Here is a 142897-nt window from a genome sequence, read left to right as displayed (position 1 = left end):
AGGTGCAAAAACGCAAAGACCCGCTGGGTTAGATTGTCTGGAATGTCTTGGTCACACCATAAACTGAATTTATGCAATTGGAGGATTTTTTTTTTTTTAATCGCTCTTTTCTTTTTCTTGTCTCCTTTCCGCTCATTTTGTAGTTTATTTGCAAACTTGGCGGGGGGCGGGGGAGGGCGAGAGCGCATAGATTTACCTTGCAGACCCGCAACTAACAAGGCTACCCACAGAGTACATTGTGAGATCAGGCACTTCAACTACAGAAACGCACAGATCCGCAGCGAGCCGCTTGGAAACGTCTTCGTCTTGTCCGAGAGTCGAGCGTGCGAACTTAGGTAGCCCGCGCGGTGGAAACGTACCAACCAGTGTAACAGCAAAAAGTTCGGTACTGCTGGAGCGTCCGCAAAGTCTGCTTTTCTTTCCTAATCCACATCCCTTCTCCGACTTTTTCAGAAGTGAGAGATGCTGCCCAGAAAAACCACTGGCAAAACCCAGGATTTCATTTCACACTGTAATATACAGGGAACACACAAGCGCTCGCTCCGCGCCATGGCGAAGAGGCTTCCTCCACGCCGAATGAGATCCGAAGCCATTTGGGAAACTGTCCGGTTGGAATGTATTTTAGTTGCTTCTGCACTGGCCCGGTTGGTTGTTAGATCGAGCAACCCGACTGCGGTCCTGAAAGAGAGAAAGCCGCTGGGAAGCGCCTCCTTCCTCACAAGCAATCTTCGTTTTTACCGAGAGAGGCTAGTGAAACCTGGAGGGAAACTGTGCCGAGAACAAAGAGAACAGCTCGGATCGGCTTCTCCGAGGAGCTCCGGCAGCGCTCGTCGCCCCCCAAGGACGCCCATCGGCACAATGCAGCAGCCTGACAAGGCAGAGCAGGCCAGGAATCCGACCACTGCAGACAGATCCGGAGAAGACAGAACAACCTCTTGGGATTAATCCTCGGCTTCAGGCTTTCAGGATGAAGCCCAAGAGGTGCCAGTGTAGCCCAGCGGATAGGAGGGGAGACTCGGGCGAGGGAAGACGGTCTCAAAGCCCCTTTCCCTCATGTGTATTTGTTTAATAATAGTATTTTATACGAAGGTTCCGGTTTTTAAAATATTATAAGAAAGACAGAAAGAAAGACTGCTCATCTAAGGTGACCCTTGCTTGCTTGCTTGCTTGCTTGCTTTCTCTCTCAAAATAATAGTATTTTATACGAAGGTTCTGGTTTCTAAATTATTTGAAAGAAAGCAAGCCAGCCACTCGTCTTATATTAAAGGTAGGTTCCAGTATTTACAAAAATCTTGCTTCTTCCACATACTATCATGCATTTTTATAAATATGCTACAATAATTTCAAAAAGTTATAGCTGTCTATTGATATCATCATCTCTCTTGCATGCGATCCCTTCAGTGGCAAATGGGCAGTTCCCCCTAAATCACTTGAAAATTTTCTGCTTCCCTGTTTGCTGTTGCTTTTGAGGGGGCGGGAAGATTCCCAACATTGCAAAGGAATAAAAACAAGAATATGGTTCTGTGTCTCAGACAGGCTCACAGTCACACAAGGTAGATGCCAGCAGCAGCTACTGAAGGGAAGCTGTGCTGGGTTTGAATGGAGACAGTTGATCTCCCCCTGCAAAACATAAGCATGAGAGAACCATTTAAAAATATATCTTTTGGGAAATCCTTTTGGGGGGGCGGGGGGGGGGGTTCCAAGGACACTCATCCTCAAAGCATAAGTCCCTCTCTGTGCCTTCTCTGCAGTCAGGGATCAGGGGTCCATTTAGTCCAGCATCCTGTTTCCAACAATGGGCAGGCAGCCTGCCAGATGCCAATGACCATTGCCTTAAATACATTTCCCTCGAGTGAAGTCTAGGAGTGAACTCCCTGTCTTCCATTTCCCATCTCAGTGCTTTCTCTTGCTTATTGGGGCCATGTTTTGCACAACCCTCTGCCGCTTTAAGGGGGGCAACAAAGAGGTCATTCTGCCCTGTTACTTTTTCTTTAGCTGTAAAGAGCTTCTCTTGCCAAGCTCTTCTTTTCTGCTCTCCCAAGTTTTCTACTTAAGAAACGTTTGTATAACTATACGTTCTTTTCTCTTTTTTTAAAGTCAGCAGGGCAGGGTGGGGAGTGAGAATTACGCAAGCAACCATGTGAACTGATTCCAGCCAGTCAAGATGAAGCAGCACTCCACCCCACTTTGCAAGCAAAACAACCATTTCCAGGAAAGCAGATGGGAGACTTGAAATAGTGCCCTGGCTCTGAACTGTTCAGTGTTAGCAGATTGTTCGCAAGGACGGAGTGGCATAGTCTAACAAAGTCCTGTAGAAAGAAAACCAAGAATCTGTGTGGGTTGCTGTCAGACCTACAAACGAAAATAAATTAAACATCACAGAAGGCCATTAAGTCACAAGAATGGTTCATAATGGAGCAGCCCAACAGTTACAAAACAAACAGCAGCATTTGTGATTTAATAATGTAGACTTCTGGCTCTGCCCCACACCCATGAAGCATTTAAATGTAGCCTCATAGCAGTCGAAAGACATTCCGTCAGCTCTGTATTCTGCAAAAGGCACCCACAGCATATTGTCTCTTGACATGCCTGGCTGGAGCTGATCAGAAAATGGCTCCTCCTCCTGTTATAGCTGCTGTGTGACTGTGTAATGGCGGGGCAGGATATGAATAAGCTGTATGACTACCACTTACCGGACAAGATGCTATTTACACACATCCAAGCAGAGGTGCACCTAGGTAATTTGGGAGCCTGGCCCTAAAGGAAAAGTCAGAAATACTTCGCAACGTTTTGTAACTGCTCTCCTTCTCATGCTATGTTTTGAATGACAGTACCCTCCCTGCCCTGGATCTAATAAGCAATATCAGCTTCACAACGTGCGCTGAAAAGTCTCTCTCATCTCTTGGTTTACTATAGAGATTATGATTCAGAGTGCCCTGTTGATGCCCCAAGTGAGAAGGGTTGCCACCATATTCAAGCTTCTCAAATCCGGGTGGCCTAGTCTGCGCACAATGCAAATTATGCTGTAACTCATTTGCATCATTTGGTTCACGCATGTGAGCCAGTGTGGTGTAGTGCTTAGAGTGCTGGACTAGGCCCGGGGAGACCCGAGTTCAAATCCCCATTCAGCCATGAGACTTGCTGGGTGACTGGGCCAGTCACTTCTCTTTCAGCCTAACCTGACCACCCCGTCCCAGAACCAGCTTTCAGCTGCAGCAGAGCAGTTGAAAAGGCAAAGTCACATGACAAGGGGGCGTGGCCTGGGCTGCCAAGAGCCCGAACGAGCTCTTGGCGCGTCATTTCAGGCAGGGTCGGCTGCCTAATAGGACGTCTTCCCCTTTGTCTCCCTCCAGAGAGGGAGAGGAAGGGAAAAACGTTCTATTGGACAGTCGGAGCTGCCTGAAATACTTGGCAGAGAGTTTGCCCGCTAGCTCTCAGCAGCCCGGGCATGGGAGGAGGGAGTTCACTCTGGGCTCCTATGGAGCCCAAGCCACACCCCGTGCACGCCACGGGCATATCGGAAGGGGCCGCCGCTCGGCTGGCTCCGCGCCTGCCCTCAATGCCTTGTGCTTATGTTAAAAATAGTAACTTTGGCTAATTTTCCTCATCATGCCAGCTAGTAATAACCATCAGACAATCAGCTGTCCCTTTAGCTTGTGTGCCTGCTGAGCTGTTTCATTACTCACTCTCCTATATGAACTAATATCTTTGTGAAACTAGGGATGTGCACGAATTGATTGTTTTGTTTCAATTTGTACCCAAATCAAATCACCCCCAATTTGTTTTGGGTCTGAATCTGCCCCCATAAAAATCACCCCAGATTTGATTTGTACCTGAATTTTCCAAATCTGAATTGATTCGAGGCAAGGGGTCCCGGGGGCAAAAGAGTGGGATGGGTGGTTGGGCCCAATGGAAATATGGGAAGCTACCACGCATATTTCCAAGAATTTGGGCAAAGGGGTGATTTTTAAAGATTTTTGAAGTTGGTGCATCTTTAAGCTTTTCCCCATAGAGAATAATGGGGATTTCAGCTGCCTTATAGCTTCATGTGGAGGGCACCAGAGTGGGTTGTGGTGGGTGAAAGTGCCCAATGGGCGCAAGGAATCTACTACCTAGATTTCAAAGAAATTGGCCAAAGGGCTGATTTTTAAAGCATTTCTGAAGTGTACACGTCTTTAAGCTTTTCCCCACTGGGAATAATGGGGATTTCAGCAGCCTTACTTATAACTCCCCAGGGTGTGTGGCAGCAGGGTGGCCCAGAGAGGGTTGTCATGGGTGGTAGCGCCCAGTGGGTGCAAGGAAGCTACCACCCAGATTCCAAAGGAATTGGGCAAAGGGATGATTTTTAAATGATTTTTGAAGTTGGCATGTCTTTGGGGCAGATTTGGGGCAGAAAGGGGGTTTCTGGAGGAGAAGAGTGGGTCAGGTGGTAGTGCCCCAATGGGTGCCTGCTACCATCCAGATTTCAAAGAAATCGGTGAAAGGGGTGATTTTTAAAGAATTTCTGAAGTTTGTGCGTCTTTAAGCTCTTTCCGATAGGGAATAATGGGGATTTCAGCAGCCCCATAACTCCACTTGGGGGGCACAAGGGTGGCCCAGAGTGAGTGGTAGTGTAGTGCACATAGATTGCCAACCACCCCCAAACCTACAAGCCCATGGGGCACTGGGGTTTGTTGTTTCTGAGGTCTTCTATGAGTAGATTCTCTGGTAGCAAATGATAGTGGGTTCAATGACAAACATAAATAATCATAACTTATTGGATTTATTATTCGTTAGTTTTCTCCACCATGGATTCCCCTGACTGTATTGTGTTGTCTGAGATCCAGTTCGATGCCATGCCGACTGTCCTTTCCCATTCTTGGGATCTGTATTTCTGATGTGTATGATGGACATGGTTTACCCCCCAAAATGTCTTCATGCTTAATTCAGAGGCAATGTGCCTTTGCATGCAAGTTGCAGGGGAGCACGGCAGCAGAGCGGGTATAACTTCATCTCCTGCTTGTCGTCTTCCCAGAGGTATCTGGTTAGCCACTGTGGGACACAAGTGGATGCAGCAGGAGATGGGCCATGACCTGATCCAGCAGAGCTATTCTTGTCTGTTCAACTAGCTGTGTATGTGTGTGAAAGAGATCAACTAACTAACCAATCACCAAGTCAGAAAGAGTGTCCAGCAGCAGTGAAGGCATAAGAACTTATGAACATAAGAACAGCCCTGCTGGATCAGGCCCAAAGCCCATCTAGTCCTGCATCCTGTTTCACACAGTGGCCCACCAGAAGATGCTAGGAAGCCAAGAGGCAGGAGGGCCCTCTCTCCTGCTGCTACTCCTCTGCAACTCTTATTCAGAGGCATTCCACCCGATCCCAGAACCAGCTTTCAACTGCAGCAGAGCAGGAATGTTCTTGCTGAGAACCAAGCTTTATTAAAAGCATTATTTTATTTCATTACATTACATTTAATTCATTAGTAATGTATTTCATTACATTACTTGCCATCCATTACAAAGGAAGTGATTGCAAATAGAAATGCAGAATGAGTGCATGCTGCTCAAATAACTCTGCCCAACAAATTTGCCCCTTCAAAGAATATGCAAGCAGAAATGAGTGTGTGTTGTACTCAAAGCTATGTGCCTTGTAAGCTGCCCTCTTCAAAGGAAATGCAGGGACAAAATGCAGAATGTGTGCATGCCATTCAAAGAACTGTCCCCAGTAAATTGGCTCTTTCCAAGGAAATGCAAGAACAAAATGCAGACTGCACAAAAAGAAATATGCCCAGTAAATTGGCCCCTTTAAAGTATATGCATTACAAATACAAAATGAATGTGTATTACTCAAAGATCTGTACCCAGTACAGATCCTCTTCAAAGGAAATGCAAGCACAAAATGCAGAACGTATGCATGCTACTCAAAAAGATATCTGCCCAATAATTTGACCCCTTCAAAATAAACACAAGCACAAAACACAATGCAGAATCCAGTCTTCAATTCAAGAACTTTCTAACACTTCAAAGAAATTTCCCTTAAGCAGATCACCCCTTTAACAAAAATAAATAAAAAATTTAAAACTGAAGTTCAAATTTCTTTCACTCTCCATCCACCCTCCAGATCCTCCTGCAAATGCCTCCTGGCTGGCACCATTCCTTTCTCCTGCCCTAGCCCCACCCCTCTCTCACCGAGTCCCTCTTCCTCTGCTAGCCATTGGCTGAGAGGTGTGCAGGATGAGGCTGACTGACAGCTCAGCCAAGGGAAATGCCTGGAGAGGAGTCTGTCCGTTAGCCTAAACCTGCAGCGCTCCATGGAGGTTGTAGTTCTCCCATCCCTCGCCTCCATTCCCTCTCACAGGAGCTGGGCAAAGCAGAGCAAGGTGAACTGTGTGCTTTTCTGTTTGGTTTTGTGTCCTCACTATAGCAATGAACAGTGGGCTGACAAAAATGCACCCTCTCTAGACAAATGCATGCTCTGTTTGTTTGTTTGCCTCCTTTCCCTTCGTCTTTGTCTAAAGGTCACCTCCAGCCTCAAAGGCAGGATGCCTCTGATTACCAGTTGCAGGGGAGTAACAGCAGCTTCCAGCGGCATCTGGTGGGCCACTGTGCGAAACAGGATGCTGGACTAGATGGGCCTTGGGCCTGATCCAGCAGGGCTGTTCTTATGTTCTTATGTTCCTCTTCCAAACCCGAGCAAAGAAATACTCCCCCTCCCCTTCCAAATCCCAAACCATTTAAGCAGCCTTCTCGCCACTCTAGCAATAAAGGATGGAGGGGGAACTAAATCTGCTGCATCCCCCTCCTGCAATATACCCAGGATACAAAGTTCAAGCCATCATCAAGCAAAGTATTCGGGGTTTAAAGTGATTTCCAACCCTGATCATGCATCTTGACTTGTGCTCATCAAAAGGACTCCTAAGTTTGCTTAAGGCTGGAATCCTAACTAGTACTACCTCCTTTCTGCAAAACAAAACAAAATGTATTTTTTAAAAAATTAAAACATAGGAGCGGGTGATAGTGGGACTTGCAGAATTCTGGATTTGCAGAGGGAGGGAGCAGGAATGTGGTGTGTGTGTGTATTGGGTCACTTGGGCCTTGTGTAATTGTGCAACAGAGGGCATTTCCTTTGAGGGCAAAGCATCTCTTCCCCTCATGGCAACTTCCCGATGTGCAAAGAAAACAAACCCCAATTATTTCACATCGTTGAGGAGGCTAAATTCGCAACTAAAGAACTCTGGAGTGAGTGATGGGGCTCAGGGTGGGGTTGAGTAGGGGGAGTGATGCTGTGGTCACTTTCCGCCCCCTCCCTCAGGTTAAAATTGTTGTTAGAGTCAGAGAGGAGGACCGCCTGTTGGGGGAGACTTTAAATAGGGAGCACCCCTTCCTAGCAAGTCACTCCACTCCGATGCAAGAAACCCACAGAGGAGACACGGAGCAGGGGTTGGCAAAAGAGTCTCCTCCTCCTCTTCCATAGGGACCCCCACTGCTGGCGGGCTTCGACACCACAGATCCTTGCATGCTTACCAAGGTCCAAGGTGTGTGTGTGGGGGGGGGTTACTCGGATCTGCCTATGGCCAGGTGGTGTCATCCCGACACTGCAAACTGACCCCTCAGTGCTGCAGGCTGCTTACAGTGTGTGTCTCAGCGGCTCGTCGAAAGGTTCCTAGCATCACGTGCAGACAGTGCAGCAGGCTCAGGGAAAATCACCTGCACTGCTGCTGCTGGGAGAAATCAAACCGGTGATGGGCCAATCAGCTGGGGAGCTCCACCACTGGCCAATGGGAGCACTTACCGCCCAGAGATCTCATGCAAGTGCGAGTGGGGGGGTGCTGTCAGGTGGTAGGGGTGTGCAATTCGGATTTTTGGTGTTTCGATTCGGATCTGAACCGAAACACCCCTGTTCTATTCTGTATCCGAATATGGCCCATCCGAATCACCCAATTCGATTTGGATCTGAATTAATCTGAATCTGAATCGATTCGGATTAAAAAACAGGTCCCAGGGGCAAAATAGTGGGGTGGGGTGGTAGGCCCAATGGGTGGAGGCTACCACCCAAATTTCAGGGGGATTGGGCAAAGGGCTGATTTTTGGTGAATTTTTGAAGTTTTAGTGTCTTTGGGGCAGATCGGGGGCATAACGTGGGATCTGGGCCAAAAGAGTGGGGTGGGGTGGTAGTGCCTAATGGGTGGAGGCTACCACCCCAATTGCAGAGTGATTGGGCAGAGGGCTGATTTTTGGTGAATTTCTGAAGTTTACACGTTTTTAAGGTTTTCCCCCATTAGGTATAATGGAGGGTGTATCGCTTCACTCGGGGGGAAAGGGGTGGCCTAGAGCAGTGTGGGGTTGGTGGTAGTGCCAGGTAGGGGCAAGGAAGCTACCTGAATTTTTTCAAAGGATTTGGGCAGAAGGCTGATTTTTGGTTAATTGTTGAAGTTTACGCATCTTTAAGGTTTTTCCTCATAAGTTATAATATAATGGAGCTTTCAGCAGCCCCATAAGTGCACTTGGGGGGTGCTGGGGTGGTCCAGAGCGAGTTGTAGTGTAGTGCACATAGGGTGCCAACCACCCCCATGGGTTTATAACCCATGGGGTACAGGGTTCTGTTGTTTCTGAAGTTTTCTGAGTGTGGATTCTATGATAGCAAATGAGATTTTCAATGAGACACCATGAATTCACTCTTATTTGCTAGAGTGGGCAACTCTCTTATTTGCTAGAGTGCGGCCTCCTCTGCTGCCTTCTCCACCTTGGTTCCCTTGGTAGATATCTGTCGAGTGGCCACGTGGGCCTCACTCTCCACCTTCGTGAGGCATTACTGCCTTTGGGTGGAGAGTCTTGCAGCAGGTAGTTCCTTCTTGAGGCCAGATCTCACAGCTCCCTCCCAGTGGGTCATAGGGGCTATGGTAGGTCCCAGCATCCTTTGCGGATACAACCCTCCTCTGAGGGAAAATGAATCATTGGCACTTACCTGAAAGGTCATTTTCCTCAGAGGTACGGGTTGTATCCGCACTCGCCCGCTTGTTCGTCCGGTCTGTATATTCTTCTGTCCTGATTCCAGCACCCTTCTGTCTCCCATATTACTGTGGGGTGGTTTCTCTCCAAGGGTGGATTGTCCTCCCTGCAGGGTTTTTTTCAGTTAAACTAGGTGCTGTAGAGGGAATAGACTTTCTTGCCGGATGTACTGCTGTTTTGCTATGGCGCATTATCTGTTTGCCTTTTCTGCTTGTTTCTTACCTATTTGGTTCTGGAGCATGTTTTAGAGCTGGCTATGAACTAGAGTCTGAGGGGGTTGCCCCTCCCTCCTGCCGTGAGCTGAAGCTTTGATTGGCCCTGTCTAGGAGAAGGAGGTTGAGACAACCCGGCATCCTTTGCAGATACAACCCATACCTCTGAGGAAAATGACCTTTCAGGTAAGTGCCAACGATTCATTTGTCACTCAAGCATGTCAAGAAGTGGTGTGGCTGCACAAGCTACTGTTGGATTTCAACATAGATGAACCAAAACCCACTGAGATATTCGAGGATAATCAAAGCTGCATCCAGATCTCACAAATGGAGAAAATTAAATGTAGAATAAAACACACTGTAACAAAATATCATTATGTGTGGGATGCACATGAAAAGGGACTTGTAAAATTGATGTATTTTCCAAGTGAACAAATGGTAGCAGATGTGCTAACTAAGCCATTGCCCAGGGATCGTTTCAAAACCTTGAGAAAGAAGTTGGGACTTATAGACAGCAACATGAGCTGATGAGAAGGAGTGTTGGAGCTAGGACTCTAGCAGCATCAGCTCTCAGCTGCAATGTCTCATAGTGACGGGTGGGGGGATTGGGGGTCATGGATAAAAGTGCTGGGCTCCTCCCCTCTTTGTTCTTCCAGTGCAAGTCTACATTTTGTCTCTCCAGCGATGGCTGTTTGTTTTGGTCTCTCTCTTCAGCCATGAGCTACAGCTGAAATTAAGCTGCAGGCCTTTTCACATTCATTTGTAACCTTTTCTTTAAATAAATCCTTGTAGTTCTTCAATACTAAAGAACTGTCTTAAGACCTCTTGCTTTGCTGCTTCCACCAAAATGGTTTTGCTTTGCTATTTGGAGACTGAACTGCCATTCTTCCCCCTACATCATCCCACTCATCCACTCCAGGACCCCAACTCACAGCATGAGATGAGAACTCAATACTGGTAGAACACAACACAGTTGTTTCAGTGCACAGCACTCAGTTTATTTATTTGACATATTTCTATACCACCCAAAACTTACATCTCTAGGTAGTTTACAATAAAACAATACAAACAAAACAAAATAAAAAGATTAAAAAAACATTACAATAATTTAAAATTTAGAACAATGTTAAAAATTATTAAAACAGTATCTAATTAAAAGCCTGGGTGAACAGATGTGTCTTAAATGCCCTTTTAAATGTTGTCAGAGATGGAGAGGCTCTTATTTCAACAGGGAGTGCATTCCAAAGCTTCGCAGCAGCCTGGGGCTGTGGGGGACCAGACTTCCACCCTGAAATCTGGTGGGGGAGGTGGGGGAATGAATGGCACCTCTGTCCACTGGCTTATCACCCTCCGACTGCAGGGCCCTTACTCCTTGTGTAAGCATCAGGCTGGCTGCAGATCCAATTTCTTCTTACGGAGCAATGCAAAGACATGGCAAAGCCAGTGCTCAGATATGCACAGTCTCCATTTTCTCCTTTCAGCTCCAATCTACAACAAAAGCACCAAGATAACAGTCAAATCAAGTCAGGTTGAACATTGTCTATTTCAAGAGAAAGGAAGGCATTCAAAGCCACATAGCTCAGAGCAAAAATGTACTGCACAAAAATGTACTCCAGGATCTTTCGTTAAATGGGTAAAGAGCTCTGCCTTCTGTTATTTAATTTCTAGAGCAGGGTTAAAGTAAAATAAAGTTGTGCTCTCAAGTCGGTGTTGACTCCTGGTAGGGATATGCACGGAACCGCGGAGCTGCGGTCCGGCACTGGGGTGGGGGGTTCCAAATAACGGCGGGGGGGGCCTTTACTCACCCTCCCAAGAACGGCGCCGTATTTATGTGAGTAAGCGAGCGGCATACCTCCCTGCCGCCCGCTTCATTCCCCCTCTGGGCGTTCCCTCCGTTCAAATTCTGAATCGGGCGGCAGGGTATCTCCCAGTCCCTGCCGCCCTATTTAATGCCCCCGCTCGGCTGGCGGCCGCCCCATTCAAGCCTTCAAGACCCCTGCCGGCCCGGCCCTTCCCGGCCCTTCCCTTCCCTTCCCTTCCCATCGCAAGGGGGACGAGCGGCAGAAATCCCTGCCTTCTCCCTTGCCGGCTGCGCTGCAAATGGCTTCTAAGAAGCCTTTTTCGCGCATGCGTGCAAAAGAAGCCTTTTTTGCGCATGTGCGAAAAAGGCTTCTTAGAAGCCATTTGCAGCGCAGCCGGCAAGGGGGAAGGCAGGGAGTTCTGCCGCTCGTCCCCCTTGCGATGGGAAGGGAAGGGAAGGGCCGGGAAGGGCCGGGCTGGCAGGGGTCTTGAAGGCTTGAATGGGGCAGCCACCAGCCGAGCGGGGGCATTAAAGAGGGCGGCAGGGACTGAACGGAGGGAACGCCGAGAGGGGGAATGAAGCGGGCGGCAGGGAGGTATGCCACCCGCTTATTCACATAAATACGGCGCCGTTCTTGGGAGGGTGAGTAAAGCCCCCCCCGTACTCCTGTGGACCCCCCCACCCGAACCAAAACCACCCCGTGTCCGGACCGGTCTGGAGGCCTTTAGAATGGCCTCCGAACCGGTCCGTGCACATGACTAACTCCTGGCGACCACAGAGCCATGTGGTTTTCTTTGGTAGAATACAGGAGGGGTTTACCATTGCTGATCTCCCGTGCAGTGTGAGATGATGCCTTTCAGCACCTTCCTATATTGCTGCTGCCTGATATAGGTGTTTCCCATATACCAGCGGGGATTTGAACCAGCAACCTCCTGCTCACTAGGCAAGTCATTTCACCGCTGCGCCATTATGCTGCATCAAACTAGCATCAGTCATGCCATTTACATTGCCAAGACCACAGACATGAATCTAATCCATTCCTTCACACACAGCACTATTCCATTGTTTATTCCAAGCGCTTCCCCCAGGCTTCAATCCAATTTTCCCTAATTCCATTTTCTTTCAATGCATTACTTGTAAACATTGGTTTAAATCCCTATGGCAGAGCTCCTTACAACTTCTTCTAGAGGGCTTCCTGAGCAAGCTAGAAGAGCAAGGTGAGTTCATGTGATTCGAAAATCTATCCACTGATATCAGCAATTGTGACAGAATGCCAGATCTATCTCAGACTAACGAATTGCCAGTCTACACCTACTTTGCATTTGTTATTACCATCCCAGAGCCCTGACACTGAGAAGAACAAGAACTCACATGTTGTTGAATTCTGTCCCATCTGCCCATTTCCAGGTTTGGTGAGGGTCCTTCCGGAGTCCAAACCAGTGACCAATATTGCCCATGTAGCGCAGCATGAACACCTTAGGTGAACACAAAGACAGGTTTAGAACAGTGCTTTCAAATGAGTTTATTTTCTGTCCCCCTGTACTCTAGCTATGCTTACTACAAATTGTTTAAGTAGCACTCAGAAGTCTTAAAATCAACATTAGAGACAGGGGTGGGATTAGAGACAGGGGTGGGTAAAGGACTGAGCTTCATGTATTGCAGGTGGCTGTGAGAAATGTCAGTGGGAAGTGAGGTGCAAGAAAGGAAAAACTTTGCTGAAGGAGAATGAGGAGGAGTAGGGGTAGGGGTAAGCTGGTGAGTATGCATCCACCAGGATATTGACTGTCTGATAGTCTGTGGCAAGTGAAAGTGGAGGGATTGAGAGTCCCTCTGTGGATCGAAGTTGTGGAGGAACCAGTGTTGGAGGGTGTGGGATCATAGATGCATGTGAAAAATGACATACATCATGGAGACCGTGTAGCCTAGTAGCTGTTGGATCATCCTGGCCATGTGATAGCCTCCTGAGGCCACTCTCATGGCTAGTGAGGTGAGGTCGTGGATTCTTCTGTGTATATTTTGGCATTGGTGGAATGGAACAGAAGGCATATCAGCTCTATGCATCTGGAAGGGATAAGGTGGGACTTTGTGTGGTTGATTTGAAGACCCAAGTGACTTAGCAGATCTATAGTAGTTGCAATGGCAATCATTGTGATGTGTGGGGTACATCCTACATTCAGCCATTCATTCAGCCTTTCATCTATAGGAAGATTTGGATGCCCTTTTGTTGGAGGAAGGCTACCACGGGAGCCATGAACTTGGTAAACACCCTGGGGGCAGAAGCTAGGTCAAAAGGTAGGAACTTGAACTGATAAGTTTCCATCCCAATCTTGAGATAGAGGTATTTTAGATGTTGGGGGCCATATGGTGAGTGGTGATATGCGTCTTTCAAGTCTAAAGAGGTGAACCATGTTCCTTTCTGGAGAAGAGCAAGGATGAACAGGATTGTGATCATACTGTTATGATCAGTTGGGCCGGTCCGCTTGATGAATCAGCTAGAACTGGTTCAAAGCAGTTTGCCTGCGAACTGGTCTGGTTCATGGCAGTCCGGTTCATGATCGAACCGGTTCTGCACATCCCTATCATGGGTGAACTTGAGGATGCAGCTTGGGAGTGTCCAGGACTCTCTTCTGTGGAGCATTGCCTAGTGGTGGGGATGGAAGACGCTTGTGACAACCATAGTGCTTGCTTTCACAACCACGAGCATAATTTAGAGGCTCTGTTTTTGCACACCTGTTTAGTAAATTTTAGACAGTGTGTGCACCTGTCCACGATATGTGCCTCACCAAGGCAAAACAGGCAGAGGTTATGTCCATCTGTTGAGGGTAGCTTGGCCCTGCATCTTGTACACTGAAGGTAACCTTACTGGCCATATGCCAAAGAATGCCAATTCCTCGTCCTTCCCGATCCCTTCGGGGGTTGGGGAGGGGTTGGGTGTGTGAAAAATAATGCAAAACATAGAAAGGAAGAGCATATGAAACTAAAAGAGAGTAAGACAGAAATTTAATAAGAAGGTATAACCAAAAAAACACCCTTTAAAAATATATCTAGAAGTTTGGAGCATTCCTAACTGAAGTTGATGTTTTGGCGGATGAAGAAAGACTGAAAGAGGGAAAGCCGATGCAGGTACATACCACTGGAGGGGGCGGGGTTCCTGCCAAAAAACCTCAAGAAAAATAGAAGTTTTGAAAATTCCCAATGTGGTCTCTGTGTGACCAATTATTAAGGGGGTCACCTGTAATTAGGAGTATTGCTTTGGATAGGCTAATACAAGTCCCAAAAAGAAAACAGATCCAGGACACCAGCTGAATTTAGTTCATCAGTTTATTGTTACACCCTAAGTATTAGCTAAACTATAGTTCATTCACTCACACATGCAAACTTACCAGCCCCACTTAAAGGTGATCAGTCTTTAATGGGGTGTTGGGAGAAGCTGGGGGCCCCACGATCTTTGGTGCTTCTCAGATAAAACATCTGTTGATGCCAGACTTAAAAGGGTTGCCTGTCTTTGAAGTTGTTTGCTGTTCCATGTTTACATCCTTCTGATCCCAGGATCGACCTTAGTCCTTGTTTTCCAAGCAACTCCTTTTCTCCTGTCTTTGGCATTTTATCCAGTTTTCTCTGGTCGTTTTGGGCATTTCTTCCCAACATTTTACCATGTTTTGGGGGACTGGTATGTCCTTTGCTTACTCATGCACTCTTTCAGACACACACAGAGATTTTCTTTTATCATTTGTTTAACCAGAAGTAAATCATTCTATTAGGTTTGCTAACAATCCTTGAAGTAGGAGCAATTCCCCTCATCAACATCAATACTTCACTCACCCCTGCTAACTGGGCAAAGAGGCACCTTTTACTGTGGTGATTCTCTTTATTTAGCAGGGGGAGAGTAACTGGCCCTATTCACCCCCAGCACAGTACTTCCAGTGACTGTTGCTGGTGTGTGTCTTATGTTTCTTTTTAGAATGTGAGCCCTTTGGGGACAGGGAGCCATCTTATTTGTTATTTCTCTTTGTAAACCGCCCTGAGCCATTTTTGGAAGGGCGGTATAGAAATCGAATTATTATTATTATTATTATTATTATTATTATTATACTACACGCAGGCTATAGAACTATGATATAAACAATCACTTTTAATCAAATAATTATACTAGCTATATTACATGTCATCTGCGCAGGCGCAAAGCCCATTCATGTACAGAACAGAGACCATGATGAAGAACCTATGCAAATCCTTGCAGCCCAGATTGCTCAAAGCAGGGTAAACCAGCTTTTGTACCCTGATTTTAATCAAGGTAAGAGGAGAGGAGAGCTTTCATGCCTTGCTTTTCTGACCATATGGATCGACTCACCTCTTCTATCCAACCATCAGGATCCAGCAGGTATGGAAATAATAGAGTGTTGTGGCTACAGGGGCTGCCATCCATGGATGTGCCACTCTGCAGAGCATACTCTGTGATCCTATGGATGTAGCCACCTCCGCAGGGTTGGGTCTGCCTTTTGTTCCTTTATGTCCAATCAGAGAGCAGCTGCTGATGTCATGAGGATTTCTAATCTGCTGGCAGTGTAAAGCATGCTGGGAAGGCATGGAGGCCTCAAAGGACTTTATGCTCCCAATTTTAACAATGGACATTGTGTCTGTCTTAATTATGTGCTTTTTGGGTTTGTTGACAGAACCAAAGTTCTGCTTGTGTGCTACTAATGCGGTAAGAATCTTCAGCCCATGCGAAACAGCTGTGTGATGTGAACAGGCCTAGTAAGTCAGAAGAGGACAAAAACGCTGTTGGATGCAAGGTGTATGGTATAGCATAATAGAAGCACAGAAATGAGGATGAAAGAGAATTCTTAAAGCAAGCCTCAAAGTGTGCATGGGGGCTGAGAAATACACCACATCCACCTATACTGAGCACAATGATGCATATTGAAATTTGATTAGTACAGATGGCAAATTCAATTATACTGTGACATTATTCGCTCCCTCTAGTTCTCCCAAATAAAGCAAGAGACAAAGTTCCCAAGCACTTATAGTATGTGTGAAAGTATGTGAAGTACAAAAAACCCCAATGGCAAATAGCTTAGAAGTCCAGAGACAAAAGGGGAGAAAAGAGTGGAGAATAGGGAGGGGTGACAACAAATGGTACAACTAGTTCCTCCTATACCTTGGCAGTTGTTTTCCCACAATCCCAGAGGACTCAAATGCTTTCTTTTTACCAAACATCCATTCTGCACTAGTCTGGATTGTCTAGGCCTGATGCATCCCTCAGTGCTCAGTCTTGCTTCAGAACTGCTTAGTGCTCTGTTCCTTTAAGACCTAGTGGCCCTTATACCTTGACTGCTTATTCTGGCATCTTCAGCAGCTATACCAGGGCGCTTTCCAGATTAGACCCTGCAATGGGGTCCCAATGTATCTCTGAAGTGTGCTTCCGCACTTCCTGTGTTGTGACACTGCAGTCCCTACGCGCTGCTGACAGTAGGGTGCCATTCACAGTTCCAATGCCTTGTTTTGGATTTAATCACTGCAATGTATTGCTAAAACGTAGGTCTGGCATAAAAAGGTCACTGTATTTTCCGGTTGTTAGTTTTTGCGAGATTGCTCCCCCTGCTGGGGGCTTTGCTATTTATGTTTTGAATGCGATTTGCCCGAACTGAAGCATTTTGCCACTGTTGAGCAGGTAATCTGGAAAGTGCCCAGGTAAATGCCACATTCAGCTGGTTTGAACATGGAACCATTTGCTCTACTTTGCAAAATCCAAATCTCAGGCCCCTTGCCTTTCCACAGTCTCAGCCAATTTTTGTTGAGCCCGTCTGCCCTCTACTGGTCATGGCTAAAACTGGCACTGTTATGGTTGCCTTAGTTAAAATTGTTGCTACCTGCTCTTTGTTGCAACAATGCAACATAGGACTAGCAAATGCTATATCCAGGACTAGTAAATGAGTATTTTTACAACCCCTGTCTCAAGCAGCAGCTCAGATTCAGAGCCTGAGGAGGAAGGGCTAGCTAGACCAGTACTGGACCCAGGCCCAGGCCCTGACATTGAGCTGGAGATGGGGCAAATCAGCCTGGAGCCCCAGGAACAAGAACACCCAGTTTGAAACCCTTAAGCCTGACTTCCTTGAAAAACCAGCCCCTTTCTTACCACCACCACCCCACACACACACTCCCTATGATGATGAGTGCATCAGCAGTGGCAGCAAACCAGGAGGCATTTGATGGGAAGGAGGAGCATAAGACTCTGGACTCTTTAAGACTCTTCTCTCTCCAGAAAGTCAGACCAGAGACTGAGTGAGAAGGAGTCTCTAGGCCTCAGGACATTTAATTTAGGGCTTCAACAGAACCCTGGATCCCATCAAAGCAAGGTGCTCACTCAGAGCTCTGTGGTCCTGCACCTCCATCCTGGCCTTTCCATTTGTGCCGACAGTTCTTGGAACCCCCATCCTCAGAGAAAGGACAGGACAAGTACAACCACATATACATCCAGACTAAGCTGAAGCCCAGGGCAGGAGGGGCCATCATCACCCTGGGCCCAATGCTGAATTAAGGCCCTGCACTGCAGCCTGCTGCACTGTGCATAGCAGAGAGTTGGTTCTCTCATATTTAGCAGGAGAGAAGACTAGTTCTTATGCAGCCTAGCATAGCATCCTTCCCAGGAGCTGTTGTGTGTACCTTGTGTTTCTTTTTAGACTGTGAGCCCTTTGGGGACAGCAAACCATCTTTTTCCTCTTTCTGTAAAAACAGCTTTGAGAACTTTTTGTTTGTTTGTTTAAAAAGCAGTATATTTATTTATTTTATATTAATAATAAATAAAAAGCAGTATATTTATTACTATTTATTTATTTCATTATCATCATTATCACCTCAGGGGCTGTTGTCATTTTCTTCTTTTGTGGAGAATGAGATGGGGAAAGTTCCTAAAACTGTGTATTCTCTTAATAGCGTAAAGCTGTCTTGCTGGATGGGAAGAAGTCATAATGCTTCTTTCCTGGGTGGTAAAAAGCCATAATTAAGCCAGCAGTGGTAGCAGCAGGAGGTCTCTCTTCCCTCATTCTCACTAGGTCTCCTTCCCATGCTTGGAGGAAAGGAGACACAGTGGAAGCGAAGAAGGAGATACCACTTGCTGCTGCTGCTGCTGCCGCCGCCACTGGCTACCAAGGCAGTGTGGAGAAGCCCAGCAGCCTCCCATGTGATGGCAACCTGTTCTCCAAAGAGCTGCATCGGCTTGGGAAGTGGGGGGTGGTGTGGTGTTAGCAACAGGGTTCTCTTGACGCCAGTCTGGGGTGGGATGAGGCGGGTGTGGGAAAGAGGCATTTCGTCTGTCATCCTCAGGTGTGAAGCCAACATGAACTACCCAGGTAGGAGGCAAGGGGACACAGGGTGACAGGAGCACATTCTGCCTCCCCCCAAGAGGCCCCCCAAAGGCATGCCTGAAGTGATTGCCTCAGTTCACCTTACGGGGAAGCCATTACTGGCCTGGAAGAAGAGACTGGAATAATATGGCAACAGGAGTCTTGCAGCAGTATAATTGCCTGTAACATTATTAGTTTAAAACATTACTTTAATAAGTATTTCACTCATTCTGATAGATAGATAGATAGATAGATAGATAGATAAACTTTATTACGATGGTAGATCAGACAGTACAACAAAAATCATTACATAAGACTAGAGCATATAATACAAACAATGTAGCAAAACCTAGCCATATTGAAAGTGATCTCTTTACAAAAGTTAGATCATTCATTCTGAAAAATAAAATTATTGAAATTTTTCCACTGGAAAAATCAGGAAAATTCCTCCCCCTGTTTCCCATCCATTTGCTGTGGGGCTCATCTGTACTACAGTATCAGATTCAGGGGGTCATTCAAAAATAGGCAGCTATCTGATATCACCAGAACTTGCGTATTGATTTTAAGGTGCTTCCAAGCTGGCAACCCTACCAAGTTGGCAACCCTACCAGTTCTCCAATTTTGGAGGATTGGTGCCTGCAACATGTTTTGGTGGGATTGTCACCCAGGGTTCAATAAATTGGTTAAAATAATGTTCTTTAGTTTATTTTTCATGGGGTTTTTTTAGGGGTGGGAGCTTGAGAACAGGGGTATAGCTATAATTGAGCTGATGAGTTCAAAGAACCTGGGCCCCCAGCTCCTGAGGGCCCCCAGATCCACCCCTCCCTATTTTCTTCATTATCTCCCTCATTCTGAGGGGCCGCCAGGGAGAGGGCCCCCCTCTCCCCTAGTTACGCCCCTGCTTGAGAAAAATGCAAAAGTTTAGAAATTCAGTGCTTTTTAGCTTGAATCTATAGTTCTTAAATCTAAAGAGAGAGGTCTGAAGGGAGTGGTTTCAGACTCTTGAGTGGTAAGAGTCATGCTTCTTCACCAATCAATGGGCTGTGGGGGAGGGACACAGATGTCTTTATTATCCTTGTGCATTAGATCTCCTGCCTGCCTGCCTGAAGCCAAGCTCCAACCAACCACCAACACCACTACATATCACCACCAACACTCTCTTCCTGCTTGGGCTGTGATGGCCAACTCTGAGTGCTCTCCAACACAGGTTGCTCTGCTCTGCACAATTCCAGCACTCCATGGCCAGCCAGCCTTTCCTAAAATGTCAAAGGTTGCACTGAAAAGTGGGGAGGTGCTCCATGCACTGCCCATTTTTGGCATCTTTTTCTTCAACAGTTTTCCAAATGATTTCAAATACATCCAACATCACCAGAGCCCATAGAATCCAAATCTGACATTGTCAAAGTTGGATTGGTTGGCTCCAAATCTGAATCTGAATTTTCTGAATGTGCACAGGCCTGTTATATACTTATAAATAAAAATAATGGCTGTGTGTCACCTGCCCCAATCTGCTTCTATGTATCTATCTATCTATTGTGCCATTTATTCTACAAGCATGTTTTCTCAAGTTTTTGAAAAAGACTTGTGGGCCTTTAATAACTATGCATAGAGGAGAATTTTAGCAGCTGCAATTCCTGCAGCAGTAGGACCCAATATACTGCAGCTGCCGAAATTCCCCCTTCTAGGTAATTGCTGGAGGCACAAGAGTTCTGCCTTCTATTCAAGAGTCTGTTGCATTTTGTCATCCTACTCCAATCCCAGCCTGCTTCACATGTACTGCCACTGGATGTGGTGATGGACACCAATTTAGATGGTTTTTAAAGTGGATTAGACAAATTCATGGAAGAAAGGGCTACCAACAACTACTAACCTTGATAGCTGTATATTTCCATCAGAATCATAGGAGGCATATCGCTAAACCCCAGGTGCTAGGGAACATCAGCAATAGGGGGCGGTTGCCCAGAATTCCCTACATGCAGATTTCCTAGATGCACCTGGCTGGTCACTGCACGAAGCAGGATGCTGGACTAGATGGATCTTTGGTCTGATCCAGCAGGACTTTTCCTATGTTCTTATGTCACGGTTAACCATAGAACATTCCTGTCTCTCATCACTTTCCTTAAATCCTGCATTTCAATATCTTCACCCAACCTTTGTGAAAAGCTGTCAACCCAAACAGTGGTCCAGCAGTCAAGAAGGAGAGTTTGTTCACATCGGGTTATGATAATGCAAGTAACATCAAGTTACATCATTGTGCTTCTTTCAGGGCAGTGGTGGCCCGGGAACACGCCACTGGGGGGCGGCAGCGGGACGCACCTTTAAGAGTAAATGAATTCGGTGCTTACCTCTGCTCCCGTCACACCTGAACGCTGTTCGGCGAAGCAGCGTGCCGCCCTGCAGCCCCTACGGCGGGGAATCGCCTCTGCCACTCACCTGGCTTCCACGGAGCCGAGCCCCCGCCAGTGGCCAGGTGAGTGGCGGAGGCGATTCCCCGCCGCGGGGGCTGCTGGGCGGCATGCTGCTTCGCGAAACAGTGTTCGGGTGCAGTGGGAGCAGAGGTAAGCACCGAATTTATTTACTCTTAAAGGTGCCTCCCACAGGCCGCCACTGTTTCAGGGGTACTATAGATCTTCCTTAGCACATTAGGAAATAATTCTCTCACATACTTAGAAGTGTCACATATGTTTGACACTCTTACCTTTTCTGGCTCGCTCTGTATTACAGCCAGGGAGGAGCCACGGGAAGTGCAAAAGCTCTGTGCAGAAGTCCAGTCTCTTTCTTCCTCGGAGAAAAAGTAGCATTTCCCTTTATAGTTGATCCACCGAGAGGGGCAGGCTGTAGAGGGCACTGGAGCAGGTGTGTCAGGGCATTGTGGTGCTGAAAAGGAAAGACAAGAAAACGTTTCTTCTGTCTTAGAGCATGACCATTTGTGAGGACCAAAGGCAAGCATCTACAGATTCATTTGCCAGCTCACCAGTGGCGAGTGCCCACAGCCCTCTGGTGAGCAGGACACCAAACACCACACAACTCTCCTCACCAGAGGTCTCATTTTCACTCCCAATTCCGAGAAAATAAACAGCAGTAGGAAAGGGCTCCCAAGGTTTCTTACCATCTCTATATCCCAGTGCAAATGAAAGAAAATCCACTTCTCTCCTAACCCCTCTGCCTGTGTGCTAGAAAAGGATCTGAGGGGAAAGAGGGGATTGGTGGTGACCACAGATAATGGCTGGCTAGCCTAGTGAGCTAAGCCTAAATGGGTGGATCTCTGAACAAGAGGTATCAAATGGACCCTCTTACCAATCCCATTACTAAATAATAATACTAACAACAACAACAATAATAATGGGATATTAATAATATCTAATAATATAATATTGTTATATTATATTATAATAGAGCTCTTCTCACAATCAGTGAGAAGAGCTCACGGGCTGTCTGTGGGGAAGGAGGGTTTTTTTTTGTTTTTTGTTTTACACATTTTATATCCTGCTCTTCCTCCAAGGAGCCCAGAGCGGTGTACTACATACTTGAGTTTCTCTTTCACAACAACCCTGTGAAGTAGGTTAGGCTGAGAGAGAGAAGTGACTGGCCCAGTCACCCAGGAAGTCTCATGGCTGAATGGGAATTTGAACTCGGGTCTCCTCGGTCCTAGTCCAAAACGCTAACCACTACACCACGCTGGCTCGTTAATCTTTCCTTTCCCGCAGACGATCTTCCACCAGTCCCTGCATGGGCAGATCGCCTGCCCAGATGTGCGGTGGCTCTCCTGCAGCTCATCCGGCAGCATTAGGGGTTGGGGCACCAGGACACACTGCCCTGCCTCCTGGAGCCCCAATAATGCACCACATGAGTGCGGGGTGCATTACTGGGATCCCCCTCGCTCCCCAAGTGTGCCTGCCGTGGCTGCAAGCAGCCGCGGCAGACACACGATCACAAAATGAGGTCAAGGGCATGCTTGCTCCCTTAACCTCATTTAAGCAGTAGGATACTTAGGTGGGTTTGCCACTGTGTAGCCACTGGGACCAGGCCCGATCCTGGTGGTTCACATGAGCGTGCAAAATCGGGCTGGGATCCCTTGGCCCAATTTTGCATGCTCGTGTGAATAGCCTCAGTATCTAAAGCAGTGATTCTCAAACTTGGGTCCTCAGGTGTTATTGGACTTCAACTTCCATAATCCCCAACCAAAGACCACTGAGGCTGGGGATTATGGGAGTTGAAGTCCAATAACACCTGAGGACCCAAGTTTGAGAATCCCTGATCTAAAGCATCCCCAAGATGTCTGCCTAATCTTTTCATGAAAAACTACAAGGAAAGGAGTTCCAGAACCTCCTAAGCAGCTTATTCTGTAGCTGAACTGGGCTGCCTCAAAAGGAACATTCACAGGGATGGAACCAGCATGTAAACAAGACCTCCAAATGTGGAACCAGCAAATATGACCCAATTGTTTCTAGACTATGAAAAATGTTACTAGGCTAGTTTAAGGCCTACAGAGATGAATGTTAGTGAACTCAACCATTTAACAGAAGAATAAAGGCAGATCTGCCTTTCTTCCCGAATTGGATGGGAGGAAACCACAGGAAAGTAGCTCTCACGCTGGCTTCAAAAGTCAAACAGGTGAAACCCAAGAGAGGTGAACGTGTGGCAACATCACTGGCTTCACTGACCTAGAACCACGCACTTACTTCGTCCATGCAGGCACACAGTGATGATGATGACAATGATTAGCATTAAGATGTCCATGACAAGGATTTTACAGCAATGGTTGAAGCGATTCCCTGAAAGGAAATAAGACATACAAATAATGCTGGAATGGATGCCCAGTGAAAGGCAAGGAGTGGATGTATCTCATTGGTTCCCCCCCCCCCCCAGCCCACAGTCTGACCACATGAACAAAAACACCAAATCAAAATCTTCATGATGGTGATGTCAGTTATTAATGCCAGGGCCAGGTTAAAATGTATTCATTTGTTTATTTGTCCTATTTATTTTATTATTTTATTTTTTTACATTTCTATCCCGCTTTTCCTGCAAGGAGCCAGAGTGGTGTACATGGTTATGTTTATCCTCACAACAACCTTGTGAGGTAGGTTAGGATGAGACATACATGACTGGCCCAGAGTCACCCAGTGAGTTTTATGGTTGAATGGGGATTTGAACTCGGGTCTTCCCAGCCCTAGTCCAACACTCTAACCACTATGCTATGCTGACCCCCAGGTGGTGTACACTGTTCAAAAACACAGCGACAGTAAAAACAGAATAAAAACAATTAAAATGGTTTTTAAAATGCTTTTAACTAAAAGCCTGAGAAAACAGGTGCATCTTAAGGGTCTTTTTAAAGGCAACCAGAGATGAAGAAGCTCTTACTTTGACAGGGAGCACATTCTAAAGCTCTGGGGCAGCCATAGACAAGGCCCAGTCCATCTGTCATGGAGGCCAGCTGAGAGGTGGAGGCAGGACACCCTCCCCATGGGAGGATGGGTTGGCTGCCACCAGTTCTCTCAAGATGCTGGGAGCTGGCAGCAGGTACGTTCAGCTTCTTTAAAAGTTATGTCCTGCTGCCCTCACTGCCCCCGCTCCCCAGAGAAGGCCTCACTGACCTTTGTTGGTCAATGGAGTTCTGTAACAGGGCAAGCACAGTTGCATGACAGGATGCCCATGGGGAATAATGTGTGTCTGTTTTTGTTGGAGATGAACTTCCAGTGCATCGACCTTTTGCACCAACTGTCCTAACGACCACTAGGGGCATTGGGAGTAGAGACAGTGAGTCAGGGTCTCCCTATCTGTCCCGCGCCTTGCTTGGGTGACACACCCTAGCTCAGGAAGGCAGCAGGTGTAAGCCTGCTCCCTCCCCTTCACCGCCAACCCCCCAAGGGGGCCTGGATCCTTCTAGGTTTTGCACACCCCGGACAGCGCAGGCCAAGGGTTTGCGAAGTCCTGAAGCCGGTTTCATGGCGAATCATCTTCTCTGGGCTGCACAAACCACAAGGGAGCAATTGACCAATCACCCATTCAACTATCCAAGGGTGGTCACCAGGGGCGGAGCCACCATTGGGCCAACGGGTTCAAAGAACCCGGGCCGCTGACCAATCAGGAGCCGTGAGAGCGGCCCCGACATGCCCCCCACATCTGACATCAGACGTGGGGGTGGTAGTTTAGCTTCCGAGCGGGGGCCGCGCGGCCCCTTTGGGAGCTAAACTAAGGCTGGTGCTGCATTCACAGCGCCAGCCAGGAGCAGCTCTTCCCTGCAAAGGCAGGGAAGAGTCGCTCCTGGCTGTGTGCTGAGAACGCAGCGCCAGCCTAACTAGCTCCTGAAGGGGCCGCGCGGTCCCTTCAGGAGCTCAGACTGGTGCTGCGTTCGCAACGCAGCCCAGAAGCGGCTCTTCACTGCAGAGAAGAGCTGCTCCTGGGATGCGTTGCAAACACAGCACCAGCCTTTGTCTAACTGCTGAAGGGACCAAGCAGCCCCTTCAGTAGTTAAGCTGCTTCTCCCGAACGGAGCCTCAAGGCTCCGTTAGGGAGCCAGACCACGTCCCCTGTGTCTGACGTCAGACGCAGGGGTGGGGCTATCTGGGCGCCCGCTGCAGCCGCACACGGGCTGCCGGTGGGCTAGCTACGCCCCTGGCCTCCGCCTCTGCTTGAGGCCGAGGACCGCACAACAGCTAGCCGCCAATGAAGAGGAGCTGCTGCCAAGAGCTCCTCTTCGCTCAGAATCCTCCGCTGGACTGAGAATGAAACTGGGGCAGGGAGCCACCGAAGCTGCCCCGAAGCCCTGCCCCTGCAGCCCGTGGCCAAATAGGATTCTTCTTGGGCCTCGTGCAGGGGCTGGGACAACTGGCCCTCCCCACAGCATGAGGCAAGGACAGGGGCATTCACACAGAAATGTGTATATGTGAATAGGGATGTGCACAAACCAAGATTCGTGCACTGGTGCGGCACCATGGGGAGGGGAGCAGGGAGTAGGATCTTTTAAAAGAGGAGAGCTTGCTGCTGCTGCTGCTGCTGCTGCTGGGGCAGCACTTGTCCCAGTACCCACGTACAGCACCAGCGAGCACATGGCATCCATGCATACGCAGGTGCCATGTGCATGCTGGCACCATGCACGGGTACTTGAAACAAGCACTACCGCTGCAGGAAGCTGCATGTGGCAATGGAGATCAGGTAAGGACCTGCTCTCCTTTTAAAAAAGACTCTGTTCCCCTCCTCATGGTGCCGAACCAGTGCATGAACCTGTTTGTGCACATTCCTATATATGACTAGACAGCTAACATCTGAATAGGGTTATAGAGTTAGCTGAAACTGGGAGTGCAGCCTGAGAGGAGGGTGCCCAAGCTGCTCTCTGGAGGATCTATCTGGTAGGATTTCCTGTTCACTTTACCCTGTATGTTTAAAGAGCACATATTACAAAGGGTGTCATACATGCTGCCACTTTCTGCAAAACAGTAGATCGCCCTTATACCAGGAGTGGCCAACCAAAGGCTCTCCAGGCTGCTGTTGGATTACACCTCCCATCTTCCCCAGCCTGAAAAATTGTGCCTGGGATGATGGGAGTTGTAGTCCAACAACAGCTGAAGAGAGCCTCAGGTTGGTCACTCCTGCCCTATACTCCTGCTTGTGCTCTAGCTTTGTGGCTGGTTCTGTCTCCAGGGCTTTTAAAAAAACAGATACTGAGGAGATTCTCATGATCAGCAAAAAGCGGGCTAAGGGAGCCTAGCCCACTTTTTGCAGATCGTCTGCTGCCACAGCAGCCGCATAGCTCCCGGCAGCAAACTCTCCTAATTCCCCCTCCCCTTAGCTGAGATTAACGGAGCGAGCACTCCGTTAACCCTGTCTTTTTTTATCATGTGTTGCCATGGCACAGCTCTGTGCCGTGGCAACACATGAGGAGACCCCCAGCGGGAGGCTAAAACAAGCCTCCCGACCCTGGGGGTCTCTCCAGGATGCCCCGTTCACACGGGGCATCCTGGAACTTCCAGGGGCCGCGCTGGCCCCGATCCCCACAGCCTCTGCCAGCTCCGTGACAGAGCCAGCTGTCGTGATCGACCACCCTGGACTTTCTGAGGATCATCTGCAAACCCTTTGAAGGTGGGTCTCACCAATTGTGAGAGTCACCTCACTATCTTATGATGTTAGGGGAGGCTTGTTTTTGAGCTTACTGTGGTGCATGGGAGGAGCTTCACTTCCTTGCCCTCCTCACCATGTTACTCGTTTTGCTCAGCTTCTTACCTGTTTCTTAGTTCTATGTCTCATTTCTTATGTTCAGAGGTGGGGAAACCATGCAAAGTGGATCAGCTCCTCTCTCAGAAAAGCCAAAGCAGGTGTGAAATATGTGTGGTTTTAGGAATGATGGGGAGAAGTCTGTAAGAAGGATGATCATCCATTCTTAGTAACAGTACTACTTAGAACAGACCTCAAGAAAATATGCTGAGTCATCAACTACTATTACCATACATCGTAATGCAATCAATATAATATCCATGTACAAAGGCAGAATACCTCCAAATAATTAGAGATGATATTTTTTTAATTAACTGGATTTTTTAATTGCTTCAATTCCAATTGTTCATGTGTTTAACTTTTGGTTACAGCTGCCACTTAAAAAAAACACACAATTTGGTTGATATAAATCAATCAGTATTGATTTATACTAACTCACTTACCTCTTCAAATTCAATTAATGACAGTCTGTCAAATATACAGATTAAAGCTTCATTCTTCTATATAAAGGAAATGTGAGAAAAATGTTTGACTACTAAGTCAAACATTTGACTTAGTTTGACTACTAAGTGAAACTACTAAATATTATAAATATAATACAAGAAATGGAAAACCTATGAGGATTCACAGGCGTGAGAGCTTGAACCTCCCTTCTCCCCTGAAGCAATCATTTGGGGCTTTCCAAAGTCAACCCCCTCACCCACTCTTAAATATATTAAAATAACAATAAATAAAAGGTGATGAATCTCCACTGTAAAAAGTGCCTCAGGCAAATGTTGCATTAAAAACACATCATGCACTCTTCGAGTATGTTATTTGATAGGCTATCCTGTCTTTTCTCTCTTTCCCTCAAGCCAAGATGTAATACCCCCAGCTGAGTCAGGATCACTATCTCCAACTCAGATCCTGAGGAGGCTTCCTCAAGGGAGGAGGAGGAGGATCACACTCTAATTGGACCCCCTCCTGCAATAAGGAAGGTCCCCAGGAACCATAGCTCCTGGATATCTGGAAATTGCCTCTTTTACTGAAGCTCCTCCAGAAAAACTTGAGAACACAGGGGATCCATTACCCCACAGCGGGCCCTCTAATCCATCCCTGGAATTCCCATGAGGAACAGAGGCAATGTCAAGATTGGGCTAAGCTCAAGCATTGGCAGCAAAGTTCCTGTCTGGCAGCCCAGGGCCTGCTCTGGAAGAAGGGAGGCCAATTCAGGCAGCTGTCACAGATCTGGGCCTGTCTCAGCTACCTGAAGAGGCAGGGCTCCAGTTCCCTATATAAGCACAGGATTTTCAACCTGACCTTGGCTGGTGCATCAGCTCTACTTCATGAGTTCCTCCTAGACCCAGCTCTAAGGTTCCTGCTCTAGCTCAAGTTCTGTTCCAGCCTCCTCAGCCACTGGCCCAAACCTCTTACCTGATCAACCTGACCTCATTCCAGATCTTACTTGCCTCTCTGGCTTGGACCCTCAGCCCTGACTCTGGCCTCGGGTCTCAGCTCAGCACCTCTATTTAACACCTAACCATCTTCACACTGCCACAACGAAGTACGGACAAATTGTCCTGTACAGACTCAAGGATTTGATCAGCCTTCTGAGTGACTCACTGCCTCCGGAAATTGCATTTTTGTTAAATAATAAGACTTCAGGAAACTGAGCTACATCCTCTGTCCAACCCAATTTCCCTACAGCTGCTACTCAATTCTCCCTGTCCATTGGCTTTCCTTACAGTTTCTCTTTCTATAGCTGTTGTTGCTCCCAAGCAGGACAAAGAACTGTGATCTGCTTCATTCCGCTTCCTTCTTCTCTCTTCCTTTTTGTCACTACTGTGGGCACTTCTCTTCTCTTTCCCAAACTGAAGTCTGGTGCTGGGTCTTATTCCTGCAGTGTTCTTTGCTCCCTAGCCCTCTCTGGCCACCATTTCCCCCCAAATGTCTGCTGTTTTGCTTCCATCCTTTCCTGAATTCCATGACTCTGCAAGCACCACCATCCCCATTATTTCCCATTTCATCTCTTTTTTCATGCCATCTACCTGAGTTTCTCTCTCTTTTTTCCTGGCCTTCTTCCCCCCACCCCCCACCATTGAAGTTCAGCTTGCAAAACAAAATGAAAAGTCACCCAAGGGCATCCCATGCAACTTGCTTCTAGCCTCAAAAGCTAGTTGCTCCCTTAATGAAATTGTAAATGTAAGAATGAACTGAACTCATCGAGACATGACTCTAAATAAATATGTATAAGGTTGGGCAAGCGGTTGATAATGAATTGTTTAATCCAGGCCTACAAATAAGTATATAAAAGTGTGTATCAAAGTATAATTCAAAGTAGTTTGGTTCAGATCCCTAATAGAATATAAAGCCGGCAGGTTGCTCAGAATTGAGAAGCCTCTCAGTAACAGAGGCCAAAGTCAAAGACGGAGGCCCCTCTCAAGAATGTGGGTCAAGAAGCCCACCAGAGATAACAGGTACCAGGACCTGTCAAACACAGGCCATTAGCTAAATTCCTCAGTCAGCAGAAAGAGGATCTTGCTGGTACGAGGAGATACAATAGGGATTAAAGTTGTCAGAAAGGCCAGGTAGTAGCTCATTTTCCCAAGCTCTAGGTGGCACCTCTGGAATATGTATGTTTAATAACAAATAACATGTATTAATTGCTTTGTTGATATACTTGTATGTTTGACACCTATAAAAGCTAGCCAACTGTATGGCTTGGGCATGCAGTATTAGCCAGATGTTCTCTGACTGTGCTCGTGTCTTTCATTACATGAAATAAAAGCCTTTTTTAAAAAAACACTGCGCCCTTGTTGTTTGACTTCATTCAATCAGGCAACAAGTATAACTGTGGGAATTTAGTCTAATCCTCTTTGGTTCCTGGCAAGACGCCCCATTCTCTATCCATGTGATAGAAGGATGAACGGAAGTGGATGAATCAAACAGGAAGGCTAGATTCCAGAGGGTTTTCCCGAAGCAGGGTAGCTTTGTCCATGAGGAGAAGTGAGGCAACAGCCTCTGGCAGTGAGTGCCCCACTGCCCCAAGCCATTAACATTTGCTAAAAATCGCCCACTTGCCCATTTCTTTTGTGGGCTGGCTGCTAGGTAGCACCCATCATGCCCTACCACACAACCCACTTTTCTGTCCCTAGGAGCTACTCATGGGGGAACAATGGGTTTCCCCATTGTTCCCTATAGCTGAATGTTTCTAGTTTGTTTCCTTGAAACGGCCAGTTAGAGCACTGTTTTGATGAGACATATTGGCAATTTTGCGTTTCATTTTTAGCTTGAACCAAAATGCAAAATCAATTTCATGCACATCCCTACTTTCTCTCCCTCCTCTCCTCATTCCCAACACATCAAATCCTGCTAGAACAGCACTGAATATTAGGAGCCCCAAGTGCATGGAAAGGCTTGGCTATTAGGAACAAATTTAGAACTTTTGCAGGGGGGAGCATCCCCCCCAACCAGAGTTGACCCAGTCCATTGTGTGCCTGGGGTTGCCTTGCCTATCTCTTTCTGATGTGGGGAAGAGAAGAAGGGGATCTCCACAAACAACTAAGCAGCTTCTTGGCTGCAGTTTCAGTAAGATCCATTGACCTCACTGAAGTGAAACTAACTTCTGAGTAAACACCGATTGGATGGGCCTGGCTGCTTGTTGCTTAGTGCTTTACTGCTTGTTTATTATCATAACTTAAAAGAGCTTGTTAAGCTTGTTTGCCTCACTTAGTCAGGGCTTACTTTGCTAGCAAGTTTTTATTCTCTATTATTTGTTCATCTTGATAGTATAGGGATTGCTGTTTGGTGAGGGAAGGATTGGCAGACCAGTAAAATGGCCTCTTGGCTGGGGACCTCCAACAGGCTTGTTTGCTTGAGGGGCAGTAGTATCTGTTCAAAAACAAGAGATCTTTCCCATTGCCTGTTCACTTTTGGCATTCTTCATCTGAATAAAATTCTTATTTTATTTACTATGATTGATTGATTGATTGAGTGTGCTTACATACCACCCTATACAAAAAGTCCCTGGGTGGTTCATATATAACATTTATATCCTACCTTTCTTCAACAGCACTCAATGCAGCATATACAGGGTTCCCAGGTGGTCTTGCACCCAGGTGCTGACTAGGCCTAAGCCTACAACAAAGTTGCTGCAGCATCAAGTGTCTGCAGTTCAGATCCTGTACACATCCTGGGATTTAAATCTCATGTATATAGCAGTGTATCTCCTCTGGGCCATGACCTCTGTGTCCTTTGTGCACTTCAAAATAACTTTCAGGGAACCAGGAACATGTTGTGGAGGTAGGAAATTGGATCCCCCCCTCAGGTGCCAAAAAGTCTTGGATCATTCTGCAACTGAATAGTGGCTGCAGAGCTCTCCTGCCTTCCATGGTTAAATGCTGCTGTGCCAATAGCTGAATTATCAGGGAATTCTGAACTGGTGCTAAAGTTACCCTAGGCTGACAGAAATTTTGCCACCAGGGGAGGAAGGGAGATGCTGCTGCTTGGCAAATTGCTTCCTCATCTCCCTTTTCCTTTGGATGGATTGTTTTAAATTCTGGTATATCATGTAAATTACTGAGAGTTGTGTATTTTGGGTGGTATACAGATATACGAGGGGGTATCCAAAAGTTTTAATTATCACCATGAAATAAAAAACATACAATAGTCACTTGCAGTGGTCAAAGTTAGTTCTTCTCCATGTAGTCTCCCTGCAGAGTCACACATTTTTGCCAGCGTTTCTTCACCTGTTTCAAGCCCTCTTTGTAGAAGTCCTCCGCTTTGCTCGAAAACCACTGTTCCACTTCGAAAATGACATCCTCTCTGTCGTCAAATCGCCGACCACGAAGTGATTTCTTCATCTCGAGAAAGAGGAAAAAGTCGCTTGGCACAAGATCAGGCGAATAAGGTGGATGCTGCAAAAGTTCATAGCCTAACCGGTGGGCGGCGACAACGGATGCTTGGGCCGTATGGACGGGTGCATTGTTGGCCAGGAGACGGACGCCTTTGCTGATCATGCCACGACGTTTTTGTTTCAATGCATCACGCAGTTTCTCCAGAAGGTTGCAGTAGTAATCGCTGTTGAGGGTCTTGCCCTTCGGAAGGTAATCGGTTAAGATTACCCCGCGGCTATCCCAAAAAATGGACAGCATCACCTTCCTGGCATATTTCTGGACCTTCGCCTTCTTGGGAGGGGGGGAGGATGGATGTTTCCACTCCTTGCTCATTTCTTTGGTCTCCGGATCGTAGAGGTATACCCAGCACTCGTCCATAGTGACGAGACGAGCAAAAAAATTGTCTTCATTCCACTCCAACAGAGTCAAATTCTGTTGGGAAAAGTCATGGCGAGTTTGCTTTTGAAGAGGTGTCAACAAGCGAAGTACCCAGCGTGCAGACACCTTATTCATGTGCAGTTCCTCATGAATAATCCTCCACGCAGTTCCGTAACTTAATCCAGTCTCCGCCATCACTCTTTCCATGGTCGATCTTCTGTCGTCGAGGATAACGGCCTCCACTTTCTTCACCATGGCAAGATCATCCTTGATTGAGGGTCTACCCGCTCGTGGCTCGTCTGTCAGGGACATGTGACCACTTTGAAAGTTCCTCTTCCACCTCACAACTGTGTCATATGATGGGCTTTCATCCCCATAGACAGCTTTCATTTCGTCGTGGATTTGGCGTGCGTTGTTGCCCTTCAAATGGAGGAACTTTATGACACTTCGGGCTTCAATTTTGTTCATCATGCAGGTTCATCATCCCAGAGCGGAGGACTTCTACAAAGAGGGCTTGAAACAGGTGAAGAAACGCTGGCAAAAATGTGTGACTCTGCAGGGAGACTACATGGAGAAGAACTAACTTTGACCACTGCAAGTGACTATTGTATGTTTTTTATTTCATGGTGATAATTAAAACTTTTGGATACCCCCTCGTACAAAATAAATAAAAACTACCTGGGCCGGGCACAGAGCATCTGCGCCGCCGGCAGCCCACTTCTCCCCCACCCCTGCCTGCGTCTCCCCCCCCTCACCTGCCCCTTGCCCAGTGTTTGCTGGTTGGCGGGCTGGCCGGCCAGAAATCTGGCCCGCCATCTCCTCCTGCCTGCCAATTCCCAGCGGCTGGGCCAGCCCAGCCCACCGCCACCTCCTGCTCCCAGTGGCCGGCACATCGCTGCCTCCTGCTCCTGCCCGGGCATTGCAGAGGCCTGTGGCCTCCAAAATGGCCACTGCACTGCCGGAAGAAGGCCAAAAACCGGCCGGAGGGGGGCATAACGAAGGCCGGCGGGGGGGAGGGAGGACCTCCACAGACCCCCTGCGCTGCCTCCAGGAACTCCCCCAAGGGGGGATAAGGTTAAAAAAAATATTATTATTACTAAAAATGGTCCACAAACCCCACTCTGGACCGGACTGAGCCGAGGGGGTTTGAGGGGGTGCTGGACCGAACTGGCCTGGTTGGGTTCGAGTCTGGTCCGGACTCGAACTAAACTGAGCCAGCCGGTTCCATGTACATCCCTAAATGGTGCTACTGAACTTTGGCTGATCAATGTGGTAATGTTGGAGTAGGTACATATTGGGCTAGCAGACTGAAGTTGCATGCATTTGGGGTGCTTGGTGGGGTGAATGTGTGGCAGGAGAGGGCAAGATAGAACAGCTATGGTTGAGTATGAGGTTTAACTATAGCAGACTTGAACATGGCCTAACTGGTGCCTGGGGCAGCATGGTGAGGCCTCACCGATCCTGATTTCTGCCAATCTCCCACCCCCATTTCTCCACTTACATGGCAAAGACCATGACATATGCCAATTCCACCCCATCTCCTACCCACTCTGATCACCCCCTCACTCAAGGAACAACATTTCCAGACTCCTCCCTGATCTCCCCCACGCCCACTAATGATGTGCAGAATACCAGTTCCTCTGAACTCCCCTGACCACCAGATTTCCTGGATCCTTGATTTCTCCACATGCAACACACAGAGCACCATGCAGTAATTGGCCCCACCCGCTAATCTCCCGCTAATCTCCCCCTGATCCCCCCAATTTCTTCCTACTCACAATGTGCAGAGTGTGCCATTGACCACTTCCACCCCATATCTCTCACTGCACCCCACCCCCAACTCCAACTCTGCATCTCATTAGCAGGCCAGCTCCATATGACAGCCTAAATAACTATTACTAGATTCCAGCCCATACCCACAAATCACTAAACATTTAACATTTAGTGTTGTCAGTTCTCTACAATATGTATTTAAAATTTGTACGCTGCCTTTCTCTGCAGACTCAAAGCGGCTAACAAAAATTAAAAGAATACAAGAAAATGAGACTGCACCACTTTTTTTTTTAATCACATGCAGCCACATTTATACAACCAATAACCACAAAGCAATATCAGAGCATCTTCAAGAAAAAATGAAAGGTTTAAAGACCCGGAGGACAAATGGTAGGCTAGTCCACCAAAATCCCCACGATACTCCTGAAGGACCACTGAGCACACTCTGATTGTCATATGGAGAGTAGACCAGTCTAAATTGCTGTACTTTTCATATTGCAAGCTGTTTATGTGCACAGTGACATATAAGTGACTCACTGAGGCTGTTCTCATGTGCACCCTAACCCAGGCTAGGGATGCACAGCCTGTGAGAACAATGGGTTCTCACATACTGTTCATTGGGTTCTCACACACAGCCAGGATCGGGCTTGATCCTGGCAGGGCAGCGCCGCCTACCCCAGATTTTCAACTCTTAGATGGGGTTAAAGACTCGAGTGAGCCCTTAACCTGGGCTCCAGGTTTGTATGTCCGCTGCTTCCAAGCCAGGCTTAGGTAGCAGAAATCATACTTAATAGCATCTGCATATGATTTTTGCATACAAGCCACTGGAATCCATTATCAGATCACAGATCACATTTGTGCCCATGGACTGTACCATAAAAATAATGGATCTAGCATGTTTTGCTGTCACACGTGACCATAGTACAAACACATATATCTGAGGCAAAGATTTTGTGGTTCCTCGTGGCTTTTATATAGACCCCACCCAATTAATTTTCAATTCACATTTCACATCCGTATCAACAGATTGCACCACAGAAATAACGGATCAAGCAGTTCGTTCCTGGTGCCACTGTGGAGCAAAAACGTGAATCCGAGGTCCAGATCTTCATTATAGTTAGAGGCCTGTCACAAATATCCACCAATTGTACCTATATGTTGCATTAGATAATGTACTTTAATGATTTCCATACTAAAATTAAGAAAATTAAGTCATTAAAAGATGTCTAATTATGCTTATGTTCAGCACACTCACATCTAACTTTTGTAAACTGCCTTGAGATGCATTATGAAAGGCAGTATAAAAATTGAATAAAAAAATAATAAATAATTAGAGCAGCAGCAGGGAGGTGGTGTTTAAAGGGGGAACAGGAAGTGAAGGGGTGGAGTGAATTGTTCAGATGTTTTAAAAAGATGTGCCCTGTCCCCATGAACCTGTCCCCTTATCGCATGACTGCTAAGTTTACTCAAAAGCCTTTGGTGGTCCAAATATACTATATCAACCGGATCACCTTTATCCACATGTCTGTTGACACTCTTAAAGAACTCCAAAAGGTTCGTGAGGCAAGACTTGCCCTTGCAGAAGCCATGCTGGTTCTCCCTCAGCAAGGCCTTTTCCCCACTATATTTTCCCCACTACATTATGCCCTTAAGTATGCTTTCCATCAATTTACCCAGCACAGAAGTTAAGCTAACTGGCCTGTAATTCATATGTTCTTATGAAACATCCATGATCCCATTAGAGCTCAGATATTTGTTTATGGAGTGTACAGAAACAATCCTGGATACAGCATTTTGTACTACAATATTTAGATATAGAAGAAAGTATGAATACTTTGAGGGGACACAATTCATGTTGGGAATAAATAGTTATTCCCAGTGCCATGGGAATGCTATTAAGATCTGGTTTTGTCCCTTCTTGCCTATCTCTCACTCTTCTATCTGTCTTCTTTGTCCTACAGAATTCAGTTATGATAATTAAAAACTGGGCCCAGGCCAGATCCTGTGGCTCCTATCTATCCATCCGTCCATCTTTTCATCTATCCATCCATCCATCCATCCATCTATCTAAATTTATCCTACCTTTCCATCCAATGCTAGCCCAAGATGCCTAACAAAATTCAGAATGATAATAAGATAAAAATATCAAATGCTTAAAGAAGGTATCAACAGATACAACCCATTTTTTTTTTTAAGCATCTGAGAACAGAATTGCAGTAAAAACTCTGAAGCTACCTGGTTAAAGGTTGATGAAACAGATAAAACTATTTCTGGTGACAGAAGGTCATCAAAGGAAGAAGTTAGTTGAAGTGGGAGTTCCAAAAACTAGAAATTCCCAAGCCACAGGAAAGAACCTCCTGTGGCCAAATGAAACATATACCATACATTCTTGGGATACAGACAAGAGCCTCTCTAGCATATCTTAATCCTTAGGTAGGAGCATACGAGAGAAGGTGATCCTTTGGGTAATCAATACTAAGGTGGTTAGGGGCCCAGTGCCCTCTTCTAGCACTAAGGGTAGTTCCAGAAAAGGGCCAAGCACCCCCTCATACAAGTAGTGCCCCCACCTGCCCTCCCCCATTGCTGGACTCCTTGAAGGAAAGGCACTTTTCTCATTCTCTGTCTCCCATAGGCTCACATCTAGGGCTGACAGAAGGGGAAGAGAACTTTGGAGCTGGAAGGGAGCTGATAACAGGCTTCCTTCAAAGCCTGCTGACATTCAGTTTCTCCCCATCATGAACTCCACAAATGGTGTGCCACTGCTGTCACAATACTTCCCTCAAGGGCTGGCTGTGAATGAATGTTGTTGTGTCTGCATCAATTTAAGACCTGTTTGAGGAGCAGTATGGAAGATAAAGGCCTAAGTAACAGTACCATACCGGCAGTAGAAAAGTATCATACTGGCAGTAGAAAAGAGACTCGACCTTGAAGTTGTTTTTAACCCATTTTACAGAATTACATAAAAAATAATTGATTCCACTTCTGTAGATCATCTGCTTATGTGTTTTGCCTCAATTTGCCTCAAGGGAATGTTTTCGAAAGAAATATATAACTTGTGTCCTGTTCTGTTTGCCTAATTTGTAAACCAAAAAAGTTTGTACTTTTTCTTTGAAAAGCTTGTTTGAAATTTTTTTTCCTTATTGAATTTGCTTGGTTAATACTTGTTATCTAAAAATAAATGATACATTACCAAAAATAACTTCATCAAAATCAATAGGGTTTATTTCAGAGAAAACATGTTCAGGATAAAAATGTTAATGTGAAATATTAACAAGCCATTTCCAAAATATTAACAGGCTATTTTTGTTTCAGAAATCTAACATGAGGGATACAGCTCCTCCCCCCTGCCCCAAAAAATGCACTTTGCCACTATTCCTCCATTTTTGGGATCCAGTCTAGCACACTGAATCCGAGTGCCAATTTAAGAGGATACAGTCATTTTAGTGATCATTCTACAAAGGGCTATTTTTGCAGGACAGGGTAGTTAAGAATTGGCATTTACAGCAGTTGCCATAAGCATAAAATGCCAATACTGCATTGCTAGGAACTCAAGGGAAGACATACTATAGAGAAGAGAAGAGAAGAGAAGAGAAGAGAAGAGAAGAGAAGAGAAGAGAAGAGAACGAACTCTTGGTGATAATCCAGTCTCCATAAATCAATCAAGTACTCAGATAAGGAATGCTATACCTTACATCAGATGAATGTTCCTCATGAGCAGTCCTTTTTCACTCATACTCTGTGGTTGGTCCTCTACATCAGTGTTGCTCAATGTTTTTGGAGTCATGGACTGGTACATTATTCATGCACCATTTCCTGGACCAGCAGTTAGTAAGGAGGTCACACCCTCACCACCCCCAGTCACCCCCCAAAAAACAATTTCGGGCAGCTCTCTGGAGCTCATTTCCAGGCAGCCCTCGCTACTGGATAATGTTCATTTTGAGGAAGTGAAATGGGCGTTATCCAGCAGTGAGGGCTGCCTGTAAATGAGCTCCGGAGAGCTCTTGGTGGCCCCCACCAGCTCAAAATTGTTTTTTGGGGGGGTGATTATTATTAGTGATGCCTCACGGACTGGTACCCAATGCCTCATGGACCAGCACTAGTCCGCGGACCAGTGGTCGAGAAACACTGCTCTACATTACTGAACAATTACCAAGTCTTCTTTTTTACACATTGCATCTTGGCCAGCCCCTCCGTGACTTCCTTTCCTCCTTCCAGGAACCCCTTGGTCTATGAGCCTTATAGTCCACACTACTGCTCACCCAACTCATGCACCAGCCCTGACTGCAAACCCACAGGATGTTTTGCACACCCGCTGTTGGTTATGGTAGAATCTTTTGCTGTCACAGCTCTTTTATCTGACATGCTCCTATTGCTTTTCTGGCTTAATAGAACTTTGTAAAGGTTTATGGAAATCCACCCCAAAGCGAATAAAGAGAAGTGCTTCTTATGGAGCAAAGAAACATGGCCAACATCAAAACTAACAAAGCAGTTGTATGGGGCACCTGTAGTGCCAGCAAAGCATACTGTCCCCTTCCATGTCCTCCACCCCCCACCATCTCATATACCTCACCCTTTATCTGGTCTTCCCTCTGTTTTCCAGCTTAGAATAGATGCTATTCATCTCCAACTCCAAAGTTCTGAATGGAAAGGAAGCACACACTCAGCACCGGCTGCTTTCCTGCTGCGAGCGCTGTCATGGTATCACACTTGATATTTAAGACACAGTGCTCTCAGCTGCTGTAGAACAGGAAAAGTGTCAGCTGTGAAAACCAGAAGTTTGTAGAGAGAAAAACCTGTGCTCTGTGCAATGTATGGACGGTAGGCAGGGTGTCATAAAGTCATAAATAAGTTCAAATTCCTTGAGTTCCTCAAACTGCAAGAGCAGAATTACACTAGCACTTCATGACTCAAGACACTGGCAGCAATCCAGCTTGGACTAAATCCAAATAAGTATATGCTGCTGTGATGAACATATGTGCTCTTAGATACAGGCAGTCACACCCATAATACCTCATTGCACAGCAGCAGAAACAGTCTCAGCAGCAGCCCATTGCAGGAGGGGCTGAGCAATGCAGGACCCCACCTGGCCTCCACTGGAATCGGGTGACCCTAGCCTTTCAGTTCAAGCGATAGAGTGTCTCTGCCTTTCAAAAGGCAAATAATAAACCAAGAAATGCAAACAAATAAAGGGGAACACCCAGAAGTGGGCAAAAGTAAAGTTGCTTCAGATGTCAGTGTTGTTGAACTGGATTAGTTATAAGTTTATTCGGTCATTGACCAGCAAACATTTACAATAAAGCAGTACATATTTACAAATAATATAACAAAACTTGGCCATAACAGAAATAATATCAGCGTCCTCATTAATTAAAAGATAATTTAAATAAAATTCATCAGACCGGCCAGACAAATTGTCTAACATAGGAGATAAAAGTCTTAAACGGGGTTCCCTATAAAAATCACAATAAAGAATAACGTGCGAGGTGGATTCTATAACCCCTTTGCCACATGGGCAAAGACGTAAAAATAGCGGAACTCCCTTGAACCTGCCATCCAATACTGCTGTAGGAAGAACATTTAAACGTGCTAAAGTGAGGGCTCGTCTAAATTTAGGGACAAGCACCACATCAAAATATTTAGCTGGTTTAAGATTAATAGCTTGACTCCCTAAGTATAAACCCTGCTTGAGCCATGCACCTTCTTGTTGAACTTCTATATCCAGGACACGTTGCTTAACTAACTTCCTGGCTTGCTCAATTCCTACAGTATGCAAATCCTCTATGGAGAGGCCAAAAGAGGAAAATTTGCTCAACACAGCTCGTTTCCAGCTTGAATTAAAACCATCATTCATAGCCAAAGAGGCTAAACCCGCCTGTCCAAAACTCAATTTTAACCAAAATCGAAAAATACAGCACCAGTATAAGGATTCCACCCTAATAAGACCAACTTCTCTTCTGATGACAGCATTCGGAGCACAACATGGAACCTGCAAAATGGATCTAATAAACTTAGTCTGGATAGCCTCCAGTAAGGCAAAATTACTTGCAGGTCCCAGTTGGGCTCCATATAAGAGCAAAGGCAGTACTTTGGCTGTATAAAGTCTCACTGTCGCAGGTATAAAAGCAGCACCATGTGTAAAATGATAAGATTTGATCTTATTTACAACCATTTGAGCAGATTGTCTGATGGAGTTAAAATGGGCATTTCTAGAGCCAACAGAGTGAAACGTAATTCCTAGATATTTAAAGGAATTAACCTGCTCAATCTTGTTTCCTTGTATAGACCAATTATAACGCCTAGCTCGCTTGGCAAACACTAAGACTTTAGTCTTACTATAATTTATTTCAATAGACTCTTGGTTACAAAATGATGAGAAGAGTCTTAGGGTGCGCTTAAGGCCTACAGGTGTCTGCGACATAATAGCCATGTCATCCGCATATAATAATATGGAGACGTGCCTATCGGCTAACTTTGGTGGATGAATAGAGAGGGTGGACAAACAAGAAACCACAGAATTAACATAGATGTTGAGCAGAATAGGAGCAAGTATACAGCCCTGACGTACTCCTCTAAAAGTTGGAATTTCCGATGTTAACTGTCCAGTTGGGCCATAACGAACTTTCAAACAAGTATGCTTATGCAGACTAACAATAAGTTTGAGTAATCTTTTATCTATTCCAAGGGCTTCCAGTTTAGACCACAGTCTCTCTCTAGAAACTGAATCAAATGCAGCTTTAAGATCAATGAATGCTACATAAAGTGCTGAACCTGGGAACCTAGAATACTTCTCTGACAGAAATTGAAGGGTAAAAGCATGTTTCGTGGTGGAACGACCCTCCCGAAAGCCTGCCTGCTCGATAGCTAAAATGTTATTTGTCTCAATCCAGTCTAGAAGTTTTATCAAAAGATGCCTTGCGTGAATTTTACTAATAACATTAAGTAAGCTAATGGGACGATAGTTGGCTGGGTCCTCACGCCTACCTTTTTTATAAAGAGGAATTATTATAGCAAGGCCCCAATCACTGGGTATGTTAGCAGTTGTATCTATATAAGTAAATAGCGAGGCTAAAACGGGGACCCACCAATCAAGATGGGCTCTGATAGCCTCAATAGAAATGTTATCACTACCAGGGGCTTTACCATTACTAAATTTCTGAATAAGTTTTTCAATCTCTGAACAGGAGACTGGGTTCCACCTAAGAGTATCTCCATTTAGTTGTTCAGCATTATAAACCATATTATCAGCCTTACTATAAAGCTGTAGGAAATGTTGTTCCCAAACCTGAGCTGGAATCACAGAAGCTGGAAGTGTAGGTGTTTTCGACAGGGCAGGTGAAACAAGCCTCCAGAACTTAGACTGATTGTTAGACTTAGCAGCCTCAATTAAATTAAGCTGGTTTTGTTAACGGCTTGTGCCTTCTTCTCTCTAAGCAACCTCTTATAGGCTGATTTCATCGAGAGCGCCCTTTGCCTATTTTCCAAAGAGGGTGCTGTTCTATAAGTTAAGAAAGTCTTGAGTGTGTTATGTTTGGCAATGCAACAATCCCGATCAAACCAGGAACGAGAAAAGGACTTGGCGTGATTTGAATTTTTACTTGGATATACTGAGGTGACAAAAACTGGGCACAACAGTGCTAAGACTGAAGAAAAATGATCTAACATTGAACACCTCTGGGAGCCAATAGATCCTGTTATAATTGCTTCCTGTAAACTACACGCCTCTGCTGACCCAAGCACATTAGCAACTCGTGTGGCAAGTTCCTCAGACCACCTCAATCTTCGGTAACTAATGTTCCTAAAATCTCCTACCACCGGTCCAGCTGCACCTCTTGAGCCAACACCCAACCAAAACTTCAAAAGCATAGGGTGATGATCGCTTTCAAGTCTGGGGATAATCTGAAAATTCAAAACCCTGGACAACATACTGGATGAAATGGCAACATAATCAATTAAAGATGGTTTGGCCCCCACCCAATGCGTATATTCCGCCGGAAAATCTGAAGGAACTGAGCCATTAAGCAACCATAAATCCTCCTTCATGGCCAGTAGCAAGAGATTGAATCCCCGAAAATCACACCTAGTGTCTTTTGATTGTCTAACCAAAAGCGAAAGAGGAGTTGGGGGAAGAAGTGGAAAATGATGATATTTCCCCAAAATAGTGGTGTCATCTGGACCCACTCGCGCATTAAAATCCCCCACCAAAATCAGATGAATATCACTAAAAGTGGTTCGAATATTTGCAATAAATTTCTCCAACTTGGTCCATGAGTTCTCCTTATAAGAATGAGAGCTAGCTGGAGGAACATAAACATTTATCAAAATAAATTTAAAATTGCCCGCATTAAAAAACACAGCCAAGGCCTCTGATTCTAGAGATTCAATTATGTTAGCTTTATAACAGAGCGTAGAGGACACCAAAACTGCAATACCCCCAACTAATCTAACACCCCCTGGCCCAAGAGTAGCATTCAAAATAAAGGAAGAGTAACCAGGTAAGTAAATATCACCCTTCATTCGAGTCTCCTGGAAAGCCAACAAATCAAAACCCGAGATAAAGGCTAAAAAGTCTGGATCTCGGAGTTTGGGATTAAGTGTCCCAACATTCCAGACTAATAAAGAGAGGGAAAATGATGACTGCATCAGTCAATTTAATCCAGCAGAAGATGGTCTAGACGCAGAAGAATGGCAGTGGGCATGGACAACTTCAGGATGAAAGTCACTAGATAGTCCAGCCCCCTTGACCTCCAAAATTTGACCACTGTCCTGCAATGCCATCTTACACAACTCCGCCACTTCACTGCTAATGCCAAGCCTCTCACAAGGTTGTAATTTTGAGCTCAGGTTAGATGTAAAAACTGGAGTTATGTCCTGAAGCAAAAAGGAAGAATTCAGAAGACCCACAGATGGTTGTCCAGAGGCTTTGTCCACACTCAGGTCAACAAGATCGTTTGCAGTATCCACATGGAAATCCGAAGTAGAATGCAGCTCCTCAATAGACTTTGAAAACATTTCAATAGGATCAGGAGAAAGCTTAGGCTCAGGGGAGTTAGAATTAAGAACTAAAGCAGGATGCAAAAAAGCTAAGTCACTAGCCAATTTACATTTTAAAGCAGCCTCAGTAGAAGCATTCAACCTTTGATCGTGGGAATTATGTAAAATAAACCCTTTCTTGAAAGACTCAGTAGAATTTTCAGGGCAAGAGGGTGGAGCCAAAAACTGTGGCTTAACTGCTCTAAAGACCAGTGGAGTAATCAAGGAATTGATAAAACATCGCTGTAAGCTTATACCATACGTGGATAACACTGCCCTAGAGCGCAGAAGCAAATTAGGAATTCTGCTGTTCTGAAAGGTGAGTTTAAGACGCTGAGTATAATTAACAGCAGGTAGAAATTCAAATCTAACAAGGTCTCGCCTCTGAACAAAGCAACAAAGTAAGGAATTCAAGGAGGCAATAATGGCCACCTTGTTAGACCACCTGTGCCAATTTTCAGGAAGATGAGAAATAGTCAAGAAAATGCAATTTGGTTGTAAAGTACATTTAAACAAGTTATCAGACACAGGGGGATAAAAAAAACTTAGGCACAGCCTGTTTTAACTTAGATCTCTCATCTGCAAGCAACTCCTTAGTAGGCTTAGTAGGCTTGATGCTTGTTGCCTTTATAGTGGAATCATTAGACATTGCCAAATTATCCACAAGTTTATCTTGAAGAGTGGAAAACAAGTGAACAATATCCACAAACTTGGACTCCAACTGGTTTAATCTTCGTAGAATAAGACGCAAGGAGTCTGCCGTTAGTTTACAGTAGCGAGATAAAATAGTTCTTTGATCCTTCACATGGATCCTTCACATGGATCCTTCAAATAATAAACCAAGAAATGCAAACAAATAAAGGGGAACACCCAGAAGTGGGCAAAAGTAAAGTTGCTTCAGATGTCAGTGTTGTTGAACTGGATTAGTAAAGGACTAAACCGAACTAATAATGACTTTGTAGTAAAGAAATGTCACCCTTAACAGTGCATTTTCCCCAAGCCTGTCTTTATTGTGGTCTATTTCATCTCCACCCCTGCATGGAAATTAAGGAGAGAACACACACACACACACACACACACACACACACACACACACACACACACAGCACTTCAGCTGAAGCATTAGCTTGCCTTATTGAGTACCTCCTATTACCTCATTTCATATCCCAGTAAAAATTCTGTGAGATAGCTACATTTCACTTCAGGTTTGTGACATGTCGGAGATCTCCCAAGCCTAGCAGACAATTTTCATGCATTATGATCCTGTTACTTACTGAACCCAAGAAAGCTTCTTTTTCATTAAGTTATCACATTTGTGGCAAACCAACAAGCCAGCCCACTATGATATGGATCGTAACATCTGAAATGAGGTTATGAAATGAAGATGTGATAGGAGGAAATCTGTAAGGCAAGCTAATTAAGGATGTGCACAAAACCAGTCTTCCCAGTTCGGTTCGAATTCAAACTGGCACCCATGGATGCCAACAACCACTCAAGCCCTGAAGCAATCAGACACTCCTATGACTTTTTATGAATATTTGAAATATTTTAAATTATTTTTCTCATAGGGTATAATGGGATCTGAACCAGCCCATTATCCCCTATTGTGGAGCACCTAGGGGCACAAACTTGGGGTGGGTGGTAGGCACCCAGGGGTGCTACCACCCACAAAACCCCAAGGCAATCAGACACTCCTCTGATTATTGGTGAATTTTAAAACTATTTATGAATTCCTCATAGGGAATAATGAGGATTGCAGCAAATATATAGCTTCACATCGGGGGCAAAGGGGTGGCCTAGAGCAGAGTGTGGCAGGTGGTAGTTCCCAAGGGGAGCAAGGAAGCTATCAGAATCATTTGAAAGGAATTGGGCAAAAGACTGATTTTTAAGTGATTTTTTGAAGTTTACGCGTCTTTAAGGTTTTTCTCCAAAAAGAAGCATGGAGATGTCAGCAAATGTATAGCTTCACGTCAGGGGCAAAGGGGTGGCCTAGAGCAGAGTGTGGTGGGTGGTAGTGCCCAAGGGGGCAAGGAAGCTATCAGAATTATTTGAAAGGAATTGGGCAAAAGGCTGATTTTAAAGTGATTTTAAAATCACTTTTTAAAAAGTTATTTTTGAAGTTTGCGTGTCTTTAAGGTTAGCAAATGAGAGTGGATTCATGGTTTGTCATTGAAAATCTCATATGCTACCAGAAAATCTACACTCAGAACACCTCAGAAACAACAAAACCCAGTATCCCATGGGTCAGCAATGTGCATTACACCACCACCCACTCTGGGCCACCCCAGCACCCCTCAAGTGCAGTGATGGGGCTGCTGAAACCTCCATTCTTCCCTAAGGAGAAAAACTTAAAGACATGCGCACGTGCTCCCGGTACTTCCAGCCACTTCCAGCCGAGAAGGGCAACGGGGCGGCAAGGAGGTACATTGCTGCCCTGAAGACTTTTAACAGTAACTAGCACTGGCCGGGGGGGGGGGGAGCGGCAGGAGGGGTAAGTTCTGAGATACAATCCTTCCCATCTCTGGCAATTTTCAAAAAACACTCGAAAACCCATCTTTTCACCCAAGCTTTCTCAACTTCCTAAATTTTTAGGTTTTAATTTCAGGTTTATTTTTAAATTGTTAAATTGTTTTTAGTTTTTGTATATGTTTTAAACTTGTTTTATGCTATTGTTAACCGCCCAGAGACACAGTGTACAAATCTGATAGATCGATCGATCGATCTATCTATAGATCTATAGATTGGGGGCAGCAATATCACGGGTAGCGGGCAGAGGGAGGTATGGCGGTGGGAGTTCGGCGGGCCGTTACAGGGGAAATCGGTCCAGGCAATTGAGGCCTGTTCCTTTTTCCGGCCCTTCTCCCAACCCTCTGACCCTAGGGAGCTCTGGGAACACTCCTTCGAGGATCAGGGTGCTGCTGCTGAATGCCAGGTCAGTTAACACAAAAACATCTCTCATCCACGATTTGATTGTGGATGAGCGTGCTGATCTGGTATGTGTGACGGAGGGGTGGTGCAGGGGTGGTGGGCCGATTAAGATGCTTAATCTTAAGGAGGCTTATGGATCCGCTTGGATTTCTGACGGCCCTCGGGGAGTTTCCAGTGTCCAGAGCTGGTGACCCTGTCGAGGCCTTGGTTGATCTCTGGAATGGAGGGGTGGCCCGGGCTGTTGACACGGTTGCTCCTAAACGCCCTCTCCGGCTTGGTGGAGCCCGTTCGGCTCCTTGGTTTTCCTCGGAGCTTAGGGCGATGAAGCAACTCGGGCAACGGCTGGAGCGATGCTGGAGGAAGAGTCGTCACGAATCCGACCGAACACGGGCTAGAGCCCATTTTAGGGACTACGCCGTGGCGGTGGGGGCGGCGAAGAAATGCTTTTTCTCTGCCTCCACTGCGTCTGCTCAGTGCAGACAAACAGAGCTGTTTCGTGTGGTGAAAACCTTGCTCCACACATCCCCCCGGACAATGGGGGAGGAGCCATCTACAGCTCTTTGTGATCGGTTTGCCTGTCGCTTTGCAGATAAAGTCGCTTGCATCCGTGCTTATCTGGACTCCAGAGTTTTGGCAGTTCCGGCAGACATGCCTTTGGTACCATCTGGTCCCGTTGTGTTGGATTCTTTTCGGTTGGTGCGGCCTGAGGATGTGGACAAGATCCTGGGCAGTGTGCGGGCGACTTCGTGCGCTCTTGACCCTTGCCCTTCATGGCTAATAAAAGCTGCCAGGGAGGGGACAGGCAGATGGCTGGAGGTGATCGTTAATGCTTCATTAAGGGAGGGCAGGATGCCATCATGCCTTAAGGAGGCGGTGGTAAGACCTCTATTAAAAAAGCCCTCCCTTGATCCCTCCAACCTGGACAACTATAGACCTGTGTCTAACCTCCCCTTTGGGGGCAAGGTGATAGAGCGTGTGGTGGCGTCCCAGCTGCAGAGGTTCTTGGATGATATGGATTATCTGGACCCTTTTCAATCTGGCTTCCGCCCCGGGTATGGGACTGAGACTGCCTTGGTTGGTCTAGTGGATGACCTACGCCGGGAACTAGACAGGGGGAGTGCGTCCCTGTTGGTTCTGCTGGACCTCTCGGCGGCGTTCGATACCATCGACCATGGTATCCTTCTGGGCTGCCTCTCGAGTATGGGGATCGGAGGCACTGCGTTGCAGTGGTTTCAGTCCTTTCTTGAGGGGAGGGTTCAGAAGGTGGTGCTGGGGGACTACTGCTCAGCCCCGTGGCCGTTGGCCTGTGGGGTCCCGCAGGGATCGGTCTAGTCCCGCACGCTGTTTAACATCTACGTGAAGCCGCTGGGAGAGGTCATCCGGAGATTTGGACTGAGTTGTCAGCAATATGCGGATGACACTCAGCTCTATCTCTCTTTGTCATCTGATCCTAGGGAGGCAGTGGATGTCCTTAATCGGGGGCTGGAGGCCATGATGGGTTGGATGTGGGCTAACAAACTGAAATTGAATCCGGATAAGACGGAGGTACTGTTGGTCAGTAGGAGAGCCAATCGGGATGAGGAGATTTTACCGGTTCTGGATGGGGTTGCACTGCCCTTGAAGGAGCAAGTACGCAGCTTGGGGGTACTACTGGACCCGGCTCTGCTTTTGGAAGCTCAGGTGGAGGTGGTGGCCAGGGGTGCCTTTGCACGGCTTCGGCTGGTGCGCCAGCTGCGTTCCTTTCTTGAGAAGGCAGATCTGGCCACGGTTACCCACGCCTTAGTCACGTCGCGGCTGGATTACTGTAACGCGCTCTACGTGGGGCTGCCCTTGAAGAATATCCGGAAACTGCAGCTAGTGCAAAACGCGGCAGCGAGGGTTTTATCCGGAGCTGCCCGTTGGGAACATATCACCCCCATTTTGAAACAGCTGCACTGGCTGCCGGTTCGTTTCTGGGTCCAAATCAAGGTGCTGGTTTTGACCTTTAAAGCCCTAAACGGTTTGGGCCCGGGGTATTTGAGGGACCGCCTGCTCCCAAGGGTTGCTGCCCGCTTGACGAGAACATCTGAGGGGGCCCTACTCCGGGTGCCGACAATGAGGGAGGCCCGGCTGTCGTGCACTCGGGACAGGGCCTTCTCTGTTGCTGCCCCCAGACTCTGGAATGCTCTCCCAGTGGTCATTCATTCCTCGGACTCCATCACGGCTTTTAGAAAGCTTTTAAAGACTTGGCTTTTTACCCAGGCTTTTACATGATCGTTTTCTACTGTGGCTTCTCTGTGTTTTTATTTGTTGTATTGTTTTTATGCCTGTTTTAATATGTTTTTATACTTTTAACATGATGTTTTTATTGTCTTTTTATTGTATGTTTTTAACTTTTGTAAACCGCCTTGGGGTTATCTTTTTAACGAAAGGCGGTATATAAATGCAAAAATAAAATAAAATAATAAATAGATAGATCGATAGATCGATAGAAAGGAAGAGGACTGACTCACTACAGGAAGTACCTGAGGAGTAAAAGCAGGAGTCATAGAGCAGGGGCAAGCACGGACAGGTAAGGAGGCCCTCACAAGCTACCTCTGCCCCTAGTGGTCATTAGGATAGTTGGTGCAAAAGGTCGATGTACTGCAACTCCATCTCCAGCAGTAACAAAAGGGTTGTCCTGCATTACTGAAGGTTGTGTATGGTTCTAAAGCTGTCACTGCACAGAACAGAGGCTTATCACAAAATGGCTGCTCAAAAACTGCATAGCTTTTGCTGACCACACCTTAACTTTAGCTGCAAACCTGTTGTAGGGACAGAGCAACAGGGGACTAGGATACACAAAGAGTTCTAATTTTCATCTTACATGGTAAACAATGGGGAATACATCCACCAGATGGAGAATCCTTCAGAAACCTCACATTTTACCATAAGGGAAGAAAACTCTTGAATTAGGAGGCAGGGGAATGTGCAGACAATCAGGGAAGCAAAACAGAGGGAGACACATCTCCTGTAGTGTAACTGGAAACTCCAGTAACTCAGTTGACAACACTCCAACACTCCAGTTAACTCCAGTTGACAACACTCTCTGGAAATGGAAATACCCACTCACATCAATATATGTAACTGACCCTCATTAGCCCTGTTCACACATTATCCCAGGCAGCATTGCTCATGCTTATAGCAGTGCAAATAAGGAGGAAGCCCTGCCTTGGTGCTGTCACCCCATTGAGTCAGCTGCTCATGGTCACAATTCTGACCGTCTGATGGGGAAGTTTTGTATGGCTGGTGCATCTGTGGATGGCTGGTGCATCTGTGAGCAGCAACCTGGTTCCCCTAAAGTTGCTACTCACAGAAATGCAAGCCGCCACAGTTACGGCTATAAGTTATGGTGCTTTCCCCAAAATGCACGTAAATCGGCATTGGCCATTCAATCATATTTCCACCAAGATGGGGCTCAATTTGTACCAGCTGCCCTTAAGTTATTTACAGCTAAAGCCTGCTCTCAGTTGCTTTATGGGTCACAGTTGGGCCCGTATACTAACTGCACTCCACTAGAGATAGTTCAGACAAAATTTCTGAGATCTATTCTACAGATCCCTAGATGTGTTCCCAATGTAATATTGAGGATGGAAACTGGCATGCCTAAGATGGAAGCCCGGGTGTGGTTTTCCATTCTCAGCTTCTGGTTGAGATTGTCTTTCTTTTCTACAGGCCTTGCTCACTTAATTTTTATTGATAAATTTAATTCTAGCTGGAAGCAGTCAATATCTCGCCAAATAAGTTTATATGGCTTTAGCCTGGATGGTCTATTAGAAATGGGTTTTTGTCACGCGAGACTGATATTAAAGCAGCGGATCTATGATATGGAAATGCAGACTGATCGATCTTTAATCTCTAAAGAAGTTTTCCTAGGTTTACAAATGTATAATACTAAACCTGCGAATTACCTGGGTAAGATTACTATCACTAAATATCGCAGGATGTTTACATTGGCCAGATTTAATGTGCTACCTTCAGCTGAATTAGAAGGTAAATTTAGAGGGATCCCAAAAGAACAGAGACTATGTCCTTGTGGCTCTGGAGAACAGGAGTCTATCTTTCATATCTTACTCCGCTGTCTTTTTTATAGGGACTTACGAACTTGTTATATTTCCTCCTTACTGACTGATTTCCCAGGGCATACAGATGCATTTTACGTCAACTATCTGCTCTCAGATCAGAAGGAGGAAGTAACATTTAAAGTTGCTAAGTTCTGTGAGGCAGCTAAGAAGGCTAGACAACAGATGGTAAATCAGATTATGCTAACGGGAAATTGCTGATTAGGATGAGTCCATGTTCCTGATTATATTATGTATATATTATTACTATATTACGTGTATTATTATGTATGTAAATTTTGGTCTATGACCGTAAATAAACATGACTGACTGACTGACTGGTGCTTCCCTGTCACAACAAACAGAGCCATGGCCATGTACAGCCGACTAGAGGGGGTAAGTGACAGCACCAGGATGGGACTTCCTCCCCACTTTCACTAGTGTATGTGTGTGTACCTCTACTGGGGATAATATGTAAATAGGGCTATTGTGTCTGGAAGTCCTGAGGTCTTGGGCCACACCCAGTCTGTAAAGCCTGGCATTCTTAAGGGCTTAGGCCTTGTCACAGTCTCGGGGTCTTTCTGAGAGATGTTGCCTTCTGAAGAGCCTGTGCTGAACTGAAATTCCTGGAAGTCCAGTGATATGATATGAGTGTTTTTCAAGAATTCAACATCTTAGGGAAGGTGCAGGAGGCACAAAACCAGGGGCATAGCAAGGTTGGAGTGGGCCCAGAGACAAGATTTTAAAATGCCCCCCTCCCACTGAAACTCAGCTCATGAAGTAAAGAAATCTTCAGTGAGGCTGAATAGTGGTAACAAAAAGCATTGTGTGTGTGTGTATATTTATATATCCTATGTGCCACAATAGAACATAATCCTAAATTATTTTTAATGGTACTAGAGAAAGACATGCTGTTCTAGTATCTCCAGGTTTAACACTAATATCAATTTCAGAGGATGAATACAACTGAAGGAAGCCCGGGCGGGTGTGCAGCTGGGGGAGTCAGTCATGTGACTTGCCTCTGGGAGGGGCAAGGCTGGGGGCCCCCAGACAAACTGACTCCCCTTGCCCTATTATAGTTATGCCCCTGCACAAAACTAATACAAACAGGAAAAAGAAAGCCCCAGTGGACCTTGGGAAATGTCCTTCAGGCTCCAGGCATTCTCAAACCGGGGGTCAGGGCAGACACAGCAGATGGTTCCAGACAACTTAAAAGGGGGTCTCAAAGAACTCAGAAGGGAGCTGTCAGGAGGGCAGAGGCCTTGCCTGGCAGAGGTAAGTGTCTCCAGGCAGAGACTTAGAGACATCCAGGGATGATGGGAGGCAGAAGCCGACAACTATGTGGCTGTGCTCACAAAACCAAGGCCAGGCACAGCAGTGGTACTACTTTGGCTGATGGGCCAAGGGAGAGTTCCCTCTTGGGAGACACTTGCTAGAGCTCATCTAATGAGTACAGGGGCATGGGGGCAATGGAGGAAGAGGGGATGGGCCTCCCTGCATCACCAGGGTCTGGGGGTCACCAAGGCACCCCCTTATGCCCTCCTGCACCCAGCCAGAAAATGAAGTGCTCACGGGCTGGAAGCACAAGGCATAAATAGCCAAATAGTTGTCGGCTTCTGCCTCCCATCTTCCCTGGATGTCTCTAAGCTTCTCTCCTGCCCAGCCAGGGCTTTGTTCCAGTGCTAGCTAGGAGCTTCTTGCCCTGTCTTGCTCCCAGTGAAGCAGAGAAAGAAAAATCGGGCAGGCGATTGGGCAGACCTGTCTGGGTGGCCGGATCGGCTGCCCACACGACTGCCGGCTTCGTGACGGAGCTGGCAGGGGCTGGGGCGCTCGGGAGCTGCGCAGCCCTCGGAAGCTCCAGTATGCCCTGTGCGAGTGCTAAGGCAAGTGTTAAGCAAGGACGTTGTGTGAAGAAATCTGCTTCAGACTGTTGCTCATGCTAGTGGAAGACCTCGTTGCTCAATATGTTGCACAACAGGTTTCACAATGTGTTGTTCAACAGGTTGTGCAATGCACAACCATGTATATGCTCCAAACAGAGTCTACCCCTAGTGGTTGCACAACATCACAGAGCACCACAACTCCACTCCACTCCGCAAACTTCTTAAGTGCATGCAACTTCTCTTGTTGCACTAGTGTAATACCAGTCTGAATGTCAGCCCCTGATCTGCTATCCTTGTTGTGTAAATGTAATGCTTGAGAAAGTGGACTGAAAGTGCAAGGGATGACATGACTTTGTGCAACATAGCTATCTTGCATGTGTGCAATGCTGTTCATTGTGCTAGCACCACATTACTCTGCATGTCAGTCACTACTACTAAGCATTGGCCTGGAGTCAAACCCTGCCTTCTGCCTGCAGTATCTTAGTTGCCCAACTCTCAGGAGCAGACTGTTGAGGGCTGCAGGCGACTGGAGATGAAAGGGGAAGTTGATGGAAATGCACTCCTCCACCCCCATGGCCTTGAACAAATACTAGATATTGTGGGCAGAAGGTGGCTAGCACTCACACAAGACAGAGTTTTGATAGAATCTATTATGAACTAATCAAGTTCATTGTTTCATACCAAGTTATTATGATGTGTTATGGCTGGTGAGATTCCTATCTTGTCCACAAAGCTTTAAAAAATCTATATGAATTTGATGGATGCGATCAACTGAAGGTATGATGTCAGCAAGATGCTGACTATACCCAGCTGTATTTTTCCCCACCTGATCCAGGAACATTGCCAAGAGACTGTAAAGGACTGGGTGTGGAAAACAAATAAAGCTGAATCCAGATAAGATGGGAATTGTTATTTTTGTGATTCAAAGGCCTCTGCAAACACTGTATAATCTCCTCTCTAATATTTGAGATGCTTCAACCGTGCTCCAATTACACCTGAATCAGAGGGGCCCAACACCTTTAATTTTTGTACCAGACCCTCAACCCATTATCAATTTTAGAAGGTTACAGGGAAGGTCATAATTTGGCTAAACTTTGGTTGAGTAAAGAGTTCAAAGATAGGGATTGTGGATTTCGTTAAGATCCCCCTACCATTTCCCTAACATTCAAGCACTGCATTTCAAGAATCCCAGAAGGGAAGAGATTAGCTATATTTTCCAAAAAGCTACTGCCTGGGGTCTCCTACCATCTCTTCCATACTACACACAAAGTGGCCCCATAGCAAAACTAGCTGCCCAACAAACCCTTATACTTTCGATTTAATAAACCCAATTTATTGACAGCCCTTTGGAATCTGCACAGTGACACCTCCCAACTTGTCTTTGCTTGCCCTCTCACTGCTCCCTTGTAAACCTCTGTCTTTGTCAGCTGACTTGCTTGGGCTAAGTTGGATGGAACATTAACTCAGCAAAGATTAAGTGTGTGCACCAGAAAAAAAGATCATATTGGATCCACACAATATAATCTGGTACTGAAATGGTTGGAATTAGAATTTGGCATCCATTTTTTAATGTTGTATAGTCAGATTGTGTTGGAATTTCATTTGGAAATCTAACTTAAATCAGTTGTTTTTCTCCATAGAGATAATGGGAAATTGAGTGGAGGGGAGGGGGGCCCTCCAGAATAGCTTGGAAGAGAGCGTTGAAATTTTATAGTAGTAGTACATGATGGCAACACTATGTGCTGAATTTGAAGGTATTCAGTCCATCCATTGATTTTTAATGCATTTTTGAAAAACTTCTTAAAACTTTGTAAAAGTACTGGGAAGAGAGCTGGTCTTGTGGTAGCAAGCATGAGTTGCCCCCATAGCTAAGCAGGGTCTGCCCTGGTTGCATATGAATGGGAGACTTGATGTGTGAGCACTGTAAGATATTCCCCTCAGGGGATGGAGCCGCTCTGGGAAGAGCATCTAAGCTACAAGTTCCTTCCCTGGCTTCTCCAAGATAGGGCTGAGAGAGATTCCTGCCTGCAACCTTGGAGAAGCCGCTGCCAGTCTGTGTAGACAATACTGAGTGAGATGGACATATGGTCTGACTCAGTATATGGCAGCTTCCTATGTTCCTATTTTCCTATAAACATCTTGTTTCATGTCAAAATGTTACAAAATATGTAGGAACTGAAACCCCCATTCTGACCACCATTCAAGCCTTATTTGGAAGAAACCTCCCCTTGCCTTCATATAAAAACAATACCCCCCCCCTTTTGCACCCCATGTTATAATTCCAGAAGGATGGTACAGAAAGTTCTCAAAATTCATATGGCCATAACACTTGATCAGTGGCACTCTTACCCCTGGACTTTGGGGCTGAAGTCCAGGGCCTCCACATCCCCTGGGGGCCCCCAAATCCTCTTTAGAATGTCCTGGGTAATGTGAGTGGCCTGCACTGTGCCAGGTGGCCAAGTGTGATTATGACCTGTGCTGGGTGCTTTAGAGACAGAGGAGTGGGGAAAGAAATATGTGGGATTGGAATGTGTCAAGTTGCATGTTGAAATGTTTCTGCTAATGCATATTTGCATAAATATACCTGTTTTATATTCTTACATTCTTGTGAGTTCAGTTGCTATTTGTGCCCTCAAGAACCCACATGTTTAAAATACTGAGGCGGGTCTCACGATCAGTGAGACCCGCTTTGTAAAAGTAAGCAGGGAGAGCGGGCTAAGCCAAAACAAACAGGGCGGGAGCCCTGGGCAGCCAGATTGGCCGCTCACACGACTGCCAGCTCCGTGATGGAGCCAGCAGGGGCTGGGAGGATCGGTAGCCGTGCGGCCCCCGGAAGCTCCAGTATGCCCTGCACGAGCGCGGGCATGTAGGGCATACTGGAGAGACCCTCAGGCTGGGAGGCTGCTTTTGAGCCTCCCAGTCGGGTGTCTCCTCGTGAGTAGCCATGGCATGGAGCTGCGCCACAGTTACTCACGATTTTAAAAACTGGGTTTGCAGTTTAAGGGGAGTGGTAGTTAGGGAGATTAACCTGGTGGTTCACATGGTCAGGCAAAATCGGGCTAGGCAATCCTAGCCTGATTTCGCCTGATCGTCAGAATAGCCTCACTGTGTTTTCACTGTGTGTGTGTGTGTGTGTAGGGGGTGATGAGTGGCCTACAGCAGGGCCCCCATCACTTGTGGGGGGCCCTCCAGTGTGTGTTGGGTGATCTCCAAAGGCGCTTAGGTCCAGGTTCCAAAATTACCTCAGTGTACCTCTGCACTTGATGGTAGCATTAAGTGTGTAGATTTTCATGAAGACCAGTCCTCCTGATTATTTTTAATGTTGTTGTTTTTTAGTTTCATGGCAGAAAGTTACAGAAAGTGCAGTAAGAGAATCCACTCCGACATTTCCAACAATTCTGACATAGACCTGACACAACAGATAATTAATTCTGAAACTTCCAACACAATAGAGCTAAATTAAAATTGTGTTGTAATTCTGACAGATCCGACAGTGGCATGATCCGACTGTCGGAATGATCTGACTGCACAGCCTTAGCAAAGATGACACAACTGAAGCATAGAGCCAGGAAAGAGCAAGGCCAGAAAAAAGAAGTCCACATGGTTAAAATTGCAGCTCAGCCTCAGGGCCACCTTAAGCAAGACACTAGGTGGGTTCACATGATCTTCAGTACAGTTGGACAAATGTCCTACTCTCATCATTCAAGAGCTGCGCACACTTCCATTTTGTGATAGTGCTTTTAAGAGACAAGGTAGGAGCTATGAGGGGGAAAGTGATAGTCTTTGAGGCTCCTTCTGGGTAGGAGGGCTCCATCCTACCCAGCAGCTGTACCCAGCTGTTGAATGAGTTACGAGGATGATCACTTCCACACATCCCTGCCTTGCTAAAAACGCATGGTCTCGAAACAGGAGTGCACACAGCTCCTGAACTAGAGTTGGAAGCTTGTTCTACCCTATTAAAGAGCGTGTGAATCAGTCCATTGCCTCCCAAAGTTCAGCCTTAGCTGCTTCCTGCCCCATCTACAGTATATGCATAGATGGAGCTGGATCAGAGTGCATCCAATAAGGGAAGCACTTATGCTAAAACAAACTTGTTAGTCTGCAAGGTGCCACAAGACTCTTTAGTGTGTATGCTAAGATATCCTGATTACTATAAAACAGGGCCTTTTTGTGTTTCTTACCATGAAGTGAGCTCTATCTCATACTACAAGCAATAGGGCTGTGCTAAGCTCCGGATGAGTTTTCATGTCTGAGGTCAAGCCACTTCAGCCATATTTGCTTTATTTCAGATTCCAAGCCACAGCCATCTGAAGTGTACTGAAGCAAGCTATTGCTTTCTGAAGTTTTGACCCTGTTTTGGATCTCCTTAAAGGACTGCATCATCTCACACTGTGTGGGAGGAGGCAATGGGAATCCCCTCCTGTATTCTGCCAAAGAAAACCACATGGCTCTGTGGTCACCAGGAATTGACACCGACTCGGTGGCACAACTTTACTTTATTTAAAAGGTCTGCATCCTGGAAATTGGGGAAAGATGAGCAACACCCCATGGAGAACTTCAGGATCAAAGGCAGGGTCCTCTATTGGGGGCAGGGGCTGCTCTTCCTCTCATACTCCTGATTTCCAGCATGCAGCCCTTCAAAGGGAGCCTTTATTTTTAATGGTTGAAGCTTTGCCTCTGAAGCAAAGCAACCTTCCCAAATGGATGGAAGCTAACCAAAGTGGTGAAGCAAACTGATCCCTCCTCAATCTCCAAAGCACACATCTTTGTGTGAGAGCCAGCGTGGTGTAGTGGTTAGAGTGCTGGATTAGGACCGGGGAGACCAGAGTTCAAATCCCCATTCAGCCATGAAACTAGCTGGGTGACTCTGGGCCAGTCACTTCTCTCTCAGCCTAACCTACTTCACAGGGTGTTGTGAAAGAAAAACTTAAGTATGTAGTACACCACTCTGGGCTCCTTGGAGGAAGAGCAGGATATAAATGTAGTAATAATAATAATAATAATCTTGTTCTGTGCACATGCCTGACAAGCAAGCACTCTAGAGTCCAGAAGACAGAAATACAGGCCCCACCCACCTCTATCAGAATGCAAGGAGACAGAGTGGTCCTTTCATATCCCTTAATAATTCTTGGCTGTGTAAAAAAAATGATTATGCAAAATCTCAATGCTGTCCACTATTTTCACTATAAGAAAAGAATACAATACTCTCTTATCTTAAAAACTGGCATTATTAGCTGTTAATGCCAGTTTAATTTAAGGAAGGAAAAAGTCAGTCTGATTCGTGTGATCTGTTTCACCTTTTTGTGCAATAGACAACTCTCTGCTTCAGTCAGTTGAAAAAAGCTGGTGAAACTCTACAGGCTTGAATTCAATTGTCTTAGAATAGCATTCAGTTGTCTTAGAATAGCATTTCCTGACTTCAGCTTGCATTGCTTGGTCACCTTTTTCCGTACATACAGTAGATGGTTATTAGCAGCAGCTAGTGTTGCATGCAGTCTCTTGGTTTCTTTGATGCTCATGGGATGGAGGATGGAGCTGAACTCAGTCTACGTTGACCTCAATCTCCCTTCTGAACCCAGCTCTGCAAAGATGCTTCACCCACCTCAAGTTTTCAGTAAGTTTAATATTGTCTACATGATTGTCAGAAAATTATTTTTGGAAAATATAAATATTGTCTAAATAATTGTCTTTATCTCAAAGTAAAGAGCTTTCTCTGTTCTTAAATGCAAAAACAGAAAGGGACAGATCTGTGTGGGCTGAAATGTTTTTAGATTAAATGAAGCCACAGTAGTAGGATGTTCAACCATCTTGTGCAAATGTTGACTTGCTAATGAAAATGCACAGGAGACATCCTTTTGCCACATATGCCAATGCATTTTAATTTTTTTAAAAATACAACCACATTTTAAGGAAAACTCTAAGAAACTGGAAATAATTTCAAAGAGATTAATGCAGTGATCTATCTCTATCTATCTATCTATCTATCTATCTATCTATCTATCTATCGCATTTATATATAGCCAAGGAGGGGGAAAGCAGTTAACGCGTCTTAGGCTGCCAGTGGTTTCTTCAAGAGCTGATGGTATGTGCTCTTTTGGCTAGGGCTCTCCTCTTCTGTCTTCCCTCAGGGCACCCAAGACTTAAGCAGACCCTGGGAAGGTGTGGAAGGGCCCCCCACAATTTCAGTCAATGTTTTCCTTCATTTTACAAAAAGAAGAGTGGCTAAAATGTGTAGAAGGAGAGCCCTGCTGGCTGAAGGAACTAGATGTAGTGGGAAGCTCAAAATTGAAAAGATGAAAGAGTGAGGTGTTGACAACCATAAAATGTTTCAGAGGATGTCTGACGAAGCAGGGAGAACAGTAACTCAAACACTTTTATTTATCTTATTTATTTATTTATTTATTTATTTATTTATTTAATGAATATACTGCCCTTCCAAAAATGGCTTAGGGCAGTTTACAACACAATAAAAACAATTAAAATCAATTAACAATTAAAATCCAAACTAAATGAATTGAACAATTAAAATCCAAACTAAATCAATTGAACAATTAAAATCATTTAAAAATTAAAATAATTTAAAACCAACATTAAAATGTAGAACCATAGATTGAATTAAAAGCCTGGGTGAATAAATGTGTCTTCAGTGCCTTTTAAAAAGTTGCCAGAGATGGGGAGGCTCTTATTTCAACAGGGAGTGCATTCCAAAGTCCAGGGGCAACAACTGAGAAGGTCCGTTCCTGGGTAGCCGCCAAATGAGTTGATGGCAGCTGCAGGTGAACCTCTCTGGATGATCTTAACAGGCAGTGGGGCTTATGGTAAAGAAGAAATTCTCTTAAGTACTTTTTAAAGAAAAAAAGATGACTAAGGGGAAACATGATAGAGGTCTATAAAATCATGCATGGTGTGGAGAGAGTGGAAAGAGAGAATTTTTTCTCCTTCTCCCTCTCACATAACAATAGAACCAGGGATCATCCCATGAAACTGTTGGCCAGGAAATTTAGGATCAACAAAAGGAAGCACTTTTTCACACACTGCACAATTAATCTATGAAATTCTCTGCCATGGGATGTGGTGATGGCCATGTATTAGACAAATACATGGAGGATAGGTCTATCAATGGGTACTACTTTGGTGGTTATAGTCCACCTCCAGCCTCAGAAGCAAGATGTCTCTAAATACCAGTTGCAGGGGAACAACAGCAAGAGAGAGGGCATGCTTTCAGCTGTTGCCTGTGGGCATCCCATAGGCATCTGGTGGACCTCTGTGTGAAACAGGATGCTGGACTAGATAGGCCTTGGGCCTGATCCAGCAGTGCTGCTCTTATGTTCTAAAAGATTTTTAACATTCAATAAGCAGATCGGTAATTCAAAAATGACATCGTGCCCAAGCAGAAGATCTTTCTCAGGTTCAAAATTACTATGTATGGTAAATTTTTCAATAAGATGAATAATGTTTGAAGTTGAAAAGGAAGTACTATTTCACACAACACATAATTAACCTATGGAATTCTCTCAGCCACAAGATGTGGTGGCAGCCAACAACCTGGATGGCTTTAAGAGGGGCTTAGATAAATTCATGGAGGACAGGTCTATCAATGGCTACTAGTCTGAGGGCTATAGTCCACCTCCAGCCTCAGAGGCAGGATGCCTCCGAATACCAGTTGCAGGGGAGTAACAATGGGAAAGAAAGCATACCCTCACCTCTTGCCTGTGGGCTTCCCTGCAGCATCTTGTGGGCCACTGCATGAAACAGGATCCCGGACTAGATAGGCTTTGGGCCTGATCCAGCAGGGCTATCCTTATGTTCTTATGATCTAACTCACCTTATTCATCAGGTGGTCTTCCCTAAAAATGTCACCCGAGAGGGTGCTGAACAAGCCTTCCAAGGTAAGTGCCCCACAACTGGGCACTGCAACTGAGATGTCCCTGTCAGCCACTCCTCAGGATGGGACCAATGCAATGCCATAGAGCTATTTATGCATGTCCCAGAGCTTGGGGATACCTAGTGGAATTTTTGACTTACTTTCTATAAGCAGCATCCCTTCAGGATTTTTAAAAGTCAGACCTTATCAATGTGTGAATCACACAAGAAGTGTGACTATTGAAAACCACGCCTGTTTCAAGCTATGAAAAACCCCTCCTGTGATGTGCCTGCCTATTATGCAGTTCCATGAACGATTTTAGAGAGATCATTCTACCAGCTACATTTAACGTCTCACAAACAGCCTCTTGTGAATAAAGCAGGTTTAAAAAAAAAAATTATGAGTGAGATTGTGCACATGACGAAATGAGTCGGTGGGGCAGAGGGCTGGTGGGGAGGCAGACTCCTGCCAGCCTCTCTGCACAAGAGTGATTTTAATCTCTTGGCTCTTGCCACTTGCCTGACACACGTTCAGTGCTGTGGCAAGCAGCAGAGCAGCGAGCTGGAGGATGAAGTCCTCCAGCATCCCTCAGTGCACCATACCAGGGACACAGTGCCTTGAGGGCTCCTCCCTCTGCCGGGATCTCTTGCCACCTGCCTCTATGTGTTCATGGGCTGCCTGTAGCCTGTGCATACACACAACCTCAAACTGGGAGTTAAGGGTGTGCATCACACCCTTAAACCCAGGTTAAAGCCTGGGGTACATGCCTGGGTTGGGGGCCGAGGCAGCACTGGAATTGGGCTCGAGCCCAGCAGCGCACATGGGCAGCCCAGCACAAGCCTGGCTGCCTGTGTGATTAGCCTCACTGGGAGTTTGTTTTCACTCCAGAGCCTGCCACCAAGATTTCCCCCCTATTCACCAATAGCCATATGAACATGGCACATAGATGGGAATAGAGCTATAGCTCAGTGGAAGAGTATCTGCTTTGCATGCAGAAGGTCCCTGGTTCAATCCCTGGCAACATCTCTCAGCAGAGCTGGGGAAAACTCCTGCCTGAAACTTGGAGAAGCCGCTGCCGGTCAGTGTAGACAATACTGAGCTAGACGGATCAAGAGTCTGACTTGGTAGAAGGCAACTTCCTGTACCTCTGCAGAGATGTCATAAGGCAGCCATCTCTGCCACGAGATGTGTTGATGGCGTTGGCCATCAGCTTGGATGGCTTTCAAAGGAGCTTAGACAACTTCATGGAGGACAAGTCTATCAATGCCTCGATGGCTATAGTTGCAGGGGTGCGACAGCAGGAGAAAAGGTCCTCCATCTCTTGTCTGTGGGTGTCCCTGAGGCATCTGGTGGGCCACTGTGGGAAATGGGATGTTGAACTAAAGAGGCCTTGGGCCTGATCCAGCAGGGCTGTTTTTATTTATTTCTTTATATTTATTGTTACCACTACAACAAATACTTATATATTGCTTTTCAACAAAAGTTTCCAAAGCAGTTTACAGACAAACAAACAAACAAACAAACAAACAAACTGGCTCCCTGTCCCCAGAGGGCTCACAATCTAAAAAGAAACATAAGATAGACACCAGCAACAGTCACTGGAAGTCCTGTGCTGGGAGTGGAGAGGGCCAGTTATTCTTCCCCTGCTAAATAAAGAGAATCACCACGTAAAAAAGGTGCCCCTTTGCCCAGTTTGCAGGGGTTGGCCAGTTATAGCATCTTTCATTAAAACAATCTCAAGGCAGTTTACAAAACATTTAAAATAATATATAGAAGCGTTACAGAATAAAATATTAAATTGTAATATAAAAATACAAATCTAATTAAGAGTTTTAATACACACACACACACATTGAGACACTTCACATGATCGGTGTGAAGCGCTGGAGGGGGTTCTGTGGGGAGAGTGGGCTTAGCCCGCTCTCCCCGCAGACAATCAAACAGTAGCCCTGGGTGGGTAAATCGGTTGCCCACACGACTGCTCGCTCCGTCATGGAGCTGGCAGGGGCTGCAGGAATTGGGGGCCCCTGGAGAGACTCCCAAGCAGGCTCCTGGTCAGGGGTCTACTCATGAGTCGCCGCATGCTACAGCAACACATGAGCAGAAAAATGAGGTTAACAGAGCACTCTCTCTGTTAACCTCATCTAAGGGGAGGGGTAATTAGGTGGGCTAACCGCCTTGGGAGCTCCCCTGGCCCACTTTCCAGTGAGAATAGCTTCAATGAGACCATAAAATACAGAGCAGCCACAACAAAAACAGCACTTATATAAAAGTCTGGGTAAAAAGCCAATATTTCACTCGATTTCTAAAAACTGTGGTGGAGACTGAGGAGCAGATGCCCTGCCGGAGAGCATTCCAAAGTCTGGAGTCAATAACTGAGAAGGCCCTGTCCTCAGTGCACAACAGCTGAGCCCCTCTCTGATGCCCAAGTGGGCAGAAACCCTTGGGAGTAGGTGGCCCCTCAGATATCCAGGTTCCAAACCATTAAGGGCTTTAAAAGTCAAAACCAGTACTTTGAATTGGGCCCGGAAACAATGATGAAAGTCCATATTTTGAGAAGGAGAGAGAAGCTCGCAAACAGAGCTCCTCTTTGTTCAAAGCCTCTGCCCAAACTGGTGCTATGGACGCAAAGGATGCAATAGGCGTCCATTGCGCCCATAGCGCCAGTTCGGGAAGAGGCTTTGCAGAGAGAGGAGCTCTGCTTGCGAGCTCCTCTCTCCTTCTCTGAATATGGTTTTAGATCGCCCGACTGACGCGGGCCGGGGCTGAGGAGGACTCGGCAGCTGGGAGGGCGGGCGGGCAGTCGGCGGCGGCAATTGCATGGGCCGATTCGGCCCTTAATCATGGGGGAGGGGGCGGGAGAGGAGGAATTGGGCAGCTGGGAGGGCGGGCGGTGGCAATTGTATGGGCCGATTTGGGCCTTAATCATGTGGGGGTGGGTGGGAGGGGAGGACTCGGGCAGCTGGGAGGGAGGGAGGGCGGGCGCTTGGCGGCGGCGGCGGGGGGAATTGTTTTGGATGATTTGGCCCTTAAACAGGTGAGGGGGGGCCGAGGACGAAGGCATAAATTAAAAAAAAACAACCTAGCGCCCGTTATTATAACGGGCTGAAAAATACTAGTAAATGTAATAAACAAACAAACAAACACATACCTGGATGAAGAGATACCACTTGTTCAGAAAATGTTGTGGCGAGAGAGAGAGAGAGAGAGAGAGAGAGAGAGATATCTCCTGCTTTTTACAAACATGTCAAAGTGGTGTACAAAAACTTTATGAATGCCACTCAGCATCCTGACTAGGACGGTACACATACAGCTAAAAACAGCTTGTGTGCAGCACTAGCACTGATGTTTTTAAAAGCATAGGTACTCCTGTGTGGCGGAGTGGGTTTGCCGATCTTCCTGGAAGTGGGTTCCTGATCTCGGTCACAAAGAGCAGTTATAAGGCAGCTTCCTGTGTACTCAAGGTCAGACCCTGGTGAAAAACCATGCAAGGTTCAAGCTTTGTAGGGTTAGGAAACAGTCCTTGACATCTTATGACAGAATCCCCAGAATTACTGCATTTATTAAAGTGGGGTGTGTAACCATGGGTGTGTGGCTATTTGGGGTGGGCATGGCTATGGGGCACGGTTGTCAGCGTGAATGTGGCTATGAGGGCTGCCTGCCATCCCTAGAGCAGGGGTGTGGTGGTGGTTGGGGAAACAAAGAATTGTGGGTGGGGGATAAAACCCAGGAGCCTCAAAATCTTATTTTACAGTAGCCCCCCAAATCCCTTCATCCGTTCCTGTCTGGGAGGAGTCAGGAGAGATTGGTGAAAATCACTCTCCCACACAGAAGAATCCACACTTCTGCACTGCCAATGCTAGCACTGTGGGCATGCTTTTTTTTTAGCTCTGTGTGTGCAGTCTTGGTCAGGATGTCAACCTGGTTACAAAAATAAAACAAAACAACCAACAAGAGTGAGGGAGAGCTAAAACCGCTTTTAGCCAAATGTGAGAAAAACCAGTCAGCTTCCTCACTGCATTTAAGCAATCCACTGTGTGACTGTTTGGTTTTGTCACATAAAGCGTGAAACGTTTGCCGCAACTATTGTATCTAAGATCTCTCAGGCAGGTTTGCTGGTGGCCAGTAAGGGCAGGAGGGGCTGTGCTCTCTCCCTCCAAACAAACACAAAGAAAACCAAGGTTGCAGAGAAATTATCCTCTATAAATAATTGTACAGGAAGCAACTTAAACTGAGAAACAAGAGTTTAATATTGATTACTAACTAAAACATAGGCTAAGGAAACAATAAACAGTGTACCCTGAGAGGAAGGCATGAAAGGAGGTGCCCAGGCCAGGGGAGAGCATAACATCAGCCCCATAGAGACCAGCTCTGGTCTGTGAGGACTTCCTGAGAGGAAGGCAAGAAGGCAGACACCCAGGCCAGGGGGCTCTTGTCCTCAGCTCCTGAAGAGACCAACAGCCTGAGACAACGCTTTATTAATCTGGTATTTGCCTCTTTTAATATTGTAAGCTGCTTGGGGTGCCTTTGTCAAGGCAGAAAGGTGGTATAAAATGTAGTTAATAAATACATACATACATACTAAACAGACTAACAGTCTCTTAACATAAGAACATAAGAACAGCCCTGCTGGATCAGGCCCAAGGCCCATCTAGTCCAGCATCCTGTTTCTCACAGTGGCCCACCAGATGCTGCTGGAAGCCACAGGCAGGAGTTGAGGGCGTGCCCTCTCTCCTGCCATTACTCCCCTGCAACTGGTTCTCCAAGCCATCCTGCCTTTGAGACTGGAGGTGGCCCACAGCCCTCCTACTAGTAGCCACTGATGGACCTCTCCTCCATGAAGTTATCCAAACCCCTCTTAAAGCCATCCAGGTTGTTGGCTGTCACCACGTCCTGTGGCAGACAGTTCCACAAGTGGATCACGCGTTGAGTGAAAAAGTACTTCCATTTGTTGGTCCTAGATTTCCTGGCAATCAATTTCATGGGATGACCCCTGGTTCTGTTATGTGAGAGGGAAAAGAATTTCTCTCTCTCCAATTTCTTCAAACCATGCATGATTCTATAGACCTCTATCAGGTCTCCCCGCAGTCATCTTTTTTCTAAACTAAAAAGCCCCAGGTGTTGTAGTCTTGCCTCATAAGAAAGGTGCTCTAGGCCCCTGATCATCTTGGTTGCCCTCTTCTGCACCTTTTCCAGTTCAACAATGTCCTTTTTAAGATGCGGTGACCAGAATTGTATGCAGTACTCCAAGTGTGGTTGCACCATAGTTTTGTATAAGGGCATTATAATATTTGCTTTTTAAAATTTTTTATTGGTTTTTACAATATCTTAACAATCCCATTACATCTAATTAAGTAAATATTGACTTCCCACTCACCAATCAGTGCGATTCATTAACTATACAAGTCAACCATTGCTATAGTAATTCAAAACATATATCCTACACATTGCAAACTCGATTTTACTCTACCCAACCTGCTATTATTACTAAATTTCAACCCTGCTGAAAAGTCGATATTAGAAAAATAGTTCTTTAAGTATAGTAAGAATAGTTTCCAATCTTCTTTAAAACATTCCAAGTTTTCATCCCTTATCAATACTGTAAGTTTTGCCATCTCCGCATATTCCAAAATTTTTATCAACCAATCTTCTTTTGAGGGCATTTCATTGTCCTTCCATTTCTGCGCATATACTATTCTGGCCGCCGTGGTTGCATACATAAAAAATGTTAAGTTTCTTCTGGAAAACTCTCCTTGCGTTATTCCCAGCAGGAAGGATTCTGGCCTCTTAGGAAATGTCATTTTAAATTTTTTCTTCAACTCATTATATATCATATCCCAAAAGGCCTTTGCCTTCCCACATGACCATCACATATGAGAAAAAGTTCCTTCACAATGTCCACATTTCCAACATTTGTTTGAAACATTTTTATACATTAATGCTATTTTTTTTGGTGTCAAATACCACCTGTACATCATCTTGTAATAATTTTCTTTTAAAGTATAACATGCAGTGAACTTTAAATCCATTTTCCATAATTTCCCCCAAGATGCCATATCTATATTATGACCCACAAGAGCATTATTATAATATTAGCCATTTTATTTTCAATCCCCTTTCTAATGATCCCTAGCATCTTATAGAGAGAGGAGAACCTCTCAGTTTGACTTCAGGACAGCAAGTGAGGAGGAGACAGACAGACAGACAGACAGACAGACACACGGTGACTCCACCCCCAAGTCAGTACACAGACAAATTCAAATATATACAAGCCTGTCCTATACAAAGCACAGAAACAATACTATAGCAAAACACAACACAGTAGTGTAGGGAGAACTCTGGCAGCCCCTGTCCAGCCTGCTACTGCCGGCCCCCACCTCCCCAGCCACGTCCACTGAGCCTGCGTCTGATGTTAGATGCACAGGGGGCGTGGTTATGTTTGCCAACGGGGCCACACGCTCATAAATTTCCCTGCTCATAAAGTCAGGGAGACGTGTACCCGGCCAGGCTGAAGCAGGGGCGTGGTTGGGGGAGGGCAGGTGGCCCGGGTTCTCTGAACCCCCCTGCACGATGGTGACTCTGCCCCTGTCCCAACAACAAACACACACAGTAGCAAAAGAGCCAGTGTGGTGTAGTGGTTAGAGTGCTGGGCTAGGACCGGGGAGACCTGAGTTCTAATCCCCATTCAGCCATGAGACTTGCTGGGTGACTCTGGGCCAGTCACTTCTCTCTCAGCCTAACCTACTTCACAGGGTTATTGTGAGGAGAAACCTAAGTATGTAGTTCACCGCTTTGGGCTCCTTGGAGGAAGAGCAGGATATACAATGTAATAACAATAACAACAAAAGCTCAGGCTTACTGGCAACTAGTCATTCTTCCCAAGCAAGGAGCTTCTTCCATCCCCTCCTCTCGGTGCCTGTAGCTTCCTTTTTTGTCTTACTAGCTAGATCAGCCTGATAATTAATTTGTTCAAGCCAGTCTTAGGGGGCGCTAGCCTGGCCTTACCCCCACAAGCAGCTTTTCTGCTTCCTGCTCCCCTCCCCCCACTTTTCTGCTTTCTGACTTCTGCCCTATTTTCTGTCACAATTTTGTGCAATTCACACAAACATAAAGTATGACTTTTAAAAATCATGAAGGGCTGTTGTCTTTTTAATCTAATTTAATTTAATTTCTATACCGCTCTTCCAAAAATGGTTCATGGCAGTTTACACAGAGAAATAATAAACAAATAAGATGGATCCCTGTCCCCAAAGGGCTAACAATCTTTGCCTCTACTTTCTGGTCCTCTCCCCGCTTTCCTCTGAGCCAGTGGGCTTGGGTAAATACTCCAGCCCACCGGTGCAGAAGAAAACAGCAGGGAGGCTCCTGATTCAGCAAGTGGGCTCTCCCCTGCGCCCCCAGCTCCAGGCACCCCGGCCCACCAGCCATGACTGATCTCGGAGTAAGTGGATTTCCACATGCCCTATTGGTAATCTCTGGCAAAAATTCAATTTATATTTGTTGCTGAACCTTATGGGACATATCTTGACATGTGCTAATTATTTTCTGATCAATGGTAATATCCGATATGAGCCAATATACATGTATGAAGGAAACTGTAACTCTGAAATAAAGCCTATAGTGAAATTCAGAGACTCCATGTCTCCTCTGCAGTTATTCGCAAGTTTATGTTTTCATTTATTTTTAAGAACGTGTGTTCCATTTTGGCCTGTTGAAGGAAGTAATTCAAAACAGCTAACACCATTAAAAAGAACCAAGAAGCAAAAGCAGTCTTATATTGCAGTTTTGTACCCCAACTGCATTGATAGGCAATGAGGCTCTTCACACGATCAGTGTGAAGAGCCGTAAGGGGGTTTGCGGGGAGAGCAGGCTTAGCCTTCTCTCCCCACAGATGAGTAGCCGCTGGATCGGCTACCCACATGACTGCCCACATGACTGGATCGGCTGGATCAGCTACCCACATGACTGGATCGGCTACCCACTGGACTGGATCGGCTACCCACATGACTGGATCGGCTGGATCGGCTACCCACATGACTGCCGGCTCCGTCACAGAGCCGACAGGGGTGGTGAGGATCGGGGACCGCGTGGCCCCTGGAAGTTCCAGGATGTCCCGCACAAGCACGCAGGGCATCCTGGAGAGACCCCCAAGCCTCCCAGCGGGGGTCTCCTTGCATTGCAGTGACATAGAGCCGCACTGTGGCAGCACACGATCCAAAAACCCGGGTTAGCAGAGCGCTCGCTCTGCTAACCTGGGCTAAGGAGAAGGCTACTTTGACAGGCTAGCCACCAGAGAACCAGTGGGCTTGCGGGCAAGCCCGCTGGTTCTCACGATGGGGAAAAACCAGGCTGGGCTTCCAGTTTTTCCCCATCGTGAGAATAGCCTCAGGGTCTCACAGAGCACTAATGAAATCCTGGTCAATGTTGTTCACCATTGTTTTGTTTGTTTAACATGAGAAATACTTCTGTTCTCTTTTAACAAGAAATCCATTTTCTTAGCAGAGTTTAGTAAATGGATCAAGGCTGTGATCTATCTGTTAGGGTTGTGCACAAAACCGGTTTGCCTGGTTTGATTCAAGTCTGAACTGAACCAGGCATATTTGATTTCACTGCCCTGAACAGACACCCCCCTCCCCCACGCTGCCGGCTTGGTTCGATATCAAGTCAGTTCGGGGGTTCTACAATTTAAAAAAAAAAATTAACTCACCGCCTCCAGGGTTATGACCTGGCTACACAGATGACCAGGGTGCTTGCATGGCAGCCTCCAAAATGGCCACTGCCACGTCAGAAATGGCTGGAATGCCCCCAAAATGGGTTGAAGTGGTCCTATGGAGACCAGGGGGAAGCCAGCAGGTGGAGGGGGGATTGCTGGAGACCCTCCCATAGCCCCCAAAGGTTGTGAGTTGTTAAAAAAAATTATTATTATTAAACTGTAGAACCCCTGAATTGGCCCTGAGCCAGCCTAGGCAGGGGGGTGGAGTTTGGCTTGACCTCAAGCCGAACCTGGACAGGTTCCATGCAAGGTCAGGTCCTCAAGTCGGACCAGTTTGATGGTGAACCAATTCAAGATTGAGTCAGTTCGCACATCCCTGCTATCAGTGACTTCATTGACATTGTGTCAAGTTTATGGCTGGGTTCTGAGCTCCTTTTCAGTGACCTTATGCTAGATGAATTGCTTCTATTGTTTGCAGATGGCTCCCAGCATTTCCACTGGCACCAGATTGCTCTTTGGATTGGATGGGCTGGGAATCTTATCCTGGTGGTCACTGTGATACTGCTGGGTAAGTACAGGGCAATGCATATTTAGCAGTAAAAGGCAAGGGCTGTACTTTGAAATGTGGCCTCAGCTGGAGGAGTTGATGGCTGACATCCAGGGCAATGGAGTGAAGATGCCAGGGGAGCTGTGCCCTCACAGCTGGAGGCGGCATCAGCTCATCCAGAGGCTTCCCCAGTGCCACTGCACACATGCATGGGAATGGGGATTTTGGACAATCGTAGCTGACTTCAGAAAAGCCACCTGAAACTATGTCTCTGAGGGTTGTGCAGCCCTCAGGGGCATAGATTCAGAAGGTTGAGGACAGAAGATGTCCCCAACTTACTCAACCATCCTGCACATGTGGGTGCAGCAGCAGTGGGAAAGCCTCCATCTAAGTCCTCACTCCATTGCCCTAGATGTCAGTTACTATCCACAGGATCCTGATGTTAGTCTGGAAAACAGACTGGCTGCACTGTGTGTTCCCTGGGCTCACATTTTGCATTATTTGCATATAAACCAATACAGATTGCTTATGGGTAGGAGAGGAATGGGTTGCCATCACCACGGCCTATCAGGATTTATCTTTTTCTCTAGTTTCCTTGTCCAGCAGAGCTGCAATGTCCAATGTTTGTACCTGATGCTGGACACTCTATAGATTTGGGATTCTGTTAATGTACTGCCCTTCTCAGTGACAAATGGTCTCCCTACCTGAGCTAGAAAATATAGTCTCATGTTTGGAGCAGAGGACCCTCAGGTTTTTGGTGCTGAGGACTTCAACATACATGCCAAGGCCACCTTCTTGGAGAAAGCTTCCATCCCCCTCACCCTTCTTGGTCGTGGCTGCAGCATTGCTGCCACCTATTGGCCAAGCTGGAGCCCCCTATCCCCAGAGACCTCCCCACCCTCACCTGAGCCCCGCTCCTGCTCCTCCCCCAGGAGCAGTGGTTGAACAGGCCGTTCCTCTCTGCTGCCACCACCATGGCCGCCCGTTCCCCTCAGGCCGCTGACAGGCCCAGGCCTGTCTCTTGCCTGCCTGCCTCTCTCTGACAATGGCCTCGGTAGCCCCAAACCGCAGCAGTGGTTGATTGGGCCTTTCCTTGCTGCTAGTGTTACTATGGCCACTCATCCCACTCAGGCTACTGACAGGCTCAGGCCTGTCCCCTGCCCTTCCTTCTGTCTCTCTTCCCCCTCCCTTCTTTTTCTCTTTCTCTCTCCTCCACTTGCTCTTCCCCACTATTTCTTCCCTCTCCCATCATGTTTTTCCCCTCCCTCCCTCCCTCCCTGAGTTAATAGATTTTGTTCATCTTGTTTCCTCATTTAATTCACACAATGGAATTCTCCTTCTCCTGAAGGGGCCCTTTCTTCCCTCACGACCCGTCTTTTGGCAGACCCCTGCCTGCTATCCTTACATATATAGAGATTCATCTCCTCTACAATCAAGAACATCGTCCGACCAGTAACAGTTGCATTCCAACTGACCTTAACCATCACAGGCTCCTCCTTCTTATCTGCATATGGAATCCCCACTGCCCAATCACCATGGTGCTTCTGCTCTCACAGGCTCCTTCTCCCTATCGGCATATGGAATTCCCACTGCCTAATCAGGTGCAAACTCTGTCAGCCAATCGCCTCCTTTCTACCACGTCCCCACGCATGGCCCGTCTTGGAGAATTAATGATATAGATATTTTCCCTAACACCGGGGGTGTAGCTAAGGGAGATAACACCAGGGGTGTAGCTAGGGGAGAGGGGGCACATGTTTGCCCCTCCCCCAGGTGGCTCCTTGGAGTGAGGAAGAAAATAGGGAAGAGTAGAGATGGGGGGCCCTCAGGAGCTGCGAGGTCCGGGTTCTTTGAACCCAACTGCTCAATTATAGCTATGTCCCTGGATAACACTCACCACACTTTGGGCATTCTGTTCCAACCATCTGTTCTGTTCTGTTCACACAACCATCAACATCAAGGTAGGAGGCCTTGTACTCTGCAGGGCCATAGCAAGGTTGGACTGGGCCCAGAGACAAGATTTTAAAAGCATACTGTATATACACACACACACGAGGGACAGAGAGAGAGGGTTTGACAAAGTTTAACAAAATGGGCCAAAAACATCATGGAGAGCAATCAGTAGGTGTGATAAATTACTGTGCAGACTATTGGTGAGTACAAGATCCAATCCGTCAAGATGTAATCAAATCCCAGAAGTGGCCACTGATATACAAAAGGTATATCCAGATTTATACCCTGCTTTTCATTCAAAGTCCCAAAGTGACACCCCAAAACAAATGGAACAATAGAAAGAAAGGATAGTGGGCAGCGTGCAGGCCAGGCTAAGACTTGTATGAGCAGAATGCTTCTGTTTGCACACATTGATAAGAGGGGAAGTTTTCACCCCTTCAGCTGTCCCTTCCTTCCACAGTCCCTGGGCCACTGAAAATATGGCCCTGATACTCAGGAACAGAGGACTGAGGATGGAGTGGAGAGACCTGCTAAAATTGCCCTGCTCCCCCATTAGTCTTGGTGCTGCCCAGTATAAACACCAACTGCTTTCTGTAATGAGAAAGTCCCATTTGTTTGTCCAAAAGTATGTTCAAAATAGAAAGCTCTGTGATCATGTACTCACAACCATTAACCACAGGTGTGGGCACAGAAACCAATTTATGGAAATATATTCTCTTCCTTGTTTCATTTTCCACCTAATTTTCCATATTCAGCTTTCCCATCTGCCTGCACAGTTCTTTTTCTCCCTAGGTCATGTATAGGAAGTTTCCAAGCTGACCTCTCACAGCACCTGAACAATTTGTGAACATTCTGTTCCAGAAGGTTTTGCAGTTATAAAGTGCAAGTGACCATTTGCAGTGAACAGTTCAGCCACTGGCTGAAGGAGATTTCACCACCACAAAATCCCTGAATAGGCTTTGGGATTCCTTCTTCTCAGTTTGCTGATTGCCTAAAACAGACATTCTTCTTTGAAGCTTTTCAGACAAGGCAACTTAGGGATCTTCTGGAGAAAGCCTCTCCCTCTGAAGGACCCACCAATGGAAGCAGAAATCATAATTCTCTGGAGAATGTGACTCATTTGCGGCAGTTTGTATGTAAGACAAACAACAGCAATATAACAGGTAACTTCAGTGTTTTTAGCCTACTTTCCTTAAGGAAAGTAAGCTTAAGAGATCACGTGGTATTGTCTGTGTGTGTGTCCCTCCCTATCAACTTCACAATGCCTGGACCAATATGAACCAAATTATGTACAGTTGTAGGGACACATATGGACACCTCAACAGTGTAGTTTGTAATGATGTCATCTACCCTAATTCAAGATGGTAGACGTGTAAACGTTTGAGGCACAAAAGGGCTAACTTGTGAACCACCTAACCAATTTGAACCATATTAACTACAGCTGTAGGGACACATAGGGAAGCCTCAATGGTGTCGTTTGTGATGATGGCATCCGCCCCAATTCAAGTGGATGTGTGAATATTTGAAACATGTGGGCTTACTTGTGGACCATCTAACTGATTGAACCAAATTTGCTACAGCTGTAAGGACATATACGGGCGTCTCAATGGCATAGTAGATGATGTCATCCACCTTGATTCAAGATGGCAGACATGTAAATGTATGCAGCACAAGTGGCCTTGTGGACCATCTAACAAATTTGAACCAAATTTGGTACAGTCATAGTGAGTGACACATAGGGACATCTCAGTGGCATAGTTTGTGATTATGTCATCCACCCTGATTCAAGATGGTGAACAAATGAACATTTGAGGTGCAAGTGAGAATTGATTTGTGCCAAATTTGGTACAGTTGTAGGGACACATAGGGACACCGTGACAGTGTAGTCTGTGATGATGTCATCCACCCCAATTCAAGATGGCAGATGTGTGAACATTGAAGGCTGAAGTGGGCTAAATTGTGAGGATGGTAATTATCAATTAAGATTACAGTGAAGGAAAACAGGCAGATTAGTTATTATCAGAACTTGACTTTTACTGACAAAACTCAAGCCCATACATGGTAATTTCTTTAACTTTATAGCTGTCTCTGGCCAGAAGACTCTTTTTGTGAAGCAAAACCTGAACTGTGAGGTTTTGGATTTAACTTAGTCACGTTTAACCCTCATGGTTCTGAAAATAGCCAGCACTCATGATCACAGACATTTGCACCAATTTCCCTTCCTACAGCAACTCCCATGTAATTTCCCACACCATTCCAGGAAGTCCCCTGACCCCCAGGAACAGTTTGGGGGGTGGGCATTGTTCCCTATGAGAGGGATTCCCAGATGTTGTTGGCTACAACTCCCAGCATTCCCAGCTGCAATGGCCTTTGGCTGGGGATTATGGGAGTTTTAGTCTACAATATCTGAGCAAGGTTGTCTTTAGACAGCCCTGGCGGCGTGCGGGGCCGGGGGCAAATCAGCCAGTGCGGGGCCCCCTTCCAGTTAATTCTAATTGGGGTTAAAAGAGCAGGGCCCAGTGCAGTCGCCCTGCTTGACATGCCCTAAGGACAGCCCTGCATCTGGGAATCCCTCTTAAAGGGAACGCTGGTGGTGGGTGGGAAAGCTCCCTTGTATGAGCCCCATCAAGATCAAAGCCAGGGTTTCCCTGGCAGCAGAGCCAAATGCTTCTACCTCCATTATCATATACAAAAGTTTGCTGCTTCGAACAGCTTGATAGGGCTGGCCTGTAAAATGGCCAGTGTTTTTGTTTTTGTAAGGATTCACATCATCATGGCTAATTTGAGAAACTAAAATAATTCCACAGGTTCTACTTCAATTAATGAGCAACATTTGCTAATCCTAACTCTTAGAGCTCTTCTACATAACAATAAGAAGTGCTGAACCTGCACTTTTCCAAGCATAATTTTGCTCTCTTTCCACACCCTTCAGCAGCTTTGTATTTTCCTTTAGAGCATGAATCCATACTCTGTTCAGATGCAGAACAGGATCCTACTGCCATTTTCTGTATGCCACCTACTGGCCAGCTTTAGTTTTTCGTGAAGTGTTGTGTTGGTAGCAGGAAAGATGGAGGGAACACACAGGCCTAAAAAAACACAACTGCTCTTTATTTTTAAACTCAGGATCTGCAGAATTTCTACCCAACAGCTACAACTCCCAAAAACTACAGGAGCTACAGAGGAACAAAAAGCACAACTAAACAACACAGGGCACCCCTGACATACATAACACGAATAACCACCATTCAACAGAAAAGTTGTAATCAGTTCTTCACTGAAAGCAAGAGCTGTTCAGCAGGTGATCCTGAGAAAATTGCACTAAGATGCTCCTGTGCATAAGGACAGAGTATGGATACATACTGGCTGGGGTTGCGGAAGCCTGATGAAGTGTGTGGAAACAGTAAAATCCTGCTTGGAAAGGCACTATTCAGATTTCTTAGCACTGTCCAGAAGATTTTAAACACCAATATGAGCACAAGCCAAACCCATTATTTAGTAAATGGGGGGTGGTATGTCTATTTAGAAACAAAGTTTAAAATCAAGTAAGCAACATAACAGCCAATCTCAATGAAGTCCTGATCCTTTGAGCTCTTTTACTTTCACAAACAACTATAATTGGAGGTATAATTGGTTGGAGGTGATTATCAGTGCCTCATTAAGGGAGGGCAAGATGCCATCGTGCCTCAAGGAGGCGATGGTAAGACCATTATTAAAAAAGCCCTCCCTTGATTCCTCCAACCTGGACAACTAAAGACTGGTCTCTAACCTTCCCTTTTGGGGCAAGGTGATAGAGCGTGTGGTGGCATCCCAGCTGCAGAGGGTCTTGGATGATATGGATTATCTGGACCCTTTTCAATCTGGCTTCCGCCCTGGATATGGGACTGAGACTGCCTTGGTCACTCTAGTGGATGACCTATGCCAGGAACTAGATGGAGGAGTGCGTCCCTGTTGGTTCTGCTGGACCTCTCGGCGGCATTCGATACCATTGACCATGGTATCCTTCTGGGCCACCTCTCGAGTATGGGAATCGGAGGTACTGCATTGCAGTGGTTCCAGTCCTTTCTTGGAGGGAGGCTCCAGAAGGTGGTGCTGGGGGACTGCTGCTCGGCTCCGTGGCCATTGTCCTGTGGGGTCCCGCAGGGTTCGGTTTTGTCCCCCATGCTGTTTAACATCTACATGAAACTGCTGGGAGAGGTCATCCGGGGATGGACTGAGTTGTCAGCAATATGCAGATGACACTCAGCTCTATCTCTCCTTGTCACCTGACCCTAGGGAGGCGGTGGATGTCCTGAATCGGGGGCTTAAGGCCGTGATGGGTTGGATGTGGGCTAATAAACTGAAATTGAATCCCGACAAGATGGAGGTAATGTTGGTCAGTAGGAGAGCCAATCGGGATGAGGAGATTTTACCGGTTCTGGATGGGGTTGCACTCCCCATGAAGGAGCAAGTATGCAGCTTGGGGTATTACTGGACCTGGCTCTGCTTTTGGAAGCTCAGGTAGAGGTGGTGGCCAGGGGTACATTTATTTATTTATTTATTTATTTCATTTGTACACTGCCCCAAACTTTCCTCTCTGGGCGGTTAACAATAGTATAAAACAAGTTAAAATATATACAAAAACTTAAAACAATTTAACAATTTAAATATCAACCATGAATTAAAACCTTAAAATTTAAAGCCTTTGCATGGCTTCAGCTAGTGCGCCAGCTGCGTCCCTTTCTCGAGAAGGCAGATCTGGCCACAGTTACCCATGCCTTAGTCACGTCAAGGCTGGATTACTGTAACATGCTCTACGTGGGGCTGCCCTTGAAGAATATCCAGAAACTGCAGCTAGTGCAAAATGCAGCAGCTAGGGTTTTATCTGGAGCTGCCCGGTGGGAGCACATCCCATTTTGAAAGCGCTGCACTGGCTACCAGTTTGTTTCCGGGTCCAATTCAAGCTGCTGGTTTTGACCTTTAAAGCCCTTAACAGTTTGGGCCCAGGATACCTGATGGACCGCCTGCTCCCAAAGGTTGCTGCCCACTTGACGAGGTCATCTGAGGGGGCTCTGTTCTGGGTGCCGACAATGAGGGAGGCTCGGTTGTCATGCACGCGGGACAGGGCCTTCTCTGTTGCTGCCCCCAGACTCTGGAATGCTCTCCTGGTGGCTATTCACTCCTCGGTCTCAATCACAGCTTTTAGAAAAAGTGTAAAATCTTGGCTTTTTGCCCAGGCATTAATTTGATTCTCTGCTGCTACTCTTTATAGTTTGTATTGCTTTTATGCTTTTGTTTTAAATTTTTAATCAGATTTGTTTAAATTTTTTTCCACTTAATATTTTAATTGTGTCTTTTTTACCATCTTGTGTTTAAATTTTTGCTGTAAACCGTGTTGGGATTGCTTTAATGAAAGGCGGTATATAAATTTAACAATAAATTAAAGAAACAAACAAAAACAAACAAAGCCAACAAATGGTTTGGGGGAAAATAAATAAATAGAAATTTAACATTTTAAGCATGACATTAGCATTGCAGTTATAAAGAGCCCCTGGTGACGCAGTGGTAAAACTGCTGCCCTGTAACCAGAAGGTTACAAATTCGATCCTGACCAGGGGCTCAAGGTTGACTCAGCCTTCCATCCTTCCGAGGTCGGTAAAATGAGTACCCAGAATGTTGGGGGCAATATGCTAAATCATTGTAAACCGCTTAGAGAGCTCTGGCTATAGAGCGGTATATAAATGTAAGTGCTATTGCTATTGCTAAATATAGTACCATCATCCATTATTGCTGTTGTGATATGAATGGGCCACTGCCCCTGTGTTCTAAAACACAGGACTATAGAGGAAAACCCACTGAATGGGGCATATACTGAATGTTCATCAGTTGGCCAACTGAGGAGAACAGAGATGGGTGAACTCTTACACATGCACCTCAAAATAGCCTGGAAATGATGAAAGTTCTCTCCCACCCCATATTGAAGAGGTTTCCCACCCTCTTGCTACCACCTTCTTATAAAAACAAGCTTCCTCCATGGCACCACAGCTGATGTTCTAGCTGATGCTCTAGTTACTGAGACCAGAAATTATGGTGAAGGAGAACTGATGGCAAAAAGGAGGAGAATGTCAGTGATTTCAGAGTAGCTGTCATTTGCAGGAATGTTTTCTCCTCCTTTTCAGAGAAAGGAGCTCTGGATATTCTTAGCTCCAAATATTCTTCTTCCAGTCTGAGTTGAAATAACTTTGCTAATATCCCTAAAAGCCATGTTTCTGACTTAGTAGACTCTTATCCTCAAAAGCTTATGCTCCAATAGATGTGACTAGTCTTTAATATGCCAGAATATGCTCTGATGTTTTTGGCAGCAACTGGCTAACATGGGTACCCATCTAGAGCATTTTGACTCGATTCAAGCAAACAATTCAGTTATGATGTTCATTCGCTGCTTTGAGGGGTGATCTGATATGAGAAGTGGATGAGGCCAAAGCACCTGCTCTGCTAGCAGAAGGTCCCAGGCTGAGTTTCCAACATCTCTAGATAGGGCTGGGGAAATCTGTTTTAAATCATAACAAGCTGTTCTGAATAAATGCAGATCAGGGATTTTCAACCTTTAAAAACAAATATATTCCTTCTATCTCAAAGCTTCAGCTCAGGTACCCCATATAAGTAGCCATAAATTGTGATGCCTCAGAAGTAAATCTTGCCAAAGTTGGTGGAAAATAAAATGCAAGCTAAGTGAATCTGCCCTGGAATAAGGCCAAAAAACAAAAAAACATAAGAAAACACCCTATCTCTAGAACATAAGAATAGCCCTTCTGGATCAGGCCCAAGGCCCATCTAGTCCAGCATCCAGTTTTACATAGTGGCCCACCAGATGCCGCTGGAAGCCACAGGCAGGAGTTGAGGGCATGCCCACTCTCCTGATGTTACTCCCCTGCAACTGGTACTCAGAGGCATCTTGCCTTTGAGGCTGGAGGTGGCCCACAGCCCTCTGACTAGTAGCCATTGATAGACCTCTCCTCCATGAAGCTATCCAAACCCTTCTTAAAGCCATCTCTACATTATGGTTTCCTTGGCTCCAAAGCATTCCCCTGACCTGATCCTTCTCTCAATGTGACTGGCTAGGTAGGTGCTCAGGCTCAACTGACCTCTCCTTAGCTTGACTGACAGGCTTGGCAGCAAGGACAATGCCAACACCAGGCATCAGTCAGAATTTCTCCTCCTGCTCAGCCTGTCAGTCAGGCTGAGGGAGTCACCTAGCTAGCAAGTCACATTGAGAGGAAGAAGGAGGCATGCTGCCTGAAACTCCTCCTGCTCTCCTCCTGGAGAGAGAGCCAGTGGTGTATCATAGGAACATAGGAAGCTGCCATATACTAAGTCAGACTATTGGTCTATCTAGCTCAGTATTGTCTTCACAGACTGGCAGGAGCTTCTCCAGGGTTGCAGGCAGGAATCTCTCTCAGCCCTATCTTGGAGATGCCAGGGAGGGAACTTGGAACCTAGACACTCTTCCCAGAGCAGCTCCATCCCCTGAGGGATGGAGTGCCCACACATCAAGTCTCCCATTCATATGCAACCAGGGCAGACCCTGCTTAGCTAAGGGAACAGTTCATGCTTGCTGCCACAAGACCAGCTCTCCTCTCATGTGAGTGAGTCAGGGAGGCAAGAGGGTTCTGTGAACCCCCTACCCCCAAGAGGCATCAAATTATCCCCAGGGGTTCAGGTACCCCTGGTTGAAAACCCCTGGTGTAGGTAATACTTGGCTAGATGGACCAATGGTCTGACTCATTATAAGGCAGCTTTCTATGCCTTGGTGTATGTTCTTCTTCAGGTTGGCCAATAGCATATTGTCACAACCAACACAATATTTTGGATTTTATTTTCTTCCAGAGGACTCCAGCTGCAAACTTTGTCCACAGAACTGGTTTTTGCATGCAGACAAATGCTATTGGATCTCCAAAAAAAAGCAATACTGGCGCAAGAGTAAGGAAGACTGCAGAGCAAAGCTCTCTCACCTGGCAGTGATACAAAATCAGGAAGAACTGGTAAATATACAGACAAACACCCACATCCCATAGATGTACAGGAAAGAGCTCTTGCAGTCATTGTCATCTTCTGCAAGACAAATGGGGGTGAATGCATTCCACTTGGTTCCAATCCCATTATATTGATTGCTTAGATATGCACAATGCATTACAATGTTTATTTAAAGTATTTATATTTGTCCCCTCCACTACAATGCTGCTCAGTGTGGCTTCAAGAATAATAGAACAATAAGACAATAAAAGAAATAAAACCATTTAATACTTTAAAAGCAAATGTTAAACAACAAGAAAAAGGACCCAATTAAAACCAACCTCAGCAATTTAAGAAGCCAGCTGAAACAGATTGCATATTAAAATACTAAAAAGCCTCTCTTAAAAGATGGGTCTTCAAGTGCTTTCTGAAGAGATAGAGAACATGACAAAACTCCATACTAGTATTTGTGCTGTGAACCTTCTTTGTGTGATCCTGGCAAGTCAATCTTGCTGGCATGGATTGGCTGCATTAGTTCAGTAGCTAGGGTGGTTTTTGGTACCATCATGAAAGCATGTTGTTAACTTCTCGCTGGCACAACCACCTTGTGTTTGATGCTACACAATTGGGAAGGTCAAACTATACATTATTCTTATTTAAATAGATGTCCTCCCCCCCCCCAAAGACAAAGCAACAAAGAAAGAAAAGTAATAAAGTACAATTTTTAAAACCCTGTTTAAAATCACCATGTACGAGAGAGAGAGAGATGAAACTGGCATCAGAGTTTGTTGTTTGTTGATGCTATCTAAAGTCACTGAGAAGTCTGGAAGAAGCAACAAGGATGAGCTTCTCCTGTCCAGGTCCCAGCATAAACCATCAACCAAGCAACTAAAGCAGTTTCAGTGCCAAACTGAAGGTCTTACAACAGACTCAAGAGGCTGTACTGTTGAGGGGTGTGAGGAGAAACATTAAAATGCTCACAGAGCAGATTATGCTCTGGTGGTAAAGAGGTTTAGCCCAAGAGATTATCTGGAGACAGTGAGGCTGTTCACAATAGCGTGCAGAACTGGGCTGAGGGTAGGGAGCCCAGCCTGGTTTTGAACGCTTGTGTGAACCACCAGGATCCCGGTGGCCACACGGCAGCAAACCAGCCGACATAGCCTCCTGCTTAAATGGAGTTAAGGGAGTTAGTGCTCCCTTACCCTCATTTTTTCAATCGTGTGTCTGCCGTGGCTGCTTGCAGATGTGGTGGACACATTCGGGGGGAGGGGGGATCCCAGTAATGCACTGCGCACTTGTGTGGTGCTTTATTGGGGCTCCTGGGGGTGGGGTGCCACATGGCGGTGCTTCCCTGCGCCCAACCCTCAGAGTGGCTGGGTGAGGCACGGGCAGGACAGCCGCCACTCATCTGGGTGGGTGGTCCATCTATCCAGGGAAGACTAAGTGATCATCTGTGGGAAGGGTTGGGCAAACCTGCTCTCCCTGCAGACCTCGAGGAAGCTCTTCTCACCAATTGTGAGAAGAGCTTCAGTAGGTTGTGTTCAAAAAACAAACGAAGATTTATTAACAAACTAAACACCACACACTGAGAGAGAGACATTGAACAACACACCTAAACAGGCACAAGCCTTCAACAACATCTGATCAGGTCTAACTGCCTCTGACCAAGCCAGACCTATTAACATCCCATGGAGAGGAGAGCTAGTCTGTAGAACAGAGCTGGTCTGGTGGTAGCAAGCATTACTTAACCCCTTAGCTAAGCAGGGTTCACCCTGGTTGTATATGAATGGGAGACTAGAAGTATGAGCACTGCAGGATCTTCCCCTCAAGGGATGGAGCTGCTCTTGGAAGAGCAGAAGGTTTCAAGTTCCACTCCCAGCTTCTCCAAAATAGGGCTGCTTCCTATGTTCATCATGCCTCTAGTGGCCAGAAGAGGTTACTGCGGTGTTAAGAGCAATGCTTCAGAAATTCTCACTTCAAACAAGTACCATCTCCACTAAGGGGGCATTCTTTGTCTTTGTTACCCATTCCATGTGGCTTACATTTACTGAGTTAATCAGCCATGATTGCAAAGGTCCAGAAATCAGGTGGTCAGCCACAGTTTTCCACACCATCAGACACAGAAATCTGAAAAGAATCCAGACCAAGTTGTTCTAAGAACTAATCTGCCTACTTTCCTTTCACTATCCCTACCACTTGACTAAATCTGGCTCATATCAGGCCGTTCACAAGTTAGGCCATTTGTGCCTCAAACATTCATGCATCCGCCATCTTGAATTGGGGTGGATGACATCATTACAAACTATGCCCTTGAACCATCCCTATGTGTCCCTATTGGTGTAGCAAATTTGGTTCAAATCAGTTAGGCTGTTCACGTTAGCCCACTTGCACTTCACATGTATACAGGTCTGCCATCTTGAACTGGGATGGGTAACTTCATCACAAACTATGCTGTTGAGGTGTCCCTACAGCTGTACCCAATGTGGTTCTTATTGGTTCAGGCATTGTGAAATTGACAGGGACTGACTAACACACACACAAGCCACCTAATGGTGCAGCGGGGAAGTAACTTGCCTAGGGAGCAAGAGGTTACTGGCTCGAATCACTGCTGGTATGTTTCCCAGACTATGGGAAACACCTATATCAGGCAGCAGCAATATAGGAAGATGGTGAAAGGCATCATCTCATATTACATGGCAGATGGCAATGGTAAACCTCTCCTGTATTCTACCAAAGAAAACCACATGGCTCTGTGGTTGCCAGTTGACACCGACTTGATGGCACAACTTTACTTTAACACACACATACACACACACTCACTCAGAATGCTGGGTGATCTCATAGGTCTACTGGAAAGTAGGCTAAAAACTGGACAAGATAATGTTGTGGGCATGATGGTTGTTACTGCTCTCTAACTGTAATACAACTGGAAACTTTTCAAACTGGAAAAATGTTGGAATGGATGGGAATTACTTTATCGGCAAGAGGTAAAGCAAATTTGTCAGAGGGCTACAGTTCTCTTCCTCCATATTTGGCAGACCAAATTGGATTTACTTTGGCACAACTTGATGTCCTTCCTTCCATCCCCACCTTGGATTTGCTCTAAGATGTGCTCTTTCTAGCTTTTAGCCAGAAGCGACCCAAATTTTTCTTTTAGAATATTGAGCCATAGAAGTTTCAGTTTGCAGAGGAAGATGTATAGTGGACAACAGGTATCTTGGGTGGGTGGAAAGAGTTTTCTTCATTCTACCTGCCAATGGTCCATCAGCCAACACAGCAGGATTTCAAGAGCAGGGCTAGTCCATTAACCTTGCACAAAGTCAGTTTGCCTATCACCAAATGTGTTGTGTGTTTGGAAGTGTATTTTAGTATTATTTGTGAGCAATACTCAAGTGCCCAGTTATATTGATCTGGCTATATTTCCCTGTCACAGTGGGGGGAAACTAGAAATTGACAGAACAATTATATTGCATTTCTTACAGGCTTTTATAGGGAATATTAGCAGAGGGTATTCATTGCTGTGGATTGGACTAGAAGTCACATTATTCCCTGCACGGAATTGGACCTGGGTGAATGGCTCCTCCTCTGATGGCAAACTGTGAGTATCTCATCCTACCATTCAGAGCCTTATTCTTTAATAGGTGGCCTGTAGACCACTCCAGGCTTGTCCAGACTCTCTAATAAGTCTAATGAAATTTTTGCCTTCTTGTCATTGTTGATGTGACCCATTTTCTCTGCTGGTTGCAAGGGATGGCAGACCACTTGGGCCCAGCCTCCCTTCTTTCTGTATGATGACATTCTGTTTATCATGCTGCAATTACATAGGAAAACATGGCAGTTGGGACTGAGACACCACCATGCTTTGCAAAAAGGCAGACCAGACAGTGGAAGGTACCCTCTGGGGATGAAGGCCAGGAGATCAGTTGGTTTCTTTTAATAACATTTAAATTTAAAATCCAGTAGAGAGGCTGCAGATCGTTTCATTGATAGCTCACCCATTTCACTGTGGAAGGAACTGGGAAAGAAAGCAGAGAGGACATAGAATGGATTACAGAGTGGATTCAGGAGTGTATTTATAATTGAAGCTGGTGGGCACAAATTTCCCTGGTCCCCTGAGGGAGAGGTGGCCTGCCAACTTAATTAAATTGCAGCTTGTGCCCATCTTCACTTTTTGTTCCAAGGCCTACTCCAGCTCTGTGCCCCTGGGTGGATTCATACTAGGCTTGAGCCCAAAATGCTTCGGAGACCATTATAGAGGCCTCCGAAATGTTTTGGCCACCGGGCAGTTTCAACATTTAACCGGCGGTGGGGGTGTTCCCTTAAGGTTGGGGGAGGGTGAACTTACATCTCCTGTTGCATTTTCCCCACCAGCACTCCATTGTAGCAAAGCCCCTCAGGGTGGCAGTGTACCTCCCTGCCATCCCATTGCCCTCATCGGCCGGAAATACCGGGCATGCATGTGCCCGAATGCACAGCAGACGGGCATGTGCACGCGCACTCGGCACTTCCGGCCGATGAGGGCAATGGGGCGGCAGGGAAGTATGTTGCTGCCCCGAGGGGCTTTGCTGCAACGGACCGTTGGTGGGGGGAATTCAATAGGAGGGGTAAGTGCACCCTCCCCCACCCTTAAGAGAACATCCCCGCCACCGCCAGAACAGTTCCAGGCACATCCCTAATTCATTCATACACACACACACAAACTTTAAAATCTGAAGTGTGACAAGTGAGGAGAAACTTGTGTCTGCACTTTAATAAATAAATAAATAATAAACAAACTTTGTTAGCCATTTAAAAGACATTTTTAAAATGAGAGCAAAACTTAAGATTTAAAAGGCCTGAGTGAACAAAATGGCCTTCACCTGGCATATAAAAGAACAAAGTGATGAAGCCAGGCGAACCTCACTGAGGAATTTATTCCATAAATGGGGTGCAACCACTGAAAAGGCAGTAGTAGCCACCTGCCTCACCTTGTTTGGCAGCAGCACTTGGAGGAGGGCTTCCGAAGATCTCAAGTTCCAGGTTGGGACATATGGTGCAAGGCGCACTCTCTGGTAACCCAGTCCCAAGCCATCTAGGGCTTTAAAGGTCAAAACCAGCCCTTTCAATTGGGCCCAGAAACAGATTGACAGCCAGTGCAGCTGATGCACTGGTGTAATATGCTCAAAATGTCCAGTCCCAGTTAATAATCTTGCAGCCCTATTTTGTACCAGCTGTAGTTTCCAGGCCATTTTCAAAGGCAGCCTCATGTTTAAGCAGGAGGTTACCAACAACATGAATAACTGTGGCCAAGCTATATCTGTCCAGGTAAGGTCACAGTTGGTGCATCAGCTGAAGCTGATAAAAGATGTTCCAAGCCACAGAGGCCACTTGAGCCTCTAGAGCTCCGCTAACCCGGGTTCCCTGATTGTGTGCTGCCACAGTGCGGCTCCATGCCACAGCCACACATAAGGAGACCCCGGCCCTGGAGAGACCCCGGCTGCAAGCAGCCTCCTGGGCTTGGGGGTCTCTCGAGGATGCCCTGCATGCTTGCATGGGGCAATCCTGAAACTCCAGGGCCGCTCGGCCCCCGATCACCACAGCCCCCGCCAGCTCTGTGATGGAGCCGGCAGGCGGCTGATCCTCTTGATCAGGGATTCTCAACGTTGGGTCCCCATAAGTTATTGGACTTCAACTCCCATAATCCCCAACTAAAGGCCACTGGGGCTGGGGATTATGGGAATTGAAGTCCAATAACATCTGGGGACCCAACGTTGAGAATCCCTGCTCTTGATCATCTGTAGGGAGAGCGGGCTAAGCCCACTCTCCCCGCAAACCTCCTCTCAGCACTTCCCACTGCTCGTGAGAAGCGCCTCCTTGTGGACAAGTATGTCCAAGAAGCAGCTCTGCAGATATTTACCTGTGGGGCTAGGGTACAAAGAGCTGCAGAAGAGGCAGCACTTCTTGTAGAGTGGGCTATAATACCCCTTGGGGGAGCTGGGCCTTCAGCAGAATAAACCAGTTGAATACACTGACATATCCATCTTGAGAAGGTTGAAGTAGAGACATTTTGACCCATTGAGCAGACTCAAAAAGAAATGAAGAGGCTCTGAAACTTTTGGAATGCTGCAAATAAATTCTAAGCGCTCTCCATACATCTAGGGTGTGCCACTCTTTTTTGCGGGGTGGAGGATGGCTGAGGGCAAAATGAGTATCATGGAGAGTCTCCGAGCAGGAGGTCAAAGCAACCCATCCTGCAGATACACTCCTCTTCTGAGGGAGAATGACCTCCAAATAGTGGTGCAACAACTGGTAACCTCCATGCTGGACTAGTGCCAGGAGCTCTCTATAGGGATGGAGATGACCAAGGAGATGGACAAATGCTGTTGGCTTTCCCCTTTCTTCTGCAGGTTGCAAAATCTAGGTCCAGCTGAAGCCAACTGCTGTGGACAACTGAATGGGAAAAAAATTATTCCTCAACCATGCAATACCATGGCCATGTGGATCTGTGAGACAAAAGCTGTCCTGATATAAATAACTAGAATGGCAACAGCAAATTGGCCTTTGTCATATAGCAGTAAAGGAGCTTAGATGAGCTGCCCTCCTCTCTGCCTATCCTACTTCTCTTGATGCCGAGACAGGCCCATTTAGGGAACACACTGATAAATTGTAATGGGTTCAGAGTATGGCAACAAAGGCAGTGAGTGGGGTGTGCTCGAACTACTGTTCAAGCACCATTTGGGAGCAAAGAGTGGGAGCTTTAAGAAAGAGGAGAACCCCTTCTTTCCACCACCCCATGCAGCTTATTGCTAGAGTGCTGCACCCAAGTAGCACCAGCGCGCATATGGTGTCTGCACAGGCACTGGCACCACTTGTGTGGTCAGCATGGTGTTTCTGACCATGCAAATTATGCCCGTGCATGTGCAGATGCCATGCTAGGGCCATGCACCACCCCAGCAGGAAGCTTTTTATTAAAGTTCCTGCTCCCGAATAGTGCTCAAACCACTGTTCAGGTAGACCCCTAACAGTGAGGGGTCTGGAAATCAAGTCCTATGAGGAGTGAAGGAGTCGGGTACGTTTAGCCTGGAGATTAGAAAGACCAAGTGGAGATAACACAGCCTTTTTCAAATATTTGATGGGCTGTTGCTGATTAAGTAGACTTGTTTTCTTTTGCTCCTAGTGGCAGGATTCAAACAAATGGATTGAAATGAGAAAGAAGCAGATTCAAACTAGGCAGTAGGAAGAGTTTCCTAAGAACTGTTTGACAGTAGAAAAGTCTGCCTAACAGTGGTAGGCTTTCCTTTGCTGGAGATTTTCAAACAGAGGCTGGGCAGCCATCTTTCGGAGATGCTATCACAGTCTTCTGCAAAGCACAGGAGTTCATCTAGAAGGTCTCCTCCAACTCAAAAATGCTATAATTATCTATGTGTGTACAGAGTGTGTTATAGTGCCAGTAGTTTGCTGTTTAGAGATGAGCTTGGTAGTGTTCATGAAGGAGTAGGCTTATCCTCATAATGGAATTGTATGGTCCATGTAGCATCTTCTGTTAAATTTACAAACTCTTGAATGGCAGGGATGAGGTATGTTATTTCTTTATTGAAGGAAGCCGAATCTTTGCAGCAAAATGTAGTGGATAGTGTGATGCCTTCAATGTAGGGAAAGCACACATCTTTCACAGAAAGACAATCACTCATGGACAGCACAAGGGTGAAGATGTATCTAAAATTCCTTTCAGTCATTCAATTTTATGTTAATATTTACAAATAATATTTACAAATTTACACAGAGTGATGTCTAATAAAATCAAATACCTTATTTTTGCATTTATTGCTGTTTCAACCAAGCAATAGGAAGATCTAACCTTTGCCAAGTTTCAGGTATCAGCTGAAAACTTTTTCATTCAGAGTACTGGCAGAGTAATTTGAGGTACCGCTCTGCAACTGTGAAGCCATGACTTAGTAAGCTTTGCCCTAGCTTACAAAGAAAAGAATGAATGTTAAAATGATTTGCATATAGGACAAGGCCACCTCAGTGAATACTACTAAAGATATTTATATACTGCTTTTCAACAAACGTTCTCAAAGTGGTTCACACAGAAAATAAATAAATCAGATGGTTCCCTGTCCCCAAAGGGCTCACAGTCTAAGATGAAACACAAGGGAGACGCCAGCAACAGCCACTGAAGAGATGCTGTGCTCAGATTGGATAGAGCCACATGCTCACCTCCTGCTAAATATGAGAATCACCACTTCAAAAGGTGCCTCTTTGCTTAGTTACAGAGGCTAATTTCCAAATAGGGACAGGTTCATATGGGGAGAAGGTACTCTCATAGGTACCATGGATTCTACACATGCAGGGGATTGTAGATGATGTCAAGCAAAAGTGTAACCCCGGTGATTATCCCCTTGGGAAAGATCCAAGACACTGCAATGTGATCTTTATTAGGATATCATTCCAAACTATATTTCTGCTGCCTACATGTAAAATAAATTTATATAAAATTACAGCCTCAAATATTTTATATTACATTTTATATCACAAACACCAGAGTTCTCAAGCTGTGGTATGTATATCAGCCTTGGTACATAAGCACCTTCCAGATGGTTCATAGAGCTGGTCAGTGCTGGAGTTTAAAAAATGCTGCTTCCTTGCTCATTTCTCCATCCACTGAACAGCAATGTGGCTTCCCGGCATCTCCTTCCCTGATAGTGTAACGCAATGGGGTAAGGGAAGTAGAAACAGCTGGCTGACCTGGGTGCACAAAGTGCATGTCTTCCAAGCAGTGTCCTCCATGTAGTGTTATTTATAGTCAACACAGTGAGCCTGGGTGCAGGCGGAGGAAAATGCTCTGTGATTTCTTCCCCTATCTCTGTTTGGAGAAGAAGGGGAGAAAAGTGTGGAACTTGTCTGTGGCTGCTATTCAGCTCAAGCAACCCAACATGCCTCAGCAGAGGGGCAGCTAAATAGGCATGCTCTACACTTTCTTTCCACATTGGAAGCAGAAAAGGGGGTATCCTTGGCAGTTTCTGCTCAGCCCTGGTTTGATTAATTGGATAGGATAGGTGACCCATTTGAACATATATATGCAGCACGTTTGCTGCATATGCAAGGTAGTTCCGTGAGGCACCCAGAGGAGCAGGCGACAGCTTCATTGTCTAGATAAACACACAGTCCTCCTTCACCAACTACTTTGAGCCTGAAACACAAGCACCACAAAGCAGGATTCATACACTGTATTTTTCTAAACAACACATACGTAACTGTGGAAAAACTCACCCCATAATTGTCAAGGAAAGAATGCACGCAATTGGAAAATCTACACACAGATTGGCTTTCTGCAAAACTTTTCGGAGGATGAATTCATGGGCAGGATCTTAAATTCTGGCCCTGCCATATACTGCACATAGATTTCTTTCTAGGAAAGGTGGCCAATATAACATTTGTATACATTTGTACTATGTGATCTTTGCTAACTGTAATTGTAGCACAAAACATTATGGCAAGACTTGCCGTAGCCAAGCCAATGGTTCTCTGCAGGAAACACCAGTATAGCAAATCATCAGTGGGAAGAGCAAATGATGTAGGGTCCTAGTCTAGAAAACCAGCACAAAAGAGGAGGTTCCAAAAGGTTTGTCTTTTACCTTTGGTTCCTATTATAGAGCACTAGCTATTAAAGAAATGATCATCTGCACTGCCTTTCACAGATAGCAGCACTAGGGAGTGGGGAAAGGTGTGCGGGGGTGGGCATACTTTCTAGAGAGCTCAGAAGGCAATGAAAGAAGCTGAAACTGCCATCTAAGAGAAAGGGTTACCTTGGCACACAGAAAGCATGTCATGCTAGGTTTGCAGTGCAGCCATAGAAATAAATTAAAAGGAAGCATTAAAAAGAAGCTCTTATGAAATAGATCTAGTAGGAAGAAAAGGAGTGTCATCAGAAAAGGCTGGAAACACTAGGCATTTTTTGCAGAGAAGAAACATGTGATGATTCTTCAATATTTCGACAACACATCAAGATATGCAAGACACAAAAGGACGGAGAATTTGTGTCACTAAAAATGTTGCTGTAGCCAGCTAAAAGAAACAAAATTCCTAAAGAAGTTGAAATTTTTTTAAAAAACTATTTAGCTGTAAATAACAGTTTTGAATTTTAAAGAGGAATGTTAAAGATGGCACAGAAACTCTAGCAGTTCTAAAGTGGCTCAAGCCACAAGTAGAGAACATGCATGTGTGTGAGTGAGAGCAATTGCTAACAATGTGAATACCCTGATGTGTAAGAGACCTATATCATAACTGTGGTTCACCAGATTTTGCTTCAAATAATTTTTCAGGTGTTTTCCAAGAGGTCATGATCTGGATGAAAAGTAGATGAAAAGCATTTTGCTAGTCATCACAGCAAAACACAAAACCCATATGATTTATCAAGGAATCTCTCTCTATGACTTTGTAAAATGGTTCCAGTTGCTAAATCTACACACGGCCTTATGCCTTATGGAACAGAATGATATGGTTATTAAAATAATGTTCATTTGCAAACTCAGTAGCTGACAACCAGGCTGAGGTTGTGTGACTGGGCAGAAAATGAGGGAGGGGCAATTTTAATTAATCCTCCCTCCCTCCTGCAGTACTCTAGGCTTCCTGAGAATATGTCCCCGAGGGTCTTGCAGCCCTTGGGGACATATTTTCAGGAGATACAGAGGCCTGCAGTGAGGCAGGGGGAGAACTTAGCAAAAAGTCACCCTCCCCCCACTGCGTACCCACAATGTTTTTTGATGCAAACAAAGTTAGTCTGGACATCACCTACAGAGACCTAATGAAACAGAGTGTCATGATCTGTTTTTCAGATGTATTGTACTTGTTAACCAACTTTCACATTTTGAACACGTTCTCAAATTTATTCTGGAAACAGTCATCACAGGACTCAACCCATTGCCACTGCATTGTAGATATTTCTGAAGCTGATGCTACACCCTTTTAGCGGATTTAACCCAGCATATGTCTCAAAGCAAGCTCATGTGAGGGGAAGAAAAATGCTGAATCGTCCTCTCTCTCTTGCTTTTACTCACAAAGGCTGTTCTTTTAAAATTAAACTGTTCCTTTAGTAGCTCAATAGCCGCCACCAGAGTTTAAACCCCCACCCCCCGGTGTGGGTGAAATTCCAGGGAACTCTCCTCCTCTTTACCAATAGAAAAGTACAAAAAAATATTCCATATGCAGTCTACACGTGATGGGAAAACTTGCTAGAGCTGCTGAGCAATCAAACTGAGACACATGTTGCACCAGAGGGGGGGGGGACCCTTTACAGCCCCTCTTTCCTGAGTTAAAAATCTACTAAAAGAGGCGGGTTAAAATTGCAAAGGACAAAAAGGGAAAATAAACTTTATTTACAATACTAGAGACTGCTTCAGTCTGAGGCTCTCTCAGCTTTTAGTTACAGGTAAAAGGAACACTCAGTAGTTGCAAGAATACTTCAAAAAGCACCCCAGTTGCAAGGTACCGGGATATAGGAACCTTTAAAAGCACCTTTAGAGGTTATAGAGACTTTTGCAGTGCCCTGGGCACAGGCTCAGCGTTTCTTACCTTTACAGATAAAATGCAACAGAGCTGTTGTAAGGATTTGCAAAGCACACCAAAGGAAAGTAAGAAGTCTAATGTGAGCTAACAAACTATTCCCTGACTAAACCCTTCCCTGAAACCAAAGCCCTTGCTTCTTTCCTGAACTCACCAAATCTATGGTAGAGACTTCAGGCCCCTCCAGTCCTAACTTCCCAGGACTGCAGTCCTCCTTGTTGCAGCCATTTGTCTGTCCAACAACCTGTTGCAAGAGCAGCCTGGCTCCAACTGAGCACAAAGAAATCTTTCTCTTCCTGCTGCAAGGCCTTCTACTGTAGGTCCTGCCCACTGTGTGCTGAGTGGTTGATCCCTAGAGATCACTGTCTGTCAGTCAAGACAAGATTCACTTCTGGCTCACTCTTTAGGGGAGGGGAGGGCTGTTCACTACAACTCTGAAAAAAGACTAATGAGAAATAGACTCACGTTGCATTGTCTCCATTTGACCATTTCCAGGGTTGATTTGGATCTCTCCTGAGGCCAATCCAATAGGCATCTTTACCTTTCAGGTTTTCAACTAAAGCCTTTCAAGTGTAGAAGACATACGTTAGAGAACTCTTACCTGTAAAATTTTCAGGCCTACAATTCAGCAACTAAACATGGATGCAAAAAGCCAAATTGAGATCTCACCTACTTGGTGAATCATGCATCGGACTACACTGTAAAATAAGCCAATTATTCATGTGCTTTCCTTGGTATGTAAGGATTTTTTTACTAGCTATTTCCTCATCAAGCCCCCAAACTGCCTTTCTCTCTCTGAGAAATTTCAAATGCATATTTATGAAGGGTAAACATGTATTTGCCACTCAACTGAATAAGTGGGGAAGGGCAGCAATTCTGACCTAAAAAACCCCAAACAAACCAGTGAGGAAAGGACCTGGCACCCCTATCCAGTGTTTTGAACCCTCATAAAGCTGCTTTCTCTCTTCAAAAGACATTAGGTTCTGTTACACATGACAATGGCCAAATACTGCTTTTCTTTTAAAGAATAAAGCAACTTTAGGAATGGGCAATTTAGAACAGAGGAGAGGTATGTATAATGTTTTCTCTACCCCCAAATTCCTTGCCCCAGATTTCCTTTCTTTCTGGGAGTGGGGCATTCTAGATGAACACTTTCCAACCACCCTGGAAATATTATATTGGTCTACCGTTACACATCTTGGCATGAAACAGTTTTATACAGATATTTGGAACATTATTCCATTGTCCTGATATCTGAGCCTGACCAACACAGCACCACCACCCTCTCAGCCAATGGACAACTCTGTCACCTGTTCTTCGCTTTCGATCCTAGTCAGGGAAGCGTTGTGTGAAGCACAGAACTCCTGGCTGGAGGTCCAACTCCGTTTTTCCTTTGAAAAATAGTAGCACTTTCCCTCATATCCAATCCAATGACGTGGACATGAAGGACCACAGTGCTTAGAGGAAGCCAAAGCAAGGCTGGTCTGCTTGTATTTTTCTGCTCTTAGCAATACTGAGAAAGGAACAGAGAATTAGGAAATACTCTGCTTAATCCACCTCTTTTGGGGCAGGTAGGTTGGTTTTAAGTAAATAAATAATGAAATCAAATTATGGTCTATCAATTTTAGTGAGCTCTGAGTAGTATCAAGGTGGACAGCACCCAGAGACTATGGGAAAGAATGATACATTGCGTAGCAAATATGAGGTTTCCAAACCAGCACTTTCCATACAAGGCTAACTCAGGTGCAGGGGAAAAGTCAGCATGTACAACTCTACACATGCCTAATCTTTCCTTGCCCTTTACTTTTTCTCCCACAAAAACCCATCACTGGTCTTCCCCACAAATGTTTTCCCCATGGGCTCCAAGCTGTGGGGCCATTTGTAGGCCTTTATAGACCCAGGGACAGGATACATAAACTGAAATATTCACAGGCCAACACCGGACCCTGTTCATATACCCGAAAATAAGTGTCAGATGAAGAAATCAAGCCAGCCAACTACTAATTGAAAAGGTCTTGCTTAGCCTACTTAGTCTGATAAAAAGAAACAATCCCATGTTCTCCTTTTCCTTATGGCAGGAAGGGATGGGAATAGCAAAGGTCTTTAGAACTTCCTGCTTCTTGGCTTGGTCTGGAGATCTCCTGAATGCTGAACAAGTTGTGGGGAAGGAGGCAAGGAGCTGGTGCTTCAGTTAGGCAGTTTTGCTCTCTTAAATACTCTTAATAATCAGAAGCTACTTGCTTGAGTTCACTTTCATTAGGCTTTCTGTTGGTGTGTCATTTTTTGCTGTTGGTATTTTTAGTAACTTACTTTAGTAAGTAAACTCTCTTTCCTAAGCAGACTAAGGAAAGACTACGTAGACTAAGGAAATTTACGTTAAGGAAAGTAAGCCTGGCATTCTGTGTGTGTGTTTGTGTCCCCCTATCAACTTTGCAATGCCTGGACCAATATGAACTAAATTGAGTCCAGTTGTAGGGACACCTTGATGACATAATTTGTGATGGTGCCATGCACTCCAATTCAAGATGGCAGATGTTTGAGGCACAAACTGGCTAGCTTGTGGACTGCCTAACTGATTTCGACCAAATTTGGTACGGTTGTAGGGAGTGACACAAAGGGATACCTCAACAGCATAGTTTGTGATGTCATCCACCCCAATTCAAGATGGTGGACATGTGAAAACTAGAGGCACAAGAGGGCTACCTTGTGAACCTCCTAACCACTTTGGACCAAATTTGCTACAGGTGTAGGGACACCTCTACAGCATAGTTTGCAATAGTGTCATCCACCACAATTCGAGATGGCTGATGTGTGGACATTAGAGGCGCAAGTGGACTAACCTGTGAGCTGCCTAACCAATTTGAACCAAATTTAGTCCATTTGTAGGAATAGTAAAACAAAAGCACGCAGATTAGTTCTTACCAGTACAACTTGTATGAATTTATATTTGTTTATTGAATTTGAGAGCCTGCAATTGAGCAAACAAGTAGGACACATGTTTGGGGGGGGGGGAATATAATGTGTGACTTGGCCCTTTCCCCCTTTATCAATTTCTTTGCATGTATGAGATCTCATGAAGAAAGCACGTTGAAAGTTGCATTACATGGAGACAGCCTATAGCTGTTTCCTTCCCTATGACTGTCAAGTGCAATTTGATTTGCACTGAGCTGTCTTCATGGGATCTTGCACACGGAGGGATTATGTGGAAAGCAAGAGAGGCTGGTTTACATAAACAAATCACCCTTAAAGCAGAAATCTACATGCTAAATGCAAACATGAATAATTAAGCATGGTTGTTAAGAAAACAACTTTAAGAGAGAATTTGCATGAAAAAAGTGTAGGGTTGCTTAAGTCTTACCAACTGCTTTTATCCTACAGTTTCCCCCCACACATAGCTGATTTCCCCCCTAGGATTCCAAACATACTTTAACCCTCAAAACAGAGGCAGAGCAGCCTTCTATCAGGGATGGTTTAGCAGTTTCCTGCCCTGAGCAGAGGACTGGACTAGAAGAGTTCCAAGGTCTGTTCCACTTTTAACATTGGGGCAGTTCAGATGATACTTTCAATGCACGATTAGATTCCTCTTCCCAAGTACAAATGAACATCTGAATAGAAAACCACACATCCTCTACCCTGGATTTAAACACTAGATGTAATGTAGGATTTAGGATGTGGGTAGTCACTATCATGTGATTAGATGATCGTCTGAATTGCAATGTGGTGTCCTCCCCCCTTTAACCATAGAGTTTGACTTCTAAACAGGACAGAGCCCAGAACTTGGTTGGAAAGGAGCATCACATCTACAGTGTCTACCAGACTCGTCCTTCACCAGTCTGATCAAGGCCAGGTCTGGTTGATGCTGTGAACTCATGAGGCCCTCACTTCAAGATGATGGAGCTAAACTCCAATCATGCATGCAGTTCCACTGATGTAGGAGGGCTTTATTTTGAGCACAATTTTTTTCTCAATGAGGTGAAGACTTGTGAGAGAGCTCTTTTAATCTCTGCCACACTAACTAACATAGGTGGAATAAGTTCTGCTTAGAAGATAAGTGTGCTATTTACAGGTTTTACTCACTTTCTGGTACAAAATAAATGTGAAAAACTGTGTTTGAATTTCAAACATGAATTATTTTTCTGCTGTGACAAGAAAAAAGGGGCAGCTTTACCAACCAAGCTTTAAGGGTCACCCCTGGTCCCTTGACTTCACTCTCTCACGTTCCAAAGCCCCACTCGCAGTCGCTGCAGTCACTCCCCCCGCCCCGCCTCCACATTTCCTCCTGCTATGATCTGACAGAGCACTTTGCCAAGGAAGATCCCAGTCAGGTTGGGGGTGAAGGATTGACCCAGAGAGGTTGAAAGAAGAGAGAGCCCAAGGAGGGATGGGGGAAGCCAGACCACCAGGCAGGTCCCTGAAGGCATAGGAGTCACCCTGGTCCCTTGCCTTCTCTCCCCCACCTTCCAGCACCTCACAGCTGCAAAACTGTGTTTTTTCATTCTCCAGCAGAAATCTGGGGTTGTGAACTGGGAATCTGTGAGTCTTCTTCCCTATAAAAGGGTTTCCCCCAATGTGAAGTTCACTATATCGTTCATTATCTATCTAAAGATCTCCAAACATTCTCATTTAATCTGTGTCCTTCAAGTCAACAGGCAGGTCAGCATGTCTCCACAGAAGACAAAGGAACCAAAGCTCTTAGTTCTGCCTTGCAGAACTGCATCTCAACAGCTGATCATGATGCATGACTATCATTTTATAGACTTATATCTATGGGAAGGTGCTTTGTTTGAAGAAGGAAATACAACAAAAGAAGCCAGAGAACCACAGAGAGAGGGGAATGATAGGCCTGTATCTGTGAAAGGAAGGTACAGTAGAATTCTAAAACATGATTAGAAAAAACACACTCCAACCACATTGGTCTGTCCATCTGAATCTGTTATCCAGGTGGGTATAAAAAATCATAGGGTTTTTTTAATATCCAAAGGTATAAATCACAGGAGGTACAGAGGATGATACTTTTAAATACATGTTTAAAAGTATCATCTGAACTGGCCCATTATCTATTGTAATTGACTGATCCACTACTTTTGCAAAACATTCAGACACTACCATGATTGAAAGGCAGGCAATAACCAAAGCTAGGCGTGTGCATGGACTAGTTGCTATGGTTCAGTTCAAATTAGAACCAAACTGTGGGTACACGAATCAGCTCGATCAAACTGACCATCAGAGAGAGTCGGGTCAATGAACCAGCTCAAACTGGTTCAAAATGGTTCATGATTGAACTGCTCCAACTGGACCAGTCTGCAGCAGTCTGATTTGTGATCGAACTGGTTCTGCACATCCCTGAACAAAGCTTTGGTTTGCTGGCTGAAGGCATGGTGCTGCCTCAGTTCCAAGACAGAAAAGAAACATGAAGAAAACATAAAAATCTGGGCATCTTACCAAAGCCAGTAATGGCAGCAGCCATAAGAACAATGACACACACAGCTATGAAAGCATCTTTAGTTGACAGGTGTTTGCAGATCTTGTTGTATGCTGGAGCACAAAGGAAGAAAACAGACAAAACATTCAACTGCGTTTGTGAAGCTGAGCCAATGAAGCTCTGAGAGAACTCACTGCTGTTCACATCTGCACAAGCCACCACTACTCAGATAAGGACAGTTCTGCATTCACTGACAGCTTTCACTGGTCTAAAGTCAGATTGGCCTAGAGTAGAGGTGGGCAAAATTAAAGCCCTATGGCCGGATGCAACCTTTGGGCCCTTCTGTGGCCTGTGTAGCCTGGCTGCCATCCGGCCCACAAAACCTCGCTGTCTTCCGCTTCCCACTGCCACATCCCCCTCCACCGTTGCAGCTTTCTGCCTGCGCACAGCAGCTTCTGCAGCAGCCAACTAGGGTTGCCATGGGACATTGTAATGATGCCTGCATGGTGGCATCATTACATTGTGCTGCGGCAGAAGCAGATCATTGTGGCATCAGAAAAGGAGGAGGCCGCTGCTACTGGGCTACTGCCGCCGCCACCACCACCACCACCACCACCACCAGACAATAGCAGAATGGCATCGTCTGGTGCTGCTGCCAGACAAGAGGGTGGGTGGTGGGCACAGTGGAAGCTATTGCTGCCACCAGACAGCAGCAACAACAGGGGGAGGTGGTGGCTGTGGCTGCTATTACCACGGCCAAACAGCAGCAGGAGGAAGTGGCAGCAGCTGCTGCCACTGCCAGGAAGAGGGGATGGTGGGCAGCAGTGGCTCACCATTCAAATTCTTTCAAGTATTTGGCCCTCTAGCCCAAACATTTTCCCACCCCTGGGCTAGAACCTAGACTCACCTGCAGGAGGGGATGGATGTGATGTGTCTTGGAGAAATCCACCACAGCTACTTAGAGATGATGTGAAGTTTCTTTGAAGCCCCTTTTTGTGGGAATCTGCTGTTGGGGGACATAGTTCGCCACCCAGTGAGGAAGTCAGGTCTACAAGGGTGTGAATGGAGAAAACAGCTATTTCCACTCAGTCAAGAGAAACCTATCAGCTGACTGCAAACAAATTCAGAAATGCTCACCTACTTAAAATGAACACCTTCTTTAAATAATCAAGTACCTTGCATAAAAAAGACTGATTTATGAACAAGTAGTGACCAACAATCTTTGATAACCATTTTGCTAGGCTACTTTGTAATAGTAATTTAACAAAGCTATAGGCCACAGCTACTGTGGAGTGGAAAACTTTCTCTTCTCTGTCCTCCTCAAAGAACTTCCTTCTGTTGCCTTCCCCCATCTCTGGAGATTCAGAAGAAAGCAGGAGTGGATATGGAGGGGGGGAAAGGAAGGCAATGGCAACAATGACAAGGGTATAAAAGAGCAGAATAAGGGTGGGAGGTGGGGCAGCTTGCTGCATACATTTTAGAAACTCCAAGGTGTAAACATATCCCAGTTAACAACTGCTTATCTAAGCAACCAAAAACCCAAGCTTTTCGATGATGATAATAATAATAATAATAATAATGATGATGATGATGATGATGATGATGATAGTATTAGCAATGAAAGTGGAGTGAATAAACAGCAATGAAAGTGGAGGGGGCTGCTCATTAGGGATGTGCGCAAACAGGTTCTGAGGCACTCTTATGGGCTTCCGAACTAGTTCGAACCTTGCCCAGCTTGAGGATTCAATGGCAGGGGTGGTGGTGGCTTTAAGGGTGGGGGAGGATGCACTTACCTGCCCCCGCTGCATTTCCCCCGCCAGCACACTTTTCCCTGAAAGCCTGTCGGGGCAGCAACATACCTCCCTGCCGCCCCATTCTGATGTTATCCAGAAGTAACCAGAAGTAATAGCTGTGACTGCACATGTACATCATGCTCACGCGAGCGCGCATGTCGGGTGTGTGCATGCAATGTGCACACAATGCGTGCAGTTGCAGCTACTGCTTCTGGTTTCTTCAAGATAACGTCAGAGCGGGGCGGCACGGAGGTATGCTGCTGCCCCGATGGGCTTTCAGGGAAATGCACACTGGCAGGGGAAATGCACAGGGGCAGGAAGTGAACCGTCCCCTGCTATTAAAGCTACCACCTCCGCCATTGAACTGGCCCCTGCCGGCTCCGTGCACATCCCTACTGCTTATAACCTCATTAAATTATTAATTGCAGGTTCAGTACCCATGGTTTCACATATCTACAGTCGGGTAATGGATACCCGACCTTGTTATGTGCAGAAAAAAATGCATAAAGAAGGTTAAACCTGCATATTTGTGAGTTGGGGTTGGCCGCAAATGTCCTTGGAAGTCCTTTCTGACAAATGACTCATAATTACAAACAAAGCTCCATAACATATTAAATTAATGAATTGCTCTCTACTTACAAATGCCAGTTCACACTTACGAATAAGTTGTCCCTCATAGAACTATATGTGTTCCCAGTTATGAACAACCGACTTACAAACAAGCTTTTGGAACACAATCCATTTGTACGTTGGGGACTCCCTGTACCTTGCACATCTGGGAAATTTATAGGATAAACCCTGATTAGTCTATATCTGTGTAACCACCAATGATGTTAGACAAACATTTTGCCAGGCTACTTTGTAACACAGTAAAACATCAGTATTCACGGGGGTTCCATTCCCGGCTAGTGCCACGGATACCAAAACTGCAAATGCCAAGTAAATGGGGCAATGGAATTGCAGGGGTTAAATTCCTAAGGGGGGGGGAAATTGGCTGAAAATTTGCTTTTAAAAAAAACCCAACACCAACCAACAAATTGGCCAAAAAACACCAACCAACAATTGGCCAAACCAACAAATTGGCCCAAAAAATACCCCCCAAAAGCAAGGCAAAGTGCCCTACTGTGCTCTGCGGGTCCCCAGAAGTTCCTCAGTGCCCCCAAGGACTGGAAATTGGCCAAAAATTATTGTGCTCCTCCCTTTTGGGGGGGGGAGAAATGAGACATAAAATATCTGTGTAACCACCAATGATTTTAGACAAACATTTTGCCAGGCTACTTTGTAACACAGTAAAACATCAGTATTCACGGGGGTTCCATTCCCGGCTAGTGCCACGGATACCAAAACTGCGAATACCAAGTAAATGGGGCAATGGAATTGCAGGGGTTAAATTCCTAAGGAGGGGGGGATTGGCTGAAAATTTGCTTTAAAAAAAACAACACCACCAACCAACAAATTGGCCAAAAAACACCAACCAACAATTGGCCGAACCAACAAATTGGCCCCCAAAATACCCCCCAAAAGCAAGGCAAAGTGCCCTACTGTGCTCTGCGGGTCCCCAGAAGTTCCTCAGTGCCCCCAAGGACTGGAAATTGGCCAAAAATTATTGTGCTCCTCCCTTTTGGGGGGGGAGAAATGAGACATAAAATATCTGTGTAACCACCAATGATTTTAGACAAACATTTTGCCAGGCTACTTTGTAACACAGTAAAACATCAGTATTCACGGGGGTTCCATTCCCGGCTAGTGCCACGGATACCAAAACTGCGAATACCAAGTAAATGGGGCAATGGAATTGCAGGGGTTAAATTCCTAAGGAGGGGGGGATTGGCTGAAAATTTGCTTTTAAAAAAACAACACCAACCAACAAATTGGCCAAAAAACACCAACCAACAATTGGCCAAACCAACAAATTGGCCCCCAAAATACCCCCCAAAAGCAAGGCAAAGTGCCCTACTGTGCTCTGCGGGTCCCCAGAAGTTCCTCAGTGCCCCCAAGGACTGGAAATTGGCCCAAAATTATTGTGCTCCTCCCTTTTTTTGGGGGGGGGGGAGAAATGAGACATAAAATGGCTCCCTAAGTCAAACTAATGGCTCCTGAACTCAAAACCTATCTGTTTGGCCTGGCTTTCCAGCGTTTTTAAATTGTTGTAAATGGTTTTAACGTTGTAACCTGGTTTCTCAGGGTTTTTAAACTGTTTTGAATGTTCTAACGGTTATTGTTTTATGGTGTTTTACAACCTCTGTTTTTAACTGCTAATTGATTGTAATTGTTTTATTTTAATATAAACCGCCCTGAACCATTTTGGAGGAGCAGTATAGAAATCAAATAAATAAATTAATTAAATAGCAGCCGGAAAGGACTTCCACAGTCCTTTCCAGATCCATGGAATGATCCATGGAATGAGACTAAGGTCTATGAAGTTAATTGCCATTTTATCTGACTGATATCCAACAATCTGCAGCAGCATTTGAAAGAATTATGCTTTTTGGTGAAATCTCAGGATATAAACTAAACATGGAAAGCCCTGAATTATTTTCCATTTTCATTCATGAGTTGATATAAACATTCTGGCTCTTTAAAGTCAGATGGGCATAACATAGCAAAACCTTTTTAGGAATTAAAAAAATTATAAAATTATTAATAGTTTATACAAATTAAATCTAGCTTAATGAGGAAAATACAAGAGCTTTTTTGTGACCTGGAAGTTTTTCACACATGGCTTTTAGTTCGGATCTCCTCTGGAATGGAGGTATGTGTTCACATATCGGCCAAATTTACTCCCAAGTCCCGGTGAGCTATCAGGGAGCAATTCAAACACAATTCGGGGTTTTCAATCAGGCGTTAAGAGTGTAGCCTGATTTATATCAAGGGTAAAAAAAACACCCCTTCTTGCATCTGTTTTTTTTTTTTTTTGAGGGGGGCAACTTCAAACCCACAGTAAAACCTGCTCTCTGGGAAAGCTCCTGGGCATCATTAAAGTGGTCAATGCTGAGAAAATGTAATGCTGTGGAGATGAATGCTCTACCTACCATTATCTCTTTAAAAAGCATTCCTTTTGTCATCCCAGCAGCTAACATGAAACACTGGCACTAAATGATTAGTGTATTTATTTGGAGCTCACAAAAACCCACAGTCAGTCATAAAATGGCTGGTTCGTTATAACTGGCTGGCAGTTCGCTTCTTCACTAGAACTGGGTCAACTTGGTTCTGCCTGCTTGCAAAGGGAGGGTGGGCAGGGCAGGACACCACCTTACACGCCATGATGGTGGTGCGGCTCCTCAGCGATGGCAGCCCTAGGTCCCGCCAGTGTTTTGAGCCATCAGCGTGGGCCTAGGAGGAGTTGCTGATGGGGGAGCACACAGTCATTGATGAGGGGGATCACTGGAGGGGCCTAGGGGAGTCGCTGCTGAAGAGCTGCACCACAGCAGCGGTGCGTAAGGTGACCTCCCCTGCCCTCTTTAACCCCATAGGGTTCACCCCCTTTGCTTGTAAAGGGAAGTCCTTACCGGATTCCCCTTTGCACGCAGGCAGAACCAGTTAAACTGTGCTGAACCGGTTCAATCTGAACCAGGCCTATAGTTCTATAGCACACCAAGAAATGTAGGTTTTTCATCTCTGAAACCTACAAGGAGAAATCAGGCAAACCTTTAGGGAAAGATATTCCAGAGGACATTTGAACGTACCTTTTTTCATAGGAGATGTTCTTCTCCATAATGTTTCACCTGCAAGAAAAGTGTTTGAAAACAGTGTTATGATTGGACTTGACCCCCTGGAAGTTAAATAATATAGATGGCAAATGCTGGCACTGCCATGGGAACAAGGGCAATTTTATATATCTATGATGGTTTGCAAGCATGCTAAGAAATGTTTTGAGAATGAAATAATCCAGATACAAATGAGTATAGACCTTAAGATCTGCTTGTTGAAGTGTGTGAGAAAATAGCCTGAAATATGCCATACCCCTTCTCTGTAGACACTGACTGCTACTTGTTTGGTTTATGCCAAACCCTGGAAAGACTACAACACAAGAATAAAGACTGACTGATGTACCACACAGGGGCATGTCAGATCAGTAACAATGTGTGTACGCAAGCTATGCAAATACAAAGTTACTGGGCTGACATACCCTTGTGTAGTATATTAGCCACTGATCAGGTGTTGGGCAGATCAGGTGTTGGGCTCTAATGAAATAAGTCAAATTGTCTACACATTTAAATACAAAAGAAGTCTTTGAAAATGTGTGCGCTCACTTGAAGATCTGTGATCAATTATATAATTGTAGTTACAGCATTATATGCCACCCATTACAGCTTAATTTAATTACATGAATTCAAGTAAATTTATTTACTAAATTTATATATTTAGCTACCTCCTCAGAATATATACATCAGCCAAATAATTAATATTGTAATGAGTATTAATCATCCATTTAAGTGTTGTTTTGTTTTACCAAATTATTCATGTTTTTTATTTATTTATTTAATCGTGTCCCAGTGCTTGAGGATAGAACCAGCAGATAGGGATGCTGCTGGCACCGAAGACAGAACACTGGGTGGATTTTCCTTTACCTCCGGACATTACGGAGCCGGGCACTGCCACGCCCGGGCCCGCCAAGAAAAGGAGGCCAATTATTCATGTTTAAATAGTTTCATACAGGAAGTTTTTCCTATATGAAAAACTAGTTTCATATAGGAAACATTATAATTTATTCTTATAATGTTATAAGAATAACATTAGCATGATAGAATATGTATCCATTCAACAATAGTACAATGGATTTTGTATATACCAGAGCAATTCTAGCTTAGGAAGCATGTATAGAGGTATGGTAATTCATTAATAGCTTATTTACCTTCTTAATGAAGCTTGCTTAGTATTTCTGACATTAAATAGGCAGGATTCCTCTTATAGAAAGTTCAATTAATTATATACCACCTACTACTAGTGCATCAAGGCAGTTCACAATAATTTAAAATGCATACATAAAAAAATAAATAAATCAAAAATGTAATGAAACACTGCCACGGCTCAGCATTCAGGAATTTCACCTACCCCATAAATAAGAGGTTCAGGAGACAGAAGCTGGTGCTGGAATTCCCCCAGTTTGCTAAGGTGGTCTTTGCCAACACTTCCTCTGCTGCCTTCCACAGCAGCACACTTAGCAGGGCAGTCGCTCAGCTGTTGCCCATGCTACTGTGGGTCTGGACCACAGCTTGGCCTTGGGAAATCCTTTCACCCTGGCGTAGCAAGGTTGGAGTGGGCCCAGAGACGAGATTTTAAATGGGGGCCTCCCCACTGCTTTCCTCTCCTTCCAGTCCAGGGCCTCCACACACCCCAGGCCCCCAAGGATTTAAGTATGATATTTCAAAATAAGTATGCTGCCTGGAAATACATTTCACTGAATACACAAATGCACACTTCACAATATATAGTGATATACATTGAATACTAGATATTTGTGCTACTTTTAATGCCTAGAACACACTAGAAACACTAGAGGTCAGAGTATTTATGCTACTTAGCTAGATAGATGCTAAGATATCATGAGCTAGATAGATGTAATTAAAACTCACTCATTTCCTTCTCGGCTTCAGCAGTCAAATTCCGCACACTGTTGTCTTCTACAAGTTCAGCAGTTTGTAACATCTCTGCAAGGTTAACCCATAGATAAATCACTATCATGGTCCTGGAATCAATACTCGTCTTAAAAGAATTTAAGAGGGTTGGGGTCTTCCAGCCTTAGTAGGATGGCTAGAATACGGGTTTTAGCTCGTAATTTTACAGATTTTTTTTTTTTTTAGAAACCTTATTCAAAATTCAAGGAAAACAAATCAGTAATATACAACACTAACACAACCAACCATTTAAAAAGCCACCCAACAGTGGCAATTATCAAACAAAGCTGAGCAATGGAAACTGCCAGTTTCTTTGCAAAAGAATAGTACAACGAAGTACAGAATTCAGCATTAAGCAATATCAAGCTGTACTGTCTTTCTTGTCCAAGAAAAGAAAACCAAGATGCTTTAGATTTGTTCACCTACTGTCTTTTAAAAAACATATTTTATTTCAAAAACTAAAATAAAATGATTCACAGCATGTATTTAATTACTTTTTAGAATTATAAATATGATTGGAAATTAATATGATATTAATATTGTTTATTGAACATTTAGTTAGCTCTTAAACAATCAATCTTCAATCCCTTTATATGTTCTGAAGCTATGAAAACCTGAACTTTCATCTATTAATTATTCCCTTACTAAACAATACTTTTGTTGTTGCATCAGCAGTATCCACTCCCTCTGTGTAAGCCAGGCCTGCACAACTCAAATGACCTGGTGGCCAAAACTGACCGTGACTTGGCTCATGGGGGCCAAGGTCAAACACTTAATATCAATCGATCAATTAAATCAAATTAAAGTGAAATTAATTAAAATGAATTTAATCAAAATTTAACTTTTGAAGTTCTGGCAGGCCAAGATTAATTTAAATTAAGATAAAATAAATTGAATTAAGATTCATTCTAATAAAGTAAATACTATACAATCTGTACAAAATACATAATAAAATGCAGTCTTCTTCCTTTCCACCTCTACCAAATCATCACACTTAACATGGAGCAGGTGTGGGGGGGGGGAAATTAGAGAAGCTTTTCTCACAGTTTTGAAGATTTCACTTTGATCAGAAGGGGGAGGGGGAAAGAAAGAGGATCTGGCAGGAGGCTTGACTTGGGGGGGGGAAGGATGGGGAGCAGGGAGGCTTTGCACCCGCAAGAGAGACAATGGAGATGAGGGAGAAGATGGGGGGGCAGAGAGGCTTCACATGTGCAAGAGAGAATGGAGACGAAGGAGGGAAAGATGGAAAAGATGGGGCAGGACTGGAGGTCTGGGGAGAGAGAGGGAGAGACTGCAGGCTTTAGGAGCCACCCCATCCTGCCAAACCTCTGTGCATTGACGTTGTTGTCTTTTACATTTTTGTTGATGCATGGCCGAGGGACGGCTGCCAGGGGGTAAACCAGGAGTAGTCCTTCTCCCCCATCCCCAGCAGTGGTGACCTGACTCCCAGAGTGATGCAGGGTGTTTGGCCCCAGCCGCATCTCTTGCCAACTGCGAGGCGTGCCTGCGCAGTGGAAAGAGCGTCGCAGTGATCGATCGTAACAGCGACATTGTATCCACTGTGCAGGCACACCTTGCAATTGGCAAGAGATGCGGCTGGGGCTGAACACCCTGCATCACTCTGGGACTCAGGAGTGAGGTTGCCACTGCTGGGCGGGGGGGGGGGGGGTGGTGGCAGAGAAGGACTACTCCTGTCCTGGCTCACCCCCCTCACCCATCCCTCAGCCACACATCAACAAAAATGTATATATATAATACCGCGTTGGGCAACAAGCAATGGGGAGTCATGTGATGTGTCTCTAGGGGGCCCCTTGAGGCAGCAGGCCCCAAGACAACTGTCTCCCCATGCCCCTGTAGTAGCTACGCCCCTGCACCAAAGCTATCGTTTTGTGGCAAATTACTGGGTAAGGTGTATCGTCACCTGTTTTTTGAGGGGCTGGGGTAGTAGTAGGAGGAGAAACCACTGCTCTATTCTTCTGCTGCTGCTCCAGAAGCCAAATTAGATAAGAAGCAACCTGCTTGACAGGAAGGGTTCCAGTCTGCGATATTAAGCAGGCTAAAGCCCTGAAAGTTAACACATCTATTTGCAAGGCAGCATCCCCAGGCTTGGCACAGCACCAGGTTGGGGCACTTAGACATAATTCCTGTGCTGGTCTTGGTAGAATGGACTGCAGACAACCCCTGAAAACTTGTCGAGGAACCAACCAGGCAAGGAGGCAGGAGAAGAGAGAGGCTACACTAGTGCAGAACCAACATTATTAGGAAGTGGAAACAGTGGCCTACATGTGCCACAGCCTAATGAGGGTGGTGCTGATCGCCCTGCACTGCTGTAGGCTCCTAATGAAGCATCCGTGATCTTGTGCTTTTGCGCAGGAGTGAAAATACTTAAAGTAGTATGCCTGCACTCCAGAAGCACTACTTAGATCAGAAATACACCACTGACAGTCAAGTAAAGCATTTCTGATCCAAGTACCACTTCTGGAGTATAGGCATGCTACTTCAAGTCCTTGCACTCTTGCGCAAAAGCACAAGACCACCAATACTTCATTAGGAGCCCTCAGCAGCATAAGCTGCCCTCACTGGGCTGTGGAACACATGGACCAGTATTTTCATACAGATCACAGTACACAAATCTCCAAGCAAGATCTAAGACCAAGTTGCTGCCATTATAAAGCCCAGTGTTTACATGTTATCTGCTGGAGCAGAGTTTTGCCCCAAATACACAATTTTTCTTATCTGCCTGCTTCCAAACAGAAATCATCATTACCAGCTTTCTCCCCTTGCTCAGGGTCACTGTCAGGGTAGGAATATTTCTGGCTCAGCTGATCTTTCTCAGACGTTTCTTGGGCCTCCATTCTCCCTTTACTAATGCAGGATTGTCACAATGTGCTCTCACAGCTGGAGAAAGAAAAATTGTGCTCCAGAATCAGCTTTAATCACATGTAGAATACTTCTCGTCAGTTTATCTGGAATAAGAAACATCACAGTCAGGACATCATAGAAAAGCCAGGCTGAGTTATTCAAAACAACTGCATCTACTACCTAGAGCTCAAGTCATGAAAAGCAAAGAAGTGGATACATTGAAAAGTGCAATTAGTTTAGAGGAGGAAGTGCCTCATATTTTTCTCCTATTTAAATACTTATGTATTTATTGTTGCATGCCACTCCGAGCAGTGTAGTATAGAAGGGGCAGGATAAAAATATTTTTAAAATGTAGGCAAGAAGACAAAGGGCCAGTTTATACATTCTGCCTAATCTTATTATGAAGCTATGGAAGCAGCCCTACATGTGAACATGTGCTAAAGAAGTGTGGTTAAAAGCAACAACAAATGCCTGGGGAGCGGTGGTGGGGGGAACCAATCCCACTAGGGACCATTGCTTGGAGGAAAGTTTGTTCTTTCCTCTTGCTCTCTTTTCCTGTCAAAAAAGATTGCCTCCAGCAATCATTATGTGGGGCTGAACGGCCAAGATAAAGTTAGTGCATAGAAACTTTCCCCCCTCTTTACTAGAATGTCATGCCTCCCCCCATTTGTTTTTAAGTTTACCGAGCAAAAAGGAAAGTGCTCAACTAGTGAAGATATTTTTAAGGAAAACAGCAGCACATTTAGGAGCATGAGTGATGGTTACATCTTCTCTTTACTAGATGTATCAATAGTCTTCGGAAACAGTTACACGTGGAGCTGCCATTTCAGGGGGCAGGGTGAGGTAGGTACTGTATATTCATAGCAAGGGTGATAGCTGTTTTTATATATCCAAGAACAGACCCAACCCCAAGAACAAAAAAAGTAGTACATTTATGGAGATTTGTTGCCATGGCTTCTCTCCACGATAACCAGAGATACAAATGCATCAGATGCTTATGGATGGCTGGAACAAGACTGGCCTCCTTAAATGGGGACCCTGATTATTCTTAATCTAGCTTTGATACAGCATTTCAGTTTCGACAGGGTTGATTTGATTTAAATCATTATTTAAACCGCTTCACAGAAGGATTCCATTTTAGTAATTTAATTCACGATTTAAATCACTAGTCAAGATTCTATTTAAATCATCATTTTCTAGGAAATGTATATTCTGGTTGTCTAATGCAACCTTAATATATATTCAGAGACAGATGTAGGTTTCATTTTTAGAAGGTAGGTACACACTTCTCAAGCAGGCCTTGCATTTCTTTGTTGCACTGTTTGCATTTCACACACATGTCTATCTTATCCACAGGCACTGGAACTTCATTAGAATATTCTCAAATGGGGTCTTTTTTACTGTCAGGATAGGTATTTCCCTTCTATGAAAAGTTTTCCCCAGGACTGCATGAATATTTCTGTTCACTTTTGGTTTCACTTTCTATTCCCCTCCTCTATCCCTTGCATTTTATATCCAGACTCCTCTTTGCCCAGATCTGCTCCATACCCCCAAATCCTTTATTTATGTATTTATTCATTGACTTTCATTTGTCTTTACACTTTTAGAGAGAGACGTTGATAATTAAACTCAGTCATGCCCTTCGCCTTGAAAAATATGTCCGGTCGAGCACCTCCATCCAACACAGCATCCCAGGTACAGGCAGCAGCTAAGTTTGGGGAGGTGAGGAACTCTCTCCCAGGCTGTGTGCTGGTGTCTCTGCTATTGCACTTCCTTTCTGGAAGAGATTACAGAGGAGGGATATGGCTGACTAGGTTTGGGGTTGCTATAGCAATTCACTGGGGGCTCCTGCCCCTAATAAAGCCCCCTAGCAGACCCCTCCCCTCTGCCTGACACACTCCAGATAATTAGCATCCTATACTCTTATTCAAGTAAACAGAACAAGTAAACTTGTCTCCTTAATTTCAATAAGACTACCTATGAATAACAGTCTGGATGTGAGCCAGTGACTCCCCACTAACTCTTAAATTTGTGTTTTTATGTATATATGTGTATCCACATACTTAAATGTTAGTTATGAGATGAGCTACTCCAGTCACAGGCTTACTTCTAGATTAAGCTACTCATAAGCAGTCGTCTTATTGAAATTAATGGGACAAGTTTGTTTGTTCTATTAATTTCTATGGGAATACTCATGAGTAACAGTCTGATGTAAACCAGTGACTAGAGTAGCTGGTTTCATAAAGGTAACATTTAAATATGTGCACACACACACACAATCTCTGTGGGATACCTGAATTGAAGGCATGTTGCAACGTGAAACATGTGTGGCACACATGCGATCGGTACTTCTAGTATTTCCAGCAAACAACGGGGGCAGGGAGGAACGCTGCCGGTCCAAAAACATTTCAGAAAAACGGAGTGCCAGCAGCAGAAAAGCAGCGGGAGGGGTAAGTGTAACCCCACACCCTTAAAGAACCCCCCCCCGGGGCAGATTCGAGCCAGTTCAGAGGCCTCTATAATGGCCTCGGGTTCAGTTCATGCACATCCCTATTGCTTTGGCAACCAGTTTCATGGGATGACCCCTGGTTCTAGTGTTGTGTATAAAAGAGAGAAATTTCTCTCTGTCCACTTTCTCCACTCCATGCATGATTTTATAGACCTCTATCATGTCTCCCCGCAGTCGTCTTTTTTCTAAACGAAAAAGCCCCAAGTGTTGTAGTCTTGCCTCATAAGAAAGGTGCTCTAGGCCCCTGATCATCTTGGTTGCCCTCTTCTGCACCTTTTCCAGTTCTACAATGTCCTTCTTTAGATGTGGTGACCAGAATTGTACGCAGTACTCCAAGTGTGTCCACGCCATAGTTTTCTATGTATCCTCTTGCACTGGAATGACACACAGCCTTCAGCACTTGGAAGGAGCTGAGGACAACACACAAGATCTTCCTTTCAGCAGTAACTGCCAAGGGAGCAGCGGCTGCTGGGTGCTCTTTTGCTCTCGCATTGCTGGGAACAAGGAAACTGGCTGTTCCCTTTGGCAGGAACCAGAGAGAGGTCGTCGACCAGGGACCTGCAATCAGCAATGCTTCCCATTTGCTCTAGGTTTCCAAACATTCTGCAGAGGAACTGAAGTTGGCTCCCAGCTCATTTGCAGGTCCTCCCAGGCTAGCTCACTTTTGCAGCTTGTGATCGCTGTTTTCGCTCTCTGCTTTGCACAATCACGCTCTTCAGAAAACTTCAATTATAAAATACGAAGCTGCAACTAAATTAAATTTAAAGGTGTATTTCAATTCACTGCGAAATGAACTACAGCCTCAAAGGGCGCGGGCTCGTACACACATTCCAGAAGTTGCTACTCGAGACACTTATTCTCAATCGACAGAGCAGCCAACCATCTCGTCTCCATGCCAACAGAAACCCCACTCCGGGAGAAAAGAGAACCGCCCCCGAGATGCAGACCGGAGGCGGGGACAGCAACCTGCATTCTCTCCCCGCCACCCCCCCCCCCCCGCGGCACTTCTGTATCCAGAGCAACTCTCCCTCCAAGTTCTATGGCATTTGTGTTTTGTTGATAGTTTTTTCTTGCTGAAACCTGCTTGTCTTGGACCATAGAAAAGCAGTTGGGTTGAAAAAAAGGACCACATTGAGCCTCGTATGCTTCACCCCGCCTTGCATCCGTTACCATTTTGAAATGAACCAATAAAGTAGCACAGAGATAAAGCTACATGACAATTCTTATCACCGAAAGCGAAACTTCCGGGGTTTCTTGCTTTTTGGGGCGTGGGTGGGTCTCTCGGCGGTGAGAGTGACCCATAGAAAACCATGGAGAGCTGCGGGATTTTAGCGTAGTTGTGACCGAGTAGCATTTGTCGTTGCCCGACGGTTGTCCTGCTGCTCTACCTGCCCGGATTTCTAAATGGAGCAAGAGCCGTTTTTAAGAGGTTTCTTTTTAAAAGCCTTCTCTGCAGACGCGCACGCACTTACGGCATTTTGCTCACCTAGCAAATGCCAACGCCGTGTGCATTTACTTACAGCACTTACAGTAAGTGACCGACAGCAATTGGGGCGCTCAGTTACTTTGCTCTCGGGGAGAAACGAGCCACCCGCTCCCTCCCTCTTCAGAGCGACAGAGGGGAGCGCGCGTAGCCAACTTATTCCCTGCTAGTACCCACTCCAGACGTGCATGCTAAGGCCTCGGGCTGTTGTTGCTGCTCCGCCTCTCCCCCTGTTTGTTTCTCCTGCGCCGAAGGGTCTTCTGCCCACCTGCCGCCCCTTTTCCCTACTGTACTACTCACGGTAAAGCACGCCGTCTTCTCCAACCGCTTTTCCTCAAGTCTCTACCTCTATTCAAAATTAGCGCGCAAGAAGGCAGTCACGATAGGCTTTTCTATTCTGATTGGCCAGGAAGGAAAGTAGGCGGAGCAATGCAGGATATTGTGTATTTGAATGCTGCCCCCGCCGCCGAACTACTTGAGTCTTGAGCAACAACCAGATTAAAGAACAGACTGTATAGGCTGCGATGTTCTTAAAATGCTGATGACACCCAGATCCACCCATCATTTAAGTCAGCTAATGCCTGAGAAGCAGTGGATGGATGTCCTGAACTGGTGTCTGACTGCAGGCTATTCTGACATGAATGGGAGAACACAAATTGAAACTTAATCCAGATGGGATAGAAGTGCTCTGGGTCAGGTAAAACGGATTATCCAGATGGTGAGGCAAATCTGGTCCTGGGTGGGGTCAAATTTAGGGCTGTGCAGGGACTGATATTTTGTGGGTTGGTTCAAATTCACACCAAATTTTAACCTAACTGCCAGTCTGAAATCGGTTCAAGTTGAACTGGACTTTCCAGTCTGTTCAAACAAACTGGTCTGGCAGTTCAAGGGGCTATGCTTGTAAAGGGAAACCTGGTGAGGATTCCCTTTTACAAGCAAAGGAGAATCCTTAAAAGGCTTCTAAAGAATGGGTGTTTGTGACTAGAGGGCACCTTTAAAAGTAGTGGGTGGGTGCTTACTGGTCTGGTGCTCCCCACCACTCCTGCACAGTGGCAGCATGGTTCTGAAACTGACCTGGCCCCTGCGGATGAGTGGGGGCCACGCAGATGGCCACTGCACATCCATGAAGATCATGTAGAAGGTCTCCACACATCTGCAGATGCAGGCTCAGTTTTGGGACCCCCTGCTGCTGTGCAGGCAGGCTGCTGGGGAGAGTGGCAGACCAGTAAGCACCCTACTTCTTTCAGTGCTTCTGGTCCCAGTGCTGGCCTTGGAGGCACAGGTGATGACAGTGTGCAGGAGTGCCTTTTACCAGCTATGGCTGGTAGAGAAATCAGACTTGACCTCAGTCACTCATGAATTGATAACACTGGATTGCTGCAATGTGTTCTGTGTGATGCAGCCCTTGAAGACAGAAGCTTCAGCTGGTCCAGAATGCTACCTCAAAGATCCTTGTGGATGCTAGTCACTTCTTGAGTATTACACCCATCTGGTGGCAGCATCACTGGCTGTGAGTTTGCTTCCAGATCAGATTCAAAGTGCTGGTTTTGACCTTTCAAGCCATACATGATTTGGGGCTAGTTTATCTGCTAGGCAGCATTTGCCCATATGAATCAGCCAGAGCCTTTCACTCATCATCTTGAGTCCTGCTTGCATAGCCCCAACATGACCAAGATTCAGTTGTTGGAGACAAGAGACAGGGCCTTTTATCTATGGCTCCTTAGCTCTGGAATGCCCTCCCAGAAGAGCTCTGCCATGCTCCCTCCCTAAGGCTTTTTAAAAAAAGATCTTAGAACTTACTTCTTTAGAGAGGCTTTTCCGTGTATTTGACTACAGTCTGATGGGTTTTTAATTTTTAATTGGGTCTGTTTTGATTGTTTTCACCTACACTGTGTCTCATTTGTATTACTGTTTTAAATTTTATATTATTGTTAGTGCTTATTGTTAGTGTTGTGAGCCACCCTGAGCAGTAGGGATGTGCATGGAACTGTTCTGTTCTCCATTCTAGGAGCACTGAACTTGTTCCATCAACTGGTCGTTCGAGCTGCCACCCCCAAATTTCCTACGTGTACATATATGCATACTGTATTCTAGGGAGAAGTCCTAGTCTGTGTGTCTGTGTGTGTTGTTTGCCAGGGCTTGCACTGGGGGCCCTGTGGCATTCAGTTGTTGTTTCTTTCTACCTGGAGTGGAAGGAGTCAGCTAGAGCTGCGGGAGGGCCCACATTCCTCTGAGCCACATTCCTGTTTCTCAGTTTGAAGCCTACTCTGGGAAGAGCAGAAGAAGATTCAGGAGGTGAGCAAGCTTTTCTAAACAAAACAACATCAAGCCATTTCCCCCTTAAAACTAACTTTGGAGGGGCTGGTTTCTCTTTAAGAGAGAAGTCCTAGTCTGTGTGTCTCTGTGTGTTGTTTGCCAGAGCTTGCATTGGGGGCCTTGTGGCATTATGTTGTCATTTCTCCCTGCCTGGAGGGGAAGGAGTCAGCTAGGGCTGTGCGAGGGCCCATATTCCTCTGAGCCACATTCCTGTGTCTCAGTTTGAAGCCTACTCTCTCTATAAGATGTGAAGGCCCGAAAGCTTAGCGAACAGTTTTGCATGGAGTTTAGTGCGGAAGTGTGTGGTGGAGCCTGAAACAAGTCCCCTTGATCACAAGGAGCCCAGTGGGGGGGAGAAAGTAAGTACTACTACCTCCTTCATACTCTTGAGAAAGAATATGCAAGAAGTTTAGACAGCTGAATAGCTGACCAATACAGCTAAGAACTAACTTTCTAATAAATGATCTCTAAATACTGTAAACTGCCAACAAAACCAGTTATGAAGATAGAAAAACAGCAGGGGAGGGGGCACTTCCCAGTGTACTGCACAGAGTGTCACATGTGTAGCTATTTGCTCCATGGACAGAAGTCATGGGTGTGTGCTCGGTGCAAGAAGCTCCTGCCTCTCAGGGAACAAGTTCATTCCCTCGAGACCAAGGTGGCGGATCCGGAGAAGCTTACAGAGGCATGCGGACAAGGCCTTCAGGGATGTGGTAGAGGCATCCGACTCCAAGGCTGATAGTTCCTCTTCTGTCAGGGAAAATGAAGAGCCCATATCCTCTTGCACAGGGATACTCCTCGGGGGGGTGGGGGTGGGCTCCTTGTAGTGGGAGATTCGATCATTAGAGATATAGAGAGATGGCTTTGTGACCCATGTGTTGACCACATGGTGATTTGTCTGCCTGGTGCGAAGGTGGCGGACATCACACAGCATCTAGATAGGCTCTTAGGCAGTGAAGGGCAGGAGACGGCTCTCTTGGTGCACGTCAGCACAAACGATGTGGGGAAATTTAGTCGGGAGGTCCTGGAAGCCAAATTTAGGTGGATAGGTTGTGTATTGAAGGCCAGAACACCCAAGGTAGCATTCTCAGAAATGCTACCTGTTCCACACGCAGGTACAGTGAGACAAGCAGAGCTGAGGGGTTTCAACATGTGGATGAGACGTTGGTGCTGGGAGGAGGGGTTTAGATTTGTTAGACACTGGGATACATTTTGGGAAAGGCAAGGCCTGTACAAAAGGGACGGGTTGCACTTGAACCAAGAGAGAACCAGACTGCTGGCGCTTAAAATCAAAAAGGTTGCAGAGCAGCTTTTAAAATGATACCTGGGGAATAGCCGACAGGAGCTGGGCAGTATCCGGTTCGGCAAATGCCATCCCTTAAGGTGTAAGGGTGTAAAAGATTCAGATAAAACAGAAGGGGACAGAGCAGAACCACATAAAGAGCAGACAGAAGGCTGTGCCAGCTGGTCAAAGAGTCAAAAGAAAGATAGCATACACCAGGTAACAGATTCAGCGTATAGGTGCTTATATGCTTAAGAACACAAGAATAGCCCTGCTGAATCAGGCCCAAGGCCCATCTAGTCCAGCATCCTGGTTCGCATAGGGATGTGCATGAACCGGTTTGGAGGCCATGTTGGAGGCCTCCGAACCGGTTTGGAAACGGACCGGTCCGGCACTGGGGGGGGGTCTACCTTTAAGGGCGGGGGGGTAGAACTTACCCTTCCCGCCGCTCTTCCCCCTCCAGTGCTGCATTTTAGATTGAAGTTTTCGGGGCGGCAGCGTTCCTCCCTGACGCCCCTGCCCCCGTCGTTGCCCGGAAGAAGCAGTAATACGAGCACGCATGTGCATACGTGCTACTGGGGACGTGCTATCGCCCTCCTGATCAAAACGCTGACAGTGACTGGGAGTCGCAGGAGGAAATCAGGGAGACGTCCAGGAGAGGCAGGGCTGTAATAATGAGTTACTTCAATTACCCACACATAGACTGGGTAAATTCAGTCAGGTAATGACAGAGAGGTCAGATTTCTAGATATGTTGCATGGCTGTGCCCTAGAACAGTTGGTCTTGGAACCAACTAGAGAGAAGGCGACCTTGGACTTAATCCTGAGTGGCACCCAGGACCTGGTGTGTGATATCAGTATTATCTTCCCTTTAGGGAACAGTGACCATAGTGTGATCAAATTTAGCATGCATGCAGGGAAAGAGTCACCAAGGAAGTCTAACACAGACACTTTGAATTTCAGAAGAGGAAACTTCTCCAAAATGAGGAGTATGGTGAAAGGAAAGCTGAAAGGGAAAATCAAGAATATCACTTCATTCCAGAATGCATGGCGTTTCCTCAAACCACAATACAAGAAGCCCAGTTAGATTGTATACCCCAAAGGAGGAAAGGTACCACTAGCCAGCATGGCTAACAGGTAAAGTCAAGGAAGCCATAAAAGTGAAGAAGACATCCTTCCAAATTTGGAAGGTCTGTCCAAATGAAGAAAACAAAAAGGAACACAAACTCTGGCAAAAGAAATGCAAGGTGACAATAAGGGAGGCAAAAAGAGAGTTTGAGGAAAATTTAGCTAAAAGTATCAAGGGGAATAACAAAAACTTCTTTAAATACATCAGAAGCAGGAAACCTTCCAGGGAGTCATTTGGACCATTAGACAATGAGGGAGCGACAGGGATTATTAAGGAGGATATGGAGGTTGCAGAGAAGCTCAATGAATTCTTTGCATCCGTCTTCACAGCAGAGGACACTGAGCATATACCTGTTCCTGAACCAGGATTTGGGGGGATGGAGGCTAAAGAACTGAGGCAGATAGAAGTGACAAGAGGAGATGATCTAAATTGTCTTGAAAAACCAAAAACTAGCAAATCGCCAGGGCTTGAGTCCTCAAAGAACTCAAATGTGAAATTGTTGACCTGCTTGCTAAAATATATAACTTCTCCCTGCAACCACGCTCTGTACCGGAGGACTGGTAAGTAGCAAATGTAACACTGATTTTCAAAAAGGGATTCATGGGTGATCTGGGAAATTACAGGCCAGTTAGCTTAACGTCCATTCCAGGCAAATTGATGGAAAGCATCCTCAAGGATCAAATTGTAAAGTACATAGAACAACAGGCCCTGCTGGGAGAGAACCAGCATGGCTTCTGCAAAGGTCAATCTTGCCTCACAAATCTTTTGGAGTTCTTTGAGAGTGTCAACAAGTGTGTGGATAAAGATGATCCAGTTGACATTGTATACCTTGACTTCCAAAAAGCTTTCGACAAAGTTCCTCATCAAAGACTCTTGAGAACTTAGCAGTCATGGGATAAGGGGACAAGTACATGTGGGAATTGCTAACTGGTTGAAAGACAGGAAACAGAGGATAGGTATAAATTGAGAGTTTTCACAATGGAGAGAAGTAAGAAGTGGGGTCCCCCAGGGATCTGTACTGGGACCGGTGCTTTTTAATTTATTCATAAATGATCTAGAACAGGGCTGCTCAACTTAGGCCCTCCTGCAGATGTTGGTCTACATTTCCCGTAGATCCCTGGCTATTGGCCACTGTGGCTGGGGATTATGGGAGTTGTAGTCCAAAAACAGCTGGGGGGTCAAAGTTGAGCAGGCCTGATCTAGAAGTAGGGATAAGCAGCGAGCTGGCCAAACTTGCAGATGATACCAAACTCTTTCGGGTAGTGAAATCCAAAACAGATTGTGAGGAGCTCCAAAGGTTATGTAAAAAAAGAAAAGAGAAATATAATGTGCACAGTGTTCTTTTCTCATTGCCATTTTTGGAAACAAAGGCTATTTTCAATCTCCAGTCATCAGGGGCATAGCAGAGATGCTTAGAGGTGGTCAGCGGTTCAGCAGCCCTATTTCCTCTGTTGTATCGCTTTGCTTCCGATTGTAAGTGCTGCTTCTCACAAAGAGCTGAGTCTGACACTCAGGAAAGAGCTCTGCCTCCTAATCATTTACCTACTATAGTTGTGGGTGGTGGTGGGAGAGAATCTGCAAGGCGATCAACCCCAAGAATATCTTTCCAAATGGAAGATGAGGCAGGCTACACAGCACTTCAACTCCAGCCAAAGAGAATGCAAAGAGGAGAGGATCAAGAAGGCTATATGGTGCTTAACTTCCAGCCAAGGCAAGAGCAAAGAAGGCAGAACTCCACATCTCGGGTGCCAGATGCGGAATTTGTTTCTATGAATCAAGGTAAGTGTTTGTTTCTATGACTTGTAGATTCCTGGGTTTTTGCAATTTGGCTATTCCATCAGTTTGTGGAATCTCAGCACCACTGATGCATTATGTCTTCAACAGAAAAGATCTAGTGCCGTACAGTACAAGCTCAGGCTCTCTCACGGTGCCATGTTTCCTCCGGATGCATTTCTGCAGTGTTCTCCTGGTTCATAATATGCACTTATTCTTTAGCTTTGAAAATAGTCTTGAAGTTAAACACTTTGATTTTAAGAATCCAGGAGGCTGGCAGTTTATAAAGTGAATTGGTGGTGATGGGGAGGCACTAGGAAGGCAAGAAGGGCTAGGGCTGTCCTTAGAGTGCCCTGGCGGGCTGTGGGGCCTGGGGCAAATTAGCCAGTGCGGGGCCCCCTTCCAGTTGATTCTAATGGGGGTTAAAAAAGCAGGGCCCAGGGCGGTCACTCTGCTTGCCATGCCCTAAAGACAGTCCTGAGGAGGGCTATATAAGTTGTTTGGTCATCAATAAATAATACTAATAATAAGCTTTATCTATTAGCTGCCCCCTAAGAAATTGTTCTCTGGGTGGCTTACAACACAGTATTAAAACATAAAATAAAAACACATAAAACATTAAATCATAACAGACCAAAAGGGGAAACAAAGAAAATACAAAATACAATACAAAGCAATTTTAAAACTCTATTTTAAACTCTCAGTTTAAAATCAAAATTTAAAAGGCCTGAGTGAACAAAAAGGTCTTTATCTGGCATCTAAAAGAACAAAGTGATGAAGCCTGGCAACCTCACTGGGGAGGCTACCTCACTGGGGTAGCAAATAGTCAGCAAATAGCAAATATTTGCTGTTTTGGGTTAGGATGGTATAAAAGCTTGGGTTAGGGTGGTATAAAAATGCACTAAATAAATAAATAGTCAAAACGTGTCTGCAGATGTACATAGGTTTATCATGTCCACATCTTGCAAAGCTCCTAGGACCATTCCTGAAATTCACTCATCTTATATTCTCATGTGATTTATTTGAGGCTTTCCTGCACGCCTTTTGAAATGCAAGTTAAAAAGTGAAAACACCATCTTGTGTTGATTTCACCGTGTAAACATGACTGTTAATATACAGTATATATTTAATTTACTCTGGATGCGGTGCCACAAGAGCAAGCATAGGTGTCACGTTGTGGTTGGGGATACAGGAAATGAAGCATGAGCAGCCCCTGTTGAGTTGCTCATTATATCACCATTTTAAGTTCCTGATTAATGTTGATGGGTCTAGCCTTCAAAGTCTGGTTATACAGCCCCCCTGAATTGGTGGGCCACTGTGCGAAACAGGATGCTGGACTAGATGGGCTTGGGCCTGATCCAGCAGTGCTGTTCTTATGTTCTTATGATTCCTCCATGGTTCTAGGGATCAGCATATTATCTGTCAGGGATATTCCACTGTTTTTGTTTTCAGTCTTGTGGTGTGATCCAGAGAGAATCCAGGCAGAAGGTTGGCTATAAGACAAGGTAAAGAAGCAGCATTAAGTACTAGGAGTTCACAAGCCTGGGTTCCACTCAGACATTCATCACAAATGGACTGCAGAAGATTGTCCTACTGTAGAAAAAACAGACATGTAATTTCACAATATTTATTTGTTTGAAGATTGAAATGTGTGTGGTGAGGGGAGAATCTGAAAAATACTCACCTGCATTCTCACTACACATAACATGGAATGTGCATTTGTGTTACATTCCTTTTATAACAGAAGCAAAGGGATGGGTGAAGGAAATTCTGTCTCCAAAGATCTCACAAATAAAATTTAGTTTATTTGTGCCTCCCCCACCCCCTGCCCAAGTAACGGTCATCAGAACGACCTTAATAAATGTCAATGAGAGCACAAGCCGAAGGCACAGTTCAGCAAATTGGTGGGTGACTTGTTTGTACACAATCCAGTCAGTAACATAGCAATCAGAACTCCTGATCCTCCTGAATAATGGCTGACATCTGACTAGAAAAGTTTCCATAATGAGAAAAGTTGGGCTAGTGTAAAAAGATTGCATAGATGCCGCCAGTGACTGCTGCTGTGATATGAATGTTTTGCTGATAAGGATGTGTACGAACCACAGTTTGAACTGCGGTTCGAGCACTTTTAGGAAAATTTGACTGGGATCTTTTAGAAAAGGGTGAGCAGGTCTTCACCTGTTCCCCTGCTACTCCATTCAGCTTCCTGCTGGGGTGTAACACCTCCCAATAACTCCCACGCAGTGCCAGCATGCACTTGGCATCCACACATTCATGGCTGCCATTTGTGTGGTCAGCATGGTGATTGTGGCTGGGTATGATGGAAGCTGTAGTTCAACAACAGCTGGAGGGCCAAGATTGTCCATCCTGCCATAGATGCACAGGGAAGAGCTATTGCAAACCTGTCAATGACATCAAGGGTGATGTTAGGCCCAGGTCAATGTGCCCCCTCTCCTAGAGAGTCCCATGCTTTTCCCCAAGGGAAAAGAGGGCCCGTGTTATATTTTTGGAATGTCTTGGTGTAGAGTTCTGAAATTTGGCACAGATGTAGGACAGGTTAACAGGACTCAGTGTATTGATCTTGAAACAGATCAGGCAATTAGTTGATTTTTAACGATTTTTGGAATTTTTAAAAAAATGTGGCTTATTTCATGGCAGAAAATTACATAAACTTGTGGAACTGAAGCCCTCACCCTTGGAGGAATCTGCCCATTGCCTTAATAAAAAAGAGTAAACATCACCCCACTGTTGCCCAACTCCTTACATTTCCAGAATGGCTGGGCTTAGAGTTGCTAAATTGGGCACACATGTAGCCCAAGATGGCAGGACTGTGTGTATTTTGAGTTCAAGGAAATCAGTCAATCCTGTGACTTCTAATTCCCTCCCCCCCACTACTGCAGTGAAGCTTCTGGGAAGAGTCATCTCTATCCATAAAGTACTTCACACCTAATGAAAGTAGAACTAACTGTTACATCTGAATAAACAAATAACATTGTTTAAACAAATGCACTATGTTCAAGTTGGTTTGTGATCCAAAAGGTCTGCATGAGAACTGTGAAGCAACGGGCATGTCTTGTGGTTTTAATCCCCCCCCCATCATGCACCTATATGTCCAAGCTGGTTTTGTGTTTGAACTGTGGAGCAAGGGACACATGTTGTCACTGTGGGTGGTCAAAAAGCTGTGTGAATCCATTGGGGTTTGTGTAGTGGGCTTTTTTTTAGTGGGGAGGGGATAAATGCACTCTAGCTGAGTCCTGTGGGTTTGTGGTGGAATGTATATTTACAGAGGATGCTTATTTTGCAGGTGGGTGGGGCCAGGTGTAAGCTCATTAGGTCTACGCTATGGTAGGGGAATGGACATCAACACAAGTCTCCCCTCCCCCACAACAATCCCCCCCACCAAGTTTCTCTGTCCCTCTAGCTGCAATTATAAACCTGACCTGAATCTCTTCTCTCTATATAAATTAGCAAATTACCTAAGGTTCCTCAGCAGGAAACAGAGGCTGAAGCCATACGGAGGAAGCTTCTAATTGAAATTGTGGTGGTGGTGTTAGAGACTTTTGCTGAATGGGACTTATTTCTGAGTACATAAGAACACTCCTGCTGGATCACACGCAAGGCCTATCTAGTCCAGCATCCTGTTTCACACAGTGGCCCACCAGCTGCATCTGAGAAGTCTGCACAGGCAAGAGGTGAGGGCACACCTTCTCTCCTGTTGTTGCTCCCTGGTTGCAACTGGTATTTACAGTGAGGGAAATAAGTATTTGATCCCCTGCTGATTTTGTCCGTTTGCCCTCTGACACAGAAATGACCAGGCTATAATTGGAATGGTAGGTTTATTGTAGCTGTGAGAGACAGAATAACAACAAACCCTCAAAAGCCCAGTGCCCAAAAGTCAGCGGTGGATTTGCATTGTAGTGAGGGAAATAAGTATTCGATCCCTTCACAAAAGATGTCTTAGTACTTGGTGGCAAAACCCTTGTTGGCAATCACAGAGGTCAGACGTTTCTTGTAGTTGGCCACCAGGTTTGCACACAACCCAGGAGGGATGTTGTCCCACTCCTCTTTGCAGATCCTCTCCAAGTCAGAAAGGTTTCGAGGCTGATGTTTGGCAACCCGACCCTTCAGCTCCCTCTACAGATTTTCTATGGGATTAAGGTCTGGAGACTGGCTGGGCCACTCCAGGACCTTCATGTGCTTCTTCTTGAGCCACTCCTTTGTTGCCTTGGCTGTGTTTTTGGGGTCATTGTCATGCTGGAATACCCATCCACGACCTATTCTCAATGCCCTGGCTGAGGGAAGGAGGTGCTCACCCAAGATCTGACGGTACATGGTCCCGTCCATCGTCCCTTCGATGCGGTGAAGGTGTCCTGTCCCCTTAGCAGAAAAACACCCCCAAAGCATAATGTGTCCACCTCCATGTTTGACGGTGGGGATGGTGTTCTTGGGCTCATAGGCAGCATTCCTCCTCCTCCACACACGGCGAGTTGAGTTGATGCCAAAGAGCTCGATTTTGGTCTCATCTGACCACAACACTTTCGCCCAGTTCTCCTCTGGATCATTCAGATGTGCATTGGCAAACTGCAGACGGGCCTGTACATGTGCTGCCTTGAGCAGGGGGACCTTGCGGGCACTGCAAGATTTCAGTCCTTCACGGCGTAGTGTGTTACCAATTGTTTTCTTGGTGACTATGGTTCCAGCTGCCCTGAGATCATTGACAAGTTCCCCCCGTGTAGTTCTGGGCTGCTTTGTCACCGTTCTCATGATCATTGCAACTCCACGAGGTGAGATCTTGCATGGAGCCCCAGACCGAGGGAGATTGACAGTTATTTTGTGTTTCTTCCATTTGCGAGTTATCGTGCCATCTGTAGTCACCTTCTCACCAAGCTGCTTGGCGATAGTCTTGTAGCCCAGTCCAGCCTTGTGCAGGTCTACAACCTTGTCCCTGACATCCTTCGACAGCTCTTTGGTCTTGGGCATGGTGGTGAGTTTGGAAGCTGAGTGATTGCTTGCTTCTATGGACAGGTGTCTTTTATAAAGGTACTGTAACAAGCTGGGATTAGGAGCACTCTCTTACAGAGGGTGTTCCTCATCTCAGCTCATTACCTGCATATAGTGAAAAGACACCTGGGAGCCTGAAATCTTGCTGGTTGATAGGGGATCGAATACTTATTTCCCTCACTACAATGCAAATCCATCGCTGACTTTTGGACACTGGGCTTTTGAGGGTTTGTTTGTTGTTATTCTGTCTCTCACAGCTACAATAAACCTACCATTCCAATTATAGCCTGGTCATTTCTGTGTCAGAGGGCAAACGGACAAAATCAGCAGGGGATCAAATACTTATTTCCCTCACTGTAGAGGCATCTTGCCTCTGAGGCTGGAGGTTGCCTCTGAGTATACATTGTAGAAGGATCTTGATCATGGAAACTGGCATTGCCTAACAATATATACTGCTATAAATGCTATGCAGAGGACCCAGTGGGGACAAGGAAGCTGCCAGAATTATTTCAAAGGAATTGGGCAGAGGGCTGATTTTTAATGGAGTTTACGCATCCTTAAAGTTCTTCCCCATAGGAAATGATGGAGGTTTCAGCAGCCCCATAACTGCACTTGGGGGGCACTGGGCTGGCCCAGAGTGAGTGGTGGTGTAGAGCACATAAGGTGCCAACCACCCGCATGGGTTGCTAACCCATGGGGTACTGGTTTCTGTTGTTTCTGAGATGCTTTGAGTGTAGATTCCCTGGTAGCATATGAGAGTGAATTCATGGTTTGTTGATGAAAATCTCATATGGTACCAGAGAATCTACAGGCTGGGCTAAGGCAGGCATAGCGAATGGCATGGCATCTCTCAAGGGTGTGAAATAAATTCTTCTGGAAAAAAGCAATGCAGCAGATAAGTCCATTCCCAAGCTGGCATGCAGTAGCCATAGCAGACTGGGCTCAGGCTGGCAACAAGGCAGGCAGGCATAGGCAATGGCATGGCATCATCATGGCAACTCTCTCTCTCTCTCTCTCTTTTCAATGAGGCAGAATGGTGAATTAATAACTAACTTGTTGAATGAATTGAAAACCCCTCCTTGAACTCCCATCCTTGCCCCTACTTCGACCCTTTCCCTGGCCAGTGTGGGGTCAGTAAAGAGTGGCAAGAGGCAAAAGAGTCAATGGAGAACAAGGAGGGAATCGTCAACAGGTCAGCCCATGCTTTAGGTCACCGATCGGAAGGCTGGAAGGGCGGGAAATGCAAAGAGATGTCAAACACAAAATGGAGAGTGACTCAGAGATTGCCACAAAATGGATGTCCAAAACAACAAAATGTTTTGTAGGCGAAACAGGGATGTTTTGTTTTGTGTACAAAACTTTCAGATTTGGAAAATGGGCATTTTGTTTTGTCTACGAGTTTCGAGTACAAAATGTTTTGTGCCCGAAACATTTCGCACATCCCTAATGCCTTCATCTTCTGCTTGCAGGCTGCTTGGGGTATCTGGTTGGTCACTCTGGGAAACAGGATGCTGGACTAGATAGGCCTTGGAACTGATCCAGCAGGGCACTTTCTATTGTCAGAAGTCCTGTGCAGATTACTTTAATTTGCTGGTTAATCCATGTGTAGAGTGAGGAGTAGAATTGCACTGCTTGGTCCCACTCCTGACCACCATGCTTTGGTTGGGGCTTCTGAACAGAATACAAGTGCGTACAAGCTGTACCCATCATCAGTACAGGAATGGTCCCACCCTCAGGCCTACTTTTTATGCCTTGGCTACACCTCAGATTTTCCTAAAAAGAGACATGAAAGGACTGCAAACAAGTATTTGGAATAATGTTGTGCACATGTTAATAATCCAGGGGCATTATTTAGACATTTTTGTTGGTTTACCACTATGTAAAGTGATAATTGCAAAGTGTTTTACATAACAATAAAGTGAATTAAAATAAAAATTAAACTAAATAAAAACAAAGTGAAATGTTTGAAATACTGATAGTGGTCTGTATCTCTGTTTTTATCATTACCTGCTGTGTGGTTTGGCCTTAAAAAAACAAACAACCAAAAAACACTATTGCAATTTGCTGTGCAGTACTTTGAGCAGATGCCTGGAAAAGTGGTAAAGGAAGAAAATAAGTAACAAAATAGAATCCCATGTTTAGCAGCAGAAGTGGGCAAGCCTCTGATGGGAATGGGATCCACCAGCCTTTTCAGTCCCCTCTGGCCATCCAATCACCCCAGACTACCAGTCTTACTTTGCCAGCTGTGAAACAATCTAATGATACAACATGAGGGGAACCATGGGTGACCCTTGGACACTGGTGACCCAGAAACGTTTGGTGTGTCCCCCCCCCCGCCCCCACCAGTCCATTATTCCTATGTGCCTGATCATAACAAATCTTATACAGATCTAAGTAGCCTCAAAAACAGAGCATCCATCAAAACAGTATTAAAACAATCTAACCAATGTAGCTCTCTTCCAGGTGAATGTTCAAAACTTGGCAGGGATGCCCCAGAGGCAGCACTGCCTCCCCAACCATCCTACGCCTCTTCCTTCCATTTGAGAACTGCAATGGCAACCGTCTTTGGGGTAGGGATGTGCAAAACGTTTCGGGTACAAAATATTTTGTAGCTGAACCCCCCGGGCTAGCTCGGTGCCAGCTCGGAGGTTCTAAAGTTTTTATGTTTGTTTTTTTAAAGCAACAACTCCTCACCACCAGGTCTGGTAGTCTTGGAGGGTGCTGCCACGGCAGGCGGGGGGCGGGGGAGGGAACCTCTGCAATTTCTCTCTCCCCACTCTGGCCTCCCCCTAGTCTTCTAAGGGCCATTTTGCCCTGTTTTCAGGCTGTTCCAGCTCCTTCTCCAGTGGTAGTGGCCATTTTGGAGGCCACCGCACATGCACCCTGGCCATTTGAATGGCTGGGTCATGGCTACCACGACTGGAGAAAGGGCCAGAACAGCCCAATAATGGGCCAGAACAGCCCTTAGAAGACTGGGAGGAGGCCAGCAGGGGTAGAGGGAAATTGTGGAGATTTCCTCCATGGCCACAGCAGCACCCCCTGAGGCCACTGGACTTGGTGGCGTGTAATTTTTTTAAACTTTGAGAACTCCCAAACCAGCTCGAATTTGAACTGAGCCAAGGGGTTTGTTCAGGGGGCACAAAACCGAACATGCCCAGTTCAGTTTGATTCTGGTTTGGACTCAAATCGAACTGGGCAAACTGGTTTTGTGCATACTCCTACTTAAATTTGAAAGTGAGAATTATGGCCTGAATGTGCATACTAAATTTCTGAGCTCTGTCAGTATCAAGAGAAATCGTCTGTCTGTCTGTCTATCTATCTAAAATACCACAAACGTGAGTTTAAAATGCCACAGGCTATGTAAAGGCCTCCCTTTCCTTGACTACTTGCTTTCTGTGTTGACTGCTAAAAGGATTTTGCCAATTTTTAATTTTTACAGATATACAACAGCATGCACAGAGGCATTGGGTTGCTCTAAAGGTTACCTGTGCTGTGAATCTCATCCTCACTGCAGTTTTAATCTCAGTGGCAATTGGGGGTGAGTAACTCAGTCCTTAATATGTGTTTCCCCAAATGTACATATTTGTTTATGAAGTGCATGAACAAAGCACAATCCAGCAAGTTAGTCACAATTAAACCAACCCCTTTTCAGTGTGTTGAATATATGGGTCTTGTAGGAAGTCAGAGCACTGATCAATATTCTAGCCCACAACTGTGACTTGCAGTGACTGGTCCACTCCGAGGTCTCAAGAAGAAATTTCTCAGCTCTACCACATGAGGGCCTTTAAATGGAGAATAGCAGAGATCCAGGCCAGTTCAGACTATTTTGCTGCCCTAGCACTCTCTCCCATTTGCTGTGAATTTGGCTTATCTCTGATAGTAAATGCAAAAGTTATTAGAGGGGGCCACATGGACATGATGATCTCATAAGTCTTCAGAAAGTAGGCTAAATGAATGAAAGGAGGCTACAAGTCCCTAGCCTTGAACTTCCCAGGCTCTGAAGGAAGACTAGGACACAGAATCACTCAAAGAAGAAAATTTGGGTTATTAGCTGACATACCATGCAAGGCTACATCAGCTCAGTGACATTGCATGCACTCAAGTTGAGCAAATTGTGCACATGATATTTGTTGCACAAAAGGAAAGTAAGTCCACTGGAAATAATGGGTTTACGCTTGTGTGACTTCATTGGCTCCATATTTGTATTTGTGTAATTTGCACAACTTGCCTACCCTGGCATGGCATGGCAGTCATGGTTTTCCCCAAAAGACCTCCCTTCTCCCCCCCCCCAAAATGTAACAGCCACTTCAGTGCGGACATGAGGAGTAAGCGTGAATCATAGGACCAGAAAAGAACACGTGAGAGGTCTGTTGAAAACAGGAGGAAGAAAAAAAAGGCTTGGGGAAACATACAGGGGTGGAGTATATAAGAAAAGGAAGAGTCTATTGAATCTAGTTCTTCACTGTGATCAACTTAACTGCTCTACTCGCAAACACCTTCTACTTCTAAAGTTCCTGCATCCACATTTAACTTTAAAAAGTAGTCTCTCCCCCGCCCACTCATTTGGAAATAGAAAGCCTAACTAGGCTGGGGCTGTAATTAACTTTGTCTAAACTACTTTTTGTTAGCTGGCTTCAATGTCATTGAAGGATGGGGAAAAGACAACATTATGCATGTAGGGATAATAGGTTATGTGTATAATATGTAGGGATAATTGGCAGTCAATAGGTTGCCAACAGGTTTCCGGGCAAAAAACAAAGTGCTAGTCATAACTTATAAAGCCCTAAATGGCTTAGGCCCTGGGTATTTAAGAGAATATCTTCTTCGTTATGAGCCCCACCGCCTACTGAGGTCGTCTGGAGAGATCCGTCTCCAGTTGCCGCCAGCTTGGCTGGTGGTCACACAGGGATGGGCCTTCTCGGTTGCTGCCCCAAGACTGTGGAATGCACTCCCTACTGAGATACGGTTCTCACCATCTCTGACAATTTTTAAAAAGCATTTGAAAACCCACCTGTTCACCCAAGCTTTCTCAGCTTTTAAAAAAAATTAGGTTTCAATCTCTGGTTCATTTTTAAATTGTTAAATTGTTTTAAGTTTTTGTGTATGTTTTTAACTTGCTTTATGCTATTGTTAACTGCCCAGAGACCAAAGTTTGGGGCGGTGTACAAATTTGATAGATAAATAAATAAAATAAAATAAAATAAAATAAATAAATAAATAATGGAGCGTGAGGGTGAGGGACTGTCCCTGGGCCCCTGGCTCCATTACTCCTCCCCACCCCCACTGCTAAGGCTGGGTGTACTGATACAGGGGGCATGGCCAGTTGGGGTATGGAAGCACGGCAGCCCCTCTCCCGTCAGTGGAGCACTTTCTCTACCATCCGAATGCTTCCTTTTTCTCTCTTGCGAGGGAGAAAAAGGTAGCATCCTGTCGGTAGATAAAACACTCTACTGACTGGAGAGGGTGAGGGTCTGCTGTGTGTCCATTCCCCATGCTGGCCATACTCCCTGCATCAGAGCAGAGGTGCTCTTATCTCCAGACCATGGGGCCCCAGCCCGTGGCCTCCTGAGGGGGCCTCCTACCACCACCCCGTGCCTGCTGCTGCTTGCGCCCACCACTGCCCCTCCACACTGCTCCTTTCCATTTTTGCTGCCATCGTGTGTGGGTGGGGAGTGAGCCGAGCAGGCCTTGGCCTCCCCGTGACCACAGCAAGTGTAGTGGCTGGTGGGCTTGTTCATCTGGGCCATGAGCAACCTGCGCAGTGGGAGTATGAGAGTCACAGGCATGCAACACTCATACTCCCACTGTGCAGGTGCGCTCACAGCCCAAATGGATGGGCCCACCAGCCGCTGCACTTCCCACTGCTGCTGCCACTGCCACCACAGGGGAGGCTGAGGCCTGCTCGGTTCACCTCCCACCCCCGGTCGTGCACTCAGCGGTGCCTCTGGCAAAAATGGAAAGGTGTGGTGCAGTAGAGCAGCGGCAGGCACGGGCAGCGGTGGGGTGAAAATGGCAAGCAGCGTGCCCCCCCCAGGATGGAGGTTTTATTTTAAAAGATTTTAAAGGGGGCCTCACAGCAGGGGGTGGGACTAGCAGGGGTGGGGGCAGGGCCTCACAGCGGGGGTGGTGACTCACGGCGATGGGGGGCGGTCTCCGAAGCCATTCAGGACGAAGCGCCAAAATTACCTAGATGTGCCCCTGCATCAGAATGATAGTGTAGAGTGACAGGGCATGGCCAGCATGCTCTGCTACTTCCCCCCAGGCTGCTGGGATCCTCGCTATGCTCCTGGACAATGTATAAATGTTCTAATAAAATAAATCCTTGGCACACTTACCAGGGCGTACTCCTGAACTCAGTGGAGCTTACTTTTCAGTAGGTATGCACATCTTCAGGCTACAGAAAAAAATTGAAACAAGAAAGAGTAGATGTTTATTGAAAATAGTGAAAATTGTAGGTAACTGTGTTTGTCCATGGGAGGGAGGAGAGGGCAAAAGCAGTTGGAGTGTGTGATTTTTAATTTCAATAAAATTTAATTTCAATAGAACTTCTGCTGAGTAATTTAGTCAGGATATCCGCCTAAGCATTTAGCCATAATCCTGAAACAATAACTGTTGTTTATTAACACTGATGTGGGATTTAAAGTTTTACAGACTAAAAAAGCGCCCGATATCACCAAAGGGACCAAAGGCCTTCTGGACTCTGAACTGTGGTTGCAGCTGAAACATTTTGTATGCAACTCTGCAGACAACCAAACAGCAGCAGGTAACCACAGCCACTCAGGCATGACTCAGACAGTATTGCTTGGTGTCTGTGTGCGTACCAGCAATATCCAGCTGTCAGCCAATTAAGTATCCATGCCAGTTGCGGAGCCAGCCGAACACTGGCCTGGGTATGGCCCCGCTCAGCAGCCCCTCTAGCGACGTCCCATGTGCATGATGTCCCATGCACAGAGTGTGGCTTGGGCCCCGGAAGAGCCCTGAGCGAACTCCCCCAAACCATGCCCGGGCTCCTGAGAGCTTCAAGCAAGCTCTCCCCATCCTTTTCAGGCAGCATTTGCTGATCCTTTATTTCCCTTTCTCTCCCTCGCTGGAGGGAGAGAAAGGTAAATAAAGGTTGCTGCTTTCCTTTTTGTGTTGTGGAAAAACTAAATTTTTTTTTTTTTAAATTAAAGGTTGTCAGGCAGCAAACACTGCCTGAAAAGGACAGAAGAGAGCTCGCTCGGGGCTCTCAGGAGCCTGGGCTTGGGTGGGGGGAGTTCGCTCAGGGCTCTTCCAGAGCCTGGGCCATGCCACCCTGCGGGCTTCAGCGGCCCTTTTCATTGGTGGCCCGGGTTCTTTGAATCCATTCACACAATGGTGGCTGCACCCCTGATCCACGCACACTCCTCAGGACAAGTTCTTGAAGCAACATTTAGGGCACATTTTAGAAATGCAGGCCTTCCAGGCTTCTTCCTCCCAGCAGAGCCAGCTCAAGCTCTATTACTGCCTTTGATGAAAATTAACTTTGCTTCACTTGCTTAATGTATGCAAGCAGGGCAGGGAGACCATTATGTTTCCTCCTTGGGTTTTCCTTCCACATCACTGAATGGAGTGAAGAGAGTACTCATAACTTTCAGGCCAGTCTCTGAACATGGAGTGAAGAGAGCACTCGGAGTCTACAGACTGGGATCCTGGCAGGATAGTGTACAATTCTGGTCACCACATCTAAAAAAGGACATTGTAGAACTGGGAAAAGTGCAGAAGAGGGCAACCAAGATGATCAGGGACCTGGAGCACCTTCCTTATGAGGCAAGACAACAACACCGGGGGCTTTTTAGTTTAGAAAAAAGACTGTGGGGAGACAAGATAGAGGTCTGCATAAATCATGCATGGTGTGGAGAAAGTGGATAGAGAAAAATTCTTCTCCCTCTCACATAACACTAGAATCAAGGGTCATCCCATGAAATTGATTCCTGGGAAATTTAGGACCAATAAATGGAAGTATTTTTTCACACAATGCATAATCAACTTATGGAATTCTCTGCCACAGGATGTAGTGACCACCAACAACCTGGAAGGCTTTAAGAGGGGCTTGGATAACTTCATGGAGGAGAGCTCTATCAACAGCTACTAGTCATAGGATTATAGGCCAGCTCCAACCTCGAAGGCAGGATGCCTCTGAGTACCAGTTGCAGGGGAGTAAGAGCAGGAGAGAGGGCATGCCCTGCCTGTGGCTTCCAGCAGCATGTGGTGGGCCACTGTGTGAAACAGGATGCCGGACTAGATGGGCCTTGGGCCTGATCCAGCAGGGCTATTCTTACGTTCTTACGGTCTTATGTTTAGCTTCAACCATGTAGAGATGGATCATGCCTTTGGAGTTTTGTTATGAATAACAAATAATTTTCCAATAATCTAGTTTTCTTCAATAATTTCCAGCCTGTGTGTGTGTGTCTTCAATAGACAGACAGACAATCAGACAGACAGGTTTTGGGCCTGAACCAGCAAGGCTCTGCTTATGTGGAGGCTGCTGACTCCTCTAGTAAAATAAGTTTTTGATGTTCAGGGGCAAGTGCTACTCTGCCATTGCTCAGGCTGCAAGGGGCTATGCCTGTGTTTGTATAATTGTGTAAGCCTGCATTTACGCAAATGCAAAATTTGTGCATGGTTATGTGATAGTGCACCCACCATTTCCAATGGGCACCCAACTACATTGCACAATTTTTGCATTTGCACAAAAATGCTCTTGCATAATTGTGCAAACACCAGATTACAGTGGTGTTCTAACTTTATGCAGTATGTCAGCCACTGTCAGCAGATGTCACCTTAAGTGAAGTGGGCACCCAAATAGTTGCATGAGAAAGAACTGTGAAAGATGTGTCATGGTGGTGGTGGATTGAGAGACTTGTCTACACACTTTCTACATAACATTGGGACCAAAACAGGGACAGAAATATGGAAGACTTTCAGGGGGACAGTTAATGGCTCCAGTTGCCTCATATACAAAGATATGCTGATGCACAACACTTTGTATTCCTGCTATGCATCAGGCTTTTTGTATAGACAACCTCCGGCCTCAGAGGTAAGATGCCTCTAAATACCAGTTGCAGGGGAGCAAAAGAAAGGGTATGCCCTCACCTCTTGCCTGTGGCCTTCTCAGAGGCACCTGGAGGGCCACTTTGTGAAGCAGGATGTTAGACTAGATAGGCCTTGGGCCAGATCCAGCAGGGCTGTTCTTATGTTCTTATGGTTTTGATTCACATACTTGGGATGCCAGCTTTTCTTCTGGCCTTACTTTTCCTGGCATGGAGGAAACATGATGTATAAAACTTCACATGTGCAATTTCATTATATTAGGCACAGTAGCATGGCTGGTAAAAAAAACGGGGGGTGACAACCACAATTGCTTGTCATTTCAGAAATCCCTTTTCTAATAGTCACCTGCCAAAATCAGCAATAATTTACTCATTTATTTTAACACATTTTTATACCACCCCATATGCAAGCCCCTGGGGAGTTCACAATTAAAACATTAACACAATTAAAATGTTTAAATTACAGATAAAAACTCTAAAACCTAAAAGTTTAAAACTATAAACTAAAAGCCTGACTAAAAATATTTGTCTTCAGGTTCCTCTTAAAGACATCCAGAGAAGGGGAGGCTCTAATTTCATTAAGAAGCACATTCCAAAGTCCCAGAGCAACCCTAGAAAAGGCCTGGTTTCATGTCACCAAGCTGTTGGCAACTGCAACTAGATCTGCCCAGATGATCTTAATAGGTGGTGGGGTTCATGAAGAAGAAAGCGTTATCTTACATTCCTTGGACCTGAACTGTTCAAGGGTTCATAGGTAATAACCAGCACTTCGTATTTGACCCGGAAACTTATTGGCAGCCAGTGTAGTTCTTTTAAAATGGGTGTAACATGATCTCTCTGGATAACCCAGGAAACCAAACTGGCTGCTGCATTCTGTACCAGCTGCAGTTTCTGGACTATGTACAAAGGCAGCCCAACACAGAGTACATTGCAGTAGTCAAATCTGGATATTACCAGCATATGCACGACTTTTTAAATGCCGTTTATCTCCAGAAATGGTCTTAGCTGGTATATCAGCCAAAGCTGCTAGAAAGCCCTCCTGGCCACTTCCTCGACCTGAGAAATGAGGGAGAGGTTTGCGTCCAGAAGTACTCCCAGACTACATACCTATACTTCCTAGGGGGAGTGTAACTCCATCCAGAACAGGCAGATCTAAGCCACTTCCGACGTTCCGACCTCCCACAATGAGTACCTCCATCTTGCTTGGATTCAGCCTCAGTTTATTATCCCTCATCCAGCCCAATACTACCCCCAGGCAGAAATTTAGGGGAGTTAGACCATTTCTTGATGAAGTTAACATGCAGAAATAGACTTGGGTATCAACAGCATATTGATAACAGCCTGCACCAAATCCCCTGATGATTTATTTTATTTATTGTCACATGTTTATACTGCCTTTCATTAAAATAATCTCAGGACGGTTTACAAAACATTTAAAACAATATAAAATCATAAAAACTACACAATAAGAATTAAAATGGAATATAAAAATACAAATCTAACTACAATTTTTTAAAAATATGTACAATACAACCATAAGATTCAAAGCAGCAGCAAACCAAAACTCATTTAAAAGCCTGGGTAAAAAGCCAAGATTTTACTTGCTTTCTAAAAACTGTGATGGAGACTGGGAAGCAGATGCCCACTGGGAGAGCATTCTAATGTCTGGGGGCAATGACTGAGAAGGCTCTGTCCCATGTGCACAGCAGGCAAGCCTCCCTCATTGTCGGCACACAGAGTGCCCTCCCATGACCTCGTCGAGCGGGCAGGATCCCTTGGGAGCAGGTGGTCCCTCAGGTATCCATGGCCCAAACCATTTAAAAGGTTTCAAAGGTCAAAACCAACAACTTGAATTGGACCTGGAATTGTATCTCTCCCAGTGGTTTCATGTAGATGTTTAAAAGCACTGGAGATAGAATTCCATTTCCCTTCTGAACTGAATTACCTCTTTCTCAAATCCTTTTGGTAACAAAAGAGGACTGCCCCTGTGGAAAAAATGGGAAGCAGGATTGGGCTTATACAAAGTTTCTCTTTGCAGTGTGACACTGTATTCCTTGCAATAATTACTCTGTTGGGGATGGGGGTTAAAACATGCAGCCGAGTGTAAAGAAATACTATGCCTGTCAGTTTCCATCTCCTTCCATTTCTCCCTCCAGAGGAAGCCCAGGACTGCACAATATGCCCAGGGAACTGGAGGTTGCACAGGGACAACTGCTACTGGTTCTCTGAAAGAAAAGATACCTGGAGAAAGAGCCAAGATGCCTGCAGAGCAAATAACTCCACAGTGCTTGTGATTCAGAACCAGGAGGAGATGGTAAAAGAAAAACCTATGAGAAAATTCCAGCTATAGGACGTCTGATGAAGCAAAGCCTAGAAGAGATTTTAGACCCACACCCCATAAAAACATACAGCAAGGATGTGGAAGCATGTTTCCACATGTGTAGTAAATGCAACACTAGATGGGCATCTGAGTAAATGTCCACATCAGTACTGTGATGCTTATCCAATCCTCATTGAACTGGCTGGCTAAGTTTCGGGAGGATCTGTATCAAAGGCCACTAAATTGTTGTGTGCGTAGATGAACACAACTATAATTGGATAAGGATTGCATCTGATTGGTTGTAGTGGTCACACAATTATATGTTTGTACATATACTCATCTAGTCAACAACTTTGAATGATGGGATACCAGTTGCATGCCGCTCTGTCTGCCTCCCCCCAGAGCACAAATAAGGTAATATGTAATCAGGGTGCTCTACATGTTGGCCTGATTCACAACATCCTTATCCCTCAGAAAAGGGAGAAAGGCTCTATCTATGTGCATGATTCCTCTGCCACATTACTTTACTTACACACACACACACACACACACACACACACACACACACAAAGGATGGAGGGCAGGTGCTCGCTCCTTTACTGCACTAAAAGGATTTTCAGCCAGGTCAGCAACTGAACCAACTCCCAGGAACAATTCTTATTAATACATCAATCAGTCATAGGGCTCTATGTGTTGAGAAATAGAAAACCATAAGAATATCTATGTATTTGGGGCTTGATATTCTCCTGTACAACCCAAATGGATTTTCAAGTGGAGAACAAAGGGCAACATCCAGGCTAGTTAGTCATGATTAATTTATCTCATTGATTTCATTGGTGCTTAGTCATAAAAGCATCCAAAGAAAAATGCAAACCAATAAGCATATGATCCTAGCAGCATGGGGAACAATATACACTCCACTGAATTGGTGTTAAAATCAACTTAAACCCAGACTAGAGTTTAGGAATAAATCTTGACTCCAGGGGCATCTCTCTTGCAAAAACTTGCAAGTTAGTGGTTCTGTGACTTTGCCTTTTTAAAGACATTGTAACCAGCACTTTGTTACACAACATATAAAGAAATGTAGCCAGGCACCAGGTGCCGATTATTTTCTTTGAATAAAAATATGTTCCAGGAAGAAATGCACCCCAAGATCTATCTCAGTTTTTAATTTGGGCACAATTCAACTCCCACTGAATGTGAAAATCCTATTGGTGTACAAATAAACACCCAAAGCACCAATAGTGTAAGTTAAATTATGACAGAAAAGCAGGTTAAGGCTAAATTCTGGTGGTACTTGATTCCATAATCAAGTGGTAGCAAAAGAGACTGCTTTATTCACTGTTGAGTAGGGGTGTGCACAAAATTGGTTTGCTGGGTTCAGTTTGAGTCCAAAGTAGACTCAAACAGAACCAGGTGAGTGTGTATCTGTTTGTTTATAGCGACTCACCGTCGGGTCCGGCAGCCTTGGGGGGTGCTGGTGCGCTCGTGGGGGATTGTTGGGGGTTCTAACAGATGCAGGGGTGTCTCCAGTCTCCCTCTCCCCCTGCTGGCGTCCCTCTGGTCCTCTAAGGGCTGTTTCAGCCCCTTTTCATGACCCAGGCCACGCGAATGGCCAGGGCACATGCTTAGTGGCCTCCAAAATGGTCTTCACCACTGGGGAAAGGGACGGAATAGCCCCAAAATGGGCTAAAACAGCCTTTAGGAGATCAGGGTAGGCTGGCAGGGGAGAGGGAGACTGCAGAGACACCCTGTGGCCACACCAGCACCAGTACCCCCAAGGCTGCTGGATCCACTGGTGAGTCATTCTAAAAAAAATATTCAATGTCAGAACCCCCAAGTGGGTGGGGGGAGGGTTCTTGAAAACTGGACCAGTTTGATGACACATCCCTACTATTGAGTAAAATCTAGCCTCAAAAAGGAGACATTGGTTAATGCAGAAATTCATGACTGAACCAGTTAGGGTGCAATCAGGAGTCCAGAAAATTGAGCCTGAGGATGCCCAGGTGCTTATTACCCAAGAGGGGTACACATGGAAGTTGTCTGATGTCCTACACTGATTGGTTTGCTGGTTAAGCATTGCAATAGTTCCAACTAATACTGGAAAGCCTCAAAGTACTGGGACATTAACCAACCATTATTTGGACAGTGAGGGGGAGGTGTACAGAGAGGAGCCTGCTTGGAGGCAGGGAGATCAGCCAAAGGAACTGCTGTAAGACATTCACATGAGCCAGGAGAAAACCAGGCTGCCTCTTGGTCATCAGGTATTCAGTACCGCCCTGGAAAGATGACTGAAGACAGTAGAGGATCAGTCTCTGGGACAATGAAAGGCTCAGTACAAATGCACTTCTTGGAACTCAGCAGAGGCTGCTTAGAATGGGAACATTTTTAGCCCTGTTCAGAAATGTGCATGTTTTGTGTGAATACGAATACATGACTGTACATGCATTCATTTTAAAAGTGAACTTGGATACAGCCCTCTCAAATGCAGGATGCAGAGACAAAGTGTGCTACTCTATGCAGAGTACAGATAGGAAGTGTATTACTCTCCATGTGTTAAACATAATGCGTGAATAATTGTATGAGTGTACAGAATATCTTTATGTGCACGCTGATGGCATGTGCATAGAACATAGCATTTGACTAGGGCTCAGGGCTCTCTGGTTGCCAGGAATCGACACCAACTTGATGGCACACTTTACTTCTTACTTGTCTGTTCCATTATAGACATTCATAAAGAACATCATCACAACAACCCAGACAAGTTATTGGTTGGGTCTTACTGCCAAGCAGGGTGAAGGGCGGACCTTGGAGTGGGTGGATCAATCCCCTTTCAAGGAAGAACTGTGAGTACCTCTGGATCAGGGCCGGTGCTAGGGTTTTTTGCGCCCTAGGCGAGATCACCTTCTGGCGCCGCCCCCCCCATCATATTTCAAACACAGATGTATTATAGGAAGAATGAAAAGCACAGAATTTGAAATTGTTAATTTATTTTTTAAAAATTGTGAAAACAAGTCATAAAACAATTTCTGATTTATTTTCTCAAACAGAACACAGTTTTAGCACAGAAATTAAGAAAGAATGCTGTCCCTATAATGTTTGCCTTTGGTGCTCGATGCTTTTCGCAGGGCTGCTCAACTTTGGCCCTCCTGCAGATGGTGGCCTACAACTCCCATAATCTCTGGCTATTGGCCACTTTGGCTGGGGATTATGGGAGTTCTAGTCCAAAAACTGCTGGGGGCCTAAGCTGAGAAGGCCTGCGAAATATTTTAAATAAATAATAAATAAAGGGCCAGGCACGCTCTCCTGGAGAAGAGGAAGCCTTGAGCAAGTCACTCTCACAGCTTCCCAACTGCAAAATGGGACACACACACTGCATGCACAAAGAGCCTCTGGGAAAGAATAAGAAAACTAGTTCCCTGCTCTTTGAACAAAGAGGCACCTGTCAAATGGGGCGGTTCTCTTATATATTATGAGTCTATCCCTATTTGATCCAAGACAGCCTCTCCAGTGACTCCTGGTGTCTACTACCTTGTGTCTCTTTTTTGATTGTAAGTTCCTTGGGGACAGGGAACCACCTTTTCACTGGATTTAATTTTATTTGCTTTAAACAAAAAGGCTCTGAGAACTTTTTGTCGCTGTTAAAAGCGTGATGATAATGATGCTATAGCTGATTTTTAAAAAGCTGATAAATAAAATAAAATAAAAGCACGTTTCAAATTAAGAGTGCTGCAGAGATCAACTGTCCATACAGCAATTTGTGCTTATATCCGCTCATCTCCTAGAAGTTCGAGGCTGGGAACAAATACATTGAGTAAAAATATTGCAATAATAAGAACCAGAAGTCGAGGCGGAACCTAGAAACGGGGAAGGAAGGAAGAAGGACCCTTCAGCAGAGACCGCAGCGGGCGCATTTTCCAAAGCTGCGCTCTCTGTGGACAGCCAGAAGCGGACTTTTCTCTGTGTGCGTCTCGGTCTCTCCGCTGCTGAGGAGGGGCTGGAAGACGGTGCCTCCCTCCCTCCCCGCAATCGCGTCCCCCGAAGTCAGCGTTACGGCTCCCTGGCCCCTTCCTGGGAGAAAAGGGCTCCCGCCGAGGAAACAAGCAGCCAGGCAGGCAGGAGCGCGCTAGTCTCTCTCGAGCGCTCTCAGCACCAGACGCCGCTGCACAGGCTACACGCTCTATCGACCAAGTGCGTCTCGGCTGAAAATGGAAAGCGGAGCAAAGGGGAGGAGTCCGAGTCCCTGAACGCGCAGCGGCCAGCGAACCTCTGACTCACGGCAAGGCGGAGAGGAGCGCCAGATGGTCTTGCTGCTGCTGCTGATTTCGAATTCGCTTTTTTACCGTAATTCGAAAGAGGAAAAGGAGCAACAGGAACTCCCCTCCTCGTGGCTCCCGTTCCGACTTGCATCAAGAGAGAAGGGAGGAGGCGCCGGCCAGAGATAGGATCCTGGTCTGGGGATTCCCCCGGTCTTTTTCTTGCCAAAGAGCAGCCGCGCGAGGGGGCCTGGTCGCCATCTGGATGGACCCGACGGAGACAAGATAGCCTTTCCATCCCCTGGGAGGGGTTTTTTCCCAGCTTGAAAAAAGATCGCCTCCCCGCTCCCAGAGGGGCACCCAGGTCATTTCGGAGCCTGGACCGAGGCCTTTTGCCGCCCCTCCCTACTCCCCAAATAAGCATCACACACGCACATCGTGAAACACGCAGTATTTTTAACACGTGGGCTCTTGAGGGCCCAAACAGCAACTGAACTCACAAGAATGTAAGGATGGAAAACAAGTATATATATTTTTAAATAGACAAGTACAAGCCACTCCCACCCTCCGCACAAAAGCACTCGGAAAACAGAACATGACAGTAGAAGCAACAGCTTACAGCTCCAAGTCCCAGCACACGGGCTCTCTCTCTCGCTCAGCCCCCACACCCACTCCAAGACCCCAACCCACATAACATGAGAACTCAGACTCAATTTACCTGTTGTTATCATGCAGCAGCGGGCGGCTGGGAGGGAGGGAGGGCTGGCGGGCGGCGGCAGTGGTAGCGGTAGTTTTTACCCAAATCTGCTCGCGGCAGCGGGGGGTGGGGGGGCGGCAGGCTGGCCAGCGCGGCGCCCCCTCCATTTTGGCGCCCTAGGCAACTGCCTAGTTCGCCTTAATGGACGCGCCGGCACTGCTCTGGATGGACATAGTTTTTACGCTTAATTTCTGCAATAAAGCTATGATTGCTATGCAAGTCCAAAAGATCCCACTAGTGTGGACTGAACCAACTTACTCCTAAGTTAATCACTCATACGAATTTTATTTTTTGGCTGGTGAATGACAGTGGCCCATGTTGGTTGCTCATGTCTGCTTGGAGGCTTTTGATTTTATCCTGTACTAGTCTGAGGTGTGTGGATGCCAGTTGTGGTTCTGCATTATGTTTAAAGACACTGGGACTACTCACAGCCCAGCCCAGTTTTGCTAGCGCGTGTGAATTGCCGGGAGTGCGCTGCTCTGAAACCTGGGCTAATGGATAGTGTGTTGGTGCCGTGCTGCTCCGCATGGCTTTGCACAGCATCTACACACAAGTAGCCACCCGACCAGCTTTGGGAGGCTCCCCATAACGCACTGCACACTCACATGGTGCATTATGGAAGTTGTGGGGACTCCTGGCCCCAGAAACTCCATGGTGCAGCAGGAGCCAGAAATCATCTGGTTTAAGGTCTAATTCATAGGAGCTTACTGTTCTATTATGTTTTATTATGTTTACTATGTATAATATTTTGTTTTAATGCTTTTTATGTCTTGTGTATGGTCTATGGCTGTAATAAAATTGATTGACTATCCCTAGATAAACCATGTTTAGTGTTAACCTGTGTACCTGGTATGAAAGTAGTTGGAAGGAACTAACTCCTTCTCTAACTCCCAGGGAAGGGCTGTTAGTGGCCTAACTGTAGCTCAGGAGTAGAACACATGCTTAGCCTGCAGAAGATGCAAAGTCCAACCCTCTGCATTGCCAGCTGAGGCTGTGAAAGAGCTCCAGAGAACCACTGCCCGTCAGTGCAGAGTCCAATAGTCTTTGAGTGATTTTAAGGCAGTGGTTTTATGTATCTATGAATTGTGGCTGGATGCTGTCCATCCCAAGTGAAAATCAATAACTTTCCCGCATGCACCAGGGGAAAGGGTTTGATGCAAGAATGAAAACAGCACTCTAATACAGACTGAAGAGCTTCTCTTCTCTTTTCTAAAGAATTTCCTTTGTGTTTCAGATTTTCTGTAGTGGGCCCTGATGTTGGGAATAACTGTGGGATGCTAAAAGCTGATAAGGTTAACTTTGACTCTTGTGATTCTTTATCTCGCTGGATATGTAAGAAAGTCGCTTTCTCAATCTAAGTCGAGACACTGTGGCAACTGTTGGAAGTAGCAACCATCTCTGACTGAACAAGTCCAGAGTGAATTATGCCTCTCAAGTTTTAATATAATATCCACAACGACTCTGCTGCCATTCCAGCTAGAGGGAAAAGGCCACATTGTGGTAAGCTCCCTTGGTGTGTCACTCTCTTCTTGTAATGCTCTTATTCCTGGCATAAGCATCAGGCTGACTGCAGATCCAATTTCTTGGTACGTATGTGGCAAAGGGAGGCAACGGCAATATCAGTGCTCAGAAAAGCACAGTCTCCTCCTCCTCCTTGAACCTCCAACCTGCAACACAAGCAACAGAGGCAGGACTGTCAAGCCAGGCTATGAATTCCTTCTTAAGATGCACCTGTATCCTCAGGCTTTTAATTAGTTTTATATCATAACTGTTTTGATTATTTTATCCTGGTTTTTATATTTGTTGCATTTTAACTTATGTACACCACCTAGGGATGCACATGATAGACAGTATGGAAATGCAATAAAATACGTAAATATTTTAAATAAATAATTGTAAATAATTGTTAACATGTTCACTTTTATTCACATTTGTTTCATTAAGAGCATTTTTATTTACATATTAGCTCAGGAAGAAGGTATTTGTCAATCACAGTCTTTCCAGACACCTGTTCAGTCTGATGTGGTTTCTTAACAAGACAGTCAAAGATTTTGTGCTTATCAGAATCCTCATGGTAGGAATTCTGCTGTTGTGAATTGTTACCATGCTTATCTTGATCATTTTTAAGCTTGTCATTCAACTAGGCTTCCGACATTTCCTGCCCTGTTTTCAGTTTGTTTCACACTAGAGTTAAAACTGCTGCTAACTGGGCCCAGAGGCAGGTTTTAAAATGGTAGCTCTTTAAAATTTAGCAGATTAAGAGCTATTGGACCGGGTCTCATGATCAGTGAGACCCGGTTTGGGGCAGTGAGCAGGAAGAGCGGGGAGGGAGCCCTGGGCGGCCAGATCGGCTGCCCACATGATGGCCAGCTCCAAGATGGAGGTGGCGGGGGCTGGGGAGCTCGGGGGCCGCATGGCCCACGCAAGCCCCAGTATGCCCTACGCAAGTGCGCAGGGCATACTGGGGAGACCCCCAGAGCTGGGAGGTGGCTTTTCGCCTTCCGCTTGGGGGTCTACTCACGAGTAGCCATGGCACAAAGCCACACCGCAGCTACTCACGATCCTAAAAAGCAGGTTTGCTGGAGCGCTCACTCCACAGATTGTGAGGCTCTTCACATGAGCAGTGTGAAGAGCCTACAGGGGGTTTGTGGGGAAAGCGGGCTTGACCCGCTCTCCCTGCAGACAATCAGGCAGCCCTCGCTGGGCGGCCAGATTGGCTGCCCAGACGATTTCCGGCTCCATCATGGAGCCGGTGGGGGCAGCGGGGTTCGGTGGCCTCCTGGCCCCTGGAAGTCCCATTTGGGGATCCTCCCGACACCAGCAGGCTTGTTGTAGCCTCCCTCATGGGAGACACACGATCCCTTTTGGGGAGCCTCCTGATTCTGGGAGGCTTGTTGTAGCCTCCCATGGTGACACACGATCCTTTAGCACGGCTTTTGGAGGCTCTCATGCCCAAAATCTGGGTTAAGCGGCGGGCTCCATAAGTGGGCTTGCCACTGTGCCGCCACTGAGAGTCACGCAGCTCCCACTGCTGCACACAAGGAATCAGCAACCTCAGAACAGGAACCAGGCTGGGCTCCCTTAGCCCGGTTCCCGCTGCTCATCTGGTGATTGCCACCACGGAGCAGGAGGCAGCAGTGGTGGTTGATAAGTGTGCAGGCACTCACAAGGTCAAGCAGTGGCAGCTATTGCAACTGCAAAAAAGAAAAAAAGAAAAAAAGAGGAAGTAGGGATGTGTGCACATAAGAGAGAGATGGGGTGGCATTCAGTGCTCTGCCACAGGTCTGCTGCAGTCTTAAGCTGCCACTGAATGAAACTACATTCAGGAAAAGTGTCTCTTTTGTGCATTGCAACCATCTAAGTCCCTCACTGGCCTTATTTTATTTATTTGATTTATATGCCACCCTTCCAAAAATGGCTCAGGGCTTACACAGAGAAATAATACTGTAAATAAATAGGATGGATCCCCGTCCCCAAAGGGCTCATGAAAATATATAAGCATCGGGCTTATTGCAAATCAAAATCGCAAATCAATGTAAGCAAATGGTTCAATGACACTAGAACCAGGGGTCATCCCATGAAATTGATTGCCGGGAAATCAAGGACCAACAAACAGAAGTACTTTTTCACACAACGCATAATCCACTTGTGGAATTCTCTGCCACAAGATGTGGTGACAGCCAACAACCTGGATGGCTTTAAGAGGGGTTTGGATAACTTCATGGAGGAGAGGTCTATCAACGGCCACTAGTCAGAGGGCTATAGGCCACCTCCAGCCTCAAAGGCAGGGTGCCTCTGAGTACCAGTTGCAGGGGAGTAACAGCAGGAGGGAGGGCATGCCCTCAACTCCTGCCTGTGGCTTCCAGCAGCACCTGGTGGGCCACTGTGTGAAACAGGATGCTGGAATAGATGGGCCTGATCCAGCAGGGCTGTTCTTATGTCTTTGCTGTGGTGGATGTTGGGCAGACATCCCAACATCTTACTGGCCCTCCCTGAAGAAGAAAAAAGACCATAGAATTTTGTTAGCAGACAGCCTTCTTCCCCATTCCATCTTTCTGTCATTCATTGGAACCAAAGTTTGTCATAGGAACAACACCAGGGAATTTTATACACAGCAGGCTTTACCACAAGTTTATTGAGAGGCTTTACTGAGAACTCGAAGTTGTCCCCAAAACCTGTTGCAAATAGTGGATTTTTTTTTTTTACCCCGGATATAAATCGGGCTACACTCTAACATGCAGTGAAAAACCCAAATTGTGTGTGAGCTGTAGCCCAATAAACTTGCAGGGACTTTGGGGTAAATCTTGCAGATATGGGAACACGCTCCCTCCATTCTGGAGGAGATGCAAGTTCAAGGGCTTTAAAAACTCCATGTGAAAAACTTCCAGGAGTGAGATTTGGCCTTTTATCACCTTAAGAACAGCCCAGCTGGATCAGGCTCAAGGCCTGTCTAGTCCAGCACCTTACAGATAGCCGATCTTGTAAATGGTTGCAATGTCCACCAAGGTAAACTTAACCAGTGAAAAGGACCATCCGAGAAACAGCACAAGCACATTACACTGCAGAGTCACCTGTGTCCTGTCCTAGAGGAAGCAAAAAGTTCCAATAGATGTTCTGAGCATCTAAGAATACATGAGCCTCTCTCCTTCAGAGCATGAAGGCTTCTTAACTCAATCATTTCCTGGTTAATGGTATTGTCCTATCAGGATAGGCACTGGAGGCCAGCACCTGGTACAACCCCATCTAACTGGGCAAAGAGGCACCTTGTTAACGTGGTGATTCTCTTTATTTAGCAGGGGGAGAGTAAGTGGCCCTATCCAGCCCCAGCACAGTACCTCCAGCGACGATTGCTGGTGTCTATCTTACATTTCTTTTCAGATTGTGAGCCCTTCAGGGACAGGGAGCCATCTTTATTGATTGATTGATTATTTATCTATGTAAACCTCCTTGGAAACATTTGTTGAAAAGCAGTATATAAATATTTGTTATAAAATCTTAAAACATATAAAATAAAATTTGCAGGCCTCCCACAGGAATGTATGTGTAAGTGTAAAAGCAATTTATAACAGGGACTCCATCTCTAACCACATCGCCCATCCCAGTATTGGGTAGGGGCTCTGCCAATAGGGATGTGCATAGACCAAGGTTCATGCACTGGTTTGGTGCTGGACCAGTTCTGACAAGGTCCGAAATG

The 142897-nt window shown here is 45.6% G+C and overlaps 4 protein-coding genes and 1 non-coding gene across 15 annotated transcripts; 2 read left to right on the top strand and 3 right to left on the bottom strand.

The window, feature by feature from the left end:
- Positions 1–10181: 10181 nt before the first annotated feature.
- LOC128341982 (early activation antigen CD69-like) lies at positions 10182–28090 on the bottom strand. 2 transcript variants are annotated; one of them, XM_053288714.1, is made up of 6 exons: positions 27974–28090; positions 26570–26701; positions 23029–23121; positions 21045–21223; positions 12375–12478; positions 10182–10690 (listed from the first exon to the last, which is right to left on the bottom strand). In XM_053288714.1, the coding sequence occupies exons 3-6, from the start codon at positions 23084–23086 to the stop codon at positions 10546–10548; spliced, it is 486 nt and encodes a 161-aa protein (XP_053144689.1). In that variant the 5' UTR covers positions 23087–23121; positions 26570–26701; positions 27974–28090; the 3' UTR covers positions 10182–10545. The 2 variants fall into 2 exon arrangements, with proteins under 2 accessions (XP_053144689.1, XP_053144690.1); XM_053288715.1 differs by lacking the exon at positions 26570–26701 and having other exon boundaries at positions 27974–28028.
- Positions 28091–56941: 28851 nt separating this feature from the next.
- LOC128347069 (killer cell lectin-like receptor subfamily B member 1B allele C) lies at positions 56942–86359 on the top strand. The gene is made up of 6 exons (XM_053301138.1): positions 56942–57119; positions 68561–68650; positions 71596–71742; positions 78443–78597; positions 82051–82166; positions 84955–86359. Exons 1-6 carry the CDS (start codon positions 57017–57019, stop codon positions 85076–85078), a joined length of 735 nt encoding a protein of 244 aa, XP_053157113.1. The 5' UTR covers positions 56942–57016; the 3' UTR covers positions 85079–86359.
- Positions 79275–110199, bottom strand: LOC128347067 (C-type lectin domain family 2 member D-like). Of its 10 annotated transcripts, none has more exons than XR_008317358.1 (11): positions 110100–110130; positions 108536–108690; positions 105713–105911; positions 102904–102978; positions 101014–101052; positions 96442–96582; positions 95555–95647; positions 91423–91625; positions 90578–90675; positions 86356–86514; positions 79275–82583 (listed from the first exon to the last, which is right to left on the bottom strand). XR_008317358.1 is itself a non-coding variant. In XM_053301136.1 (11 exons), the coding sequence occupies exons 3-10, from the start codon at positions 105798–105800 to the stop codon at positions 87344–87346; spliced, it is 807 nt and encodes a 268-aa protein (XP_053157111.1). In that variant the 5' UTR covers positions 105801–105911; positions 108536–108690; positions 110100–110131; the 3' UTR covers positions 85769–86518; positions 87296–87343. The 10 variants fall into 10 exon arrangements, 9 of the variants coding, with proteins under 9 accessions (XP_053157111.1, XP_053157110.1, XP_053157112.1 ...); XM_053301136.1 differs by lacking the exon at positions 79275–82583 and adding an exon at positions 87296–87413 and having other exon boundaries at positions 85769–86518; positions 110100–110131; XM_053301135.1 differs by lacking the exon at positions 79275–82583 and having other exon boundaries at positions 85769–86514.
- LOC128348407 (small nucleolar RNA SNORA57) lies at positions 101814–101954 on the bottom strand. Its single transcript, XR_008318130.1, has one exon. It is a non-coding gene; the product is annotated as a small nucleolar RNA SNORA57 (small nucleolar RNA).
- A 5543-nt stretch (positions 110200–115742) lies between the features above and the next one.
- Positions 115743–139560, top strand: LOC128342247 (killer cell lectin-like receptor subfamily B member 1F). The gene is made up of 5 exons (XM_053289385.1): positions 115743–116304; positions 124739–124837; positions 132527–132684; positions 135418–135536; positions 138938–139560. The coding sequence occupies exons 1-5, from the start codon at positions 116136–116138 to the stop codon at positions 139059–139061; spliced, it is 669 nt and encodes a 222-aa protein (XP_053145360.1). The 5' UTR covers positions 115743–116135; the 3' UTR covers positions 139062–139560.
- Positions 139561–142897: the final 3337 nt, after the last annotated feature.

Source organism: Hemicordylus capensis, chromosome 2 (assembly GCF_027244095.1).
Source record: "Hemicordylus capensis ecotype Gifberg chromosome 2, rHemCap1.1.pri, whole genome shotgun sequence".
In the NCBI taxonomy this organism is placed as follows: Eukaryota; Metazoa; Chordata; class Lepidosauria; order Squamata; family Cordylidae; genus Hemicordylus; species Hemicordylus capensis.
The sequence above is the reverse complement of the archived record's forward strand: the minus strand, read 5'-3'. Positions and strand labels throughout refer to the sequence as shown.

What these genes read in the sequence shown, in the direction of transcription:
- LOC128347067 (XM_053301130.1), bottom strand. Translation starts at nt 105,800, where the DNA reads ATGGAGGCCCAAGAAACGTCTGAGAAAGATCAGCTGAGCCAGAAATAT. An exon ending in TGAGCAAGGGGAGAAAGCTG is followed by an intron (nt 102,979 to 105,712) that starts GTAATGATGATT and finishes TTAACCTTGCAG; the next exon opens with AGATGTTACAAACTGCTGAA. An exon ending in ACATCCATCCCCTCCTGCAG is followed by an intron (nt 95,648 to 96,441) that starts GTGAGTCTAGGT and finishes TTTGTGCTCCAG; the next exon opens with CATACAACAAGATCTGCAAA.
- LOC128341982 (XM_053288714.1), bottom strand. Translation starts at nt 23,086, where the DNA reads ATGGACATCTTAATGCTAATCATTGTCATCATCATCACTGTGTGCCTG. An exon ending in TGTGTGCCTGCATGGACGAA is followed by an intron (nt 21,224 to 23,028) that starts GTAAGTGCGTGG and finishes TTTCCTTTTCAG; the next exon opens with CACCACAATGCCCTGACACA. An exon ending in TACAGAGCGAGCCAGAAAAG is followed by an intron (nt 12,479 to 21,044) that starts GTAAGAGTGTCA and finishes TGTTCACCTAAG; the next exon opens with GTGTTCATGCTGCGCTACAT.
- LOC128342247 (XM_053289385.1), top strand. Translation starts at nt 116,136, where the DNA reads ATGGAAGATGAGGCAGGCTACACAGCACTTCAACTCCAGCCAAAGAGA. An exon ending in ATTTGTTTCTATGAATCAAG is followed by an intron (nt 116,305 to 124,738) that starts GTAAGTGTTTGT and finishes TAATTTTTACAG; the next exon opens with ATATACAACAGCATGCACAG. An exon ending in TTCAGAACCAGGAGGAGATG is followed by an intron (nt 132,685 to 135,417) that starts GTAAAAGAAAAA and finishes GTTCCATTATAG; the next exon opens with ACATTCATAAAGAACATCAT.
- LOC128347069 (XM_053301138.1), top strand. Translation starts at nt 57,017, where the DNA reads ATGCTCATGGGATGGAGGATGGAGCTGAACTCAGTCTACGTTGACCTC. An exon ending in GGTCACTGTGATACTGCTGG is followed by an intron (nt 68,651 to 71,595) that starts GTAAGTACAGGG and finishes TCTTCTTTGAAG; the next exon opens with CTTTTCAGACAAGGCAACTT. An exon ending in AAACAACAGCAATATAACAG is followed by an intron (nt 71,743 to 78,442) that starts GTAACTTCAGTG and finishes ATTTTCTTCCAG; the next exon opens with AGGACTCCAGCTGCAAACTT.